This window comes from Pseudonaja textilis, chromosome Z (assembly GCF_049901715.1).
Source record: "Pseudonaja textilis isolate UNSWEBS1 chromosome Z, rPseTex1.2, whole genome shotgun sequence".
In the NCBI taxonomy this organism is placed as follows: domain Eukaryota; kingdom Metazoa; phylum Chordata; class Lepidosauria; order Squamata; family Elapidae; genus Pseudonaja; species Pseudonaja textilis.
The window spans coordinates 92649867-92763549 of NC_142008.1; the positions used below are offsets into that span (position 1 = coordinate 92649867).

The 113683-nt window shown below is 37.7% G+C and overlaps 3 protein-coding genes across 5 annotated transcripts; all 3 read right to left on the reverse strand.

Moving 5' to 3' along the window:
* Positions 1–6275: 6275 nt before the first annotated feature.
* On the reverse strand, positions 6276–12971 carry GJD3 (gap junction protein delta 3). Its single transcript, XM_026717559.2, has 2 exons — positions 12516–12971; positions 6276–7839 (listed from the first exon to the last, which is right to left on the reverse strand). The coding sequence occupies exon 2, from the start codon at positions 7832–7834 to the stop codon at positions 7064–7066; it is 771 nt and encodes a 256-aa protein (XP_026573344.2). The 5' UTR covers positions 7835–7839; positions 12516–12971; the 3' UTR covers positions 6276–7063.
* A 4082-nt stretch (positions 12972–17053) lies between these two features.
* On the reverse strand, positions 17054–59384 carry TOP2A (DNA topoisomerase II alpha). Of its 3 annotated transcripts, XM_087916975.1 has the most exons (34): positions 59067–59384; positions 56455–56607; positions 56034–56124; positions 55701–55764; positions 55278–55423; positions 54589–54686; positions 53983–54195; positions 53685–53858; positions 52512–52613; positions 51713–51850; positions 51439–51577; positions 50278–50435; positions 49433–49558; positions 47504–47614; positions 47286–47391; positions 44832–44941; positions 32437–32529; positions 31663–31777; positions 31210–31331; positions 30593–30741; positions 27298–27529; positions 26765–26899; positions 26442–26642; positions 25378–25573; positions 24891–24982; positions 24462–24614; positions 24282–24365; positions 23668–23865; positions 23453–23555; positions 23234–23371; positions 21894–21987; positions 21081–21133; positions 18189–18397; positions 17054–17400 (listed from the first exon to the last, which is right to left on the reverse strand). In XM_087916975.1, exons 1-34 carry the CDS (start codon positions 59094–59096, stop codon positions 17263–17265), a joined length of 4464 nt encoding a protein of 1487 aa, XP_087773101.1. In that variant the 5' UTR covers positions 59097–59384; the 3' UTR covers positions 17054–17262. The 3 variants fall into 3 exon arrangements, with proteins under 3 accessions (XP_087773101.1, XP_087773102.1, XP_087773103.1); XM_087916976.1 differs by lacking the exon at positions 23234–23371; XM_087916977.1 differs by lacking the exons at positions 21081–21133; positions 21894–21987; positions 23234–23371.
* Positions 59385–72648: 13264 nt separating this feature from the next.
* LOC113450746 (uncharacterized) lies at positions 72649–104642 on the reverse strand. Its single transcript, XM_087918005.1, is given in 24 exon segments — positions 72649–73078; positions 73772–73893; positions 78134–78276; positions 78279–78327; positions 79299–79364; positions 81831–81893; positions 82247–82381; positions 84832–84884; positions 85753–85780; positions 86962–87003; positions 88278–88349; positions 88674–88712; positions 89733–89801; positions 89918–89944; positions 91989–92030; positions 92973–93092; positions 93279–93638; positions 96973–97164; positions 97807–97863; positions 98618–98686; positions 99003–99071; positions 100566–100676; positions 103615–103733; positions 104475–104642. Coding segments are annotated over 24 exon segments (2403 nt in total). The 5' UTR covers positions 104623–104642; the 3' UTR covers positions 72649–72870.
* Between the last annotated feature and the right edge of the window lie 9041 nt (positions 104643–113683).

The following is a 113683-nucleotide window of genomic DNA, read 5'->3' on the forward strand; positions in this document are numbered from 1 at the left end:
CTGTATTTTTTCTAAAGTCTCAACATCTTTTTAATAGTGTGGTAACCAAAACTGGATGCAGTAATCTAGGTGTGGTCTTACTAAAGCTTTATAGAGTGGTATTAATAACTCACTTGATCTTGATTGTATCCCTCTATTAATGTAATTTAGGATTGTATTAGCTTTTTTGGCTGCGGCTGCACACTGCTGGCTCATACTTAGCTGGTTGTCCATTAAGACTCCATGATCCCTCTCATAGTTACTGCTATTAAGCCTAGTTTCACCCAGTCTATATGTGTACTTTTGGTTTTTCTTGCCTAAGAGTAGGATTTTACTTTTCTCTACATTGAATTTCATTTTGTTAGATAGGGCCCAGTTTTCTGTCAAGATCCATCTGGATCTTGAGCCTATCTTCTAGGGTGTTAGCTATACCTGTCAGCTTAGTGTCATCTGCAAATTTGGTAAGTTCTCCTTCTATTCCCCCAAGTTGTTAATGAAGATATTGAAGAGTACTGGGCCTAAGATGGAACCTTGTGGCACCCCACTGCTTACTTCCCTTCATGTAGACTTTGACCCATTAAGAACTACTCATTGAGTACGGTTTGTCAGCCAGCTGTGAATCCATCTGGTGGTAGTGCTATCTATCCCACATTTTTCTAGCTTACCAAGAAGTAGGTTGTGGTCTACTTTGTCAAATGCCTTGCTGAAATCTAAGTATATTATGTCCACAGTATTTTGCTGGTCTACTAATTTAGTCATTATGTTGAAGAAATGAAATAAGATTGGTTTGGCATGATCTGTTTTTGACAAAACCGTGCTGACTACTAGTTGTTCCTTTACTTGTTTCTACATGTTGGCAGATCTATTTTTTATTATCTTTTCAAGTATCTTCTCAGCTATTGATGTTAGGCTGATTGGTCTATAGTTTCCTGGGTCTGTTTTTTTTCCTCCTTTTTTGAAGATGCGAACCACATCAGCATTTTTTCAGTCCTCTGGTAGTTCTCCGGTGCTCCAGGATTTTTGAAAGATATGGTGCACTGGTTCTGAGATGACCTCTGCCAGCTCCTTTAGAACTCTGGGATGTGGTTGTCAGGGAACAAGAATAAAATAAGGCATCCCTCTCTTGTCCATAATTGTGAAGGTACTGATTGCATCTACTTAGCCACTGTAGAACATAAATTGCTGAACAGTATTTCTGCCCTGATCCTGCCATCTTGTCTTATATTCTTGGTATTGGCTGACTTGAGATTTGTTTGAGTATATCTATCCTTCAGAAGTTGGTATTATGATGGGATGCAATTATACATTAAATAGGGTAAAGCCTTCCCACATAAACAACAACAAAGATTTTTTTTCCAGATTGGATCTGTTTAAAGCATTGTTAAATTGGTCTTGATTAAGCTTCACATAGCATAATGTCCATCAACCTAGCAGAGTTGGCCTTCAATTAAGCAATGCTATCTATCAGGATCCTGGAAGTGTGCCCACTCTTTCTCAGTTCCTGTCATCTGTAAATAGGTTAACCTCTTGAGGTCTGAACACCCTTCCTTAGCCCTACTCCTGCTGGTGTTTCAAAAGGATCTAACAGCCTGGCTCTTTGCCTTTGGTGATGATAAGTGAATCCTCCTTTTTACCTAGTTTGTTTTTGGTTTCTGTCTGTTTGATATTCTGCCATCTCTCCCTTTCTTGTTTCCTGATTTTGTCTTGTTTTTGTGTTTTAAATTATTTGTAAACTGTCCAGCTCCTTTTCTTGGAGTTGGACAACAAAATAATAATAATAACAACAACAACATGATGATGATGATGATGTCATATTGTCATCAAGGCACTTGGTACCATGTCCAAAAATTTTGCAAAATACATCAAGAAATTGCAACTTCCTGTTGTAGTGCAAAAGACTGCACTACTTGGAACAACATACATTGTAGAAAATACTTGATTGATACCAGTGGTGGTATGCTACCAGTTTGGCCCGGCTCAGCTGAACCGCAAAAATTGGCCCTCCCACCCACCCCTTCGCTTTTCTCTTCTTTATCCTCTCAGCTGATTGGCGCTGCAGGTGTGTGGAAAGCTGCGCCCACATGATCACTGAACTGATAGTGGAACAGGTAGGATCCCACTGTTGGTTGATACCTAGGATGCTGGAAACAACCTATGTCAACCATCAGCGCCAGTCAATGATATTTGTGATACATTTTTAAATGTTCAATTGACTGAGTTTCATGTTTAATGAATAAAAGAGATAATAATAATATTTATTATTATTTATGTCCATTGTGAATGTTTGAAAAGCTACATAGAATCAGGAGTGACCATTGTAAGCCACAATGTACCTAAACAACTAAGCTTACTGGACCACAACTAGGAGCAGCAACTTTCTTCACTCTTTTCTGTTGAAGAGGGAAGGCTTGAAGCAAATAGGGTAAAGTTAAAAATAAGCCCACATTCATCTTTTTATTCTGACTTGTTCAAGGTTCAAAAGACATTTTCTGGACAGCTTTGAGAGGGTGAGATTCTGGAGCCTGCATCAGTTGTGGTTTGAAAGGATGCCTGCTTGGCAGTGTAATTCCTTTCTCCATCCATAAATAGATTAGGTACTAAATTGTCTCCAGCACAGAAAGATAGGCTTTCAAAATTGTAACCCCTCTAGGTGAATTACTTTTAATTCATGAAGACTGAAGTTAATAATTATCATCTTACTGAATGCTACACAAAAGAGTTGATACAGTAGAGAGAGAAAAAAAACTGCCTTTAATCTAAAAACAATTGGCCAGGGAAATAATGTCCCAAGGGAAGAGAAGAGGAACATTTTCCACTGGAAATATTAAAAATAGTTTTAGATAAATATATATTTTTGGAAGGGCTGACAATTTTAGTTTAGTATAGTATACAACCATCTTCACAAAATCACCTTCCTGAATTGTTCATTGCATGATGAGCAAAATTTACTTAGAAAATAAAGCAGTGCAGAACACTTAAAATATGTTTATAAATGAATTTATTTTAATGAAATATTCCAAGTTTAATATTTTGACATTAATAGGTTGAAGAGAGGAAAAGGAAACAGCTGCCTCCATGAGTCAACAATTATGTACACTATTTATCTATGTCTGTGTACACATATGGATACATAGTATGTAAAGGTCAGAATGGACCTTGGAGTTCATCTTGTCCAACCCCTGCCCAAGACAGATAGCCACCAGTGAAGCATCCTTGCCAGAGGGCCATCCACAGCTTGTTTAAATGTTTCCAGTGAAAGAGTCCCACCACATCTCAAGGGCAATCCTTTCCAACTCTTAGTATGAAAAATGTTTTTCCAATGTGTCATATCCAAAATTGTTGTCATTTAAATCCATTGGTTTTTATCTTGTTTTTGGGAACAGTTTTGAGCGGTTCTGCCACGTCTTCTAGAATGATAGTCCTTGAGGTAGGTCAGGGTAGCCATTAAGTCTCCCTGGCTAAACAACTCCTGTGCCTCCAAGTGTTCATCATGAAGTTTTCCTCCTAACCCTTATTATTTGGGTTGCTGATATCTGGGTATGCTCCAGTTTGCCAGTATTCCAAAAATGTGTCTAGAATAGGAGAGAGTATTCTCAATGTGGTATGACCAACACATAATAAAAAAGAAAGATAGGAAAATTGTAATTCTTATTGATCTTGACACTATGCTTCCGTTAATTTCATTTGAAGTTTTTTCAGCTATGTCAAATTTTTGGCTCACATTCAACTTGTGAATCGTCAAGACATCCAGATCCTTTCACATGTTGCTCAATGTGTTTCTTACTCTTTCATTGTGTCAATAGAGTAGAGTAGACTAGAGTAGAGTAGGGTAGGGTAGAGTAGAGTAGAATAGAGTAGAATAGAGTAGAGTAGAGTAGAATAGAATAGAATAGAATAGAATAGAATAGAATAGAATAGAATAGAATAGAATAGAATAGAATAGAATAGAATAGAATAGAATAGACCTCGGAGGTCTTCTAGTCCAACCTCTGCTTAGGCAGGAAACCCTATACCATTTTAGACAAATGGTTATCCAATCTCTTCTTCCAGTGTTGGAGCATTCACAACTTCTGGAGGCAAGTTGTTCCACTAATTAATTGGTCTGTCAGGAAATGTCTCCTTAGTTCTAGGTTGCTTCTCTCCTTGACTAGTTTCTATTGCTTCTTGTCCTGCCCTTTCATTTTTCCTACTCATATGCATTTGCACTGATGAAATTCAGTACATTTATGCATTTCCACCTATTGTGCATTTCCACCTATTGTTCCAATATGTCAACATTCTCCTAAAGCTTCAAGCTATCCTCCATGGTATGTTTGTTATCACTCATCTTTGTGTCATCTGCAAATGTCAGAATTGTATTTTGTAGCCGATCATCCAAACATTTATAAGTAAAGTGAATAACATTGGCTCTAGAATGGAACCCTGCAGTACATCATTTGAAGTTTCCTTCCAATTTGACATTGTTGTTTGAATGGCATTTAAATGCACAACCAGTTCTCTATCTATATAATGGTAATTTAAAGAAGCCTACATTTTGCATTTTTTCTTCTCCGGGATATTGTACAAGATTTTGTTGAATGCATAACAAGATACATTGTAACCACTAGATTCCCATAAACTGATTGATTAAAAAAGAACTTAAACTCCAGAATGAAAAAGTATAAATAACAAATATTATGGTGCTAGTTTTAAAGGCACTTAAATTTTGTTGACCTCAGGAGCTGAGAACAGAAGCTGTTGTGGCTTCTCAATATAGGCTGATCCAACTCTTCCCACTCTTTTTCTAGTATTGTTCTCAGGTTCCATAAGCACAATGTTTCTGGCTCTTTGTTTCTTTAAAAAAAAAATTCATTTAATGTAACTGCAATATCTGTGTGCATTCCCAATGAGCATTTGTCAGGAGAACAGAAGCAAATCTGCAAAGGCCCCAGTGCTTTTATTTTTCCTACCCAAATGTAGGACACGATAAATGGCATCATGGTATAATTAATTTTTTTTAAATAGTTGCTTTAACTACACAGTGTAACAGATTGCTATTAAAATGAGATTGTTCGCAAAAGTTGTAAGTTTTATGATGAAACATTAGTTTCTTCAATGAAATCAGAACAATACCTTTGATGGAGGGTGAAAGGACAATCCACTACTGACAATCCCTCTCCAAGATCTCAGGAGTTCCCAAGGTGGATGCTTTCGAGGGTTGCGACTATGATGTAAGTCAAGCCCAAAAAAATAAAAGACTTGCTGTGGATGGATATACAGTACAACCAGCCTTCTCCCTGTCTGTCTCCTACTATATTTTTATATATATCTTACTATATATCTTTATTAGCTCTGGAGCTGTGTGACAGTTGGGGAACAAGATGAAATGGGGGCATTCTATCCTTTCTCAGAACTAGCCATCAAAGATTTGGTGTCCATAATATGGATAGGTAGTCCTTGTTTAGTAACCATAGTTGGAACTGGCAACTCAGTTGTTAAGTGGATTGGGTATCTAAGTGAAACTGCAATTGAGTTTTCTTTTGCTGAAGGTCTCAAATGTGAGTTATTTTTTCATCAGCATCATAAGTGTGATTGGTAACTAAATGAAGACAACCTGTAGTTGGATTGCCACTGCCCCAATAAACAGCATTCAATGGTCTATTATGATTCAATTACTGAAAGGCAACTCCACATTTCAATACACCGCTTTGGGTTGTTGTGGTTTTTAATCAAAGCTAAGGGTACAGATTTATTCTAAATACTTCCCTGAGAGGAAAAACTCCCATTGAACACATGGGCAGAAAAATTTGGCTGTAGATATTCTTGAAATCTTGAGAGCATATAATAGATCCAGTCAGAAAACAACTGCCTAGAGAGATGCATGCTTATTTACCAAATGGCAGCCACAGGTTGGGTTGGGCCCACCATAAAACATCCCTGTACCCAAAGTTACTTAGGTCAGGTTGTTTCCTTTTCTAAACCTAATGGAATGACTTCTGCCCTTGGCTTGCTGGTATCTTTTTTCTAGGAAAATGAGATATTTTGAAACAAAACAACTTCTTGCCTTCTTTACATGTAAAGAAAGTCCTAGGTGGGATTCAAAGTCATCCTGGTAAATTTAACTGATATTAAAGTGAAGTTTTATTCTGCAACATATTACCCTCCCTCCCCAGGATTATTGTTTGTTTTTTTAAATTTGAAACACACATTTAAATTTTCTTAATTTAAATTCTTCAGCAAGGGTATCTCAGGCTTTTCTGTGCCAATGGACAGTTTTTGTTTCTCTGAAGGGTACACTACAGTGAGAAAACATCCATCACTACATCTACCTTTCTAGCACATCTACACATCTAGCTTTCTTTTGCACATTAAGCAGTATTGGATATCACAGTAGAAGCCAAATAGTCTTGCTTTTTAACAATAGTTTATATCCATTAACTAATTTATAGTCCTTTGACTAGGAGGATACCTGACATCCACTGACCGGCCAATCAAAAGCCTGAATTTTCTCTGCTCTGGCATTTTATTTTATATTTTGCTTAAAAAGCAAAGGTGTCCTTGCTTGTTTTTTCACTGATGCTCATATTTTCCTATAGCCAGATAAATTCAAGCTTTTGCTAATTCAAATTGGTCAGCTACTTAGGAAAATCCCAGAATACTGGAAAATCATCTCACTCCTTTATTCCCTCTATTACAAAATATTAGCAGCCTTATTAATCTATTTTACATGGTAGTAAATTTAAGCATTTTCAGACATATCAATCTACCCTTAATATGGATGTGAAAGTAAATAATGAATTGTCACAAATATGACCAAGTCCCAAGTGCAGAATGTTACATTTTAGATCTAGATAATTCAACTTTAGCTAAAAATAGATGTCCATTCATTTTCCTGGCCCTGGAAGAATCCAGCTCACCCAGGGAGCAAATCAAAGAGACAAGGGAGTATTCTCTGCTCTTACACTGTTAAGTCACCTCTAGCAGAAGAGCGGGAAGATCGGCTGCTCTTGATGGAGTTCTTATGATGAAAATGAGCCTTGGATTCGTAATGGTTAGGAATCCCCTCATGAGATGATGTCCCTTTGGTACCTCCATCAGCTGGGGCTCAAAAGTGCTGTGACTTCTCTTGTTTCTTGTTGGACCAATTGTCCTGCTGTTCGTATGATGCAATAGCAGGAGGAGTGATCACATGACATCTCCGGCATCGCTTCTTGAGCAACAGGTGAGCCAGCTCCGCCAGGCTGAGAAAAGCTGAAACAAGCCCCACCATGAAATAGAACTGAATGAAGATGGTCTTCTCGGTTGGCCGAGATACAAAGCAATCAATGAGATGAGGACACATACGATGCTTGCAGATATATTGATATCCTACTTGGAAGCCGTATAACATCCACTGCCCTACCAGAAAGCCCATCTCAGCCAAGATTCTTACTATGACATTGACTATGTAGAAAGTCTGAATATTTCGGGTTCGTTGACTTGGCTGGAGTTCAAATTGTACCTGAACTTTCCTCCCTGCCTGATTGGCTTCTTCCTCATTGCCTTCCATTTCCTTCAAGCCACGGTTGATCTTGGTAGTCTGGTGCATAGAATAGATGACAAACAGAACAGCTGGGGCTGAAAGCACTACAATGTGGAAAACCCAGAAGCGGTAATGGGAAATGGGGAATGCCAAGTCGTAACAAATCTGTTTGCATCCCACCTGCTTAGTGTTGCACTCAAACTCCTCCTGCTCATCATCAAAGACATCACTGCCCACTGTGGCTAGAATGAGTATACGGAAGATGAGCATCACCACTAGCCAGAAGCGTCCGACCATGGGTGAGTGCTCCTGCACTGCATCTAGCAAGGAACTCAAGAATCCCCACTCGCCCATCGCTGCTGCAGGAGAAAGGAAAGAAGAACAGAAAGATCATCCTCAATAAAATTCTCTACGGGAATTGGTGACTTGCTAAAAGCAAATGGTTATGTAACGAATAGAAGGAATGGAGGAGAAATGCAGTCCAATGATGGACCTCCACAAGCAGTGAATAATTTGGAATTATCTACTGCCTGTGGTAATGTCCTACTAATAATGGAGTGTAGAATAAAACAAATGACTCAGCAATAACAGGAGATCTCGTTTCAGTTGTGAGTCTCTCTGCCTGCAAAGAGGAGGAGGGGTCTTGATCCCGGTAGAAGCTTAGGATTGCATGTAAAGTTAAATTAATGAAATAAATCTATTATTGGGAATGATCTTTGAGCAATCTAAGAGGTACACGTGACAGTTTTAAGTAACACCTAAAGTTATCCATCGTTTGCTATTATAACTGAGTAAAATCCCAAAGAGATTTTATCAAGCCCTGCTAAGCTAAATGCTCTCCAATATATCTAAAAAAGTGGTGACTGTCTTCTCAGGGAAAAATACTATTTGAAATAGCCCATTTAGTACAGAAGTTAGCATACTGGTTTAGGAGAAGAGATGTCAAATCCTCTTTTAGAGATGATGCAGATTATGTGATTTTGGGCCTATCGTAGATATATTCAACGGATTGTTACAAGGAACATGCAACATGAACTGTCTACTGCTTTCCCAGCCATGCAATAAAATTCCACATGAACCTTTTATTGCTGATAGCTGTGCAACTTAAAGGCACTACAATACTGCATATTTATTTACTGCATATTTATTTACATTTATACATCATATTTTTAGAATTTCTGAACTCCAAGTAACTCTGGGCAGTGAACAATAAAAAGCAAGTATATAAAAAAATAATCCAAAAACCTTAATAGTTAATCCTAAAGTGATAATCTGCAATCAATCTCGCTTCTACACCCTATCCCAAAGGAATTCTGCAGTCACTGTATCTGAAAAGTTTGGAGAAGAGACAGATCTTCAAAGCATTTTAGAAGGAAAGTGAGACTGGAACCTTCTGAATACCTGGAGGAAGCTGTTCCTGAGGGCAGGCACTGTAACAGTTAAATCATACTTCCAAAATCCCATCAGGTGATATTACTTAATGGATGGGATCCAGATTACCTGACTTTGTCTGAACAGATTAGGATGTTGGGGACTGTGGGAGACGCATGTCTATGGAGGCTCTCAATCATCTAAAATGGTTGTCCAAAAGGCAACTGGACTTTCTTGGTTTTTTTTCTCTTTGAAAATGTTTTGCTTCTTATCTAAGATGTTCATTCAGAATGATGCTTCTAGGGTGGGAATTGAATCATTTTCACAGAAAATAACCAAGAAAATCCAGTTGTCTTTTGGGAAAGCACCTTTGCGATGATACATGTTTCTTCAAATAGGCAGCCTATATGGCAGATGGGCTTTACAGATTTACAAATAACCAGTATTTCAAATTCCATCAAGAAGCTTACTGGAAACCAGTGCAACTAACAAAACATAGGTTTAAATGGGCATGTCATGGCATAGCTGTATTTTGGACCAACTGTAGCTTCTGAGTGGCCCTCAAGAACATCCCCATGTATCACGTGTGGTCCAAGAGTCCACATGTGTTCAAGAAAGTGGGATTGAATGAACAAAATAGCTACACCATAGATGAACTAAATAACTAAATATCTCCACTGTAGATGTAGTACCAAAGATCAGGGTGAATCACTCTCTCTATTCTCATCTCAACTATTTTAGGGGAGATCATTTTGCTTTGAAAGGAACATGAAAGTCTTGGCAAACTCAAGACAGGTTAATGACAACACCAAAACAAGGATGGATTTTTTTTTTTTTGCCTGTTGTAAACTTATCTGGAAAGAAGGAATTTCAGCTACTATCTCACAGTTTATCCCAATCCCAGTTAGCTAAGTGGGTAAATTGCTTGGGGGAGAGATTGCTTCATTAGGCTGAGACAAGAATTTCCACTGGGCATTGCAGAGACAGTAGCAGTCACTGCAGAAAATCAGTTCCTAGAAACAATCATCAGTGTGGGCTAAATGTACAGTAAGAGACTGAAGTGCATCTTTGGAACTCAAAGAAGAGGCCAAGTACACTTTTACACTTCAACATTTATGCTTCTAGAGCAAAGGTTCCACAACCTTTGGGGGTTAGTGGACATAATTAGTATTTCAAGAATAGGCACACTCACAAAACATCTTTCTACGAACATTTTATTAGAAGCCAAATGTTTGAGGTTTCTCCTCCCCCTCCTCTCCGAGCCTCCCACGTTGCTCTCTTTCACTTCGGAGATCTTTCTCTGGGCAGGGATTTCCAGTACTGGGTTATAACTTCCCACCATTTCTATTGTTTATTTTTATTTTCTAGGAAGGGCTCTGGTAGGAAGTTTTCACCCTAAAAAAGACTTTTTCTCAAGCGCATGAGAAAAGTCTCAATTTTAAAAAATACAACATCTACCACTGGAGAGATCAAAATATCTACTCATGCTAACCAGTCCTGCTTTCCGCCAAGGAATTTTCTCCAGCAAAAAATGTAGAAAGAAAGTTGCCGAAATCTACAGAATCTAAGCTGTGGGAACGTTCTGGAACCATGAGAGGCTTTGTGTGGCTGTATAAGTAGTCCTTGACTTACAACCAGCATTGGCACCAAAATTTCCATTGCTAAGCAAGTCAATTGTTAAGTGAGTCGTGGCCAATTTTGTGACCTCTTTAGCCACTATTGTTAAAGAAATCACTGCAATTTTAAATTCATGGCTGTTGAATGAATCTGGCTTTCCCTTTTGACTTTGCTTGTCGGAAGCTGGCTGAGATGGTCACAAATGACAATCACACGATCCTGGGATGCCATCATAAAATACACACCAATTGCCCAGAGCCTGAACTCTGGTCACATGATTTGTGGGAAAGCTGCAATAGCTTTAAATTCAAGGACTGGTTGTGTGCCACGTTTTCAGTTCAGTTCTAACTTTGAATGGTTGCTAAATGAATGTTTGTAAGTTGAAGACCAACTGTAGCCATCAGGATTTCATGGGAGATTGTTTACCACAAATATGCTACGAATTTTGTGAAGAAGTAGTTCATTCTGAATTCTACTTTTCATAAAGTTTCAAGGAATGATCCGCTTCTGATAGGATGGAACAATAATAGGAAAAGGATTGCCCAGATTTTTATCTCCAACTATGCAGATGGCATGCTCATTGTTGCTTCTTATTTTAAATTATTCTAATAGAATAATTCAAAACCAAAGATTTGGAAATGGATTAAATTAGAATATATTACAGAATATACTCCTGTCCAGAGTAGCTTTTGTATTTAAATTCTACATTATTTTCATATTATAAAGAAATATATCAGAATTAGGGTGCACTTGCATATGTTTATAATTTATCAGGCTATTCAGTAGCCCAAAGCCCAATGTTCATTGTTGTTTCTTATTTAAATTATTCTAATAGGATAATTCAAAACCAAATAATTCTAATTCATTGACTAATAATTGTATGCCCACGATAGTTAATTTATAATATGCATGGTCATTTCTCATTTATTTACCTATGATCTTATTTTCACTAATAGCCACAAACATAATTTCACTGTAATTTTAAAAAGCTACTGCCTAAATATTTAGGAAAGCAAAAGAATATTTGTGTATTTAAAAGAGGCATTGGGAAAACTTTTTAATGAAATGTAGATGTCTATATGAAATTACTTTTAGTAACGCTGATGATCATATTTAGAATGATTCTTAATTTTGCAGCACAAATAAATTTTGGTATTTTTTTAGGGTTTTAATTATTCATATTTTATTTGAAATATTAACTGCTTGGACCACTCTAGAAACAAGTGGATTATAAATGCAAATAAAAAAATGAACTTCACAATAATCTGAACAATTAAGGGACTAGATACGTTTAGTCTAAGAAAGAGAAGGCTTATAGTGACATCATAGTCATCTTCCATTACTTGAAGAGGCGATCAATTATTTTCCAAAGGGCAGGACAAGAATCAATGGGTAGAAGCTTGTCAGAGGAAGATCCAATCTGGAATTTAGGAGAAATTTCCTGATAGTGAGAACAATTAATCAATGGAACAGTTTGCCTCCTGAAGGTGGGAGTGCTCCATTGCTGGAGGTTTACAAGAAAAGATTGGGCAACTATTTGTTCAGAATGGAATAAGGACCACCAAGGTCCCTTCTAGCCCAATGATTCTATGATTCTTCTATTCAATTACTTAGCTGAGTCTCTACTAATGCTTTACTGTGATCCAATAAAAAAAAGTTGTTTATCCCAGTTTTTCTCTTGTAAAGTTTCTAGAGTAGAGGAAGGCCCTCCTTATTCCTGAAATCATTGAATATTTGTATAAAATTAATTGGGAGTAATGTGGAGAATTACTCACTAAGATGGAAGACTTTTTCGGCTCACTGCTTTCTACGAAATATTTACTTCTGATAATCCTCACTCTAAGAAAAGACCTGGAAGGATCCTACGGTAAAAGTATACATTATACACAAAGTATACGTGCACCCCACCCTCCAAAATGTTCTTCTCCTTTAGACACTGCATTGCTTTTCTCCCCTATCCCGCTTTTCTAAACAAAAATATCCACATGGCAGTAGAATTTGCAGAGGGCTATTTTCGGAAAGCAGATACAACTTTTTTCCATCTTACCTGTATTTCAGCTCTGATGTGATGCCTTCCTTCTGGCTTGCTCAGGGATCTCACCTCTCCATGATATCTCGTTACTGGGTTGCTGGTACTTGCTTTATCTAAAGCTGGTTTTGAGTCTGCCTGGCATCTTTTGTTCTCTTCCTGCAGATTTCAGCTCTAGCTGGGACAGTGGCATGAAGAGAAAGAGGGTGGGCTTTTCCTTTAGCTCAGCCTGGAAATATTCAACTGTTAAAGTGACAGGGCTGTTACTCTGGCCTGCCTAGTGGTCTTCCCAGCAAGCAAACAGCAATGCCCCATCCCCTCAGATACTTTTTCATGCCTTAGGGGCAGCAGGCCGGGATGATGTCTATTCAGATTTAACTTCAATTTTAAAAACAAATTCTGCCCTGTCTGTTAACAAAACTAAATGTTATAGGAATCTCCAATAAAAGAGAATAGATTAGAATATTTTTTAAAAAAAATATTGTTAAAAATACATCATTAACCCTCCTCATTCTTCCTTGTTATTTCTTATTCTGAAGCTCCTGCCCTCTTACATTTAGAAGGGACCTGGAAATGTCTCCCAAGAGGAGGGCCAGGGATTTCTCCTTTCCCAGAATTGGACTCTTTTTCTTTCCCATTTTGGCTCTGTAGAAAAAATCTTTGTAGGAAAGATGCCAAGAACTAAACTACATAAGACCTTCAAACCAGACAGATGTACCTCTGGGCTGCTGCCAATATGCATCCTTCTCATGACTGGAGAAATAGAGGGGATTATTAAAGATCATATTCTAGTCCATATCATTGCCAACTTCTCCTGTGGAATTCTGTTTGGGGTGCTCTTCTCCTTTCCACCTGTGGAACAGACCTGTTGCCTTCCATCAACAGAGCCACACCAGGTTTCACTTTGTTTTCCCCCCTAATCGCTCTGCCTGAATCCAAGAAACAGAGAGAGATCAGGGAAAACTCTGAGACCCAGATGTATGGCTGTCTGCAGGGTGAGCGGCTGATGTCTTGGCTTCTAGACTCTGCAGCTATGACATCAGGCCCTCAACAAGAGTTTATAGGCTGAGCATCATTAACAAGTGTGCTTCCCTTTGTTATTGCTAATTTGTTATTGCTAATAAGGCATTATTGGGGGCCAGTATGGGAATGTTGGTTGCCACTAGCTATCAATAATATTTTGGAAACGTATGAGAACAGATTAATCTTTGACCCGATTTCATTGATTGGATTCACTACTAAACCAGTTCATCCTGGAGTTATTAATATTCTTTATAGCTTTGAGGGCTTTCTTCCAATATTTGAAGCCAAAATTGGTGTGATAATGGACATTGCCTTATTTGTTATGTTTTTTTAATCTGTTTATACTGTTAGAAGCAGGACCAGTGTAGAACATTAATGAAGTTATCATCTGGCTTCAGAAATATGTCTTAAATTTTGCAAAAACAGAAAAACCATTTGTACATTAATAGTGTATGTTTTGTAATTGCAATGCTAAACCTCTGAAAATAATTTGTGAAGATGTTCAAGTTTAAAAGGTATTAGCTCTACCAACTTTCAGGACTTTAGATTCAACCAAAAAAAGTTTTCAAGGCCAAGATAGGTATCATTGAGACTGGATAAAATGGGTGCAAAAATGTACTTTATGTTAGGTCAGTTTTTGGATTTAATTATTAGCTTTCACTACTCATAGAATTAAGGTGGATTCATTTTCTACTTGGCCAAGAATTTATGGTTGAATTTGAATCACAAATCGTGGCAATTCAATACTTAACCATGATTTATCAAATCAAAAAACAATTGACTAACACACTAAAGTTAAGCCAGAAAGTGAAAATACATAGCTTTGTGTATTGATCAATCTTTCCATCGCACACGATTATTATAAAAGCAAGAGTAGACTATACTTATTATAAAGAATAATCAAAAATTGTTTTCCAACAGTATATCCACAACTCTGACAAAGCTCTTGTTAGACAAAGGAATTGGACTTCTGGTTCCTCTATGAGGTGCATTCAATGCCGCTGAGATTTTTCTTAGTGATTTGAGAGCCTTTAAATAGTACAGTCCAGGAGATTGGAGTGTTGGTTGAAACTCTGCAGTCATCCCTTTCCACCCCCACCCCGCTCCCCACCCCCCAGTGGAAACTCTGACAGTTCTTTGGACACTTGACTGCTTTCCAATAAACACTTTGGTCTAACTGATAGGGGGCCCTGGAATGTCATTTGGATGATCCACGCTGGGTGGAGAGGAAGGGGCCACACCAAAGGTCTAGGCCAGATAACATCATGCTCAGAATCTGTGTTTTTTCAAAAGTGAAAGATTCATCTGTGGAAGAGAAAGCAAAATACAGTTTGGGGGTTGGTCCTAAAGAGGCTTTCTGAATAACTTTTTGCAGGTAGTATATTATTTTTTCAAGGCTGAGTTGTTATCACTTGCTCTTACTGCTGCCATGTGACAAAATTATGTATCTCCAGAGCTGCCTGTTATGTACCTGCACGAGTCTTTCCTCTAGATTTCCTGCCTTCCAGTCTGATGCTTATTTATGTGCTCAAATTCAAAGAGGGTTGGGGGATGAACAAGACATTTTTTTTAAAAAAAATTTTTTAATTAATTTTCAATAAACAAACATACACAAATAAAACACAAAACATGAAAACATAAAACTTCTTTTTGGAAAGCGGCTTAGTCCCGGGTTACATCTTTTGGTACAGACATAAATCAAGTTCATGCTCACTTTATATACCATTTCATATTTACCATTCTATATTTTCTATATGGCTTCTCCCCTCTTTTCACTCTCTTAATTCTATTTTATTTGTTTCATCTCAATTTAAATCATTATGCTTATATCTTTTGTCCATTCTCTTTCAATTATCTATTTTTATCTATGTAGTATGTAGCTTTAGAATGTGCTAAGCAGAATCAGAACAAAAATTATATATTATTTTAAGTGTTAATTTTAGGGGAAAGATATAAAGGCACCATACTTCAATCAGTGATTACAGGAGAAATATTGTGTTAATGAGAAAACAAGATATTTCTTAATAGACAAATCTTTCATTATTTCAACATTTTACATTTTAGTTGACTGTAAATACTCTCAGGATTTTAGTTTGATAACATTTCCTTTTTAAGTCCCTAAAGTCTACCTAAAGTTGACTCTTTGCTTTTTTATAAAACAATGTAAATTAACATAGAAATCAAGCGATATTATCTTTTCTATGATTTGGCAATGCAATCTGGCATTTTATAAAGATAGGTAACTGCGTCTTGGCTCTCTCTGAGCAATTTCCACTCCCGCCCTGTACTTGTGCTTCTGGCAAACAGGCATTGAAACAAATTCCTTTTGAAAGGGCCCTTGAATGGCATTTCACATTATTTCTTCCCCCGTACTGTCCAGAAGTGGAGAAAGAAAGACAGATTTTATTCATAGGGTTTTGAAGTTACAATAGGATTTGGGCTACTGTGCCCCATTATTAAGATTTTCTGCTTGGACAACAAAGGAAAATGACTGATGACTTGAAATCATTAAAAGTAGCTAAGAATTTATTTTCAGTAAACTCCACACATTCAAAATGTGATGTCCTGAACTGGAATATACTATATTATCTTAATGAAGGGACAGCTTTCCTTCTGTGAATAAAGGCAATGCATGCATTAGAATAGGCTTGACTAGGGAAGAGGAGCTTTGGAGAATAAGGAGCACAAGTGCAGCACTTAACTACAATTTATGAAGTAACTGCTTTTCTGTGATTAACTGATAAACTCAGAAATTGCTGGAAATGATTTAGTATCTAATTAGAGGAAGAGTGCATTTTATAAAACATTTTACCCTTGAAATGAAGAAAATATCTAAACAAGGCATAAGTATTCAATTCATGATGCAGTTAGAGAACATTAACAGTGCCAAGTGCTTTTTTGTGGAAAGGAATTCAGTAAGTATCTTACTCCAGGGGCTTCATTTTCCAGATTCCTGGCTGTTAAGATGCCAGGCTCTCAAAAACCCTTACTGATTGGATCAGAGGACAAGACAATCTGTCCTACATTTCCACGAAGTAGCCACATAATCACAAAAAGGCAATTTACTGTCATGAATTGCCGTTAAGTAATTAAATAATTTCCTTCCCACCCTTTCCAATTGTGCCTGATATTCAGAGACTCCCTGACCAACTACCTATGTTTTTATTGGCAAGGTTACCATTGCCCCCTTCCTAGGGCTGAAAGTGACTGACCCCAAGTCAACCGCTGGCTTTGTGCCCAAGCTAGGACTAGAAATCAGGGTCCTTGATTTCTAGATTTATTGTCTTAATGTTGCATCAAGGTGACCCTCACTATCCTGCTTTATAGTCATTTAAATGATAATTACTCTAAGTCATAAATGCTGCCTAGCATTTCAGTTTTCAAACTGCATGCAAGGAACCTTAGAATGGCAATCTGGATGGAACAATCCAGAGAGCTTTGATATCAGATGTTCTAATATCTGCATGCTGCTGTTGAGTCCAGAGAATAAAGCATATATATTTTATTATTGAAAGAAAGACAGGAAAAAAATGCAAAAAACCCTACCACTTTTATTACTTATTACTTTAGGTCTTATCAAAAACGAAGCGAAGAAAAATATTTACAGCATTAGAAAAAAGCCACAATAACATTTTATGCCATCAGATAGCCCATAGAAAATATCTGGAATCAATTCTCTGTTTACCAAGGAACTAATTTTAACCAGTGCAAAAAAATGCAAATATATTTTGTTGTTAGATTACTATTCGTTGTCTGACTGCTCCAGATATTGAACTAGCTTCTTAGTGCGAAGTGATCTTTCACGGATCTTGGGTGGACTAGAAAACAGCCCATCGGAGTTTAGTTGAACGATAAATGTTTCATCCATATTCTTGGATTCCTACAATATAAGAATGAAGAACGATAAACTCTCAGGACAGCTCCATACACAGCACTTCTATCTTCTACATAAGGGATGCCACAATAATAATTATAATATTCCAGGAAAAGAAATGGGGTGATAGTATTCAGGTTAAGAGGGCTTAAAAGAAATAACGATGCCAATTGACTCAACACTCCATATCTTGCTGCTCATTACAGAGTTTGTGCTTTCTTGAGCACCAGGAGACAAAAACCCACTGTGATACATCATCTGCTTACCAAACAGCAAAAAAGGAAGTCAGCAGTTTTGGGGAAAAGCTATTTTTCAAAGAATTTCAGAGCTCAAATAATTCTGCTCTAATTTGGTGGGAGCATCTCCTCTCACTATCATAGTTGTTGTGATGGGCAGATAGGACAAATTGGAGCTTTATGTCAGGATTAAAAAGCTCCCAAGTAGTCTTTGGCTCTTTGTCCTTGCTTTAGAAAAGCCTTAAGGGGAGGAAAAGATTTCTAGTTTATGCAATAAGCATCTGAACAAGAAAAAGATGAATAGCATATTGTGACATTACTTTTCACAAATGACAAGTTAGGTGTGTCACAGCATAGAAAGCTCCTACTCAATACAAGAAACCCAGGCAAGTTATTTTCTTCAATTAATGCTAATTTTTTAACTTAATTACCTGAAAAATATTTATCCTAAACATGCAAAATAACGTTTGTGGTCTAACAAAGTACGCTTAACCTAGGACATCTTTTAAATATACTTTAAAAGATCAGAGATAGTGATGAATATATGAGCAAGCAAACCTTAAGTGCTATTCTTTTTTTAAGGCTTTGGACAAAGTCAGAATCAGAATCTTCACTACTGAAAGATGAAATCCTTCTTTTAGCAGCTTGCTTTATTTTGGTAAGCTTTTGGGTGTTGTCATCTGAACTGGAACCTGAACTCTTAGGCTTGATGTGTTTTGTTTTTGCCTTTTTCTTAGTGAAAGGTTCCTGAACAGAAGGCTGATTGCCTAAAGGAAGAGAAAGAAATCTTTGTCAGCACCACATTTTTAGATCCTTTCTACCAAGAAATACGGATAACAGCTTTGGAAATGCCTGTTTCTAATCAAGGAAGATAACGAAGGTGTACTTCTCAGTTGTTCTACTAGATAGGAATAAAAAAAAACCCAATTCCTGTTTAAGAAAGTATAGTAGAGGATAATTGTTGCAGGTCCCAATTGTTGCAGGTCCCAACTCTGCATATTCCAGTTGGGGGTATCTTTATTGATTTACATGAAGCACTTAACTATATATCTTCCCCAAGAAAAAAAAACAGGAGTGCAAGTTCCTCCATGGAAATTGGAGTATGGCTTCTGACAAAATGAGGACAGGACCAGGGCCTTTCCTTCCATGTATAAACTGTGCAGCCTGTTCCTCTCTTGAATCTAAAAGACCTGATGAGATGTGCTATTTGCCTTGTACGCCCTTATAAGGCTTATTGCAGTCTTTGTTAATGCACATACTCTTCTATCAGCAGCTTAGGGTGAATATAATCATATTACATATAAAATTATAATACAGGGAACATATCCCACAAATTTATTTTACACACATTTAACTAATATTTAATTTAACAATAGGAAAGAATTACTGGGGAATTCTCTCCACTGGCAAACCTCTGTCTCAAGAGTAAAGGCCTAATCGAAAGAGAAAACTCTCTGGTGAATTTATCAACAAGAGATTGTTTCTTGACCATCAAACTGATATAGAGGAGCAGGTAGGATGTATATACAAATGACAAACCAAGAGAGTGACCTGGAAAATTAATTTTTAGATGTATAAGAGACTTATTAAACCCTTGAAGTAGTCTGTATCACGGGATAAAAACTAATTATAGAGAAATTAAATCATACAGTATTTGAATGATCGAAAAATTAAGGCTCTCAGAAATAAAAGGAACATAAAGGTAAAGGTTTCCTCTGTCCAGTTTTGTCGGACTCTAGAGGGCAGTGCTAATCTCCATTTCTTAGACTAGGGAGACAGCATGGTCCAGAAATAATTCCGTGGTTATTGGCTTACATGACTATAAGCAGGTGCATGGAGTGTAATGTTACCTTCCTGCTAAAGTGGTACCTATTTGTCTGCTAACATGTTTTTGAACAGCAGTTGAGTAGGAACTGGGTTGAATAACAGGGGTTGAGTAGGAACTGGGTTGAATAACAGGGGTTCATCCTGTCACATGGTGCTCGGGTCTCAAAACTGGGCTGTCAGCTTTCTTTGACTGCTAAGCCAGCACAAGCCCGAAAAAAAAATAAAGTTGGTTTATTGTATCCAATTTAAAATAAAACTTTTTTTTTTGGCGAAGTACTGGCAGTTTTTATGGACTTTTGCCAACACCAGGACTGAAAAGATGTTTTCTAAATTTGCCCATACGGGAATGGAATGAAGAAATATCCTTCTATAACTTTATAGGTGGTGAAGAAATACTAAATTTGTCCATACTTCTTGTAACGAAGATTGAAAGTCACTTTTGAATATATTTTTATTTTTCTTTATCACATCCTTTTTACTTCTTTTTCTTGCACTTTTTATTCTTTAGTATTTTTAAGTTCAATTTGTATTAACTTTTACTGTTGCAATCAACATTTTTAAATAAAATGTTACACACACACAGATGCCAAAACAACAATTCTCCTGCTACTAGATACAAGAAAAAACATTGTGAAAAAGAATGAATAATATTGGAAAAAATGCTTCCAATGAAATGCCTTCTAGACCTTGTTTTTACAGAGGTTGCAAAGCAAAAGGACAATGTAGAGAACAACCACACACATAAAAAATGGGTTGATTGCCCTTTTGTTTGTACACTGGATTTTAAAGGGGATTTTTTTGGGGGGAAGCATTGCTCTCGCTGACTGGAATGTTAATGACTAATAGCTCATAGGAAAAATGTGGAAAAATCAAAACTTCAGAATCTGAGAAACATCTGATATTCATGATGTTTCAATTTTTTGTGTCACATTTGAGTTGAGTGGGGAAAACAATTGTTCTAAAAATGCTTCAAGAATTAGTGGAGGTAAAAAATACAGGTAGTCCTTGACTTACATTTCATTTAGTGACTGTTCAAAGTTACAACAGCACTAAAAAAAAGTGACTTATGACTGTATTTCATACTCATTGCAGCATCCTATAGTCATGTGGTCAAAATTCAGGTGCTTGGCAACTAATATTTGCAATGTCACTTTGTTATGTGATTCCCTTTTGTGGCCTTCTGACAAGCAAAGTCAATGGGGTAGCCAGATTCATTAAACACCCATGTTACTAAATTAACAACTGCAGTAACGATTACGCTTAACAAATATGGCAAGAAAGATAATAAAATAGAGAAAAACCCACTTAACTATCTCACTTAGTAACAAAAACTTTGGGCTCAGTTGTGGCCATAAATTGAGGACCACCTGTATTTTGAACCAATCCGTAATCTTTATATTGTTTAAACTAAGATAATCCATGATGACTACTGCTACAACTACAGAACCTAACAGGGTGCCTTGTTACAACATTAGTTATACACAGCAGACATATTACAGACTCAGTTGTGTAGCATAACACCTAGGGTAGGACCTTGCATTAAAAATGGGAATGGACTGAGGAATGAATGCTGGTTTTTATAGGCTAAACAGAGATTATGATACAAGTGAATTATAGACTCACCCAAACTACTGCTCGGTACTTCTGATGATTTGAACCTCACTTCCTTTTGTTTCCTAGAACATAAATTCTGTATTAAATTATGCATTTACTTTGCATCGGAGCCAATACATGCCCATAGATATTTCTAACTGGGGAAAAAATTAAAACTTTACCAAGAGATTGTAATTAATTGTAGGATTGATTTGCTCAAATGTTGAGATTTGCTCCATTTTAAAATTATTTTCTTTTTCAAAACTTGCACCACTGCCCCCAAAATAAAAGCAATGCAATAATAGTGCATGGCTTAGGAGGATCTATTGGTCCTCCGATAGGACTGATCTATAGGGCCTATCGCAGCCTTAGGAAAGATTGATCAACTGTACGTCCAGTATGCCAAGGAGGTGTCTAACTGCCTTCTGAAGTGTAAGAGTTTGCTGGGTTCACCTGTTGTAACATCTCCCTTGTTGGTACATCTGGCAGTAAAGCCCTTTTAAAATTTCTGACTGACCTCACATGGATGAGAAAGTTCCAACCAAGAGCGAATGTGGCCTGGGGGCCTTATGCTGCCTAGGTCTAATGTAGATCGTACAAGTCAAAAAGTGCAAGTAACCTGACCTTGTACGTAAGGCAGTTTTATTAACTTTTTTTTTAAAGAAAAAATTATTTCTGATCTTGTCAGTATTTCTATGTAAGAACACCCTCCCCCCCAATGAAATATAACAAATCTGTGCAAAAACTATTTTCTCAATTCTGACTAATTTGAAAATCCAGGCAAATATTTTTTAAGAAACAGCCAAAATAGGAGAATCACATCTACATTCTGGAGAAACTTACGCAGGAATAGCCTTTGGTTTTATTATATTTTTCAAACAGGCTTCAGCCAAAGCAGCTTCATCCGTATCTGAATTAGAATCTTGCATACATGTTGCTTTTGCCAAATATAATAGAAAAAGAAAAGATCAGCTGCAGCCCAAAAATGTGAGACGAAGGCAGGCTAAACAACAATACAGGTAGTCCACAATTTACCACAGTTCATTTAGTGACCGTTCAGTTACAACAGCACTGAAAAAAAGTGACATGGTCATTTTTCACGCTTACGATTGTAATGCCCTCTTGATCATGTGATCAAAGTTCAGTTGCTTTACAACTGGTTCATACTTACGACGATTGCAGTGTTCCGGGATCATATGATCAGCTTTTGTGACCTTCTAACAAGCTAACTCAAGTGAACCCAGGTTCACTTAACAACCACTTAACAACATAAGTTAATAACTGTGGCAAGAAAGATTATAAAATGGGGTGAAACTCATTTAATCAATTTTTGGCTTAGCAACATAAATTTTGGGCTAAATTGTGGTCGTACGTTGAGGACTGGCTATATATTCTTAAGCAATAGGAAATATAGAGAATGAGGGAAATGTTTTGTTCCAATCACAGCATAAACAATTGCATTGTGAAACTTTTGCTGAACTGTTTAAGCCATCCATAGTTTGAAATTATAAAAACAAAATCTGGACAGGATAAGTAAATCAAAGCTGATGTACCTAGTCTTCACTCTCCATTCCACTTTCCAAATCAATTTATTCCATTGGTGAGCTGGGACACCCCCTTTATCTATTTAGTTGCTGTTGCCTTTAGCTTTCTCCCATTCTCTCTCTTTCCGCCCCACTTTTATCTGGGCCACAAATAGCTGTTTGTGCATGGATCAAAACAGCTGTGCTTTAATTCAAGCATAGGACGCCTAGAAACCTTGTACAGTTTAATTTCTGCATGCACCATTTTGTATAACCTTACTAGGAACTGTGGATTAGAATGATTTTAAAAAATAAATAATCTTCTTTCCCAAAGGTTCCACTTCATGTTTGAGGTTATTCATAGCAAAAATGCTTTAGAACAGGGTTGTCGAATTTGATTTCATCGAGAGCTGCATTGACCTGGTGTGGGGAGTCAGATCAACACCACTCGTATCAGGGGCCTGTGTGCCTGATTGCTCTGCCAGCAAAAACGGGCGCCTGAGCTCCATTTTGGGCTGTGATGGCCTCCTGCAACCCTCTGCCAGTGAAAATAGAGTCGGGAGGGCTGCACACAGCCCTATTTTTGCAGGATGAGATCTAAGCATCTCGAGTTAAGATTCTGCATGCAACGAGCTAATCTTAAGTTCTTTGAAAATGTACCTGACACTTGGTGGTGTTGCGCATAAGATTCTAGCTCAGAGTCATTAGAGCCATTTCCATCTTCTGAGTCAGACCAAGGATTTACTGTCATTGCTTTTTTTATTGGCTTGAACAACAGTTTTGACTGTGTCTTTACACCTGAAATTTAGCAGACTTGTTGGCCACAGAAAACATAAACTCGCAGGAAAATTTGATTCCTGCTAAAAAAAATTTTTTTACCTGAGTCCATTTTCAGTTTCTTCATCAATCTTTGTTTAAGATTTATCGGTTCCTTGCTGGTCCCTGGGAGATCTTGATTCTCGTCAAGCTCAATTTTTTCAGTCTATAGATCAGCAAATGTGAAAGAGAGTTTATCATTACTGGGGACAGGTAAAAGAAAGTTATGAAACTAGTGAAGAAAACTGAATACATATACCCCTCCAAAGACTGTTTACCTTGATTTTTCTTTTTAATTTCTTCTCTGCCTCCAATTTCATCTCATTGGTTATTCGGGGGATAACTCTCCTCCCTTGGGGAGAAGGGAGGATTTCCTGGAGCTGAAGGGTTTTTGCTTTTGCTTTCCCTCCTTTCCCTTTGCTGGGCTTGCCTGGGATTCCTAACATCTCATCCTGTTTTTCTTTTGCTTCTAACACCTAAAGTGTGCATAATAAAAACAAAAACTAATAGTTTGTAATGTTTGGATTTGCAAGTGTGAAATTTCACCAAAAGAAAATCATCTTATTTGAGGGTTGGGGTATTTCTGCTTTAGCATCAATCTGCACTTCTACACAAATGGAAGAGAAGAATTCTATATTCAAATCTGAAATAGGTAGCAATCTTTGCATGCATTAAGAGAGCTCACGTCACTGGAATTTCAGGGCTATGCGTACATCTGAGCTTTGGTCGCTCTGTATGTTTGCTTTAAAACATACCAATAGTCACAACGTTTCAGTCCCTCTTTTTAAATGCCAGCACCTTACCCAAATGAAGACACAGAACTATTGATAAGCAATGTTTCACTTAAAGTGGAAGTTGACTGTATCTGGCCCCCAAATCCAAGTTTACTCACATCAAGTTCCCGAATGAAAGCAGCCATATCTTCTCGCCACAAGTCAGTAGGATCCTTCTGTTTCAGGTTTTCTAACTCTGTTTCCTAATAAAGCCAGCAAGAAACAGTTACGTCCATATTTGACCTTTCAATACTAGTGTACAAGTATTTTTTTTTTAAAAAAAAAGCTCATCCACCTACTTTATTATCCCGCTGCTTACACAATTCATCCTTTTTTTCTTTTGTTAGGTACCAGAGGGGCATGTTCAGAAGGTAGTTAAAATCTGGCCCACTGGCTGCTGCAGTCGATTCATTTTCTTTATCAGTATCTTCTTCTGCATTTTCATCAATGTCCTGACATGGCAGAAGAGAGATGTGACCAGGGTTAATAGCATAATATAGTAATAGTACTTAGTACTTGTCCTTTCAAGGGGATCAGGAGATAACCCATTCCTTTCTCTCAGTACTTTCCTTTAGAGCACCTACAGTATCTGCTTCAGAAAGCCAGTGTTTGGCATGAAGATCTATTTTCCACTATAATAATATGGAATTTTAAAGAGATTTTTTCTAAATTATTGACCCAAACCCTTAACAATTGAGTAATTAAAAAGAAGAGACTGAAAACCATACCTTCTGTTGAGATTCTTTCCATGACTTTACTGGATCAGAATCATAACCCCTTTCAATGAGAACCTGTATTAATTCTTTCTTGGGCTTGTTCTCTAGAGAGGAAGACCACCAAGAACAGATGAGCCAGCAGCCAAAATAAAGTGTCATATTTAGCACCAAGCTAAGAACATGTCAACTTGCTATGCCACAAACACAAAAGCCACACCAAAATTTTGGAATTACTCTTAATGGAAAGCAGAAAAATAAATACTCATATGTTTAGCACTTCAAGTTGTACATTCAGTTTAAATTTTATTGTGTAGATTATTTAAATTTTTATTTCTAGAAAAGTAAGCTTAGAGGAAAGATGCCTGTCAGGGGAGATAATTCTTTGTTAGATGTTGGCTTTTATTCTCTCCATTCTAACCCAGAAAGGGAAGCTAGGAACTATTTCTGTAATACTTGTTCTACTTTTAATGGCTTGTAACAAAATCCTAACAGTGCTTACCTATCACTATTTTCCCTTCTATTTTTTCAAGGATGAAGCGAGCTTGGTTGTTTAGTTTTGCAGATTCTGCACCCAGCATGCCAGCGAGCCACTCTTTTCTTAAACCATAATAACGCAGTCTGACTTGATAGAATTCGTCTAGAATATCCTCTGCAGTCTCATATTTTTTAAGGCAGCCTGCATGGTCAAAAAGTACCTGAAACAAAGGGTAAGGTACCACAGATCTATAGATAGCAGGGCTGTGATCATGCATTTAAAAGCTGGATACAATTCCTTTAATGATTCCATGCAGAACATTACATTACATGGTCCAATCCTACTCACCTCCATTTCTCACTATGGTATTTTGATACTTTAAAGGAATTGTACATGCCTGGTTTCTAAAACAGGCCCTTACAATCAAGAGGCAAGAGCAAAAAAGCTTTCAGAATTTGGAAAAAAAGTAGCTCTTCCTAATGTAGCAGAAATCACATAAATAGCTAAAAAAAGTAATAAGACAGGCCTGGTTAAATCTATTAGCAAAACTGATTTTCTATTTCTCTAGTCTTAACTGAGAATTTGGACTCTGAAGATTTCAGTTAAAAACTGAAGATTTTTGTAGAAACCTTGCCACAAAAGGATTCTATTCTGAGACTCTGAGTCTTAGCTGAATGAATGGAAATGGCTCCCAGAAAGCATTATCCCTTGTTCTATAATTTAGATTTATGAGTGAACAACAGTTTAGTCAAATAAGTGATTAATAATTGATAAGAATGTACACATATATATTAGACTGATAATGTGAGAATTTATACGAATGATAAGTGATGACTATGGAAAGGAAGCACAAAAGATTTGTAACCAACCGACATACTATATGCATGTAATTTGATGGTTTTATGTTTTGTTTTGGTAAGTCTGTCCTAAAAAAATAAAAGTTGTTTGGAAAAAAAAGAATTTATTTGTTTAAAAGATGTATATGGTCTGTATATGTGTGATTGTGCATGTAAGAGAGACAGACAGACAGATTCTCTAGGTATGCCTATCTTGCTACGAAAATGGAAGTCTTCTGAATTTTTACTTACCATATTGCTACAAGAAAGAGGACTTTGTAATTTGAAGACTTTATGTAGACCAATAGCCTCTGCCTCCACTAGTTTCTGTTCACTCATTGTTATGATGAATTTGACAGTGGTGTCCGTGTGGTACTCTTTATAGTCTGTTATGAGTGATGGAGTCTTCTCTGTGCCAGTCAGCATAGGCTCCAGAACCTGTTCTTTGTAAGTCTTTTGATAGATGGGAAGAAACAACATAAAATGATTTTATATTTTCCTTTGATTGGGGAGTTCAGAAACATATTTGCTATTAAGGCTCAGAGAGCATAGTACAAAAACAGAACATGCCTTACCTGTGTCCATGTCCGAACAGGAAGCTCTGAAATTTCAATGGTGGTTGAATTAAGAACAGATATCTCTCCATTGATAATGAAATGATTTTGTCCTAGTTCATCTATTGTCCCCTTGAAATACTTGTAACTAGGAATCTAAAAATATTAGAAGCTGTATTAAAATAAACCACCCTGAACATGTGTTTTGTTTGCATAATATAATCAGAATCCAAATGGATTAAGATAATTTCAACGAAGGTTCTGAAAATAGGAGTAAGAGGTTGTAGAGAAAAGGTCATAAATGGTTTTATGAAAAGCAGTACAAAAATCTCCAGTATAGAGATAATATTTATTGACTTCATATTGTTTTCTTTTAAAGAAAGTGTCATTTTAAATGCTATAGGCAATTTTTAAAAGAATTTAAATGGTATGCTTCCAAAGTCCAACTCGTAAAGAAAATCTAATTGTGTCTTTGTCCATGCACCTGTGATTCTTTTTTCTCTTCTCTAAAATTACCAGATCATTTTTATTTAATTATTGATGTAATTTATTACCATTCTTAATGGCTCATCTCCATCAAGCATACGTCGAATGTTATTGACCACTTCTCGAATGTCATAATTAGGAACTTTACATGACCAGCCAGTCCCAATGCCTTCAGCACCATTGATCAGCACCATAGGAATGATTGGAATATACCATTCAGGTTCAACTCGTTGGTTATCATCGTACAGAAATTTTAGCACGTTGTTATCCACTTCTGGGAAAGCCAATCGTGCCAAAGGACTAGGAAAAATAAGAAGCTTAAATTAAAATTGTGTTAAATAATTCTAGAAATAAGGATAGGGTTATGGGGTCTTCGTTACAAATGAAGAGAAATAAGGAAGAAAAGAAATAGCCAGAGGATGATGGCAAGGAAGTGAAGAAATGGCAATAACTTTCTGTAATCTCGACTTCCCTTTTTAAAGCCATAAGAGAAAAAGAAATGTAAAGGAGGGTTGTGGGGAAGGGGAGAACCCAATACCAGGAAAATTCTGCCTCTTGAAAGCCAACCCAAATGTAGTTTCTTCACTACCACAGACAATGCACATGTTGACCACAGAGAAGAAAAGTTAAGCTTTCCTTTTGGACTCTTTTTACTGACAGAGAAGGAAATCTTGCTATATCTCTTTGCGGCCCTATCAATGTATAGGTTCAGACACGTATTACCAATAAAGTACAATAATGTGATACAGAAATATAATTTGATGCCATTTTATTTTATTTAACATATTTATGTATTAAATTATTGTATTATATCCTATAACTATATTTTATTCTACAACTATTGTATATAACCCTTCTCACTTCTGCTTCTGGCTGCACGCAAGGAAAGCAGCAAAAAATTTTCTTCCTCTCCTCCCAAACTCTGCCAGAAATGAGTCTTTGGGACCCCGCAAGGCCTCCTACTCCAAAGACGCTGCTCCAAGATTCATTTCTGGCGGAGTTTGGGGGAGAGAGAGAAAGACTTCTGCTGCTTCCCTTGCATGAAGCCAACTCTCTCCTCTCTCTCGCTAAGAACGGAGCTGGGGACGGTATCCTGTGATCCCAAATAAAGAACGATCGATTGGTCGGAAAACGGAGTGGGGTTTTCCTGCAGACTTTTGGGGGGATTTTCCCAGATCTCTGCTGCTTTCTGCAGAGACGCTGGGAAAACGTCAGCAAGCCACCATCAGACAAAATTCATATTAGTGGTCCACAGGATTTAAAATTATGAGTTTGATTGTCCCTGAGGCCCAAAAGGTTGGCGACCTCCGGTTTAGTTAGTAACATGGGTTAAGTGAATCTAGCTTCCCCATTGACTTTGCTTGTCAGAAAGTTGAACACATGCCTGACTGTCATAAATATGAGTCAGTTGTCAAGCATCTGAATTCTGATTATGTGACCATTGAGATGCTGCAATGATCATAATAGAGATATAAGTCACTTTTTAAAGTAACTTTGAATAGTTACTAAATAAATGGTTGTAAGTTGACGACTTACTGTACACTAAGTTAGAAAGGAGTGTCTGAGTCAACTCTAAGAAAAGCAACCTGCTTCTACCAACCTGAGCATTGTAAAGATATATCTAGGGCTTGCAGCATCTTTTCCACCATGCAGCCTAGTTCCAAACTGACCAATGGGTTGCTATATCTTGCTATATCTCTTTGCGGCCCTATCAATGTATAGGTTCAAACACGTATTACCAGTTAAGTACAATAATGTGATACAGAAATATAATTTTATGCCATTTTATTTTATTTTAACACATTTATGTATTAAATTATTGTATTATATCCTACAACTATATTTTATTCTACAACTATTGTATATAACCCTTCTCTCATTTCAAATTGTTTGTTTGGAATTTTATTGGCAATGTGTTTGGACCTGTATGTTGATATGGCCTATAGGCTAATCAATACACACACACACACACACACACACACACACACACACACACACAGACACCAATATACACAGGAAATTCAAACAAAACTTGGACCTAACGTGTTTCGTCTGTTAGATCTGAAGCTTTTAGATTATGGTTTGTTAAATGAAAAGTTTACTGCAAGTTCACTGCATTTAAATTAATAACAAAGCAAATCTAAGATCTATAAATCTAAGTACATCTGAAAGATATTTCCATTTCAAGGCAGCCTTTCTTGTTGGCTATATAAGAATAGTTCTAACACCATAGGAATACAGGTAGTCCTTGACTTATGACCACAACCCAAATCTGAAATTTCTGTTGTTAAGCAAGACAATTAAGTGAATTTTGTACCATTTTACAACCTTTCTTGCCAGTTAAGTGAATCACTGCTGTTGTTCAGTTCAGTGGTCGCCAACCAGTGGTCCCCGGGCCACCGGTCCATAAGAAAATTTTGGTGGTCCTCAGAGAAATGTCACCCCCCAAAGTAATTAATCCAGATTGTGCGGGAACACAAGACTACGCCACCCACATGGCTCAAGGGAACACAAGGCTTGTGTTGCAAACAACATGAAGTAGTGAGGGGAGGGGGGAAAGGGGCGGAGGGAGGGAACGTGCTCCACTCACCCCACGCTTCTGGCCTAGCCTGCTTCTTTCCACTTCTGCTTCTGGCTGCACGCAAGGAAAGCAGCAAAAAATTTTCTTCCTCTCCTCCCAAACTCTTGCCAGAAATGAGTCTTTGGGACCCCGCAAGGCCTCCTGCTCCAAAGACAGTGCTCCAAGATTCATTTCTGGCGGAGTTTGGGGGAGAGAGAGAAAGACTTCTGCTGCTTCCCTTGCATGAAGCCAACTCTCTCCTCTCTCCCGCTAAGAACGGAGCTGGGGACGGTATCCTGTGATCCTAAATAAAGAACGATCGATTGGTCGGAAAACGGAGTGGGGTTTTCCTGCAGACTTTTGGGGGGATTTTCCCAGGTCTCTGCTGCTTTCTGCAGAGACGCTGGGAAAACGTCAGCAAGCCACCATCAGACAAAATTCATATTAGTGGTCCACAGGATTTAAAATTATGAGTTTGATTGTCGCTGAGGCCCAAAAGGTTGGCGACCTCCGGTTTAGTTAGTAACATGGGTTAAGTGAATCTACCTTCCCCATTGACTTTGCTTGTCAGAAAGTTGAACACATGCCTGACTGTCATAAATATGAGTCAGTTGTCAAGCATCTGAATTCTGATTATGTGACCATTGAGATGCTGCAATGATCATAATAGAGATATAAGTCACTTTTTAAAGTAACTTTGAATAGTTACTAAATAAATGGTTGTAAGTTGACGACTTACTGTACACCAAGTTGGAAAGGAGTGTCTGAGTCAACTCTAAGAAAAGCAACCTGCTTCTACCAACCTGAGCATTGTAAAGATATATCTAGGGCTTGCAGCATCTTTTCCACCATGCAGCCTAGTTCCAAACTGACCAATGGGTTGAAGTAAGTTCAGGTTGTTGCTGCCCACAAAGTTTTGAGCCAGATTAATAATAGTCAACATCAGTGAGGTCTGAAAAAAAATATCAGTGATGCACTACCACCAAAATCATCAAACATCAATAAAACAAACAAGCATTGGAAAGATAAGCTAATCACTAGCACTAGCCAAGAAAATCCAAAATCATTAGAAACTTCTACCTTTATTCCAAATAAACTCTGCTTCGACTATTGGCTAATTGACTTATGATTTGGTAATTAGAGGGAACTCCATCTTCCAAGCCTTGTTACTAGCTGCAGCATGTATGGACAACCTATGGCTTTCCAAAATTTGCTGAACTTCAACTCCCAGTGGCCCTATGTCAATAGAGCAAATGATGAACATGCGGGGAACGTAACTTAGTCATATTTATAAAGTCTCAGATTGCTGATCACTGGGCTAGAAAATGAAAAATCACACACTTCTTGTAATAATTCCTAATATACTTACAAACTATATTTTTACTTGCTACTTTTTGAGATCCCTTTAATATTCTGTTACCTCTCCATGGTGGTAAGAGGACATCTCTGCCACTGATCCAGCCAGCTGAGCTACTTTTACCTCCCGCTTGTCATTTCTTTTGAAGCATGTATATAAAACTTTCCTCTGACCTGGTTTCAGTCCTGAAAGAATCAGAGAAGCCATTAGTAATTACAACGTCTCTTCATAATGAGCCTTACCTAGCTAAGGCATTCTCAAAAGGACAAATCTTCCAAGTTAGAGTATATATTAGTTTATTGGAAATATATCTGCCTTATATCAAGGCAATAAATATACATTTTCTGATGCATTAAATCCTGCTTCAGGCAAGAATGTTTAAGAATATAAGGCTTTATAAAGGTTCATTTGTCAGTTACAAAACTTACCCTCTTTGTGGTCTATCTCTTTTAAAAATTATGAACTATATTCAAAGTACATAAAATCTTGTTTAATTTGTAAAAAAAAGCCCCTTACCATCAATTAATGATGGAATGGATCGCTCATTATCAGAATTTGAGAACAGCACAAGTTCCTTGTTGATAAAATCATTGTAGGTCAGATAATTTGTAGTTTTCCCATATAGGTAATCCTAAAGAAGGCAAGGCAATTTAAGACACATCCTTAAAATAGTATCCAAGTGCTTTCAACAGAGATATTACCATTTCTAACGGCTTGCTTTAAAAAAAAAAGCGAACACAGGATTTTTTCACTTGGACCACACATAGCTAGATGTGAAATGATAGACTTTCAACTTGGACCACACATTGCTGGATGCCCTCTTGTGGCATAAGGTTGATAAAGAATGCATATGCATCAGTTGTCTTTGATGGAATCTGTCATTTCATTAATATACATAAAACTGCCTCCATCAAACCTTAGTAATTGGTGTGTGAAAAAGTTTTCATTTAGGAAACATCAAACTTAAAATAAACTATATTGACTGCAGTGGAAATATGTTGAGCCTGAAATCCTTTTAGTGAGCCTGAAGTTGGTTGACATTAGCTCAGAAATGTTAAAAAAATCAAATATTTATATATTTCTTATTACTGATTGTTTCTCAACTGTTGCCAAATATTTAGTGAGTCAAAGGTAGAGACATCCCACTAATGCTAAAATAATAAAAAGAAACTACCGGACTATTTGTATCTTAAATTTAATAGACAATTCTCACTGTTCACAAGTTCTATGTATATTATTCTGCCTCAAATTATTCAGAAGAAATCCCATTTTATTCTGAAGGCAACTTACATCTGGCAGACCAAGAAGCTTCCGTTTCCTTCGGTCTTCCATGAAGTTTGTCAGCCACTCTTTTCGATCGTCAACCTTTTTTTTACTAAAGGCCTAGAATGAACAAAAAATTTACTAAACAATACTTACACTGCCAAGTGCTTAATTAAATCAGTTTTGATAAATAAGAAGGAATCAAGATGTCAAAAAGCAGCAATTGCTGTAAAGAGCTCCTCTGAAAAAGTATTTATCACTGTAGTTTTAATCTCTACACATCTGCTGCCTTATTAAAAGCGTCAACTCAATTAGAAAAAGCTGAGAAAATTCCAGGACATGAATGAACATCAAAGAAAATAGAAGGAAGAGAGATCATACACATTCTGCAACACAAGCTAGATCCAAACCCACAAAAAGTTGAACTTACCTAAGGAACAGATAGCCAACAAATATTCTGATTCCCTCCAATGCTTCCTTGGATATGATGGGTTAGAGGTGGATTTACAAGCAGAGATGAAAAGTCAACAGCTTATAGATCTTAATCGCCACCCTCCAAACACGTTGCTGTAATATGCTCTGTGGCCGCAGTTTAATACAGGATGATGTGCGTATCAACCTGATAAACTTAAAAGAATAAAATGTAAACTAAGTCTGCTGACGGCACAAACGGTTCTCTCTATCTTAGACTTGTCCACAATTAAAATCAACTCCTTAAAAGAGGAGTTGGAAAACATTGAGAACTAGCCAAATAACAACTCTACCAAAGCACATATCTCCCGTACTACGCATGCCACAAAAACACCAGCTGCAAAGACAAGGACAACCTTATCCCTACACCAAGGAAAAGGGAAATCAGAGTTGACCACTCCTGTGGAAAGAGCGGGAAACAAATTCTCAGTGGGCATGTAACCAAGAGAGAGAGCCATTTAAACAGCAAATGCTAGCTGCAGCCTAAACAATCCACCTTACAAATATTAAATAAACAAAGGTGAATGGGAACAAAGAGAACAATCCTCTTGCGAGGAGTATCTGACTGATTTACAGCAGGCTGACTGACTTCCATTTAGCAGAGGCCAAGAACAAATTCTACATACATTTGGGCAACCCGCAACTCCTAGATTTTAAAATGAGACCTTTAAACTCCTTGTGCCCTTTTGGTATTCTTTTTGCTTTCAAAAGTACCTGGTGGTTATAGGGATCTGGATAGGAACAACAGGCTTCAGCTGAACACTAGCCAAACAGAGTGAACTATGGGCGCGAGGGACCTCATGATCCAGCTATTTATCATCTTTACTTCTGGATGGGTCTGCACTGCAGTATGTATCTGTGGGTTCTCCTGGACTCACAACTCCTGCTCAAAGAGCAGGTGAGTTATGGTTAAGAGAGCCTTTGTGCAAGTTGTGCACAAGTTACACCTTACCTCGATCGTGAAGCTCCGAGCATGGTGATTCCTGCCCCGGTCATCCCTTGATTGGATTAATGCAATGTGCTCTACATGGGGCTGGATTATCTGGAAAGCCAGAGAGCTGGCGCAGAATGCAGTAGCGTAATTCTGAGGGCTCCTAAGTGGCACATATAACACCAAGTTGTGGATTGCCCGTTTGCTTTCAGGTCCAATTCAAGGTGTTGTTTATTACCGTTAAAATACTATATGGGATAGGTTCCATATATGAGGAGCTGTCTCATGCCAAGGGATGAGCCAGTCCCCTTTGCGCTAGCGGAAGAGGCTAGCTGTAGACCCCGTCTGCTAAGGAATTCAAGGGAGCAGGGCCAAGGAGAGCAGCTTTTTCTGATCCTGGTCCCGACCCTGTGGAAGGCTCTACCACGGGAGGCAAGAACTGCTCCTACCCTTTTGGCCTTCTGGAAAAGTACAGGCAATCCTCAATTTACGACCACAATTGAGGCTAAAATTTCTGTTGCTAAGCAAGGTAGTTGTTAACTGAATTTTGCCCCATTTTATGTTCTTGCCACGGTTAAGTGAATCACTGCGGTTATTGTTAGTAACACGATTAAGTGAACACGATTCACCATTGACTGTCCTTGTCGAAAGGTGATCACATGACTCCGGGACACTGCAACTGTCATCAGTACATGCCAGTTGCCAAGTTTCTGAATTTTGATCAGGTGACCATAGGGATGCTGAAATGGTTTTGTGTGAAAAAATGGTCATAAGTCACTTTTTTTCAGTCCCGTTGCATAGTTGGTCCTTGACTTACAACCACAACTGAGCCCAAAACTCCTGTCACTAAATGAGTCTTGCCCCATTTTATGACCCCCCCACCAGTTATTAGGCAAATCACTGCAGTTAGTAGCATGGTTGTTAAGTGAATCTGGCTCCCCGATTGACTTTGCTTGTCAGAAGGCTGAAAAAGGGAATCACATGACCCAAGGACACTGCAACTGCCATAAATGTGAGTCAGTGGCCCAGTGTCTGAATTCTGATCACATGATCTTAGGGAAGCTTGCAATGGTCGTGAAAAACAATCACGTCACTTTTTTCAGTGCTGTTGTAACTTCAAATGGTCACTAAATGAATGGTTGTAAGTCGAGGACTATCTGTATTATCCCTTGGTTTTGCCAGTCATCTTGGGGCCTGAGGGAACAGCTTACTGCTGGTGGTGGTGTATGAGGTAAGGAAACCTCATCCCTGCATTGTCTGTCTCTTAGTCCTGTTTTGTATATAGTTTTAAATTTTAATTTGCACATCTTTTTATTTTTCTTTTAATAATCTGTAAGCTGCTCAGGGTTGCTTTGTAATGGAGTGGACGGCATAAACATTTAATAAATACACACTTTTTCTATCTCTTTAAAATGTATTTTAGGCTCAGAAGAACTCAGCCCACTCCTAAACCAATCTGGTCCCTTGACTTTAAAGAATAAATATGACTTCAGATAATCTCAAGGACACTTTTCCAGTTCTGCTCCCCCCACCTTCCACCCATGAATGTCCAGGCAAGTTTGAAAAGTCTTTTCTTCCCACAGCAAGACACAGTGCAGATGACCGGAGAAAAACACCAGATTAACTTTTTCAGTGCCCTGCCAGAATCAGAATAAACTGATATTCTTAGAGCGGATGATTTGAGACAAACTCGGGTGACCTAACATATAGTAACCAGATCTCTAATTGATCTGGTTTTACCAACTATCCAAGACAGTTTCATCATTTTGAGAAAAGACTTGTTGACATGGCGGTCACCCTCCTCTGACCTATGGAATCTAGATATGCAGAGCATTAGCAAAGAGTCCCCTGGAGCAGATTGAACTTATGACATAATGCCCAAAATGTATAAAATCCAAAACATAGAGAGCTGAAAGCTGCTGACAGACAAGGAGGTTTTGACTGCTAAACCTTAGGAACTGCAACTTGAGTCAGGAAGTAAACAGCACCAGAAACATGACATGGACCTTTTCTGCTTAACATACCTCAAAACTGGCACACACTTCAACCTTCCAAGCAAACCTTTGGTCTAGGAATCACCTGAACTCGTGACAATGGCAGCTCCAGGTGCAGAAAAAATATCACCACCCAAACCGGAACCAACCTCTGCAACAAATTATACTGACATGAAACAACAATCTGGTAATGGTCACCATGATTCTGTACCTCTGTTAATGTTAAGTGCAATCCACCATAAAAGTTATCCAGTTTTATATAGCAGCACAAGAATGGCAAAGGCAGGCTAAATTATCACCGGGGTCTTCTAGATACGGAAGAACTTTTCAAAGTTTCAGAATGATCGCATGAGCCATATCATTCATTTAGAGATCTCAATACATCACCAGCCACCCCCTCAGACAACAAACAAGGAAGTTTCACATTAGGATCACTATCTTTGCTCTCTTGAAACACTATTGAAAGTGAAGCCAGAAATAGAGACCCTGCTCTTTAATTTCACAACCTATGGACAGTTTCAACTGGGAAACTGTGACCCATCCTAGACCAAGCCAAATCCAGAAACACTAGAGAAATTTCTAGAAGCCTGGCACTCTGACAAATTAACCATCAATGGACCTATAGACATAAACAATATGTGCATACTATGCAAAAGAGACAATCAGCAACCAGAAAGGGAACAAAGACCAAAATATGTCCCCACCAGCAATCCACACCCAGATGAGCAAAGATAGCACCAAGATTAACATCAGACCAACAGTGAAAATGTAAACAATATCACAGTCAAGGAACTGCCAAGCAGACTAACATTAACCATTCTAACCAAAGAACTTCCAAGATCACTACCATCTACACTGACAGGGCCAGCCACTAGGGGTGGCCCACAGGCCAGATCCGGCCTGCAATGTGGGTCGAATGAAGCCAGCACGGCTGTCCTGGAAACTGTAAGGGGCTGTTTCGTGTCACTTCAGCCAGGCCCATGTCATCCTGGCAAGTGCACATGTGCACAAGAGGTGGCCAGGATAGTGGCGGTGGGGCATGTGTGCGCATGCCCCCGCCACCTCCTCCTCCCGCCACCAGCTCACAGAGGACAACTAGAATGTTGATCTGACCCACGAAGAAATTGAGTTTGACACCCCTGCACTAGAATATTCTATTAAGAAAACTCAAGCTTTTGAGAGTGTGTGCCATACTTTGTGCACTAATCAAACAGGTGGTGGTAAGGGTGAAGGGGAACTGAGACACAAAACAGCTTATGTAGAAAACAAAAAGGGGTCAGTAAAAAAGGACTCAAATGCCTCTACACCAATGCACCAAGTATGAGGAATAAACAAGGTGAACTAGAAACCCAAGTACATGAGGGCAGCTATGATACGGTCGCTATTATGGGAAGCTGGTGAAATGAACCCCATGAATGGATTCCATAGAATAGAATATATGAGTAGAGGGATTTAAACTGTTTAAAAGAAATAGACCTAATATAGTGGAATTGCACTATAGATAAGAAATAATTCTATCGCCACAGAAATATAGCAGAACAATGATGGAAAATCATCTTGAATGTATTTGGGTCAATATAAAAGGGGAGTATGACATTGCCGTAATTGTATACCACAGGCCAGCCAACCAACCAGAGGAAATAGATGAACCTTTTGCTAGTCAGTTAACTAAGGTATGTAGGAAGCACACCACAACAGTGATGGGGGACTTTTAACTATTCTGACAAGTGGAAGACAAACCTTATGCCTAGTGGAAGATCAAACAAGTTCCTGACAAAACTAATATATAGCTTTGCCTTCCAAAAGGTAGAGAAGAGAAGTAGACGGTCAGCCATATGGGAATTAATTCTCATTACTAGAAAATGAAATGATAGAAAACATTGAAGATGTTGGGGAAGAGTGATGCAATATTGGAATTCAAAATTACGCAAGTGCAGGCAATAGAACAAAGTCTTCAAGAAAGTTGATTTGAATAAACTTAAACAGAGCTTAAGAAGGATTCCATGGATGAGAATCCTCAAGGGACAAACAACCCAAGCTTGAAAAAAATGTGAAAAGTGAGATTATAAAAATCCACACTAGTACAATTCCAATGAAGAAAAATGAGAGATCTCAAAAGAAATTAGCTTTGCTGCACAAAGAACTCTCTGATAAACTGAAATACAAAAAGGATAAGTATAAAAGAGAGGCACGTAACTAAGGCAGAATATCGGCAAATAGCTCAACCTCAGAAAGATGAAGTCAGTAAAGCTAAGGCTCAAAATGAACTGAGGCTGGCAACAAAAATAACATTAAAAAAAAAGCTTCTTCCAACATGTAAAAATAAAAGTCAAGCAATTGGTCCATTAATGGGAGAAAATTGCAAGAAGGTGCTGAGCAGCAGGGAGAAAGCAGAATCGCTTAATTTGTTTTTTATATCTGTCCTTACAATAAAAGGGGGGAAAAAGTCCATCCTATCAAAAAAAGTATTGTGAAATGCAGCTAAGGAATGCAACTCAAAATAAGAAAAAATGGCAACAGAATACCTATCCACTTTAGATGAATTCAAAATCACCAGGACCAGATGGATTACACCCTGAGCTACTGAAGGAATTGGCAGACGTGATTTCACAACCACTGAATCACATCTTTCAAAGAACTACCAGATGACTGGAAAAGGGCTGATGTACTTCCTACCTTGAAAGACAGGGAAAAATGAATCAAAGAAACTATATACCCTATCAACCTGATGTAAATACCTGGGAAAACACTAGAAAAAGTAATCCAATTACAAATCTACAAATACCTAGAGGCAAGCAAAGTCATAAACAGAAGCCAACATGGCTTTGTGAAAAACCGATCACGCCAAGACAAATCTTATAGCATTCTTTGACAAAGTGACAAAATTAGTGGACCAGCAAAATGCTGTGGATATAATTGACTTGGACTACAGTAAGGCATTTGATAAAACACACCACAACCTACTACTTGATTAAGATGTAGCATCATCACCAGATGGATTGTAATTGGTTGACCAACCGCACTTAATGTACAGCCCTTAATGGAACAGCATCTACACCAGGGATGTCAAACTGGCGGCTGATGAGCCAGATGCATCACGTGGAAGCCACGTCCATCCCAGCTTTGCAAATGAGAAAAATAAACGAAATGTGACGTGATGGCAATGTGATGCAGTGAGTTTGACACCCGTTATCTACATGGAGTGAAGTATGCAGTGGGGTACCCCAAGGTTGTCTTAGGCCCAGTATTTTTCAATATATTCATCAATAATTTAGATGAGGGGATAAAAGGCGAACTCATCAAATTGGCAGAAATAGCCAACTCATGAAGATAGAGTCAAGATACAGAAGGGTCTTAGCAGCCTTAAACACTGAGCGCTATCTAACAAAATGAAATTCAATGGTGAGAAAAGTAAAGTTCTACATCAAGGTAAGAAAAACAAAAAAGCACACAAGTATAGAATAGGTGATTCTTGGCTCAAAAGTAGTACCTGCAAGAGGGATCTTGGAACGCTAGTGGACAATTACTTAACTATGAGCCAGCAGTCTGCTGCAGCTGCCAAAAATGCCAATGAGATCCTAGGCTGCATTAACAGAGACAGATTCAAGATCACATAAAGTGTTAATACCACTTTATGATGCCTTTATTACTAATTATGCATCCAGTTTTGGTCACTATGATATAAAAAAGATGTTGAGACTAGAAAGAATGCAGAGAAGAGCAACGAAGATTAGGAGACTGGAGAACCGTTCCAGGAATTGGGTGTTTAAAGAAAAGAAGGAATAGGGATGTCATGCTAGCAGTGTTCCAATATCTAAAGGGCTGCCACAAAGAAGAGGGAGTCAAGCTATTCTCCAAAGCACATGAATACAGGACAAGAAGCAATGGATGGAAGGAAACCCCTAATCAAGGAGAGAATCAACCTAGAATACGAGAATAGAGAAATTTCCTCACCGTTAAGAGTAATTACTCAGTGGAACGACTTCCCTCCAGAAATTGTTGCAGACACGGGTGCGCTGCGGGCCACCAAAATTTTCTCACGGACCACTAGTGGTCCCTGGACCACTGGTTGGTGATCTCAAGACTAAAAGAGCTTCAAGGTCCCTTCTCTTATTCTGTTAAAATAAGAGGAAACTCCACTTCTCACTAGCTTTGATGATATCTAGTTTTGAGTAATGATAATGCCAAGCTCAGAGAGCATCACGGACACCCCACACCCCATAGAATCCATGCCTTTATAAGTTACACCTCCCAATTCAACATCTTTGTCCCAAGAGACGTTGTCAATGATGACTTTACTGAGGGATATGCATCATTATTTCTCTTAGTAAATCCAGGCCCGGGACAAGGGAGATATCATACTGATCTGAGTGCCTATATCCTAATTATTCTAAAAAGTGAGATTACATCAAGAGATGCTGTTGAGAAGTTAAAACAAATAGCTATTCTCAACTTTTTTAGAGAAATTGTTTCTCATTAATTTCTATAAACTTCTCAATATCCCTCAAACATATACTGGTGAAATTTGGGGAAAAGAAGAACATTACATCAATGCACTTGAATTATGCTTTCCCACTTGCTCATATTGTACCTGAAGGGATTTCAATGCCAGACTAGGCTCAAATGATAATCAGCTATTTGCCAAAGTTCCACCAAATTTGCAGACTATCTCTCCCCACACTTCCAATTATAAACTCTAAAGTTCTCATTGGACATCAGATATACGTACGTTTGACCATTTCCAGACCCAAATCTGGAAGAAATTGAACTCTTCCTCAATTGACAAAATTATTTGAGCTTGAAAGTGCAATGCAATGCCCAAAGACATTGCACCAAATAAATTCCTATTAAGAGAGAAATGAGACAGCTATGTATTTTAGCTTTTCTTTTTAATATATATTAATTTCCTAATTGCCAAATTAAATAGTCAATTTCTTCATTTGCTAAAACTGGGAGAAACACAACTGTATTCTTTTGTATGCAAATAACACTATGTTGCTTTGTCAACACAGACTGGCTTGAACTAGGCGCTCCAAATATTAGCTGAGAGCTGCCAAAAACTTCTAATTACACTAAAACCAAGGTCACGGTCTTTGCTGAGCACGCATGTGTAGCCATAAATCTCATGCCCATTAGTCATTTGCACAAAAAGTGTTGGCTTTACAAACCCTTTATTTCTCCAAAGGACCTCAACATATACCTGCAGCAATTAAAAGTTCTTTCAGCTAAGATCCAAATTCAGTTCCATTTTGGAGCTCAATTGGGCCCCTATAGGTCATTCCTTTCTTTGGAAAAAATGAGTCCATGTTTTTGAGAAACATCATTAAAGCACCTTGCTGTGTTTCAAAGATGGTCCTGTGCTGTTAAACTGGTCTTCTTGAAATTGAGACTTCTGCCTGGATTTACATCTTCTACCGGCTTAAGCTCCTCTTCTTTCCAATTTGATTTGCCCCCTTTTACTATGACTGACAGCTTTCAGTGTTCCTGGAGCCAGGCAATACATGCCAAATTGCAACTCTATGGGTATTTATGGTCAGCCATTATCTTGATGGGCTACAAACATGCTCTAGATCAGTAGCCCCCAATCTTTGCGGCTTGGCAGCCCAGTGGAGTGGGGGAGAGGGGAACTGGCCTGGGGAGCGTGGGGTTCAACTTGCATAAGTTAAGCTGCATGCCAGCCTGCTGCATGTGCAGCCCGATTATAAATAGGTTGTAGCCCAGGGCCAGCTATTTATTATAGCATATAAGAGCTATGATTTAAAGTTGCAAGCAGATTTTCCAAGTCTATCAATAAACATCTCGAGCCAGTCCGCACATTCTCTCCAACTGATTAAATATCTCAGTTGCCTAACAATCCTAAAATTCAGAAGGATTCTTTTTTTTAAGCCAGATTCAACACCTTCCCAACAGCTCTTACTGGAGGAAGATGCAAAAGTCAAAATCCTCTTCAGACAGAGACTGTGTCTATGTGGTGGAGAAATAGCTGCCTTAACAGAACATGCTATTCTCTACTGCCCTGTCAGGAATTATTATTTCCACTTTTTACAGTATGTAGCAACAGCACTTAGGCTTATATACTGCTTCATAGTGTTTTTACAGCCTTCTCTAAGCAGTTTACAGGGTCAGCATATTGCTCCCAACAATTTGGGTCCTCATTGTACCCACCTCGGAAGGATGGAAGGCTGAGTCAACCTTGAGCCTGGTGGGATTCAATCATTCCAATCTGTTTCATCACATGTTATTATCGGATCAATCTGATTTTATTTCTCTGACCACAATCAAATAGTTTCCTAGTTTGCATATATAGCTGTAGTATTAATTTCAAGCCCTCCAGACGCACATATATTCTTTTATTTTAATTAAATATGACTTTTGTATTCTATTTGCTGGTCTATGACCAAATAAATGATTGATTGATTTAATAGGCAAATTAAATCCATTTTAAATTCCACTATATTATGCCTAAACTAACATTATATCTCTCACAGCTGTCTGCTGATAGGAAATGAAAACCTCAAAATACGATTGAATTAAGTTGACTTCATATAAATCCAAAAATCTTTAGAAAGAATATATGCAACTAGTCCAGAAAAGTTAGTGTTCGTGTATTTTGCAATCAAATACAAAACCATATATTTATCCAAATTCACCCAACAGTGATAATTCATTGTGTCTGTAGCATATTTTAACTTTTATAATTGCTATTAGATAAATAAAGGTTGAGTTCAGGCACCTAAACTCTACAAACCACCTAAATTCTGTGGCAGGGAATAAGATTACCAACTGGGGTTAAAAAACAAAATAAGCAGAAGGGCTTCTTGTGATTCATGTCCAAACAAGTTTGCAGACTCACAGAAACAGAGGGATAAGAATTGAACTGAATGCCTTCCTGGTGGCTTCCGGCTTGAGCTTCTTCAGTGACAGACCGAAACCTCGTCTCTGCGAGGCTTCGATCCGTGCTTGCCACTGGAGCGCCCCGAGCCGGCTGGCTTCGTGGCTAAGCCACCCCGTAGAGGGGGTGAAGAGGGGGGAGACTGCCTGCAGGGTTGAGGAGAGCCGCATCTCTCCTCCCCAGCTGGCCATTACTCCCTTTCCCAAAGGCGGTTGCAACGGTGGTCAGAAATGGCCACCACAAAGAAGAACTCAACCGGAAAAGAATGTGCAGGAGGAAGACAAGAGGAGAAAGTTTTGGTTGACCGGGTCAGCAAAAGCAACAAATAAGGTACCCTGGAATTGAAAGTGTTAAAAAACAATAACATTGTTCCCTAAGAAGACTTTTAAGCTGTGAAGGAGAGAGATAAGGGAAAAGATTTGTTTTTTTTCCCTCTTTTTCCTATACTGACAGCTAAGAGACTTAAGTAAGAAATTGGAAAAAAATCCACTTTGATATCAATAGGCATTTAATGCTGAAAATAAAAAGTCAAAGGGATAATAAAGATTTCTGGATAATTAAAAGCTTTTGAAAACAGGAAAGGAGAGAGGAAGAATAAAAGGGCAGGATCTGGAAGGGAGGAGACTGCCTGGAAAATCTCAACAAGATTTCCAAAAGATACATTCTAACTGAAATATCGCAACAAAAACCCCAGGAAGAGAAAGTCGAAAAAGAAATAAGAAGATATAACTCGGGACTATCTGGATCACTTGATGATTTCTGGATTCTTGGTTATTGTTTTGAATGACTAAAATCAATCGGGTGGTTATTTAAAACGGCCCCACTTTTAGAAGAACTGAAAATGGAACTTAAAAAGTACAAAGAAGATGCACAAGAAGGGAGAGGTTCTTTTGGTTTCGTATTTCAGTTTTTAGAAATGGAGATTTGGAATTACGAGAAACAACAAGAAATGCCTGCAGAACAAGAAGATTGCGACAAAGAAGAAACCATCTTTAATGAACAAGTAATCTTAGATGGGGGGGAGAAGGAAAAGGGGAGGGGGGGAAAGAGAATGGAAAGTTTAAGATTGGGAAAAACAACTCCAAAAGAAAATAGAGTGAAAAATAAGTATAAAATCAGAAAGCAACAGAAGAGGGAAATGCAGAAGAGAGAATTAGAAATAGAGAGACAAGGGGGTAAAAAGGGGAGGGAGAAGATAAGAGGGAAGAAAGAAAGAAAGGAAAAGAAGTAATAAAGGACAGAAACAAAATACAGAGAAACAGCGCCTATTTAGGGTGAAAATTTAATGGAAAAAGGGATTCTGCAAAGGTACATAAGATAGTATGGCTATATTAGAAAGAGAAATAATTTTAGAAAATATGAAACAATGTATGATTAAATTTTCTGATAAAAAAAGCTATCGTTATTCAGTGGAATGCTTGTCAATAAATAAATGTAATAAAAGATATATTTAATGATTTATAAAACATATGTGAAGAGAAATAAGGGAAAAATTAATTATGGAGATTATATGTGTTTTAAGGAAGTATGATATTTAATTGAAAAGAAGTGTTAAAGATGTTAAGATTTTAATGAATATTAATGATAGAACTGAACTGGAACGGAATGAGGGTTTATAATTACATATATTTACAATCTTTTTTTTTTAAAGAATATGGTGTGCATTATAAGAATGTACCAAGCAGAATTGATTGGAAGTTATGCATTATGTATTATATTGAAGGTCATAACCTTAAGGTATATATTGAAGTTTAAATAAGAGTTGAATGGATGCAATTAAAAGATATAAAGGTGTCATACTTCAATTAGTAACTACAGGAAAAAAACTTGTTTAATGAGAAAAGATATTATAAAATTGAAACTACAGACAAAGTATAAATATAATGATTTGAATTGAGATGAGATAATCAAATTAAAACCGAGAAAATCAAAAGAGGGGAAAAACTATATAGAAAATGTAAAATAGTATAAGATATGGAATACAAAAAGGAGCATGAAATTGAGTTTTGTGTCTGTATAAAGTTCAAGCTGGGACCATGCTATTTTCAAAAAAGATGTTTTACTTGTATTTTGTATGTGTGAAAACCCAAATAAAACTTTATTTAAAAAAAGAAAAGAATTGAACTTAATCTACCAGGGTGATTGCAGCATCATCTTCAGGACCAGAGTACTTGAATGGTATTCGATGTCTTGTCATTGCTGAAAAATATTCTTTTGCTTCCTTTGAAGTGCTGGTACCCAAACCTAAGGAGATAGAGAATCTAAGTAAAAAACTTAGATAATATAATCATATTTCACTCAATGTGCAACTTTTATTTTTATTTAATTATAATTTTAGTTTTAAGGCTCTGGATGGCTTACAAATAGAAATTAAAAGAAAACAGAACAGATAAAAAGGACAAGAAACAAAATTCCAACCAGACTGCTTTCAACAGAAATTCATTTTCTTTGCATCAATGAAAACAGTACTTTATACTGTAATCAGATTTGGCATATAAACATTAAAAAGTATTCACAATTATTTACAAGTGCAACAGCAGAATCATTTGGTCTGAACTTATTCTGGATCCATCTAGACTCAAACAGGTAAAAAAAGACACCCATAAGCATTCTACAATTTGCTCCTCTTCGGATGTTGACTATAACTCACTGACTAGGTGAGTTAGATGTGAACAGGGGTGGGATTCTGTTGCAGTAAATTAAGAGAATCAGACTTCGGAATCAAAAGAGGTTGCTTTTATTTGCGCAAAAGTTCAGAGCAATAGAGCCAAACCAACATTTGAACCCCTCTTATGGAAAAGCAGATACTTATATACTCTTCAAAAGCAGCAAAACACGGAAATGTAACATATTAACATTGATTGGTTACATGATTTGAGTGACCGACAGATGAACCTGTGGTCTGACATTTTCCGTTCTTTTGTTCCTTAGAAGAATCAGGTCAATAGGTCTCTAAAAGCAATACATTTCTTCTCTATGTCCTGCCTCAATTCTACCGGTTCTATAGAACCTCTTGTTAACTTTCTAAGCAGTTAGAAGTAATCTCCTTTTGTTTTTTTCCCACCTTATTACATTCTTGGCAGACAGCCTAGTCTTACTGTCTCTAGAGCTTTGGGGAAAAAAAATAATTGAATAATGAAGCAAAGCTTTTAGTGACAGGGAACCATTCAGCAAGGCTTCTTGGCTAGCTAGAAAAATTGACATTCAAACGTGAGTTTACTTATTCTTTCTGAGTTTTGATCTAAAATTGGTTTTTGGTGAACTTTAATTCTGTGCTTATTGATGGGATAATTTTCCCTATTCAGCTTCAACAAGCAACGGCTACTGTTGTGATTTAATTATTTGTATTGTGTTTCTATTTTTTTCTGCCTCATGGTTTCTTTTTCTATCTGGGGAGGAGGTCTTCCTTATTGCTTTAGTACTATCTGGCACTGTCCTTTTGGGGTATATTTCCAAGAGGCCGGATGCAAACTTGGCATTGTTTTTTTTTATTGCCTTTCTGTGGGGCATGTGACCTTTCCTTAAATCTGGATGATTTCCTTAAGATATCTTGTGAGGTGAGTGAGACCAGCTTTAAATGGTGCAAATGGATCTAAGGATTGCTTTTCCTGGGTGTGCTTTTCCTAGAGAGCTTAAATAACCCCTCTACTAAAGGGTTTCACTTTATGAACAAGAATTGGCTGCATTTTAACTATTTTCATTCCTCAAGGTGCTCTGACTCCCTGACTGATTTGTAACTCTGGTTTGCAGGTATTTTTAATCTAAAGTTTGGTATTTAGGGCAGCTTTTTGCAAGCAAAGCTTTTTGTATTTTTGTACAGGTAACCCTTGACTTAGAACAATTCATTTAGTGACCATTCAAAGTTACAATGGCACTGAAAAAAGTGCCTTATGACCATTTTTCACACATATGTCCGTTGCAGCATCCCCACTGTCATGAGGCCAGGCGGGAAGCCTTGAGTGATGTCGAGTTGGCCATGCCCACCTAGTCACATGACCACCAAGCCACACCCAACTAAACCACGCCCATAGAACCAGTTGTTTAAAAACTTGAATCCCATCCCTGGATGTGAAGTACAGTTCAATGTACTTGAGAACATGAGGCTTAGAAAGGCTAAATTAAAAGTTTAGCCAGTTGCTTTTTTTGTTAATACTTTTCAATCAAAATTATTACATGAACCTACTGAGAGGCCTTACGATGAAGTGCTGTAGTTTTTACAGATTAGGATAATACAGAATATAGCATTTACTGAAAATGTCTGTTTCCCTCAATTCAATTATATCAAAAACACAATCAAGAACATTTTCATTTGATCTTGGTGTTATGTGGGATAAATTATGCATTCAGCCTCCTGCTTAACATTCAACTTGACAGCTAGGCTGTAGGCAAATAACTTTCCTCGTCTTTATCTTCCACTTTACATGGAACACATTTATTGTGTTGATGAGCTCATTTAAAATAGTTGACATATAGTCCCCTAATCCCTTTATTCCAAGTAAGATTAAAATAGTTCTATCACACACAATGTATTCTTTTTAAAATGTAGTTAGCCTTATTTAGTTCATCTGACATTACAGTTTAGCCAAACCTTTGTAGTATTTGATTTTCCAGTTTTTGGAGTTAGTGTTGCTGTTCTTCCATTCTTGAAATTCAGGAATGCTATAGAAAGGAATTTCTTCTTTGTTTTTAGAAACCTATGAAAAAGCCAAATATTTCATTTTGAAGAGTTAACAATATGACTAATGAATTTTAGTAAGAATATTTTCAATTGCTAAAGTTACCACTCAAACCGGTGGGGAAGCTCACCTTTACAAGGGGAGTAATGAATTCTTCTAGGAAACGATGTTTCAGAAGAGAAGGCCAATTATGGTGAATGAAATTAATCAATAAACCTTTGATATGGGAACCATCTTGATCCTATAAAATTGTTCAGAAGACAAAAATTTCATCCATTGGTGTTGAAAAAGTCAATAATCCTTACTAGCTTTATATTCTAAGGCCAATAGAAATTGATCTTCTGATTACAGCATTTTTGTCAGCTTTGCCCGTAGTGACTGTTGTCAGATGTTATACTACAATACCTATATAATTTCCCATCCAGGTGCCATTTATGGATTATGAAGTTCAACGCTTGTGAGCAAGATTGTTTTAGTGTAAAACCAGTTATGACTGTTATGTCTAACAACAGACTCCAACTGATCCACTGTAATTGATAAAGAATTATGGCCTAATTATTCCAGTCATAATCAGAATGCTGCTGTTATAGGGCATTTATACAGAAATAATGACACAATAGAAATGCTCCTTTACTAATCTACTCTAGTTATTATTAAATATTTTTGAGTGCTTGATTTCTACATTTCTGAGAGTTGGGAACGGTTTACATCAAGAAGTACTTTTTCATATGGTCCCTTTCCGGTTGCTGATGAGATTCTATTTTGCATCTTAGCTGAGAACTGAAAGAAGTTATTTTCTCTTTTTGTTTCTTTGATAGCGACTTTGTAATAAGTCTAAGGGGACCTATGTTTGTTCTTTCTTTTTCAATTAAAAAAAACCAGGGAATTCCAATACATTTGAGCAAAAGTATTTTAAAATACTTCAGTTTAAAGTAAGTTTTACACTTCCACATTACCTCAGAATATTTGAATTAGCCACTTTGTTAAGAGTTTGGGATAAATAAAAAGTAAGTTTTTCTGCAAAGATACCCCTTCAGATGTCATCCTAGGAACCTTTTTTTAAAAATAAAATAAGTGGTAGCGAAGCCAGACTGATGGACTTACAGGCAAAGAATATTTAATTATGGTGACATATAAAAAAGCTGTTTTGATTTGCAAAAAATGAACTGGAAATTCTGTTGTGTTATAACAAACATATTATTGCTAAGATTTATAAAATGGTGTTAACTTGAACTTGGAGAATGAGTATGTGAATCATTGTATGATTCAACGGGCAAAGTATTTGGATATAATACCTGAACCATAAGAAAATATGTGGTTTAGATTATAATTAAATTATAATTAATTACATTATAATTAAAAAAAAATTATAAGATGATGTACCCTTGGTAAGTAACATCTGATAAATTGTCAAGAATATATAAAACGTACCTCAAAAATGGAAATGAATCTTAATATAGAAGATATTTAAAATTAATATAAAGAAAAAGCAGAGATTTTTCATTTAGGTTTAATGGATAAAGAACTAAAAAAAAATGGAACTTTGAAGTTATATGTTGACCTTACGCACAAAAATGGAAGGATACTTTTATTCCCACAATGGACAAATGTCTACAAAAGTTGATGAAGTTAGCAGAGATGGTTTAATTGACTGCTTTGATTAAAACAGCTTTTGGATTTTTTGTTGTAGATGGGGGAAAAAAATCCTGAAGCTTTGGTTTTGGGTTTTGCTGATTAGATAGGTTTATTGTTACTATTATTGTTAGTAGCAGCAGCAGCAAAATGTTGAGGATATGTTATTACCTTATTGTACTGAGCCAAAAAGCATCGGAAATCAATTATTTTCTTCATTTTCTCCCCTTTACTCTAGACTTTTTTCCTTTTCCCCTTCCCTATTTTCATTTTTCTTTGCATTTCTGTATTTTGATAAATAAAACATGAAATCCAGAACATCTGAATTAAGAGACATTATTATAGCCACTAAAGGCATTGGAAAAGACTGGCTAGGGGAATCCCTTTGCCTGAATGCAATACCATTGTCTCTCGCCCTACGACTGACCTGATCAGTCATGATCATGATCTTTCCATAGCGGAGGCTTTTGAGCGATTCTTCATCATCGTAGCTCTTCTTGTATTGCAGACCCATAATCTTAATAATGTTGTTAATTTCAGCATTCTCCATTATCTGAAAAAGCCCAGTATTTCCTTAGAATCACTATACAAATTTATTCCGCACACATTAAACCTGGAGAGAGGCGTTAAGTGCCCGTCACCTCAACCCACCTATTCGTTTAAAATCTATAGCACATTGCAACTCAAAGCAGCTGGCAGGATATCAGCAGATATTTCATCAAAGGGAGTAGGGATGATACTTTTAGCCTGTTTTTTGGGGGGTAGGAAGAAGTTTTTTCTATTTCAAATATTTATAGATGAAAAGAACCCAACATTTAACTGATATTTTATTACTGAATCAAAGCAGCACAACTTGGGGGATAAATCCCTCCAGGTGTTGCATATCTTACCTATTCTAATAATCACATTTCACAGTAGAGATTTATTTAGCAAAGGGGATAGTCATTATACCGGTGAAAAACGATAGCAAAACTCTTACTTCAAAAACCAATCACTGCATGGTTTTAGAAATACACCAAGTTTAAACGAGGGCTAATGCTTCAGGTTTTACACATTTTTAAAAAAAATTCAGTTCCTCAACTTACAACCATTCACTTAGTGACCAATGTTACAATGGCACTGGAAAAAGTGACTTATGGCAAAAAAAGTTGTAAAATGCGGCAGAACTCACGTAGCAACTGCTTTGATTAGCAATGGATGTTTGGGGCTCTATTGTGGTCTTAAATTACCTATAGGGATCACAGCAATGTTTGCAAAATATTGCTAACTAACCTGCTTGTGGGAGGCCTCCCGTACATTAAGAAGTTTTCCTCGCAGTGGAAATACTCCAAATTTGTCCCTACCCACAACTCCAAGGCCGGAAACAGCTAATGTCTTAGCTGAATCTCCTTCTGTCAAAATGAGAGTGCAGTTGATTGAATTCTTGCTCCCTGAAAGAGAATTAAGTATCATAAACCAGAGCTCCATTTAATAGTACACTACAGATGCTCTCCCAAGAAGCAGAGATTTCATTCATGCTTTGGTAAAAACACAGCTGAGCTGGGGTTCAGGAAAAGGAGGTGGGTAACTTTGAGGAGTTAGCACTTCCTGAGCTTGCTTGTTTTCTTGTAGATGTCTTATTATCAAACTTGGTAAGGTAATCAGTGCTAGTAAGGACTGGGATTTGCTCTCAGTGTTATATTCGAGTGGCTTGTCCTGTTAACATCGATGGGAATAGTTTTGGTTGGGCTGATTTCAACCAAGCATCTAAATTTTGATCACACGTTTGGCAGTTCTTGGTTGGGATATTGCTTGCTTCTAGTGTTGATCTTGGTGTTAATCTCTGCTCATCTGGTGGTGAGGTGTTATGATATTTTTGTTCCCTTTTTTGGTTTATTGCTTTTCCTTTGAATGATATATGGATGATATCTAATCTGGGTAATGAAACTGCTACAACAAAACATCCAAACTCAGAGAGCATCAAGGACCTCGTTTCAATCCTGAGCTACAAAAACGCTTCTCTATGGATAATTTTGTCTACAATGTAAACTGCCTCAAAGTGAAGTTTTGGTTCTTTTCTATCCACTAATCCCAAGAACCCTAATCCCCCACAAAATTATCTATGTACCACTTCTATAACTATAAACTAAATTTGAACCTTGTATTCAGGAGTTGCAGTCTTACAAAAGAGGTGAATAGCCTTCCTATAACCTGAAAGGGCAGGACAAACATTTTTAGTATTCTGTCCTGACATTTGAGAGCTTCGATTATTTTAAAGGGCACAAAAAAGGTTATTCCAGCATTCGGCCTCCTCATCTTGAAGAATTTATTGGGGTGTCAAAAAGGTAGTGTAGGGCTGTGAGTAGCTGAAGAATTACTATCCCTGTACCCATCCACTTAATTAACTAGTAAAAAACAGGAGAACTTCAGTGCTTCTAACACTTGAATGCATACCAGCATCATTGGCATCATCTAGTTTAGGAATGCCTTTAATTCGAGTGTGCTTAACAGCGGAACATTTCTTATTTAGTTGTGTCTGGGCTTTAAATTTAATCCAGTTCAAAATGCTTTCCACGATGCCGCAACCAACAGCCTAGAAAACAAAAATGAAAAATGATGTTGAAAGAATTTTGAATTGTTCCATAAGATGTCTTATTGCTGGATTAATTTATTTTTTGCTCATCAGAATTCCCAGAACAAATTATAAAGCAAACCTTTTAGTACTCACCCCCTTGATGAACTTTTCACTGAATTTGCATGTTGAACCAAAATTCTTTGTTTGAAGAGTCATATTCTCCTTAGTTTGCGAGTCAAAAGTTGGATTTTCAATCAGACTGTTTATGAATACCCACATATGATTCTTCACCTGGAGTTAAGAAAGTACATTTTTAGCAAACTGGTTGACTGCATTTCCCAAGCAACTCTCAATATAGCTGTTGAACAATGATGGACAAGAACGTCTGCCAAAAAACATGTTATCTTCAAAATTGATAGAGATGCTCAAAGTGATCAATCACTACACAGAACAAAACCAGGATTTCTAAAAGCATTATTCATTGGCTAGGTTATGCAAGGCTTTAGATTCAAAGGCACTAATGTATTTTAGGGCATGTGAGAATGCAGTGAAGTTGTCTGAAACTTTTTCAAAATTACAAATGATACATTCATTTTAGGGAATAGACAAATGTTACAAGTGTCTTCATGTGCTCCAAGGCCTCTTTTTGCCTTCAAATTTGAAGTGCTGCACAGTCCTAATAAAAGATGTATTTTGTAATTAAACCTTATGCACAAGTCAGGCTTTTTATATACCATCGTGCTCTCATTGGAACTATTCCTTTATTTGCACACCATTTTGCCCAGCCTGTATTTATTATTGGACTATATTGAGGACAGCTGGACAGAATCACTAAAGATTTAACTATTCTTTTGGAGGACTGAAAAGCATTGGAAGCATTAAACATTTCACTATGATTTTTCAATTGGAGCAAATATGAGATTGGTGAAAAAGAAACAATTGAGACTTATACCTGGAAAGGCTTTACTCCAACCCCATCTTTGTTTTTTCTCTTTACTACATCTATGAGTTTATTGACAATCTGGTCAGCAACATAGTCTACATGTCTGCCACCCTAGAAAAAAAAGTCAAATTTTTAGAGGACATTGCATGTATTTTGGCAATGCAGACACAGTAGTAACAACAAAGCAGTTGCTAGTACAGTAACCTAAAATAGAGTTAGGCTTTTATTCTGTAAAATCTGTTTGATTAGGAGTTTGCTAGACAGGTAGTCCTCAACTTATGACAATTGAGCCCAAAATTTCTGTTGCTAAGTGAAACGTTTGTTAAGTGAGTTTGCCCCATTTTACAATCTTTCTTGCCACGGTTAAGTTAATGACTGTAGTTGTTAGCCAGATTTTTAAGTGAATCTGGCTTCCCCTTTGACTTTTGGAAAGTGCAAAAGGGGATCACATGACCCTGGGACACTGCAACCATCATAAATATGAATCAAGTGCCCAAGCACCTGAATTTTAATCACATGTCCATGGGGATGCTACAACAGTCGTAACAGGGGTGGGATTCAGCCCGTTCGGGCAAACCGGATGGTACATTTACATCTGCTTCACAGAACTGGTAGTTGAACCTACTGGCTGGCCCCACCCCGCAGTCTCCATGCAGCCCGTTTTGGATGCAGGTAAGTGCAGGGCTCATTCGGAGGCTCTGGGGAAGGCAAAAAATGGCCCCCAAGGAAGGCCATGCCCACCCAGCAAACGAGCAGAGAACTGGTTGCTGGAATTTTTGAATCCCACCTCTGGTCGTAACTGTGAAAACTGGTCATAAGTCACTTTTTTCAATGCCGGTCACTAAATGAACTGTTTTAAGTTGAGGACTACTTGAATTTCTTGTTATACTCAATCATTTCTTTATTACAATTTCTTTACATTGTTAATTGTTAAAGAAAAGTTTGAGAAAAATAACTCCAACCCCCCAAAGTCTACAACTAGAGTCCATTTGCAACTAATGACCTTGAGATCATATTACATAATCTATGTATTTTAGTTCTAAACTACAGTAAGATTAGGTTTAATAAAACTCAAAATGCAGAATTGCCAAGTAAGAAAGGTTTTTCTTCACTGAATGCTTTGATAAAGTATGATTAGGTGACAGATTCAAAAAAGCCCTATAGACCTTTGTAACTGTTTACCTTAGTTGTTGCAATGCTATTGACAAAACTAACTTGTTGGAAACCCCTTTCACTCATGGTTAGACACACTTCCCACCGGTCATTAACTTTTTCATGGATTACTTTCAGTGCATTGCCAGTGTCGTCCACTTTATCTTTTATGTACATGTCTACGTAACTACGGAATCCGTTGACCTACAGAGGAGATAAAGTGCAAACATTTTTTTTTTAAAGCTCTCTTGGCTATTAACATGTTAAAAGGAAGGGACCAGTGAATTTTGCACACCAGCAGTTTCTTTTGCCCATTTTAGTAACTCACAGGTAATTTCTTTCCATTTAAGAATACTCTGATATTTGTAGCTGTTCCTGCAATATCATAGGCTCTGCGAGACATAAGAGCCACAGTATCTTTATCCAATACAGTCATTTTAAATTTGGACAGGTCAGGCTGGAAAGTAACACATGTGAAGTCCTCGCCAACAAAATGCTTCAATTTTGTCTCTCCTGCCTTAGTCATATTTTCAGTCCACGTCTGCAAAGGAATTAAGACCAATAGAATTATTAGGTACATTAGAGGGAGGATACATTTCTTCTTCTACAGCAGGGGGGTCAAACTTGTGGCCTGTAGGCCAGATGCGTGACACGCAGATCTACAAAGGGAAAAATATGTCATGTCACATGAAGCCACCCGTGTTCTACAGAATACATTTTTTAATCTAGGCTTAAAATATATGTTCCTTGCTGGCCCAAACTATCTTAATTTCATCCCTTATGCTTATCACTAAATATTTGAGATATGCTTATCAGGAAGTATTGAGATGTTGAAATGGATTCAAAATCAAATATGAAACAAATGTAGGAGCTTAAGCTTTGGGGCTGTCCCTTAAAAACAATGAAATCAAATTTTTGGTGCAGTTTCTTATACCTGTTTAAAAAGCTTCTTATATTCCTTGCATGCTGTTTCCACTGTAAATTTGGTACTGAATATATTGCACAGCTTTGCACCATAACCATTTCGACCCCCTGGAAAAATATTAATTACATATAATATTTTGTAACACTGAAGAGATATAAATTTCAGTTACAGGGTACCGATGCTTATTTATAATCCCGCACTAAAACCAATAGAATATTTCACAAATAAGCATGCACGCAGTGGTATTTGTAAAAAGAATTAAGCACTCCATATCCTTTCGCAGACAAAAATGTATGGTCGCCTTTTTGTAAAGAGAGAGCATTGCTTGCCCCTTTATTGCATTCAAAAAAAGGTGAAAGGATCAAGATGGGGGCAGTTCTCGATCTCCTCAATAAGGCAAATGGTAATATTAATATATACTATTTTAAATAATCTACATTTTCTGATCTCTTATTTAGTTACCACTCATTCCAGTGCAAGCAATAAAAAATTAGTAAGATGCTTCACTTATGTATTTTTTGTGTGAAAGAGATTGGAATATAGAAACAGAACATATATGGAATAAAGTTTTGATTTCCTGATCATTCACATCTTGCAGTTCTCTAGTAGAAACATAAATGTGAAGTTTTAGATGCAATTGTTCTCATGAGAGGCAATTAAAGATTTTTGAAAGTGACGCTTTGCAGTTTTTTCCCAACCTGTGACTTTCTTCTCATCGTCGTCATAGTTGCTGGAGGTTAAAAGATGTCCAAAAATAAGAGCTGGCACATACATTTTTTCTACTTGATGCTCAACGATAGGGATTCCTTTCCCATCATTCCACACAGAGATTGTGTTATTTTCTCTAGAAAGAGAAGATTAAACTGATATTCAAAAGTTTAATCCAAAGCAAACTTTTTGTCTCTCCAGATTAAAAAAGAAAAAAATATTATTCACTGAACAATAGGCAACTCTCAACAGCAAATTCAGTTACGCTAAATTTGATCAGAAAGTCAAATTCTATGCTAATCATTACACTATTATTTAAATCTACAAGAATACAGAGTCAGTTTCACATTCCCTTCCTAATGAACTATTCCTCAATGAAAGTCAGAAACATTAAATATTAAAGCAAGACTTACGGGTCAATTGTAACTTTAATACAAGACATATTTTCATCTCTCTGTTTATTGTCGGCTGCATTGACTAAAAGAAAGCAATACAATTTTTTAGTGGTTGGTAACATTTGCAAGTTAAAACTCTTGATTTAGTTTTCAGTTATGCAACACTTAATTTCAACAGGTTCTGCCAAACAAGACCAAGCATTTTGTACACATTTTGTTACCTATTCAAAAAGCTAATTCGTTGCAATACCGTTGTATATTATTGTTCATCAACAATGGATCTTAAAAAAAATCCCCCTAAAATGCTTGATGCCCTCACTATGAAAGCATTTTATCCATATGTCAACATACCTAGTATTTCATCGAAGATTTTATAAAGGCCAGGAACAAAGGTGACCTCCCTGCAATTCAGTCCTTCATCTTCATCAAACACCCACATTTGCTAAGAAAAAAGTAATTTTATTTATCTGCTGCAAAATCTTGAGGTACCCAGAAATATATACTATAATCAGTGTATTAATTTTAATGTTTCATAAAAGTCTGATTTGTAAAAAGCATACTTTTAAGTTTTCATAAATGTATAGCCTATTGTGTTCAGATTAATCATAAATGGTTTGTAATGAATTTTCTATATAAGAAATTGTAAACTATTTGGCTGATAAAATATAACTTGCCAACGGAAACCTTAATTATAATTTTGATAGCACATTACAAAGTACTTTGGGAATCAGGGCAACTTGTCTTTGCTGCAAACAGATATTTTTTTTTTTACCTGAGTTACTTGCTCCACAGATCCAATGTACGTATCAGGTCGAAGCAATATATGCTCCAATTGAGATTTCTTTTGATAGATTCTTTCAACAGATAGCCTCTTCTTTGAATTCTCATTCTTTATCTTCTTCACTTTGGGGTTCAAATCCAGAACCTCAATGGAAATAAAACAAGAAAAATTGCAAGGAGAAATTCACTGCCTGCCTAGCAGTTTGTAATAGGAACTCAGGTGGGATGGCAATACATAGAACATAAATGCCAGAGCTAAATGTTGAATGAGGCAAGGCAAATTGAAGAGTAAAGAGGTACATGTTTCTGGAGGTCAGCTCCAGATTAAACATTTTAGTTTTTCTGGGTATTACAGGGAATATACATTGTACAAAAGCAGCTTCACATCAAGTCAAAAAGTATCCAATAGTATCTTGCCAAGACAATTCTGTGTCTTGTACTGTCCACATAAAAGGTCAAATGCAGTCTTATGCTGCTGCTTCTTTCAGGGCTAATACGATTGGGTCAATAGTGATCTCCAGTTGCTCTCTGTAGGACAATACACAGGGGGAAAATGACTATTCTTAAGAGGGAGTGATTAAACATCATGCCATTTAAGATAAGATCTGCCCCCAACCTCCTTTCATTCCATAAGAGCCTAAAGTGCTGGCTCTGTAAATTGGCCTTGAGACTCAATGGGGGAGTTGTATTCTGGAGGTGCATGCTAGATTGACAGTAGGCTCCATCTCTCGCCCTGCCTCTCTAATCCACACTTGCCCATTTTGGGGAGTAATTATATCAATATATTTTCCTTCATTTCTTCTTCCTTATTATTCCATTAATTTACTTTTGTTTAACCTTCCTTCTAATTTCTTTTATTGTTGCAAGCTGCCTAGCATAGCCCTAGGGCGAGATAGGCAGCAAATTGAGTTAATAATAATTAACTGCAACACTAAAGCTGATCAGGAATGAAGGCGAATATACAGGATAATATTGCAGGAGCCAATCTGGGTTGGTCACAGGGACCAAAGGTTTTGTATTTCTGAGATTTCAGATTCATGCTGGACCCCATCTTCAGGGAACTCTAAGGGTTCCATTATGAGTCCGAAAGATCCTGCACCTAAAGCTGATGTTCAATTGTATCTAGCTGCCTTAAAAGACTCCTGGTTGATTTAGCATGCTTGTAGTTTATCTGTGCCTCCATGTAGCATAGGTGGCAAGTTGATTGCCTCCCACTTGGAAACTTCTTGTCTGCTAGCCGATTGTGATCAAATTATTCCCCTTTCTAAAATGTAATTCACCCCGTCTCGTAAAAGATTTCCATTCCTTTAATGGAACCAATTCTGTTAGAAGCCAGACCTGAGACTTTAGTTGTACAAGGTGCAATGATAATAAAGCAAACTAAACTAAACTAGTTTCCTTCCAAAAATATTAGAAGTTTGAAATCTCCTTTCACTTACCAGGAGAGGTGGAGTTAACAGTTTTAGGTTGACCAAATCTTTTGTAGTAGGACATACAAATTTTGTCAATTGTAAAATAGGCTTAAATACTGTGCGTATACATATTCAGAAAGCAAACTCAGTTCCATTCATAAATTCAAAGTGACCCAAGAGAATATGCAACACCTCCATCAAATGATATTGCTTAATAGATGGGATTTTAAGGGGCAAGTAGAAAAAAGTAGCTCTTTAGGAAGCCCACAGAAGGTGAACTGATACCAGTGCATCTTACTTAGCAGAAATGTTGCATAGGTATAATGAGGTGTGCCCATAATGCTCATACTAATGTATTCTGGACTAGCTGTAGTTTCTTAGTGATCTTTAAGTGTAGCCCCATGTGGAATGCATTGCGACAATCCACATGCAAGGGTGGCCAAGACATGGGTAACTATGAAGTAGGGTACCTTTCTTTAGGAAAGGGTGCAACTGGCACATAAGATAAATTTGGGCAAAAGTCTAGCTGTTATTGCTCAATATAAGCTTTTCCCTTCATCAGAACTATTAACTCTGTAGTTTATGAGGCTTTTTAACTTTTCTATTTCAACGGATGTAGCCCAGATATGATGACCTGGATCCAACCTATAACATTCAGGTCAGCATCCCTTAAACCAGTGGTAGTCAACCTGGTCTCTACCACCCACTAGTGGGCGTTCCAGCTTTCATGGTGGGCGGTAGGGGTTTGTGCCCTACTACTTTATAAATCACCATTACTGTGGAACCGGTGGGTGGTTAGAGAACATTTTACGGCTAACACAGATACAAAAGTGGGCAGTAGGTATAAAAAGGTTGACCACCCCTGCCTTATAAACCATGGGTCTCCAACCTTGGCAACTTTAAGCCTGGTGGACTTCCTGCTGGGGAATTCTGGGAGTTGAAGTCCACCAGGTTTAAACTTGCCAAGGTTGGAGACCCCTGCTTTAAACCAATCATTCACGAGGGATACTGACGATAATGTCAATACAGGTCAAGCGAACCACCGTGGGAGGATTCCGATGCCAACCAGTTTCAAGGTCAACCAAAACAAACAAAAGGGAGAAAATCGCGTCAGAAAGGGATGCTTTCTAAATTGCGTGGAGACACAATGAGAGAAGAAAGGAAGAGGCCCAGGGTACACCGAATGGCTTACCTTGAGTGGTGAGGAGCAATCGAGATCCATAGCGGCTGCAGAAGTGAGAAGAAAAGCCGATAGGCGAAAAGGTCAAACCAAGGCAGAAAGCGTCAGGTGCTGGCTGAGGCGGGGGCGGGGGGGGCGGGGGGAAGAGTTAAGGCTTGCGACGAGAAGAGCCGCGGCCGTTGCCTCGCGACAGCCGTTCTCCGGACCAACTGCTCTCGTGCACTCTGCCCACCCAACGTTCGAGAGCCGAAGAATCACAAGTAACACCGCTTCCAGTTGAATCGAGATTCAAAAAACCCGATTCAACCCGCCAAAACGCTTCTCACCAATGAACGGAGGAGGTTTGGAAGCCTGGCCAATCCTTGCGGGAGACAAGGAGCCGAACGAAAGAGGGGGAGGGACGTTTACCCAGCCAGTAGAGACCACGCTAGAACATTCAAAAACCCATTTTTTTTAAAAAAAAGTAGAGTTCCTGTGTAAGCGAAGGCGGATACTTCGGCGTTTGTGATAGTTTAGAGCGCTTATTGGCGTTCCTATGGGCCAATAGGAGCCTGGTGCTGCACCAATGCCTTGCGTGAGACTTTGTTTGCAAATTAACCGCCCTAGGTAATGTTTAAATATATGTTCTGTTCTCACGTGTAAAATACTCCCCCCCCCCCATACTTGAGGCAGCGATTATCTAAAGTTAGTAATCTAGGGGTGTAAAGAGAAGATTGGTCTTAGAAAAAGGACCGTAACCAACTATATTTATTAATTAAACAACCAATCGAATCAATAGCAAGCAGCGTTAATTTAAATGTTTTACTACTTCCGGAGTGGGACCCTTTGGTTCGTTCCATCCGGTCTATCTCACTTGCTGTCTTTTATATTTTATATTTTTTGATTTTAGTTTGTTGTGAACTGCCCGATTGCGAGTTGGGTGGCATACAAGTTTAAATAAATAATTCTTATGGAAATTTTTTTTGTTACGCCTTCATGATTGGAGCAATGCCTAAAGGACTCCTTTGGATATTGGAACATTTTGAATTTTTCTTCCAATTCTTCCAATTAAAGAAAAACCTGCTATATTTTTTGGCATTACCGTAATAACTCTCAAGCCTGGTTAGGACCTGAATTATTAGCCTGTCACCAGACTTAGAATGTGGATTTAATTGTGGATTGATTAATTTTAAATTAGTGCTTTTGAAGCAGGTTAACTCATTTTCCAAAGCACCAGAAGGCAAGACAAGAAACAATGGATGTAAACAGCCTAGAACTAAGGAAAAACTTCCTAACAGTTTGCCTTCAGAAATTGTAGGTGTTTCATCATTGAAGATTTTTAAGCAAAGACTGGACAGCCACCTGTCTGAAATGTCCTTGGCTTATAAATAATTACCTAGCAAATGTTCAGAATTACAATGCATCTCCTGAGGGCTATATGCACACACTCGTGATTTACATTTTTTTGTTGGAAACTGGTGTTTACTTCCGATTTTTGGCAAAAAAATACCTGTTATGGATAGTGAATTTGCTTAACGATTGTGACATTCATTTGATGACTGCTGCAAAAAGTCAATGAAGCTGGGAATGATCAGCAGAAAAGAGGGAACGGGCCGCCCTCGACACTATAAAGCAGGGGTCTTCAAACTTGGCAGCTTTAAGACTTGTGGACTTCAACTCCCAGAATTCCTCTTCCAGTCATGTTAGCTCAGGAATTCTGGGAGTTGAAGTCCACAAGTCTTAAACTTGCCAAGTCTGAAGACCCTTTATAAAGCATGACCATAAGAGAATGACATAATTGGAAGGAACCAACTCTGATCCCATCTCAGGCAGGAAATAAACGATTGTCCGATCTCTTCTTAAAAACCTCCAGTGTTGGAGGACCCACAATTTCTGGAGGCAAGTTGTTCCACTGATTAATTGTTCTAACTGTCAGGAAATGTCTTCTTAGTTCTAGGTTGGTTTTCTCCTTGATTAATTTCCATGTTGCTTTTTGTCCTGTCTTCAGGTTCTTTGGAAAATAGGTTGACCTTTTCTTTGTGGCAGCCCCTTGGATATTGGAACATTGCTTTCATATCACTCCGAGACATTCTGTTTGTTAAACTAAACATACACTATTCCTGCAACCATTCTTCGGTCTCCTAACCATCTTTATTACTCTTCTCTGCAGTCTTTCTAGATCTCAACATCTTTTTTATATTGTGATGACCAAAACCATATTCTAAATGTGGTTTTATGAAGGCATTTTTAAGTGTGTTAACACTTTGCATGATCTTGATTCTATGCCTTTGTTAATTCAGGCCTATGCATTAGCATAAGACTCAATATCCCTCTTGCAGTTACTGTTATTGAACCAGGTAGCACCTATTCCATACCTGTGCATTTGGTTTTTATTGCATAAATGTAGAACTTTACTTTTCTCATCACTAAACTTCATTTTTTAAAGTTAGAGCTCAGTGTTCAAGTTTATCAAGATCCTTCTGTATCTTCAGCCTGTCTTCTGGAGTATTGGCTAGTTCTGCCAGTTTGGTTCTGTCTGTAGTTCTCCTTCTATCCCCTTATCTAAATCATTGATGAAGATTTTGAAGAGTACTTGAGGTGCCCCCCTTCATACTTCCCTCCATGTAGGTGTAGTTCCATTAAGAAACTAGTCAGTCAGCTGACTGACAAATTCATGTGGTAGTTATTCTGTTTAACTCACATTTTTCTCTCTTATCAAGTAGTAGGTTGTGGTCTGCTTTATCAAATGCTTTACTGTAGTCCAAGCAAATTATAGTCACAACATTTCATTACTCCAGTAATTTTGTCACTTTGTCAAAGAATGGAATATGGTTTGTCTGGCATGATCTGTTTTTGACCAACTCACATTGGCTTCTGGTTATGACTTTATTTGCCTCTAGGCATTTGCAGATTTGTTGCTTGATTAGAAGAATTGGTGATTAGTAGAAATGGTGGTAGACTTTAGAAGAAACTATTCTATACTACCACCTCTTACAATACTAGATACAATACATAGTACTTACAATACATAGTATCAAAGGTAGAGACCTTCAAATTTCTAGGTTCTACTATATCACATGACCTAAAATGGACACCTAACATCAAAAACATCATCAAAAAAGCACAACAAAGAATGTTCTTTCTGCACCAACTCAGAAAGCTCAAACTGCCCAAGGAGCTGCTGATACAGTTCTACAGAGGAATTATTGTGTCTATCCTCTGCACCTCTATAATCGTCTGCTTTGGTTCTGCAACCCAACAGGACAGACACAGACTTCAGAGGATAATTAGGACTGCAGAAAAAACAATTACTACCCACCTGCCTTCTATTGAGGAACTGTATATTGCACGAGTCAAAAAGAGGGCTGTGAAAATATTTACAGACCCCTCACATCTCAGACATAATTTGTTTTAACTCCTACCCTCAAAACAACGCTATAGAGCCCTGCACACCAGAACAACTAGACACAAGAACAGTTTTTCCTGAAAGCCATCATTCTGCTAAACAAATAATTCCCTTTACACTGTTCAACTATTTACAAAGTGTACACTACTATTACCGTTAATCTTCTCACCACTCCTTATTACCCATCCCCTCCCACTTGACTGTTTCCTAGTGTGATTTGATTGTTGCTTGTACCCTATGACTAAGTGTTGTACGTTATGATTCTTGATTCTTAATTAATGTATCTTTTCTTTATGTATACTGAGAGTATTTATACCAAGACAAATTCCTTGTGTGTCCAATCACACTTGGCCAAAAAAGTATTCTATTAACTTTTCCAGAATCTTTCCAGATAATAGATGTCAGGTTCATAGGCCTGTAGTTTCCTGGATCTATTTCCCACCACTTCATATTCCATCAGATCCATGGTAGACCTGAATGAGGAAATGTGAGACTGAGGGGCATGGAGAGTGCTCATCCATAGGGAGACTGTGGTCGGACATGACTGAATGGCTGATAATGATAACAACATAAGAAAGTTTGTAAAAACAGACACAATCACAGGGTGACCTGCTTATTGACCAGCATAACTTGGGACCATAATTCTGGCTTCAATTATGGTCTTAGATCAAGGGCTTCCTGAACTTGTTAATGAATAAAGGAGTGGTGTCATGCATCTTTCAAAATGATGCCCCTGCCAAGTAATTATAAGAACAATATAACATAAATACATGTATAATAAGATATTTTGCCTGACTATTCTAAAGTTTAAATCATGTGGCAAGAGGAGGTAAAAAGGGGAACAAAAACATTCGAAATCTGATGATTTCAAAGAACTTACAGTAAATATGACAAAGCTTGTATCTAATCCCCAATAATATTTGAGAAGAATAGGTGGAATGCAGCATCAAATCGTCACTCAGAAATGACATTTCCTTACATGTCTGACTGGACTAACGTTTTCTCAATATTGTTGCAGTTTGTACAACTACAGTGGTTTACCATTCAGGAGAAGACAGTACATTCTGATAATCTGGCATTCATTTAAGTCTTTGACTTACAAAGTCCACTTGTAAATGAATAATTGAGTTTGGCAATTAGGGCCATAAGTTGTGATGGTCATAAAATGGGTTGTCACACAAACAATACAATTTTATATATTTTTTCCAGTGGTTATACTGATCATTAAGTGAACCCATTGCTATGGGCTGATTCTTGTTGGAAACAGGAAATAAATCTTGGTTTCCAGCAAAATTTTTGTAATTTACAGCCATGTGGGATGCTGCAAATGGTCATAAGTGTGGGCTGGTTGCCAAGCGCCCAAAATATGATCACATGACAGTGGAGGATAGGTGGATGGCCATCAAAGCTTTGGAATTAGGTTGTAAGTAACTTTTGGGATGTCTATTTTAATTTAAACAATTGCTAAGCAATTGGTCATAAATTAAGGACTACCTGTAATCCCAAATAGGAATCTTTTTTGTCATTATTTTTTTAAAAATTTATCAGAATATGCAGATTACAGCTCCAAAGTTGCATATTCGGTCTCCAAACCAATTGTGCCTTTGGAGTTCCTCTGATTGCCAAAACCTGTGGCATGGTTTCCTACCAATTTGAAGCATAAAAAGATATGAAAACACAATAGAAACCAGAAAAACTCAAATCGCTCCCAAACTGAAACAGAGTAACACGTGATAAGGTCCTATATTCAGCGGCCTTTGCTGCTGTCTGCTTAAAAATCCCCACATATGTCATATGTTCATAATAGGAGAGCCGCGAATTTAACAATAGATTTAGAAATGGTCAAGAGCAATGCTCTGAATTTATTTATTGGTATACCATCTTTATTATTTTTTTACAAATAATTCAAACCAATGAACGTATTGAACACACATTCTTCCTTCAATTTTCCCCCCAAGAAGCATCCTGTGAAGAGGGTTAGGCTGAAAAAGAATGACTGGCCTAAAGTCATGCAGCTGTTTTCATGGCATATCTTGAATTTAGTTTCTCACTTTCTGGCCTGGTGCCTTAACTACTAGACCTAACCAGCTAATGTACCCAATTTCATAAGGCAGTTCCATGATTGTTATGTCCAAAACAAGCTAACAGTAGACAGCACAACCTCCAAGACCACTCCCACCAACTGGGCAAGCCACTAGAATATAAAGTGAGAGCAAACCCCAGTCCTTACTAGCACTGCTAATGTTACCTAATTTGGGTAATGAAACATCTGCAAGAAAACAAGAAAGCTCAGAGAGTATTAAGGGCCCCTCATTTCCACCGTGAGCTACAAATATACTCTTTATCAATTCCATTTTTAATTAGGTCAAAAGGATAACTTATATTGTAGCAGGCTTTGAGCAACCCTCACCATAACATTGTTTACCAGTAATCCTTAATTTATAACCAATCACTTATTGACTGTTCAAAGTTAAAACAGACCTCCCCAGGGTTACTTATAACCAGGTTTTATAATTCCAATGGGTCTTTCCATCACACGACTGCATATGAAGTATTTGACAATTGGCCTGCATTTATGGCCGTTTGCAGATTTCCTCCGTCATATGAACACATTTTATGATGTTTTGGCAAAATCCAGCATTTACTTCTGATTTTCAACAAGAATGGCCCATAGCACACAATGGGCTTGTTTAACGACCACTGCAAAACATATAATAAAATTGGGTTGGTCATGTGAGTGATCCAATTTACGAATGTCATGACTTGCAGCCATAATGGGCAGGCTTCATTACGGCCATTAGTTGAGGACTACCTGTATTTAATAATAAATATTTGGCATTAGAACTAAACTTTAAGCACCCCAAATCCTAATTAAATAATTCATATGCAATCTGATTCCCTCATTGACTTTGCTTGTCAGAAGGTGATCACAAGAGCCGAGGACATTGCAACTCTCACAAATACATGCCAGTTGCCAAGCGTCTCATTCTTGATCATATGACCATGGGGATGCTGCAAGGGTGAAAAACGGTCATAAGTCACTTTGTTCATTGCTATTGTAGCTTCAAATGTTAGCTAAACAAACTGTTGTAAATTGAGGACTACCTGTATTGGTTTTCAGCCAAAAGGCTTTCAGAATAACTATGGCAATAATTACTAACTACTACAAAATAACTTTGGTAGTAATAGAATATCTCTGTTCAAAGGTTTAGATCTAAAAACACAAAATAAAAAATAGTATTTTAAAAGAATACATAGTAAGAAGTTACTTTATAATGGTAATTAGTATGGAAACGTCAAAACATAATTTCAATTCTTCTAAATAAACACTTTACAAAAAATAAAAATAGATTTAAAAGCCAAAGAACAGGTATCACCTGCAAAATGACATTAGACAAATGGGAATTTTAAAAAACAAAATGTTTAATGTAACTGTAATTTATTTGAGAGAAATAACTGTGAAGCAGGTTAAGTAATACATAAACAGAACTTTCCCTATATAATAGGAACATTCCAAATTTATTTTGATTGTTTGCATTATGTAGCATAGGGGTCCCCAAGCACCGGGCCCCGGTCGTAGATCATTTTCTACCGGGCCGCCGGTTTGCTGGGCGCCACCATCTTGTTTCGACAGACATGATATTGTTCGGAATTCTGATTTTTGGGGGGAATCAGCCCCGCCCCACCCTTTCCCCCCCTTTCTTCTCCTCCTTCCCCTCCCCTCAGAGGCCCCGAGTCTGGAGTTGCTACTGCCCAGCGCGGCTCCAGTCCCGCGTTGCCTCAGGAAGGGAAAGGGAAAAAGGAAGAGCCGCGGCTGCGCTTTGGAAAGAGGACTGGCGAAGGCGAAGTGGTTTTGCAAACGATTCCTGGCCGCCCAGATGTGAATAAATGGTTTTTGCCCCAGAAGCCCATTCTCACAAGTTTAAAAGGGTCATATAATAATATGCCTTTCTCTCTCTCTCCCCACCCCCCTAACGGGGCGCGCTTCAACGACTCCTCAGGCCGCTCTCGCTCTTTCAAAAGTGTGAGGCGGGAGTCAGTTACAGGAAAAACCGAGCCAAGGAGCGGGGACACAAGTCGCAACCGCAAGGCTAGGGGCGGGGGGAAGAAGACTATTATTCCTGTTATTCTCGCATTGTTGGGATAGTGAGTGGGTGTTGGGTGTTCTGTGTGTGGGCGTGTGCACGTGTTGATGCCGGGCGAGAGCTGCCTTTGGGGTTATAGAGCCTCCGCCTCTTGCTGAACTACCAGAGGCAAAAAAGTTCTCTGTGGAGAGGAAAGTGGACCCACGTCACGCCCCTAGTCTTTTCTCCCCTCCCCCCACAGCTGTCAGGTGCCTGCACGATCAGCCCGGAGGAGTCCTGCTGCTTTTAGCCCGCAGCTCAGAGGATCTCATGGGGGGGGGCGAGGAAGAGCCCGAAAGCACCAGCTGAGGCTTCCGTGCAGGGAGGGGAGGTGGGGGGGGGAAGGAAATGCCTTGTCATGTGTGCTGATGCCGGTACCGGGCCGCAGATCATTTTTTTTTTAAATAAATTTTATTGAATTTACAATTAAAAACATATCGACATTACATATAAAACAGGGGGAGAAAAAGGAAAAAGAAAAAAAAGAAAAAAAAACGCTCGGTCTTGCGAACTGAAAAAAGAAGAGAAAAAGAGATATAAAAGAAAGAAAGAAACAAAGAAACGGAAGAGAAAAGAAAATACATTTAAAAACAGACAGATATCCTTTTTGACAGTCTGCAAGATCCAATTTTCCTACCTTACTTTAAATACCCACATCTTATCAATATCTATGCTTAAATTACCCATTGTTCATTAAACAGTTTATCTCTGAAATAACCAATTATACCACGAATTCCAATTATCATAAAATGTTGAAGACTCTTTATTTTTAAGTGCTATAGTTAATTTGTCCATTTCTGCACAGTCACATATTTTCTGGATGACCATTTGTTCTATAGGTATATAGGATGATTTCCAGCACTGGGCAAATGCTAATCTGGCCGCAGTTAGAATATGAATTGTTACATATTTCATCTTTTTAGGTAAATGTTTATCAGAGATCCCTAGTAGGAAGAACTCTGGTTTGTATTCGATTTGTTCTTTGGTTATCTCCTCCAACCATTTTCTGATTTTTTGCCAGTATTTCTGGGCTTCTTTGCAAGACCACCACATATGAAAGTAGGTTCCTTCTATGCTTTTACATTTCCAACATTTTGGACTAGTGTTTGGGTTCATTTTCGCTAACCTCGAAGGGGGTAAGTGCCATCTATATAACATTTTATACATATTTTCTTGTACGCCGCGGATTTCGTAATCTTGATGTTTCTATTCCAGATCTTTTCCCATTCTGTTAATGTAATGCTTCTTCCAATATTCCTACTCCACATTATCATGTTCCCTTTCACTATCTCTTGCTCTAATTCTACCTCCAATAAATATTTATAGAATTTGGAGATATTCTTTTTATTTGATCCTAATAAGATTTTATCTAAATATTGTAATTTGTTATAGATTCCAAACTCTTTGATATCTTGTTTGTATCTGCTATGGATTTGTATATATAACCACTGGTCAATTTTAAATCCCTGTTCCTGTAAGTCCTGTCGAGTTCTTAATTTTCCTAAAGGGTCTAATAAATCTTTATATTTAGTCGTTTTTGTTATATCCAAATTGTTGGGATGAACCATTGCCTCCATTGTTGAAAGCCAAATTGGAATTTTTGAATAATGTTTTTTGCATATTTTTTTCCAATTAGTTAATAATGAATCTCTAATAAGATGTCTATGAAAATACGACTGTTTAGTTTTCCCCACATCCCATAGAAATGCATGCCATCCTCTCTGAAGGTCGTGCCCTTCCAAGACTAAAGTTCTTTTATTCAGTAAATTGACCCAGTCTTTTAACCATAATAAGTTGGCTGCCCAATAATAAAATTCCCAGTTTGGGAGCGCTAGCCCACCTCTACTTTTTGCATCTTGTAAGGCCTTAATACTGATTCTAGCTTTTTTCCCTTGCCAAATAAATTTAAGAGTTACCTTATTTATATCTTCAAAAAAATTTTTTGGTAATTTTATTGGGATTGTCTGGAATAAGTAAAGGAGTTTTGGTAAGATGTTCATTTTGATCGTGGCAATCCTGCCCAGTAGAGAAAGCTGCAACTTATTCCAAGATTCTAGATCTTTCTTAATTTGCTGTAACAGTTTATCATAATTATTCTCTTTGAGCGATTTACTATATGGTGTTAACCATATGCCTAAATATTTGACCTTTTTTGTTGCCTGTATCCCCATGGTTTTTTCTAATTCTTCCCTCTGATTCTCTGTTAGATTTTTAGTCAGTAATTTTGTCTTATTTTTATTAATCTTTAATCCTGCTACTGAACCAAATTGTTCTAGTTCTTTTATTAGGTTATGTCCTTTTTCCATGGGTTCCTCTAGGAAAAAAACCATATCGTCTGCAAACGCCTGTAGTTTATATTCCTCTTCTTTGACCCTAACTCCTTGGATTTCACAGTTTTGTCTTATCCGCGTTAACAGTGATTCTAAAGCAAAGATAAATAAGAGGGGTGAGAGAGGGCAACCCTGTCTAATGCCCTTTTCAATGCTTAATGGGCCTGTTTGTTCACCATTGATTAGTATATTGGCTTGTTGGGTATTGTAAATTGTTGTGATAATGTTCTCGAATTTAGTGCCCAGACTCATGTTATAGATTTTTTGTATTAAGAAGTGCCAATGTAAGTTATCAAATGCTTTCTCCGCATCTAAAAACATGAGTGCAAATTGTTTCTCTGGATGAGCTTCATAATATTCTAATACGTCAATAACGGTTCTTAAATTATTTTTGATTTGGCGGGATGGAAGGAAACCATTTTGGTCTTCATGAATGTATAAATTTAAAACTTGTTTTACTCTATTCGCTATAATTGAGGTAAATAATTTATAATCAGCTTTTAAAAGTGAGATTGGTCTATAATTGTTGATATATCTGGCATCTACATCCTCCTTCGAATTAATCTAAATCAATGCCCCCTCCATGAGTCTGGCATTTTGGCTGCCAAAAGTACTTCGTTAAACACTTCCAGCATCAGTGGCCCTACTAAATCTATTGTGGCTTTGTACAATTCTACTGGAATCCCATCTGGACCAGGGGATTTATTATTACTTTGATTCTCCATTGCGGATTTTAACTCAGACCATGTAATATCCTTATTTAATAACTCTTTGTCTCCTTCCCTATTGTTTTATCATTCGTATTCTCCAGGTAAGTTCTTATTTTGTCTTCATTGATTTCTTCTTTTTTATATAATCTTTGAAAATAGTTTAATATAATATCTTTTTTCTTCTCAATCTCATGTTGTGGTATGCCTTTCTCGTCTATTAGTTGGTGTATCAGTCTCTTTTCTTTTTCTTTTTTAAGTTTATAAGATAGCCATCTTCCTGGTTTATTGGCGTGTTCAAAATAATTTTGTTTGGACCTTCTCAAGCTAACTTCTATTTTATCTTGTTCAATTAAATTCAGCTTATGTTTGGCTAATATTAACTGGTTTTGTAGTCCTTGGATCTTAGGGGTTTTTTGTAATTGTATTTCTAAGTCTTTGATTTGTTGTTGTAATACATTTTGTCGGGCATAAATTCTCTTGTTTCTCATAGCATTATAGGATATTGTTGTGCCTCTTATAATTGCTTTCATAGTATCCCAAATATTCTGTTTTGAAGTTGTTTCATTATTATTATCTTTTAGGAAATAGTTTAGCTCCTCTTTCAGCTTATTAATATACTCTTCTTCATTTACAATTTGGGTGTTTAGTGTCCATCTTTTTTTTTATTCCTCTCCTATCTCTCCAAATTAGCTGTATTGGGTTATGGTCACCCCATTCATTCGGTAGGATTTTAATTTCTTTTATTTCATTAGCCAAATCCAAATCCATCCAAGCAATATCTATTCTAGTCCAAGTCTTATGTGGATTAGAATAGTATGTAAATTGTTTTCCTTCAAGATTCCGTTCCCTCCATAAATCTTTTAAATTTAACTCTTTCAACATTTCCTTACATGCCGCAGAAAGTTCCCTTTTCCCCTTCTTGTTTTTTCCCACATTACTATGGTCTTTTTGGTAGTCTGCAATGGAGTTAAAATCGCCAATCAAGCAAATGTTTCTTTTTTCAAAGCCTACTATTTTTTGGTGAAGGTGTTTAAAAATTTCCCCTGGTCTTCATTTGGGGCATAGATTGCTACAAGTAAAAATGTGATGTGGTTTATCCAAACTTGTATAACCAGAGTTCTTCCTTCGGGATCCGACCAGGTTAATTCTGCCTTTACATCTTGTTTTACGTAAATTGCAATTCCTTTTTTCTTGTGTTTATCGGCCGGTGCCGTAAAAGTTTCCCTAATTTTGGACAAATTAGATGTCTTTCGTCATTTTTGAAATATGTGTTTCTTGAAGACATATTATATCTGGCGTTATGTTGAATAAGTTTTGAAAATATCCTTTTTCTTTTTGATAATGAATTTAATCCGTTTATATTGATGGAGAGCAATTTCTTCCCCTCCACCATTTATCTATGTCTGCTTAGATTTTTGCCTAGTAATGATTCCGTTCTCTTGTTGTTGTTGTTGTGGGATTTGCTCTTCTCTCCCAGGTTGTGGTTTATCACTTCCTGAAACTGGAGAAAGTCGTTCCTTTTGGGTTCTGTGATGATATCGGTCCTCCTGTGGTCTTCTTTTAGGATCTTCTTTAGAGGATTGACCATTCGTATCTGTGAACTGTTGATAAAAATCTTGGGCCTGTTCTATCGATTCTATTTTGATTTTCCTCTCTTTCCACGTAATTAACATCCCTTCCGGGATTAACCATTTAAATTGGATTCCTTTTTTATTTAAATCATTAGCTAATCATTTTGTGATGCCGGTACTGGACTGTGGCACAAAAAAGGTGGGGGCCATTGATGTAGCACATATAGTAAAATTGCTGAAAGCACAAGCAAATGTAGCACTTCTGCTAATTCTAAAAAAGACTTCAAAATCGTCTTGGGAGGAGAGGCTTCCAGATCTTCTGTAGGATCTAATAAACAACAATTTGAATCCAGAGCAATAATGTGGTTCTGACAAACAGCTATTGCAGTTTCAGGTAGCATTACTGGAAATCATAGTTTGCATCTCTTGGATAGTGCTATGGTACTCAGGCCTGATACCACAGAGAGAAAATGGTTTATACTGTGAAAAGAAATACTGTATACCAATATGTTCAGGTTTACCTATCCAGAATTTGGTGATTATAATGAAAGTAAGTTTGTTTGTGGTGGTCACTTCAGGGAGGTAATAAGTTGGGGAAAGGGTGCTTAAACCTTTGCTTTTCTTGCAATTCCCTCCCCTCTCCCCCATTTTTATTTTGGTCATCCACTATGAGTCAGTGACCAGTGGAAATCCTGAAATGAGGGGAAGCATGGAAAATATTAAGTCTCCTCTTTTCTTTAAATATTATACAGTTACCTCCAAACTCAGACATCCCGAGTTTGGCATGGAGCTGGAAGAACATGGTCCCTGAATTTGAGACATTTTTACTTTTGCAAGAGGCTTCTTTGCCCAGCTGAAAATACAAATCACCAAATAATTTATGCAAAGAAAAAGCATTTATTAAGGGGAGTCAAATCCTTTTATAAAGTACGGAAACAAGTGATACATACATTCAGTATATGTGATATATCAGAAAGAAAATTATTGAGACTTGAACAATAGAAAACATTCATTCTAGATAACATTCCACAAGTGGCAAAGTTATGGGTTACATTATTCTTTTCCCAGCTTGGTATATATCTTTCTTAAAACTTCCAGGTGTATTCAGGGACTTTCAGAATATGTTTCTAATGTGAAATACAGCTTTCAGTACATGCTATATTTTTGGGGAATTGAATATTTAGACTATTTATCTCATTAGTTTTTGAAGTAACAGCTCCATGATATTAAAGAGTGTAGATGTGCTAGTTAGTAACCTAGTAACTTGCAGATCTCTTTGTCAGATACCATAGAATTCCCTTTTCAAGATTTTTATAGAAATAAAGGCACTTAATGTTTCCTTAAAATGACTGTGACTATTGAATGCCATATATTGACCAAGAAAATATATATATATATATATATATATATATATATATATATATATATATATATATATATATATATATATATATACATACATACATACATACATACATACATATGTGTATATGCAAATATAATATAATAAGGCAAGAAGTTCTGGCAGCTTGCAGTAAAATAATGTGTGGCCTTGGTTCTTTACACACTTCATTTCCCAACATGTGCTTTGCATCCTAATACCTTAATGCATGGGCCTCTTTCATTCAATCTGTTCCAGCCTCGATGGTAACTAAGACCTTCTTTTGTTCCCTGCCAGACTAATAATATATTCCTTCTAGATGCTAACACCAAAAGAATTTTCCACACACAAAACTACCAGGAGATCTGAGCATCTCCAGCTGGTCTCCAGGAGGAATATGTCCTTAAGCGGAATAGAGGCCTGTCCTCTTACATATTTGGATGCTTTTCTCCAGTTTTCACAGTCTCGAATTTTGGAGTAGTTTATTTGAAATGCGAAGCCATGCCAGACAGCTTTGTAGGTCCTGAAAATACAAACATCAGGAATTGTACAAAAAAGAAACGATGAAGTCAATGTTTCACAATTCTTGAGCAGACAGTGTCTTGTGGAGGGAAAGCCTACGTATGCAAATAATTTCTACTCTCCTTGCCTGTGTGCTCAGAAATATGTCTCAATCTTCTTCTTCTTCTTCTTCTTCCATGTGATTGAATTAAATGATGACCGTGCTGCCTAATCTATGTGGACCTCATAATTTCCTTCAGTGTTCAGTACAGGCCATGTTGCTATTCTTAACAACACTCCTAAAGCGGTTAGTGTTACTCCCAAATGTACAAAAGACAATAGAAATGGAAGGTGATCTTGACAGATAGCTATTTGCCAAATTAAAGGGAATAACAACTCTATTCGGAAGTGCAGAATGGAAAAGCATCCCTTGCCTAAGAAAAGCATTTATTTTCCCTAACCATATTCTTGTCCCTTCCTCCCCCGCCTCAATGTAACATACACTTAGTTTCTCTTGCAGCTTATACTGGCAGATACTCTAGTACTGCTTTTGCTACTTTATATTGGGGACTTGATAATTGAAGTACATACTCCTTAAAGCTGCTGAGGTTGAGAAAAAATGCTCTTCAGAGAAAATGAATTCTTTTCTTAAAGCCCTGTTTGTAATTTTCCAAAATTATTTATCTTATGGATGCTCTTTCTACATTTTACTCACCATGTAGGGTCAGTCATGACATTCCGCCCATTGAATGCATAGATGGGGTTCTCCATGCGGTTGAAATCAGAATTTCCATGCATAGTGAAGAGGGAATTCCAGCTGTTTGCCAATAGCTGACCCTGTAGCAAAAATGAGATTTAGAACTTTTTTTACACTTGCATCTAACTATGGCAGGAACATGGTACATCAAAGTCTTTTTTTCTGCCATTTTTGATGATGTGACTTTCATCTGGTGGCTGAGGCATCATTAAGTTTTCCTGAATTGTTTCTGTGTGACGGGTATTTTCTATTATAACCCAAGTCTTCTATTTTTGTTGTGTTCCAATTAGGCACATTTAAGCAAAATTTCTTTTGGGGCCATGGCCAGGTTATCCTTAATGAAGGGAGTTGTCCCTCTTTTACTGGCTAGTTTAGACAAGTGGGCATGCTTATCCCCTCTGTGTCTCTGAGCATTCCCCTCTGGGAGCCTTCTGGTCTGGTTAAGAGAGGCAGCTACTTTCAAGTATGGATTTATTTCTTTTTGAAAGAGTGGAAATCTTATTTAAAAATGATCTGATCCAGCAGGGATGGAGAGATACTGAATTATGAAGCAGGAGAGAAGCTACGAAAAATTCCCTGCCTCTGCAGCACACAGAAAACAATATTGCAGTTTTGAAAACCGATCCAAAAACAGCTGATAGGTACTGTGCTTCTCTTTTCCCAATACTGTACAAGTCTTGCTACTAAAATGCTAGGTGACACCTCGCTGATGATAGAGCAGTGATAGTGAACCTATGACAGGTGTACCAAAGATAATACTCCACAAAGTTTTGGGTGACTTGTCAATATTCATTAATACCTGACAATAGTTATTTTTGTAAGCATGCCCCATTCTCACTTGATTTTTGGAGGCTGTAGGCTGTGTGAAAATAGGGTATGCTGTTGTGCCAACTCCAGAGCGTCTGAAAATCGGGCAAGAATAGGATGTGATTTTGCACGGTTTTCAGAGGCTGCAGAGGCCTGGAAGAGCTTTCTCTAGAGCCACTTCTGGAACAAAGACATTGTGTGACCCAGAGCTGCTTCAGGTGGGCTGCAGTGGTCTGTCAAGAGAAAGAGAACAGTGCCTGAAGATAAGTGGCACACAGCAGATCAGGGGGATCACACACGATTGGTCTGAATTTTTAAAGAAGAAATTATATGTAAATAATTGCTTTTCTTTTGTGTGTGAGACATGCCAGCAGAGTCAAGTTTAGAACTTCCCAAATTTTTGATATGCTGAGCTGAAATGCCCAACAACATTATGATGGAATCAGGAACTGGAATCTGCCTTGCTTTTATTGGCTCTTTAGGATGCTGTAAGCACAGCCATTCTATTTTGATTGTGGAGGGCATTACCCCACCCAGCTGTTCTGTCTGGATCAGTTGAGAGGGTGGGTATCCGCCATGTACCAAGAGCCTGTGAGTTCTAGCCGTGCCATAGGCAGAAAGCTATCCGGGTGAGCTTGGACTAGTTAATATCTCTCAGCTCAACCCATCTGACAAGGTTGTTATAGAGAAAATAGGAAATAAGAGTATTAAGTAAGTATATGTTTAATTGGGCCATAGTGTTTTGTATTTTGTATTTCTTTATGTTTTTAATTTATATAGTTTTATTAAATATGATCGTAAGCAGTCCAGAATTACTTTGAGGTAAGATGGGTGCCCTATAAATTAAATAAAAACGTAAGTAAATAAATAAATATGTTCACCATCTTGATTTGACTAAATATATTAAAAACTTCTACTACTAAAAATAATAATACATTTCTGCCGGTTCAGGGATTAGAGGAATACATATTAATATGGCCATGAGAAAGATACTTTATTTCAAAGATTAGATTAGATTAAATTAAATAAAACTTTATTTTGACTTCCGGTTTGTCGGCTTCGATGACAGCAGGGATTCGCCTCTCTGCGATCCCTGCTGTGCTAGTTACCTTGGTGCCTCCGATCCTGACGGATTTGAGGCTAAGGCTGCCCTGTTGGGGCAGCTGAAGATAGGGGATCCGGACGGGGTGAGGGGCGTCGCAACCCCCCAGCCGGCAATAACCCCCTTCTCTCAAGATGGTCCAGCGGTGGTCTTTATGGCCACCATAAAGAAGCCGGAAACTGGATAAAGAATGCGCAGGAGGAAGAAGGAGTTTTGTTTTTTTAAAGAAAGTTTTTCTTGGTCGAACTGGGACCTTAAGGACATATTTAACACCTGGGAAAGTAATGACTTGGAAGCTATAATGTTCCCGATTGATGTTTTCAGCTGCGAAGAAAAGTGACGAAAAGAAGTCACTCTCCTCCCTTATGGAATTAACAAATGGACAAGGGAAACCAGCCTTTTGGTAGAAGGTAAAACCTAAACTCCTTTGTTATAAGTGGGAAGGGAGAGGCTTGGGAAAACAAATCTTTACTCTAAGATTTTGCTGGAGGAGATGCCTTGAAGATAAAGAGAATAGAAATTAATTCTAAGAAAGATTTAAAGCACAGATTGGACGTTTCTTCTTTCCCTAATTTGACTTCACTCCTAGAAGAGAAATTGTAAAAAGAAGAAGTTTGTACTCTGCCTGGACTGTTTGATGACTGTGGGACTTTGGGACTTTTGGGAACTGTTGTAAGTTTGGAAATAACTGATTGGCTTAATAAGAAGAGGACACAGAAAGAGAAGAAGAAAGAGTTCAAAATGGCTCTATCTCTTGATGAATTAAAAAAACAATATTTAAAAATAAAGAAAGAAGGCAAAGATGTTATGGGAGAAGCCCTTTGTTTTCTAGATATGGCGCTTGTCATGTGTCAGCAAATTAAACAACAGCTGGAAGAAGCCGAGGAAGAAGAAGCCATCTTTAATGAACTAGACGGTGTGACTAAGAAAGAAAGGAGAAAGAGAGGAGCGAAAAGGAAGGACTTAAGAAATAAAAAAATGTTTATGAAAGAGAAAAAGAAGATGCAAAAACAACAGAATGCTAGAAAGCAAAAGGAAAGAGGAATGCAACTGAAAGGGGAAATCAAGAAGGCAGAGGTTTGGAGAGGAGGGGGTAAAAAGTTTAGGCGGGCTAAGAAGGAAAGGGAAAAGGGGGAAAAAAGTTACAAAGATATAAGACAAGATGGAGAAAAGGGAATTTTTTTTAGGGATAATGGGTAATTTTTTTTTTTAAAAAAAAGGGGGATTCTGCAAAGTACACATGAGTATTGTAATAGTGGTATTTGTATTATAAGTAGATAATCAGAACTTTTTAAGATCTAATAAAAGACTAAAATATCAAGACATAACTTTAAAAGGTTTAATAATGAATGATAATAAGTTTTAATAAAATACTAAAGGGAATGTTTAAAATATTAGTTTGAATATAGAGTTTAATGGATTAATGTGTTGATTGTTATGGATCTATTATTGTAGTATTGGTTTCTGAAATAGTAGAATGTACTAAGCAGAATCTGATTGGGATTTAGGTGTTATTTTAAATTTTAATTTAGGGGAATGGTAGAAAGGCATCATACTCCGATTGGTGATTCCAGGGGAAACTATTCTTTCTTAAATTGGAAATGAGACAGATGTAAATGGAGAAATGGACAAAAGATATAAAAATATTTTTCTTTAAAGCAAGATTAAATATATGAAACAGAATTAAGATGAGGCAAAAGTGGAGAGGAGTTATATAATAGATATAGAATGGTAAATAAGAGGGGTAATGGTATATAAGAAGAGCATGAATTCAATTGAAGTCCATACAAAAAGAGGTAATCTGGGGCCAAGTTACTTTCTAGAAGAAAGTTTTATGTTTGTATGTCTATGTCTTATGTGTGTGTGTTTAATTAAGATTAAATAATAAAATCTTGGAGGAAGACTAGATGAGAATAATTATAAACAAGCCAGAGGAAAATATAAATTTGATGACTGAATAGCAGATAAATTAGAAAGGAAATATGATTGAATAATGATTAAAGAGAAACAATGTGGAATTTGGTAAAGGGAATTTACATGTTTATATGGAAATGGGATAAATTATAAGTATGTGATATAAAGCAATATGTTACCTGCCTTGTAAAGATCTACAATGGAAAGAGGTTTTACGTTCTTAATGTTTAATGATGTTTTGTTTTGTTGTTTGTTTGTAAAATCAATAAAACTTGTTTTTAAAAAAAACTTTATTTCAAAGTTTTGTGTATATAGTTAAGGAACTTTGCAACAGCTGTTTTTGACATTTCATGTATAAATAGAATTAAATTTCCAATAATTTCCATTTGGAAACCAGGCACTGGACTTAGTTGATCAATCTTGATCTGCCTGCTTCTCCATAGTCCTATCCAAGTAGGAGGTACTGACATAAGAGCCAATAAGAATCTGTTACTAACCTTCAGGTTAACAAGTGGCAAATTCCTGTCTGTTCTCTTCACAACTGAGATAAGGCTTTGTGTATTTCTGGACAGGAAGGCTCAGAAAGTTACTTGCAGGTTTGCCTCTTGGGCCTGCCGATGGCACTGTAGGTCCACTCTACAATCCCTCCCATATTACCAGTCAAAGGGAAGTTTAGTGCTACTAGGCGGAGCTGAAAAGTGAAAGAAATCCAGTATCACACATGGCATTGAAGTAGAATCTAATTCAACAGAATGGATTAGCTGATGCCCATCAAGTTTTATTCCATATCTTAAAAGACATGTTTGCATTTTAGCATTGAACCCAAGTTCAATCATACAACCAAACAAGAACCCAATTAAATGGTGAATTAAACATTCACAATTTATCCCACACATCAAATCTAGTGTTCCCAAGTATTCTTGGGAAATCATGACAATTAAATGAAATCCATATATGGTAGGTTTATATTTTCTGTGCTGCTACATTCAATGACTCATATTTTTTTTAAAATCAAGGTTATAGCTCTAAAGATAAATATGAAGGGTATAGAAATATATTTATTTACCCATTATTCATTTAGATAATTTCATGAGCCGCAATCAGATATTATAATAAACATTTAACTCCCTTGGCTTTATTGATCCGAGCCTCATAGGAAGGGCAACAAAGGCAATTGGGCTATATAAACTTTATCCAAAATGAAACTCCCCAAATATATACTGATATTTCTAAAACTTTGTAGTTAACCTGCTAGCTAGAAACGTGCGTGGGGTGGGGTACATTCTTAATACTTCTAAAGTGCACTCAGTTGAAAACATTTTAAACAATGGTGGGATTCAATTTTTTTTACTACCGGTTGTGTGGGCGTAGCTTGGTGGGCATAAAATCTCCAGTCAGAGGTAGTATTTGCAATTCTCCAAACTACTCAAAATTTCTGCTACCGGTTCTTTAGAACTGGTCAGAACCTGCGGAATTCCACCTCTGATTTTAAAGCTTTTCTGCTTTTCTGAATGGGCTATGATTGCTTGTTTTTAGAAATTGCTTGTTGTCTATAACAAAAAACCAATTTGAATTGTGTCATTAGTTAAGATTGTTTGTCTCAGAAGGTATATGAGGGTTTTTTAAAAATATTGTGCCAGTGATTTGTCTTGTTGAACTTACTGAAGGAATCCTCTGGCGGATGCTTGTTGGTACAATTGTCGGAATTGTTTTGTTTCTTTCATTAAGCTGAAACCAGAGAAAAGGATTATTATATTATTCTGTATATGGAAGATTTATAGACATTTTGATCAATTCTTCATAATAAGATGTGAACCCAAGACCCACCCAATCAAGCAGCCTTTAATTTTTTCACTGTTCACTGTGGTTGTCAGAAAAAGCAATAGCAAGAAGGGGCAGAAGCTAAATATCATTTTGCTTAGTTTGTCACACTTTAGCATCACTGCCATGGATAATTGATTTATTTTCTGTTTGAGAAAGAAAATGCTGGGGCAGCAAGAATAATGATTCAGCACCCAATGAGATTGATAGTAGAAAGTCCTTCTGTCACTGGATCAATCTCCTTTAATTTGTACCTGCTCACTTTAAATAGAAAATCACACTAATTTTAACAGCACACATGTTTTTAATAGCCATCTATTAGTTGCAGCATTTCTTTGGCATGCCATTCAATATCCCACATATTTAAACAAAATGTAGGTTGTACTGGGAAACCTTGCTGAGCCTTTATATTAAAAAGGCTGTTGCAGGAGTTGGTATTACAAAATGCTAACCATTTTGGTCATATTTATTGTATTATAAATAGGAAATGAAATTATCCCAGGAAAATAAAATACAGTTTGTAGATACCTTCAACATGTGCAGCTATCTAGTAAAGAAACAAAAAGATGTTCACTGATTTTTTTTTGTTCAAGTTTTTCAATCCAAGGAATTAGAATATTCAGTGTTATTTTTTCAACACTTCATGAAATGTTACAATCACAAATTAAATATACAAATATGACACATACAATATATTTCAAAAACATATTTCTTAGGTTTTGGTTTTGTCAGTGCATCATATAGTGCCAATAAAGTGACTTATTTGATTCTGGCTGAGGGCTGGGGTTGTTTGGATTTTTAAATTCATAATTCAAAATTGTGAATTTTAATTTTTTAATTGTTGATGTATGTTGCCTGCAGTCATTGTGTATGAGTTGGATGGTTAGGGTTAGGGTATAAGCATGTTTAAAAAATAAGTGTGTATATGTGTGTATATCTCTGTCTCCCTCCCTCCTTCTCTCCCTCCCTCTCTGTCTCTCTCTCTTTCTCTCTCTAAAATTCCTTACCTGCCATTCAATTCTTTTCTCAGTAGTTAGCTCTGAGAATAAAAATATCTAGAGCAATGATGGCTAAACTTTTCGGCACTGAGTGCCCAAAGCACATGCACATGTGCACATCCCCAAAATGAAATAGACGTGCATCCCTCAGGCATGTGCATACATCCCCATGCAGACCCCCCCACATGCACTCTGCTCCCCACGCATACATGGCAGAGACCCGAAGACCAGCTGGCCAGCGGGAAGAGTGTGTGCACATGCGTGGCAGAGCTGAGCTGGGACGATGGCTTGCATGCCCACAGAGAAGGCTCTGCATGCCACCTCTGGCACGTATACGATAGGTTCACCATCACGGATCTAGAGGATAATATGGACGTGGTGGCAGCTCAGACATTGTTGGATCTTAAGGAGAACTGAATAGCTATCTTGAAGGATTTTATTAAATGTATGTGACCCTTCAATAAATCAGAACACATGCCCCAACTTACAGAGTTGTATCCCATAATCTCATGACTTATTATTATTTTTACTGGAAATATTGTATAATATAACCCAAGGCAAAGTTTCTTCAAAACAATTTACAAAGTCATGTTTTAAGATAAACTAACTACAAAAATCACACAGTAAATATTTGCATACATTCCTTTACCATTATCAAATTTTCTTCTCAAAAATGTCATCTAAATCAGTGATCGCCAACCAGTGGGCCGAGGACCACTGGTGGTCTGTGAGAAAATTTTGGTGGTCCATAGAGAAATGTCCCCTCTAAACCAATTAATCCAGGCTGTGCGGGAACACAAGGCTGTGCTGCCCACATGGCCTGCCCACCCGCTGGCCCTAATCCTTTGGCTGAGGGCAAACCTTACCTTGAGTAGAGCCATGCGAGCTGGAACTGGAAGGTAAGACCAGTGACAGGGGAGGAAAATCTGCCCTGGGGTGGCTTGCTGATGGTGAGAAAGTTGGTCCCATATTCCAGAGCTGCAGTAGTCACAAGATTGGCCCTTTGGTCATCCTGGAGTAGCTCTTCCAGTCCATGGCAGGCTGGTGCATCCGGGTGGAGGAGCAGCTGCTCCAGGATGACCAAAGGGCCAGTCCTGTGACTACTGCAGCTCTGGAATATGGGATCAACTTTCTCACCATCAGCAAGCCACTGTCAGTCAAAATTCATATTAGTGGTCTGCCGGATTTTAAATTAAAATTTTGGTCCCTGAAGTCCAAAAGATTGGCGACCCTTGATCTAAATGGCCTTGTACAAAGATTGCAAGACATTTTTCACCATCATTATACCATAGCAAACTCCTTAAATACAGTACCAATTTAACAATACTATTGTGCAAGCACTGACATGGCATAAAATGCTGGAAAAAATTATCACCTGATTATTTTCCATAGGCACCAAAGGGTCATCAGCTGCAAATAGAAGTGCAGAATCCTCCATCTAGTCAAGGAAACACATACAATACAGGAAAAGAAGTATGAAATTTAGCAGCCTTGCCACATAGTTCAAATAAGCAAGCCAAGATTCATCATGAAAATCCAACAACTGATAAATTCAGTAGTTAATCTGCCTTGGGGAATAAATTAAAGCAGTGCTTTCCAATTTATATTATAGAATATTAGAAGTCAGCTATATTAGCCTAAATAGCTATCTAGTCCAGTTTTCTGTAATCCACAATTCTAACCAGATATCTAAATAAGAAAGCAAGCAAATCAATAAGGTAACTCCATAATCTTTTAAAACCAGCACCAAATTCTACTCTAATTAAAGGGATTATTAACAATGGCTCCTACCAGAATTTTTTTCCATCCTTTAGAGGTCTTGAAGAAAGCTTCGGCCTCTTCAGTGATGTAGACCAAACTGCCTTCAGGAATGGAGGAAGCAGATTTCAACATGAGTTCTTTTGAACGGAAGGTCCAGGTGGGATGCTGAAAGGAAAGCAGAAAAATATATACTCACATCTCTTTTAATAAAAAAATGTCACTGGAGCATATTTAGCTGTAGTGGGAAAGATTTGTAAACATTTTTGGATAAGCATTTTGGATTGATGTTTGGTAGTTCCTAAAATTTACAACAGCTGTCCCATTTGCAAACATTATTGCAAGTACCACCCTGGTCAGCTGTAGATTTCTTTTAGAGAAAATCATTATTTTGTACCAAAGACAGTATAAGCACCACATATCTATGTAGTTTAATCCAAAAGAATGGATTAAAAAAGTAATGGCATTAGCTGTTAACTCTGATTGGTCTACGTTAGTTCAGAAACTTGCTGAATCTATTTGTCTTAAATGCATAGTACAAAGACTATTCATATATATATATTTATATAGATAGATAGATAGATATAGATATAGATATAGATATAGATATAGATATAGATATAGATATAGATATAGATATAGATATAGATATAGATATAGATATAGATATAGATATATATATATATATATATATATGGATCTTTGGTTGTTCGGGTTTTCTCCTGCGTAAGATTTGAAGTATCTAGGCAACGTTTCGATGAAGTCTCATTCATCATCTTCAGGCTTCTGTCTCCGGCTCTGTGCTTCTCAGAGTAATGTGAGATTGCAGCTGCTTCCTCCTTTTAACTGCCAGTGGGGTGGGACTTGATTGGGTGGGGGCTTGGCTGTGTTCTGATTGGTTGGGGTTAGCCGTGTTCTGATTGGTTGGGGTGTGTTCTGTTCAGGTGGGGGCTTGGTTGTGCTCAGGTTAGTCTTAGTTGCTGGGGATTTGAGCTGGTGAGTTGTGATCTTGCTGTTTGGCTTGAGTTCGTGGTCCTTCTGCATCTTCATAGTGGGTGTCGGTTTGCTTCATGTATGGCTCGGAGGGGTTTGAAGTGGGTAGTGATGCAGCTGCCGTGCAGCTTCTGGTCCATGGTCGTGTCTCATCTTCTGAGTGGGTGGGAGTCTGTTTTCTACATGGAAGTGTGGTGGTGGCATCTTGTGTGGCTCTCATGGGTGTGGGTCTGGTGTCCTTCTTCATGTTAGGTACTCGTCTGTTCATGAGGGCGGGTTTCCAAATGGCTGGAAGGCGGGAGGTGTCATCTCGTTTGTTCATGCTGTGTGGGCGTTTTTCTATCTCTATGGCTTCTCTGATTATTCTGCTGTTGAAGTGTTCGGTTTTGGCGATAGTTCTGGTATTTTTAAAATCAATTTCATGTCCTGTGGCTTTGAGGTGTTGCACCAGAGAAGAGGTCGTTTCTTCTTTTTTTGATTGAGTTCTTATGTTCTTCAATGCGTGCATTTATTCTTCTGTTAGTTTGTCCAATGTATGTGGTAGGGCAGGCAGTGCAGGGGATTTCGTATACTCCTTGGTTTTCTAATTCGATTTTGTCTTTGGGGTTTCTTAGGATGGTGGATATTTTTCTGTTTGTGCAGAATGCTGTTTTGATGTTGTGTTTTTGGAGGATCTTGCTAATTTTGTCTGTAGTGCCTTTTATATATGGGAGGAGGGCTTTGCCGTTTTCCTGTTCTCTGTCTTGGATTTTGGTTGGGGTTTCTTTTTGGATTAGGTTAACAGCATGAACAAACGAGATGACACCTCCCGCCTTCCAGCCATTTGGAAACCCGCCCTCATGAACAGACGAGTACCTAACATGAAGAAGGACACCAGACCCACACCCATGAGAGCCACACAAGATGCCACCACCACACTTCCATGTAGAAAACAGACTCCCACCCACTCAGAAGATGAGACACGACCATGGACCAGAAGCTGCACGGCAGCTGCATCACTACCCACTTCAAACCCCTCCGAGCCATACATGAAGCAAACCGACACCCACTATGAAGATGCAGAAGGACCACGAACTCGAAGCCAAACAGCAAGATCACAACTCACCAGCTCAAATCCCCCAGCAACTAAGACTAACCTGAGCACAACCAAGCCCCCACCTGAACAGAACACGCCCCCAACCAATCAGAACACGGCTAACCCCCCAACCAATCAGAACACAGCCAAGCCCCCACCCAATCAAGTCCCACCCCCACTGGCAGTTAAAAGGAGGAAGCAGCTGCAATCTCACATTACTCTGAGAAGCACAGAGTCGGAGACAGAAGCCTGAAGATGATGAATGAGACTTCATCGAAACGTTGCCTAGATACTTCAAATCTTACGTGGGAGAAAACCCGAACAACCAAAGATCCACATATAAATACCAGAGAACCTCAGAACACACACACACACACACACACACACACACACACACACACACACACACACACACACATATATATATATATATATATATATATATATATATATATATATATATATATATATGCAGCCTTAAATATTTGCCCATCTCTGCCCTTACTTTGGAAGAGAAATCAAAATGGAGAAACTTGTAATAATAACACACCTTATATCCATTCTGGCTTTTGTCAGGGGAATCCTTCATAATTGGTTCTATATCTGTGGAAGAAAAAAAAGTTTGAATGAATATGCCCTCCTTTCCCAGAATATAAATATTTTCCTCTATACGAACTACGAATTTGCTTCCTTCCTACTTTACAGATGCCAAACATGTCCTAAACACTAAATTCATGCCAAACTAGAACAGAAGATGGCGATGCATGGGCAGAAAGTACTTCAGGTTTCTCCACAAATGAAGGATAGCAACATTTTCTTTTAACGTCCTGCCAAAGCCACATCAGGTTGCCCTGTTTTGCACTTATGTTCTATTTTTCTGTTGTACAGGTAATCCTCAACTTACAGCCTCAGCTTGGAGTGGAGTAATCATCACCAAGCAGTGCAGTGATTGCATCTGATATCATGGCCTATCTGTTGTAATTAAGCAAATTACCATAGTCATTAAACGAGACATCAGATGATTGTGGCTTTTGATCTTCTGGCTCTCCCATTGACTTTGCTTGTCAGAAGCCAATTGGGAAGGTTGCAGATGGTGGTCATATGACTGTAGGGCACTGTAACCATTGCAAGTGTGTGACAATTGATAAGCACCTGAATTACAATCACATGGCTGAGGGGATACTGAGATGGTCATAAATGTGAGGACTGTTCGGAAATCACTTTTTTCAATGATATCGTAATAAATTAAACAGTTACTAAATAAGTCAAGGACTACCTATAAACTTGACAATTCAGCTAGGAACCATAGCTATGGTAGTCAGAGAAAACATCAAATTGATCAGTCCTAAAGATTGCAGGATTGATAAATTGCCAACAGATTAGAAAAAACTAAGGAATTCATGCATGGTGTTTGCACAATTTAAAAAAAGGATGTATTTTTGTTCCAAATACAAAAAAGGATAAATAATACCTGAATCAAAACATGGATCCTGGTTCACCTGAAAGGAATAAGAACAGAGTCAGATGCTATGTCATGGGGAAATGCTTTAATTTGTATTAATCCTAATTTTGAAAGATTAAAAACACTTTTTTCACAAAACTTTTTAATAGTTTATTTATTTTAATATATTAATTTGTTTGTATTTCTATTGTAAATTGCCTAAACTAATAATAAGCCAAAAGGTGAGATATGCTTTCAGTAATGAACAACTAAAGATATTAGTCAAGAGACACACACAGATACAGACACATGCATGCACACACACACACACACACACACACAAACACACAAGTTTGTAACAATACTTTTTCAGTTTTCAGTGCAGGGTTGGAACTATTGATTAGTTTGCTTTTTCCCATTGAGCAAGAGGTTATTTAACCTGATTTTGTCCCTTGTATCCAGGTAGTTTCTTGGAATTTAATCAGCAGAATTAATTTTTACAAGAACCAGCCTTCTTATTTATTTTGGCTGTTGTAACTTTGTTTCACTTGCAAAATGGAGCTTAAGGATACGTTTTATGTAAATGCCACTTCTATCTCCAAGGAATCCTGGGGCAGCAAGGAAAATCCCATGCCATCCCATGCCGATCATAATTCCAGGTACTGCAAGTGTTGTAAAAGTCAACTGAGAAATGGGACTTCTGACAGTAGGAGACTTCTGACAGCAGGATTGTTGGGCAACCAACTAGTTTGGCACAGCAATAGGAAGGCATACTTTTTCTTTTGCCGTATCTTGTTTTATGCTAAATTTTTCTCTATCCTCCCAAGTAGCTCTTGCTCAAATTGGTGAAAGATACTTGGCAGAAGAGAATCGTCAGCTGCTATGACTTTAGGATAACTTCAAAGTAAGATTTATATTGTGCATGGATAATTATCCATGGGATTACTTTTATTACTTTGTCTTGTCACAGAAAACCCTTTACGGAGAGGGCAAATGGAAGAACTGCTCACTATCTTTTGGATAGGTAGGACTAGTTTTCCATCTACAAGCATCTCAATGCCATGTCAAAGCTGCCACCTCTAGATCAACTGCTGTTGCTTGAGAGTTCTGTGCAGAGCATCTTCTTATTGGTTGTCTCTCAAATAGCATAGGGCTTCTGTATATAATGAGGAACTGCGGAGTACCTGACTTTGCATGATGTGATAATAAAGAAGGAATCTTATGACTTAGTCAACTCACCGGCTGCTTGCAATGTGGCCTGGGTCGGACAGGGTATACTCTCTGGAAGGATATTATAAAGCATACAGATAAAGAGGAAGATGTTTTTGCTCACCCCACTCCGTTCCCCCCCTCCCACATTTCCTTTTCTGAACAAGAAAGACATTCCCATTACCTAAAGTATTAACTAACTTCCTATTTCATTTCAACTGTGATTTTGAACTAGTATGAGTTTAGTCATTCTGATGTGGTCTGAGCAATAAGGGTTGGGTTTGGTTTTTTTTGGCCTTTTAAATATTATCTACCACTTAAGGGGAATGATAATCTATTTTTTGCTCTATTCATAAAGATCAATGCCATCAGATAGGGGTTCAAATCCTCAAAGGCAAAAAAGCTTTTGGCTAATCCTATTATTCATCCTTCATGGGATTAGTCTCCTCCTATTAATGGTACCACTTGATCCCTAAACTGGATAATAAACATGGATTCCATAGCGAGTGAAAACAGAAATAAAAGAGCTAAGAGCAGTCAAAGAAGGGGTATTTCTTCTTCCTTATTTACTGCTTATGTGCCATAATTGTCTCCAGTTTCAAAAAAAGGCCAGTGTTCCTTAACAGCAACCAACAGTAATTATGCACAATGTTTACACAAAATATCTAAAAAGCTGGATTTCTAGTTTTTAAAATAACAGAGTTGGAAGGGACCATGGAGGTTTTCTAGCCCAACCCTCTGCTCAAGCAGGAAACCTTATACCATTTCAGCAAATAGTTGTTCAATCTCTTCTTTAAAACCTCCAACATTGCACAACTTCTGGAGGCAAATCATTCCACTGATTCCTTTCCATAAAATGCTTGATTTCCCTTCTGCCTGTAATACTATGGCATATGATGAATGGGCTCACGTTGGTGTGGTTCTGCCTTGAGAAACGATCCCCATAGTAGAGTGTTTCTCAATCCCACAACTTTAGGATATGTGGACTTCTATTCTCCAGCATACCGGCTGGGGAATTCAGGAAGTTGAAGTCCACACATTGTAAAATTCAGGAACACTGTCACATTGCAACGTATTTTATAGTCATCTAATTATTATGAGCTAGTAGCACAAAATAGTAGCGATGGGACAAGCTTTTATTGCCTCATTGGTAGCTGAGATTCTACGACACTAGAAGATATTATAAGGATCCTGCTTTATTCACAGAACTTTACAATCTTTCGGGTATCCTGTGTTTGCAATCCAGTCCTACAACGTACCATCATTCTATTTCGGAGAAAATCCATCAAAAAGGAAAAGATAAAATAATGGAGTGTTGGCAGAATTAAATAGGAGAATTAACTTACATTTATATAAAGTGCACCCGGTGGGCCTGGAGGGCCTGGAGGGCCAGGGTTTCCTGGGAGGCCTGGACGTCCCTAGAAGAGATAAAAAGTATTATTTTGAAATTAAGTTTTGCAGAGATGGATAATTTTCTGCAAGTAATTCCTATGCGTGAATGAATTTTATATGGCAGAGCCATAGATACTAATGTTCTACCACAATGTAAATTGTAGAAGCATTCTGCATATACAATATGAGAGTATGCATGGCTCATTCAGTCATGGAATTTTCTTTGAGGAAAAAGTTAGGATGGGATTTAAGACATCCCAAAGTCCAAAAAACAACACATATTTTTTACGGGATCAAACTGAAACAAAACAAGGAATTTTGCAGATAAGGATAAATTGGATGTGGCTTACTTGGTTGGGACCATATGTCTCTAGATCTCCTTTGAATTTCTGGAAGAGAGAGAGAAAAGGAAGCAAACTGCCTAATCATCTATACTGAAATATTGCATCCATCTACACCATATTCACTTAAACTATTCATTAAAATATTTTAATATTGATGGAAAAAATTCTAACTTACAAATATATAAGTAGTCCTTGACTTACAATCTTTCATTTAGTGACTATTTAAAGTTATAGCAGCACTGAAAAAAAATGACTTATCCCCACTTACAACCATTGTGGCATCTTCATGGTCACATGATCAAAATTTGGATGCTTGGCAAGTGGTTGGTATTTATAATAGTTGTAGTGTCCTGTCATGTGAGCCCTTTTTACGGCTTTTTGACAAGCAACATCAATGTGGAAGCCGGGTTTATTTAACAACTGTGTTACTAACTCACCAATGGCAGTGATTCACTTAACAACTGTGGCAAGAGAAGTCATAAAATGGGGCAAAGGTCACTGGAGGTCATAAGTCAAGGACTACCTGTATAGAGGTTTTTTTTCCTCTTGAAATGGATGTCTATGGGCGACCAAAGAGCTTTAAGTTCACTTTATAATTAATAGAGAGTCACTTGAATTGAGAGAAGCAGGAAAAGGGAAAACATGCTAATTGTTTCTAGTTAGGACAGTGTAGCTGTGAGAAGTCTACATTAAAAAAACTCTTGGAGAATTTAATGCAGTTTGCAGAGTTTTTTATCTGTGCAACAATATCTGCTTGTCTCCGTTATGTCCCAGTTTTGGTATTTGTAAATGGAGCAAATAATGAAGTGACCCACAAAAACCTAGAGAGTTCTTTCCTCTAAGAAAAATCAAATTATATTATAGCTTTGGGCTTCTCTCCATGAGATAAAGTGGATAATTTGCCAAGCCCATCTTGGAATGAAGCCTCTGCACAGCAGTTCTCCAGATTTCCTTGGACTGATATTTCAGAATGGGAGGAAGGGAGAAAAAGTTATGTTGGTTAGTAGTTAGATCTGCTCTCCCAGACCAATAATGAAACAGGGATTACACATCTCTTTAACATACCTTTTGGTAGATGAAAGCTACCCAAGAATCAATGTCATTTCTTGCATCCTTGCCACATGTGCTACATTCCTGTGGGAAAATAAGCCTTTTTAAGCCTTCTAGAGAATTTAAAAGTAAAATAAAAATAATTTCTTTTCCATCAATGAGCCTTGGAGGATGGGATATTTTTTTCTATGATTACGCACCATTTTTCCTGGTTCTCCTTTTTCACCCTGCAAATAAATCAAGTAAACAAAAAAAAAAAAATCAGGTAGTACTAGTAGGATTTCAAATTCTTGGTTTTGCCTTCTTGAAAGCAAGCTTATAAATAAGCAAGATAGGAAAGCTGTATTTGCAGGTAGAAGAACTGATCTTTCACTACAATTGACATTTGTGGTAGTAAAGACTCTTGACATGGATTTCATTTTAAAAGCTGGAATGCATGTAGATTTTTTGCTATTGTAGTTGTCTCCCTATGAATCCTTACCTTTAAGAAGTTATGATCATTATTCTTATTAGTTCAGTGAAGATTTCTCTGTGGTAAAGGCTCATTTTAACTCTGAGGGTTTCAAACAATGCTTGTTATACTATCATTGCTATTTTGCTGTAAATTGGCAGTAGCATTGAAATAGACTTTCTATATGAATAGACAAAGGGAGGCATTCTAGATGTGCTTGAATGAAAGTTCCCAGCAGCTCCAGCCAGCTAGGCCAGTGAGGAAGGATGCTGAGAACTGGAATATCTGAATTGCCTTGGATTGTCTATTTTTCAATGCCATCTATTAATGGTTGTTGAATTTGTCCTGGACAAGAAAAACAACAACTGAATTTGATTAAAATTAACAGGATTTCTCTTCATATGTCCAATCACATAACAACTATAATTCCTTATAACTAGTGATTTAAGGAAGGTTTCAAAGAGTTACAAGGTAATCTTCAACTTAGAACCATAATGGAACCTATCCATCAAGATCGTCAAAGTGACCTTCCAACTTTACCTCTTTTTTTGTGTGGCAGTCCTTAAGAGAACATGGTAGTTGTAAAGTGACTGCTGCAGTCTTTAAATGAACACTGCAGTCATTAAGTGAAGTAATAGTTTGTTATGAGAATGGTTTTGCTGACAAGTAAATGGCAAATCTGTTGTAAAACATAGTCATATGACTTAAGGATGCTGCAAAGTGCTGTAAATACAGCCTGGTTGCTGAGTACCAAAGTTTGATTATGTAACTGTGAGGTTTTGTGTATGTGTGTGTGTCTTGATTGTCAGAACTTCAAATCTAGCCCCAAGTAGGTAAGCCTGTTGTAACTTTGAACAGTTGCGAAGTGACCAGTTGTAAGTTGAGAACTACAAATGCTGAAACTTTGAAGTGTTATTGTCAGGGATGGGCTTCATAATTGTTAGCAAAAGCTTCTCTGCTCGGTTGCTGGGTGTGTGTGTGTGGCCATGGTGGGCGTGGCCTCCTGCATCATGGTGTGGGGGCATTTTTGCCCTCCCCGGGCTCTGGAGACTTTCCTCAAGCCTTCAGGAGGGTGAAAACGACCTCCGGAGGCTCTCTGTAAGCCAGAAATGGGCCCATTTCCAGCCTTCCCAAACTTCCAGGAGGCCCGTTTTCCACCTTCCCCGAGCCTCCACACCTGCCCTGCACTTAAACGGGCCAAAATGGGACACGTGGGGATGTGAGAGGGGTAAGGGAGGGTGAGGGGGGCCAGCCAGAAGTGGGATTTGGTGGCTCTACGAACTGCACAGAATCTTAGCTAGGGACTCTGGTTATTGTATATACACTGCTGGGATTGCAGCTTGTATTCCTGTACTCTAGGACAACCGATCACCATCTGGTGGGCTATGGCCCACTGGTGGGTTGTGAGAAAATTTTGGTGGGCCACAGAGAAATCTCACCCCCAGAGCACCCCCCCAAAGTAATTAATCCATGCTATACAGAAACACAAGGTTGTGCCGCCCACATGGCCGGCAAGAATCCTCCCTGCCCACTCACTCCTTACCTGTCAAACTTGCCGACTAAATTGTTATTTTTCCTTTTTCTGACCATCAAGCCATGCCCAGCCACATGACTACCAAACCACACCACAAATTAGGCTATGCCCACAGAACCGGTTAGTTGTCCCTGGGATTTAAAATTATGAATTTGGTGGTCCCTGAGGTCCAAAAGGTTGGCGACTCCTGCTCTAGGAAGGTTGAATCAAATGCACACGTTACGACTTGCAGGCCAGCGAGGAGGACAGGCAGCATCCATAGGATTTGGTTAAGACCATGACTTACCTTAGGACCAGGAGGGCCTTGAACACAGGCTTTAGAATTATACTAGAAAGAACAAGAGAAGGGATCAGTGCAGCACCATAGGAATAACCCCAACCTATTATCAGTGTATGTAGATAACAACACTTTTGATCTTTCTTATGTGTATACTTGTCAGAATGCTGTGCTTATGGCTGGAGACAAAACAAATAAACCATGTCAGACAATGAAGAATTATCCTGACTATATTCATGTATTCCAAAAGAAGCCTTTGCTCTCCTGTCCAGGAATAAGATGTTTTTTCTTTTGGCATTCATTAAAGGAATGAACGGTGGGAGGCAAATAGCAAAACATAATTTTGAATCGTGAATTAGTGTAAATTAAAAAAAATAAAACCTAAAAAACTCATTTGACTTTTTGGATCTTTCCTTTAACCCACAATAAAAGTATAAAATTATTTTAACTGTATAATATTCTGTATAATCTTCTGAATATCATAGTGACACTGGGATATCAATAAAATAGTCACAGCTGGAAAGTTGGACTTTTTGTGTTTGTATTTCTTTGGGAAAGGATAAAGAATCCATTTGGCTTCTTAAATTTCCCTCCAATGGGAAAATCACCTTGATTCTTTGGATTTTCAGTCTTTTAAAGACCAACACTTCAGGTGATTAGTTTGTCCCTTTAATCTTCGCCAATATAACCCCCCCCCCCAAGTTTGACCATTTATGCCCGTCCTATTCTGGAGAGCGAGGCTTTAGCGATTGCAAATAAGAGGATGGGGCACAAGTGGCTTACAGGCTGTGAGCACCCCACTCTGTCTCCAAAATAAATAAGGCGTTTGTATGTTTTCAGGTTTATAACTTATAAAAATGGAATAAAGGTATACATTTTTGCTTCTAGATGCCAGCTCATAGCACCGATGACCATGGAAATACTTTACATGGAGAACAAATGGGTTGTTGTGTGCTAGCTGGAAGCCGAGTTGCTTCTACTGACCTGATTTGCTTCATTATCACCAGGTAAGCCAGGAGGACCTGCAGGCCCAGGTGGACCCTGAGCTCCCTTTTCTCCAGTCTGTCCTGGTTTGCCTGGCAACCCAGGCTCACCACGGTCTCCTTTCTCCCCCTGAAAGGATTTAATATCCACAAATCAGCATAGCAAGTAAAAAACAAACAAACAAATCTCATGAATTAACAATCAGCTCTAAGCAATTTGCTTCTTTCATAATTATATCTTGATGATGCTTTTTTTAATCAACTCATTCTTCCACTCACATATCCCCCAAATTCTCATAGTAAAGGCAACGGTTACCTTTGGTCCATTCTTTCCGGGAGATCCATTTATTCCTGGAGGACCTTCTGGTCCAGGGAAGCCTGGTAATCCTGGTGACCCAATCTGGCCTGGAATTCCTGCATGACCTTCAGGGCCGGTGATTCCTGGAGGGCCCTCTGACCCCACTGGCCCTGGAATACCTGTTGCTCCTGTGGCTCCTGGAGGACCAGGTTGGCCTGGAGCCCCTGGAAGCCCTGGAGCCCCCTGCTGGCCTTCATGTCCTGGGAGGCCAGGGGCACCTTGAGGGCCTTCAGGTCCTGGGTATCCTTGGGGTCCTGGATGCCCTGGTTGACCAGATATACCTGGTGGACCAGGAGGCCCTCCTACAAAAGTGACTCTCTAGAAAAACACAAAGATGACAGAGAAACAGCAGAAAAGGCTAATAGATTCAAGTGGTACAATAGTCACAAGGGATATTGCTTATCTGTTAAACCTGTCCTCGTATAAAGTACATATGTGAACCTCAAGTCATACAGTATTAAATTAGATGCCTTTCAAACTTATTAAGACATCAGCCAGTTTCATTTATATATACAGTATATCTTTTTCAAGTCTATCCTTTATAAATTCATTTGTTGTATTTTTTTAAAAAAGATGATAAATTCCTATCACTATTTATCCTTGTTGTGATCAAGGGGGAAATCTATCTATCTTTTTTTTTCTATTTTTCTTTCTATTTGTTATTCCTTTCCACATTTTCTATTTTTTATTCTTTTTTTAAAAAAGTTCATATTGGTTTTTATTTTTTAATTGTAATTATTATAAAAAATTTTTTTGAACTAATACTATTATCTTGGCAATAAAATTGAACAGGACATAATGTTGGTGCATGTTTCTTGCCTAGGACTACAAAACAGGGTATGTTTTCCCCTCCGGGTCTCATTCTGAGCCCATAATACAGGGTCACAATATTGTGCTTTTTACAAGTTGTACAGTTCAATAATAACACTGCTCAAAAAAATAAAGGGAACACTTAAACAACACAATGTAACTCCAAGTCAGTCACACTTCTGTGAAATCAAACTGTCCACTTAGGTAGCAACACTGATTGACAATCAATTTCACATGCTGTTGTGCAAATGGAATAGACAACAGGTAGAAAGCATAGGCAGTTAGCAAGACATCCCCAATAAAGGAGTGGTTCTGCAGGTGGTGACCACAGACCACTTCTCAGTTCCTATGCTTTCTGGCTGATGGTTTGGTCACTTTTGAATGCTGGTGGTGCTTTCACTCTAGTGGTAGCATGAGACAGAGTCTACAACCCACACAAGTGGCTCAGGTAATGCAGCTCATCCAGGATAGCACATCAATGCAAGCTGTGGCAATCCAGTACATCAGGAGATGTGGAGGAGGCCGTAGGAGGGCAACAACCCAGCATCAGGACCGCTACCTCCACCTTTGTGCAAGGAGGGACAGGAGGAGTACTGCCAGAGCCCTGCAAACTGACCTCCAGCGGGCCACAAATGGTCAGAAACAGACTCCATGAGGGTGGTATGAGAGCTTGACATCCACAGGTGGGGGTTGTGCTTACAGCCGAACACCGTGCAGGAAGTTTGGCAGTTGCCAGAGAACACCAAGATTGGCAACTTCGCCACTGGCGCCCTGTACTCTTCACAGATGAAAGCAGGTTCACACTGAGCATATGTGACAGACGTGACAGGGTCTGGAGATGCTGTGGAGAACGTTCTGTTGCCTACAACATCCTCCAGCATGACTGGTTTGGCAGTGGGTCAGTAATGGTGTGGGGCAGCATTTCTTTAGGGGGCCACACAGCCCTCCATGTGCTTGCCAGAGGTATCCTGACTGCTATTAGGTACCGAGATGAGATCCTCAGACCCCTTGTGAGACTATACGCTGGTGCGGTTGGCCCTGGGTCCCACCTAATTCACAACAATTCTAGACCTCATGTGGCTGGAGTGTGGCAGCAGTTCCTGCAAGATGAAGGCATTGATGCTATGGACTGGCCCGCCTGTTCCCCAGACCTGAATCCAATTGAGCACATCTGGGACATCATGTCTTGCTCCATCCACCAAGGCCACGTTGCACCACAGACTGTCCAGGAGTTGGGGGATGCTGTAGTCCAGGTGTAGGAGGGGATCCCTCAGGAGACCATCTGCCACCTCATCAGGAGCATGTCCAGGTGTTGTAGGGAGGTCATACAGGCACGTGGAGGCCACGCACACTACTGAGCTTCCTTTTGACTTGTTTTAAGGACATTACATCAAAGCTGGATCAGCCTGTAGTGTTTTTTTCCACTTTAATTTTGAGTGTACCTCCAAATCCAGACCTCCATGGGTTGCTAAATTTGATTTCCATTGATAATTTTTGTGTGATTTTGTTGTCAGCACATTCAACTATGTAATGAACAAAGTATTTAATAAGAATATTTCATTCATTCAGATCTAGGATGTCTTATTTTTGTGTTCCCTTTATTTTTTGAGCAGTGTATATAGGCTGATAAGGAAGTCAAAGAGTAAAAAGGTTACTTAGTATGGAGGGAGAGGCAGCACAGAACTTTTTTTGGCTTAGAATTGTGCCTCTTCTTTCTACCTTAACATCCATATATATTGTTGTGGTTTAATGAAGTTTTGATTTCACCATAGTGGTGAGAAATAATCTATTCTTCCTTTCCTCAATTTAGGCTTTTTGAAGGAACACAGAATTGTGGTTTAAGACTGGTCATTTTTCTTTTTTACATTCTAGTCCACAACAAACAAAATCTTAACCTCTTTGCCTCTTCCAACTTTGCAGTGAATTTGGAGGCAACAAATGGATTCACCACAGGGATGAGATTCAAATTTTTTAACAACCGGTTCTGTAGGCATGGCTAGGTGGGCATGGCCATGTGATTGGGTAGGCATGGCTTTTTTTGAAGCAGCAAACATCCCCCCACATTTTTTGGGCCTTCTGGGCCTCGGGGAAGCCTCCGGGGGGGTGTTTTTGCTCCCAAAAGGCTGGGATCCAGGAAGGCAAAAAACGGAGCCTGGGGGGGCTCCCACAGCACTCCATGCTCCATTTTGGGCCCTCTGGGCCTCAGGGAAGCCTCCTGGGGGAACATTTTTGCTCCCAGAAGGCTTTCCTGGGGCCCAGGAAGGAAAAAAACAGAGGCTGCACCCCCCAGCATCCCCACAGTCCATTTTGGGGACTGTTGGGCTTCAGGGAAGCCTCCTGGGCAAAACAGTAAGACACCAAGGGGAATCCTGGCAAAGCTGATTATAGGAACAGCTGATTGTTGGGAGGGGGGAAAAAGGAAATACCTTAAGGAGTGACTGGGCAGGGAAGAACGCAGTCAGCAATGTCGGGCGTGTAAGCAATGTTGCGCATGCACGATAAGGACTGACTGGTCAGGGAGGGGCAGGCGGAGTGGGGCTGGGCCACGATTTGGCGGTTCTCTGAACTGTGCAGAATCATAACAATTCTATAGTTTTATAGAACCGGTCCGAACCAGTAGAATCCCACCCCTGATTTAGCATTACTAGTTAACTAAAACAAGATCAGCCAAAAAGAAAGCAGGCAAGCAAATAAATCAGATCACATTTTGAATAAACTTGAAGCATTATGTGAATTTGGGATAACAAGGAAAGGTGGATATAGTATCTTTGCTTGGTGAACATAGTATTTTTATATTATTGTAAAAACATCAATATTGCTGTAGTCTATCAACAAATCTCACCTTGTCTTTTCCATCCTTGGTATCAGTGAAGTCTATTACTTTAGGAAGAGTTGAACCTGGTGGCCCTGGGGGACCTACTGGTCCTGGTGGTCCCTGAGGTCCTGGAAGGCCAGGATTGCCAGGTTTGCCAGTTGGTCCAATTTTTCCAGTTAGTCCTTTTTGTCCTGGGGGACCCTGGTCACCTTTTGGTCCCTGTGGTTAAAAAAGAAAAAAAGAACTTCAGATAAGAAGAACAGTGCACATTCTGTCAACATGGTGGCAGGGGAATTCTGAGGAATGACATCTTAGAAGATTGAGAAACAGCAGTCTAAAGTATAATCAAAACTATCCCTGTTCAACATGGTGTATTCTGGATGTGTTTGGAGGGCAGATGATGCTTGGAGTTGTTTCTGAAGGATATCAGGTTGGGGAAACCAGTTCAGATCCTCAAAGCTTCTATTTGCTTTTTTAGCAACTCATACTCCCACTGCATCCTTGGCAGACATTTTGTGCCGTTAACAAATCCACGACAGTAAATCTAACTTAATAACTTCAAGTCATCTCAGCATAAGGAGAAATAATAGCTGAATTCTTGACTAACAAGCAACTTTTAAGGCACAATACTATTGATTTTTTGAATGGTTTGACAGTGTAATTTACAGCAGTAAATAGCACAAGTAGCTTAGATGTGGTTTAGTTTACATTTGGGGAAAGATAAGAGGTGTTTTCTTGTCTTGGGCAGCTTTCTCAAGACAGAAAGAAACTTCGAAATATAGACTTAATGCCAGCTAAATTGCAAATGTATCTAGATTTGTTGTTTCCACTAAGGAAAAAATAAATATATAACATACATACCTTTGGACCAGGCGGACCAGGTATTGCTGGACAGACACACTGTGAAATATTATTAATCTAAGGAAGAGAGAAAAAATAGTTAAAGATAAACCATCTCTTTAAAAAGCAAGAAGGGAGACGAGGAATATTGACCTCATGAAAGTACTTCTTTAAATACCTAAACAATTATGTTGATCGAATGGAAAACATAGTTCCTAATTATGTAAGAAAGAATCATGAACAGGTATTGGCAGGTAGCAGTGATGACATCAAATTAATTAAACATGCATTGTAACATCAGAGGAAAAGTTCCACTCTTATACTGCATGCAATTGAATGTAAGAGGCAGACTACAATGCAACTTGATGACATTCTCAAACTATAAGAGTTATGTAATACACATTTGGTAATAATCTTAACTTACTGGTGTTACCATAGAATCGCCTGTGGTAGTGGATTGCTGAACCGAAGTCATGAGGCCTTTTGAAGTTGTCTAGGATAAAAAATCATGGCAATAAGGAAATTAATTTTTAAAGTCAGTTAGCCTTAGTCTTCTCATTTCTCACCTAAAATTTCCTACCCAACCCAAATCCTAGCATTTTTTAAAGAAAAGATAAAATCTCAGTAGCTCCAATATTTATAAATAAAATTTTCACTAGTTTGGAATGCTATATATGTTTATTGAGAAATAAGTCCCATTAAAGATGATTAAGGGATGATGGGAAATTTAATTGGTTCATCTGCTAGAATACCTTCTATCTACAGACAACTTGATGACATTCTCAAACTATAAGAGTTATGTAATACACATTTGGTAATAAACTTAACTTACTGGTGTTACCATAGAATCGCCTGTGGTAGTGGATTGCTGAACTGAAGTCATGAGGCCTTTTGAAGTTGTCTAGGATAAAAAATCATGGCAATAAGGAAATTAATTTTTAAAGTCAGTTAGTCTTAGTCTTTCCATTTCTCACCTAAAATTTCCTACCCAACCCAAATCCTAGCATTTTTTTTAAAAAAGATAAAATCTCAGTAGCTGCAATATTTATAAATAAAATTTTCACTAGTTTGGAATACTATATATGTTTATTGAGAAGTAAGTACCATTACATTTTTAAAAAATATCCATTTTCTTAAATACACTTCTTTAGATATTTTCTTCCTGATCCTTTCTTTCAGAGTGGCAATGATGCCTTCATGGCTCATCGCAAACATACCTGCGTCATTTTAGTGTCCCCAGTGATCATGGATTGGTAATCTGACGTTGTGAAGATTTTTGAACCTTCCTGAGATACAAGATGGCAATAGTTAGGAGACTTTTTGAATGCATTAGATATTAAATTGCTTCTGTCTTATTTGGATTAGGCATAGTCTTCAGTCAACTAAGTGCAGGTTCTTAATGATGTGGAAAGAAATATATATTTTGTTTCAGAACTTCAGCTAATAGTTTAATTATTTGCTTCGTTTACAACATTCTCATATTTTGGTCTTCTACTTACTGCTGTGGGATAAAACAGCTGTCTTTTTATGCAATTATTAATTAATAGGTTAGTTGCTTTTGCCATCATAAAATTTTATAATGAAAGCCAACAGGAATATAAAGAATCAAATTATTATTAGGGAAGTGCACTTCCTTGAATTTGTTTCAAACAGATGCTCAGAACAGTGCAGGGGGACTTTAAAATCCAGGAAAAGATACTGTTGCTTTAAAGCAGAACAGAGAAGTGTGTGATCTTTTGATAATGATCAGAACTCCATTTTTATATTTGTTTCCAAATTTCCCTACAATGCCTAGTCCCGGTTCCTCTGCCACTGCAGTTAAAGCTGGAAACCATTTGGGGATTTGAGAGGTTTGGCTGTGTTATTAAATGTTACTTGAAAGTGGCATAAAATCCCATCAAACTAAGAAGAAACATTATCTGCCAAACAGCAATGGGTCTTTCAGCCAGGAACCTTGGATCTTTAGGGAAGGGGAGAATGCAGATACAATAAAAAGTTGTGGAGCAGAGGGAGTTTGTCCTCAGTAATATAACACATGGTGTTTTGATAGAACCTACAGTTCTGGAATGAAAGTAAAGTAGACATGACATGTGATTCTCACTTGTTAATCCTTTCCTGTAGACAGAAAATGGCTAAGTTCATGTAAATAGAAACAGCAGGCGAGGTGGTCACTCTGGGTACCCACAAGCTCAGATGCCTGGTTGTCCTTCATCCTATTCCTGGTATTTCTTTTCTCAGTTGGGGAAGAGATACTTTATGGTGCTTAAAGAGATGAGAGATTGCTGTCATGGGTGAGGTAGGTTGTGACCTCCTGTTGATTTGCCCCTCCATAGTTGCTGCAATCAGAGGGGATGAGAAAGCTCCCTGCATATGCTAATGATTCTTCAAAGTAACAGAAAGAAGCAGTAATGCTGATTTTTTATCAAACTGGAATGAGACCAATCTATGGTTGAAATGGTTATACCTCACATTTTTGAGATATGGGGAAGCCTTTGAGGTGATGCTTGCACATATTTGGATACAAATATTAAGAAATAAGCCTTCTTCTAAATGCACTGGGCAGGCAAAACCCCAAGTTTCCTCAGCAGAGCTGATTTCAGGCATGCAGTCTAGGATTTTTTTAGAATCTGCAGTGTCCACACTTTGAATGGGCACTAAATTGTGATAGTAACTACTATGATTGGTTCAATTGGCCCATTTTGATGAAGAATTCTAGAACCCAACCCAAAGAATTGGATGTGTCTATGAGGCATTTCAACAATCTTTCTACGGATTGTTACCTGGACCATTAGGAATTCAGAGCCTTCTTCCATAGCACTGCCCTCAAAGAAGGTTGAAACAGGAAGGTTATCATCAAAAGCATCTTCCTTTGTTATACTAGATGAAGTTGCCTGAGGAAAAAAAAAGAGGAAACTTGCATTCATTTCTGATTCTGAGTATTTGTTTATTGCTTTATATCTAGTCTCTTATAAAAGTGCAAGATAGTATGCCCCTTATAATTTTATTTTTACAACAACCATCTAGCAAGTCCATTGGAAGGTGCATTGTTGCCTATTGAGTTTCACTGCAGGGTAGGAATTTCTGATTTTTTTTTTAATCCTTAATCTCTGTAGAGAGGAGAAGTGAGGGGGGAGGATTTTACCCACTAATTCAGGTCATTCTGCCACAGCACTCAAGGCCTTGTTGAGTCTGACAAGACCTTGAATGTTGATAAGGCACAAGGAAAACGTCAATGTGAAATTGTGCAGAGACAGTGAGAAGGAGCCAGAGACTGTCACGTGCTGTGAGAGAGCTGGCCTTGGGACTTTGGCCTCCATCTCTGCATCTAGAGACGTTCAAATTAGCAGTGGCTGTGTCTCAGGTTTTCATGTGGGATTCAGGCAGAAAATGTGGAAAGCTATGAGGCAGCTGTTACTAAGTAGGAAAGTAGTAATCATGTTGTGACTGGGGGGTGGGGGGGCATTTGAATGGTTGCTTCCTTCAAATCATTTGCCACTGCTGCTACTACTATTAGTACTTTTTTTGATTTTTAAGGCCACTGAATCAGAAAATCTCAAGATGGCTTCCAGAAGTCCATCACAGTTTGCTCTGTGTTAGAAGAGAAAGAAAAGGAGAAGCAAACAATCCAGGAATGTCCAATCTTGACAATTTGAAGACCTATGTACTTCAACTCCCAGAATTTCCCAGCCAGCATGTTAAAATTTCATAAAATCCAAACAGAAATATGGGAATGTCATCTTAAACTTACTGAAACTATGGTTATGGATATATAGCCAATGGGATGTAATATTGAGCAGCAGGACTGGGAGTTGGAATACCCAGGTTCTAGTCCTCCATTAGACAACGAAAGGCTTGAGCCTGAGATTCCCTCTTAGCTTTAAAGTGAGTAGGATATTTTTAAAAATATATCCCAGAATAGAGAAAAGGCAATCTATTTCCATATAATAGTGCCAAGAAAACTTTATTGTCGATGATGTAACCAGGAATCACCCACTGTTTTCACTCCCCAACATCTGACTATATAGGATGTTGGGCAACATTACCTGGACCCTGAGGAATTCAGTGTTTAAAATTAGAAAGGCACTGAAAAAAGTGATTTGTGACCATTTTTCATGCTTATAAACATTGCAGCATGGCCACCTGATCAAAATTCAGATGCTTGACAGCAGGTTCATATTTATGAAGATTGCAGTGTGACCTTCTGACAAGCTAAGTCAATGGGGAAGCCAGATTCATTTAATGATTGTGTCACTAATTTAACAACTGCAGCCCAATCTACCTTACAGGGTTGTTGTGAGGAAAATGGGAGGAGGAAGAGGTGTTTGATATGTTGGCTGCCTTGAGTTATTTGTAAAAATAGTAAAGGTGGAAAAAAAGAAAAAAAGGTATATATGATTTATCAGCACCTATCCAATCTCTAACTATTATGTTTGTAAATACTACAATTACTGAAGAATATCCAAGCCTGGTTATTTTATTTTATTTATGTGCCACAAGCTGGGCTGGACTAGAAGACCTCTAAGGTCCTTTCTAACTTTGTATTTTCAGTGACAGGCTGAATGTTTTTCCATGTAGAAAGTAGCAGATGCAATTGATGGTCATCTGCTTCTATCATTAGAGTGAACTCACCTCCTCAACTATCAGATGTTAAGATAGGGCAGGAAGGCTGGCATGAGATACTAGATGAACTGTTATGGGCATTGTACAGTCTATTCATCTCAGCTAAATTGTTCTTCAGATGAATGGGCAATAGATTTGACTTATCATACAGGTGGGTTGGGAAAAAATGGCATTTTATTTTGCCTCAGGTAACAAAATATATTAAGTGTTCATTTACATAAAAGAATGCTACTAAAACTCTGGAATAGTTGCTTCTCAAAAGGAGGGGCTGGAGTGTCATTGTTCAGGGACATTGGAAATAGATTACTGAGAATTTCCCATGCGCTGGGACCACTACAGTAGTTGAGATAGCTCTGCGAAGTGCAGCCTCCCACTTGTTCTCTGTAGGAAAAAAAACCCAAAACAAGCCCAGGCAGGGAAAGGCGGTCAAAGATGGGAAAATTTTTAGCTGCCCAGGTGTCTTTGAAATATGGTTCTCAGTTGTGATTAGAGATACTGGGAACTTTTGTTTAGTGAAACCAGAGGATTACAAGTTCACCCATGACCAAAACATACAGTTATGTAGCGGAGGCCATTTTGTGTAGTGTGATGGTTCTGAACTGCTTGAATATTAAGGTACCTCATTTTAATAATTACATGGAATGAGAAAATAACTGTTCTTTCAGATTAATTATCATAGAAGGGTGTGTTTTGATGCACGCACCCCCCCTTCTCTTTTTAACATTATCTCACATAACATGTAATTTACAGATTATATAATATGAATAATCACTATATTTTCAAAACTTTTGTTAGCAAGCAAAAGACTTGTAAAAGCTCAGTCAATATGTCTTCTGCTTTACCCCCTGCCCCCCACCCCCCAACACACATACACACACACACACACACACTGCCAGGCATATTTTTTGCCCATTCCTCAGGTGATTTATGAATTCTATTCACCATCAGCATACACATAAAGATGCATTTAGAGCTGTCATAAGCATATAATATTCAAGTATTTAAAAAATAAAGGTCAATGAAAAGTTATATTTCCTGGGTTTTTGAATGTGCCATGTGTGTTTGAAAGGCAGCAACCCATTTAATTCTGGACAACAAGTTGGTACCTCTGGCTGCCCTTCATTGCAATGTTATTATTCATCTTAGTTGCCACACAACAAATCAATAATCAGTTATCATCTGACCATACCACACATGATAAGTGCTCACCAAATCCAGGATCTGTTCAGTAGTGGGAACTTCTTTTGCAGTTGTATCTGGTGTGTTATGAGGCATGGAACTACTAGGAACTGTAGCCACAGAAACCTGTTTCACATCAGTTTTTGCCTCTGAGAAAGCAAAGGGAAAGGAGATTGGAAATTACACATTTATACTACCAAAACATAAATGCAATTGCTCTGTTCCTGACACTGATTTTCCAAGAGTGAAAGAGAAGAAAAAAAATAGAGAAGACACAATATTAATTACACAAATTATAGAAAGAATTTTACCTTTCTTTCTTGGAGCTCAAAACCAGAGAGGAAAGTAAACCTGACTTACTAATGTGAACCTGACTTACTAATCAACATTATGCTTGTTACAAAGACTGCAGTTTTCTTTTTAGTAATTTAGCTGCTGGAACTTTCCCCACGCACAAAACCTTATATATTACTCCCTCTCCTTTTATCCTTTTAAATTCAAATTCTGTGAATGAGCCACGTGAGGCTGAAGTCCTGGGAAAGGTGAAGAAAGAGAGCCACCCTGATCTCAGGTAGCCTAATTGCTAAAGCAATCCAGATCAGCCTTTCTCAATTCAACGTTTTTCAAATGTGGTCACACAAGCTGGGAATTTCTGCAAATTACAGTTCAAGTACCCTTTGAGGAAGGCTGTATTGCCCAACTCAGCATGGCATCCATGCCCCCCACCCCACATTTGATTTCAAGACATTCTATAGCCCAAATAGTGTACCTTTTAAAACGGGCATTTCTGGATTTTATTTGGTTTTTCAGTTCTTTCCACGCAGAAAAAAAAAAAGAGAGAAAAATGAGCAAGGAAAAGAAACAAGAATAATTCTATCTTTTCCACTTACCTTGGGAAATCATAGCAGGTGTGGTCATAGCCTTCGGATTTGCAAAAGGCCACCAATTGTACTGAGCAACACTAGAGGGAGTTAGCCCCCCTAACAGCAAGACAAGGCAGAGGAAGCCGAATGGCTGGTGTCCCTTAAGAGTCTCCATTGGCCCTGCAGTTGTCTGCAGCTTAGCTGTCTTCACACTAACCTTTGATACTTGTGATCCAAGTTCATAGTAGCCCAAGGTGCCCGCCCACCAGCCTCTCTCTGCCAATCAGCATCTCATTTTAGAAGACTTGTACTGTGACTAAGTAGTCTTACTCTCTCCTTCCCCCCTCCCCATGCATGACAGAAGAGTAGATTTGCTGTTTTTTCTTACATTCCTTTGCATTTTGAATCGCTATGTGCGGAGGGGATGGGGAAGATTGACATTTAATTAAAAGCACCTATTTTGCTTTTTCAAATCACCTTATTTATTTTACTTCTAACTTGAGTTAATGTAAAGGGCCATGACAGAAACACATGGCAGGTAGTACTCAACTTATAATAGTTTGCTTGAAAAAAGTTACTTATTACCATTTTTCACTTATGACAATTGCAGTATCCCCATAGTCATATGATTTGCATTTGGATACTTGAGAACTGATTCACATTTATGACTGCAGTGTCCTGGGATCATGGGATCACCTTCTGCAACCTTCTGACAAGTAAAGTCAATGTGGAAACCAGATTCACTTAACATCTGTGTTACTAATTTAACAACTGCAGTTATTCACTTAACAAATGTTAAAATACTGAAGTTTGCTGATGACACAACAGTGATTGGTCTCATTTGAGACAACGACGAATCTGCATACAGACAGAAAGTTATATAACTTGCCTTGTGGTGTAACTGGAACAATCTGGAATTGAACACACTCAAAACTGTAGAAATGGTGGTAGTCTTTAGAAGAAAACCTCCCACACTACCACCTCTTGCAACACTAGACAGCACAGTATCAACAATAGAGACCTTCAAATTTCTAGGTTCTACTCTATCCCAAGACCTAAAATGGACACCTAACATCAAAAACATCATCAAAAAAGCACAACTCAGAAAGCTCAAACTGCCCAAAGAGCTGCTGATCCAGTTCTACAGAGGAATTATTGAGTCTGTCATCTGACCTCTATAACTGTCTGGTTTGGTTCTGCAACCCAACAGGACAGACACAGACTTCAGAGAGTAATTAGGACTGCAGAAAAAACAATTGCTACCAACTTGCCTTCAATCTAGGACCTGTGTACTGCACGAGTCAAGCAGAGGGCTGTGAAAATATTTACAGACCCCTCACATCCTGGACACAAACTCTTTCAACTCCTTCCCTCAAAACAACGCTATAGAGCACTGCACACCAGAACAACTAGACACAAGGACAGTTTTTTCCCCAAAAGCCATCACTCTGCTAAACAAATAATTCCCTCAACACCATTACAAAGTCTGCACTACAATTACTGTTAATCTTTTCATTAGTCCTTATCACCCATCCCCTCCCATTTGTGACTGTATGACTGTAACTTTGTTGCTTGTATCCTTATGATTTATATTGACTGTTTCCTAGTATGATTTGATTGCTTATTGTACCCTATGAGGGTACAATAAGTGCTGTACCTTATGATTCTTGATGAATGTATCTTTTCTTTTATGTATATTGAGGGTATTTGCAACAAGACAAATTTCTTGTGTGACCAATCACACTTGGCCAATAAAGAATTCTATTCTATTCTAAATGTGACAAGGAAGGTCATAAAATGGGGCAAGACTCACTTAATAAATTTCTCACTTAACAACATAAATTTAGGGCTCAGTTGTGGTCATAAGTTGAGGATTATCTGTATTGCATTTGAGTTTTTGTTCTTTTATTCCATAACCATGTGCACTGGCCACTTGTGAACGTTTAACCAAAGATTATAACCAAAGATACTATGCATCTAATGAAATGAACTGGAATCGACAAGTCTTTATGATGCTAAGAGATCATTTTTGATGAATTATGTTTAGTGCTGGAGTGATCATTCAAAGCAATCCACTGATTTGGATTCACCAGCTTTCTAAATATTGCAGAACCATAAGTTCCATCACATCCCAAAATTGAATATTTTCAGTGGGGCTGACAGCTGCTGTGATTCAGCAGTCCCACAGACATCCCATCCTAGCTGGTCATACAGCAGTTAGATGTCTTTTTTTAAAGCTTTCTCTTTTCTAGCTGATTAAATCTGTTGTACAGAGACAGTTTGGTATAGTGGTTAGAGAACTGGACTATAAATTGGGAGGTCCTAAGTTTTAGCCCCACTTTAGGCCCAAAATCAGCTGGGTGATCTTGGAGCCATTCATTCTTTTTCATCCATAGGAAGGAGGCAATGGCAAACCACTTCTGAAATCTTGCCAAAAAAACTGCAGGGACTTACCAGTCAATCCAGACAATCACCTGGAGTCAACAATAAGGCACAAAAATAAATTAAACAACAACAACAACAAAAATCAGCTGTAGTGGAATTAAAATTTCAAAATCTGGAGCTCTAACCTGAAATAGTTTAAGAGGACTGCGTATTATTTCCTGGATTTAATGTCTACTATATGTAAATCTTCATGCATCTTGAAATGTTAGTGCATCACGGAAACTTATTGTCTTATATGGATTTAAGGCAATTACATTGGTAATTCTGAGTGTGATTCACGTTTCTATTTCCCCAAAACTCAATGAACAATGTTGCATTGACTTGGAAATTTTGGAACAAAAAAAAAAAGGTTAAAATGCATCCATGATGGCAAAGTAGTTGAAATGTGGGGTTATTAACAGAGCTCTGACACTGTTTGGCCAAACATTTAGTTTCTTAAAACAATCCTTTTTGTTTTCCCCTTTGCCTCTCTGATAAGTGCAAACCTACTAAATAATTTAGACTAAACACCGTTCTTGGACATCAGTGGTGATAAAGAAGGTCTTTGTGACACAGGGCACTACATTTGGTTTTGAAAACAGTTCAAGGTTGTTTTAATATGATGGAAACAAAGACAGCCGAGGTATTCAGAAATTGTTTCCAATAACTGAGACCATACTTCTTTTTTCAAAGTTTCTTTTGCCACCAGGAAAACCATATTTATCCCTGTATAACACATACAAATGTATATGTTAGCGGTATATGGGTGAAATGATCTTTGAGGAAGAGATATGACTTTGCCTACATTAAAACAAATGTTTGAGAAGGAAAGAAAAATGAAAATACAGAAATATTTATATGAATTATGGAAGAAACACATATTGATTCACATAAATTGGCTATGAGAATGAGAATGAGAATTTAATTTTAATTTAATTTAAATTTTAATTTAATTTGATTTGTTAAATCACTTACAAGATAATAGGTATAAGAATAAACATAGTTATGAATACATGAAATGGATACATATAAGAAAAATAAAAGAAACAATAGGACAGGGACAGTAGGTAGGTACATTGGTGTGCTTATGCACACCCCCTGCAGACCTCTTAGGAAAGGGGTGAGGTCAATAGTAGACAGTCTAAGGTTAAAGTTTTTGGGGTTTGGAGAAGAAACCACAGAGTCAGGTAGAGTATTCCAGACACTGACCACTCTGTTACTGAAGTCATATTTCCTGCAGTCAAGTTTGGTGCGGTTAACCTTGAGTTTGTATCTATTGTGTGCTCTTGTATTGTTATGGTTGAAGCTGAAGTATTCATTGACAGGTAGGACATTGCAATGTATGATTTTATATACTATACTTAGATCGGACTGAAGACGGCGTAGTTCTACACTTTCTGGGTCTAGAATTTCAACTCTGGTGGCAATAGGTATTCTTCAATGAGGAGAGGAGTGTATTTCTTATGAAATATGTCTGGACTTTCTCAACAGTGTTAATATCAGATATGTAATGTGGGTTCCAAACTGATGAGCTGTATTCGAGTATTGGTCTAGCAAATATTTTGTATGCTTTAGTTAGTAGAGTGATATTACCAGAGAAAAAGCTACGTAGGTTAACAACTCTTAATGCTTTTTTGGCAATGTAGTTACAGTGGGCTCTAGCACTTAGATCGTTAGAGATGAATATTCCAAGATCCTTGACAGAGTTTGGATCATCAACAGGGTCTTGACTATTCAGCTTGTATTTTATTTTCTGATTTTTTTTGCCAATATATAAGACAGAGCATTTATTTGTTGAGATTTGAAATTGCCATTTGTTTGACCATTCTGATACATAGTCAAGGTCTTTTTGAAGGGTAGCAGTATTGTCTGTGGTGTTGAATAGCTTTACATCATCAGCAAAGAGAATGCAGTTGCAGATCACAGATCATATTAATTCTGAGATGTAGCCCAGAACATCTGGAGGGCACTGGTTGGGATTATTATCTTAGTCCTATATATTTTGCAGGATGTAAAAGCAGCAAACAATGAATGCCAACATGTATTCTGGTCTTTCAAACTCATGAGAATTATTGAAATATAAAATTTAATAATTCAATAGGATTATATCCTTATTTAAACTACTCAGTAAAATACATGAAGACTGTGGTAAGGCATTTGAGAAAATAGATCACTCTTTGGTAAACTGGAATTAATAAACTGGAATAATGTGAGACAGTTGGTCTTGCTACCAAAGGCAAGCTATGACTATGTGGTTCCTAAATGAATCTATGCCCACAAGTAGAAAGGTATGCAGTGGATATCTGGATCTTCTGTATTGGGTATCTGTATTGGGTATTCGATATCTTCATAAATGATTTAGATGAGAGCATAGAAGGAACACTCATAAAACATATAGATGAGTTAAAACTGAGGGGAATTGCTAGTACCTTAGAAAATAAGTTCAAAATCCATAAGGATCTTGATAGACTTGAATGTGGAGTCTTACTCCACAAGATGTTTAGTGGCGAGAAATGTAAATTTCCACACTTGGATAAGAAAAAATGGTGCATAGTACAAGATAGGTAATAGTTGGCTTAACAGTACTATTTAGAAAAGAACTGAGTGTACTGGTAGACAATAGATTGAGCACAAGCTAGTGGTAGCAGTGTGCTGCTGCTGCTGCTTACTCAGCCAATGTTGTTTTGGTCTGCATCAATAGAGGTACAATGTCAAGATTACAGGAAAGAGTACTATTGCTCTATACTGGTCCTGCACTGGTCAGATAATAACTGGATTATTGTGTCCAGTTTTGATCACCACAATAAAAAAACAATATTGAGGAATAAAAAAGAGTACAAGAAGAGTGACAAAAAAGGCAAAGACTTTTGGTGGCTCAATCCTACAAACAATGTTTAAAAGAATTTAGTATGTTTAACGTAATGAAAAAAGGCTAAAGGGAGATATGATACCAATCTTTCAATACATGAAGGTGTGTCTAAGGGAAGAGGTGTGGATTTATTCTCTAGTACACTCAGAGCTAAGGCAGGAACCAATGGGTAGAAGATCGAAACTTGAAATGAGGAATTTTTTTTTTGCTATGAGAGTAATTAAGTAGTTAACAGTCTGCTTTCTGAAATTGGGTTTGGATTTTTCAAGAAAAGATTGGATAGTCATTTGTCTTGATGATCTAGTGATTCCTGCTCTGGGCAGAAAGTTGAATTGTAATACCTCCAATTATTCTTCTAACTCTATAATTCTTTGAATAAAGGATTTGTTAATATTTGATTTTAGTAAATACAGTAATACTTTTTCTGCTAATATTTCCCTCCTGCCTTTTCCTAAAAAAAAAGGCCTTCTCCAATTAAGGGATGTTCAGCAGTATTCGGGTGGCTGTTCCCCAAATTCCCAGCAAACATGGTTATGAAGTTAGTTCAAAGGCCAAATTTGAAGAACATTATGTTAAAGAAGTGTGTCCTCAAAATCATTCCTGTTCATCCATACTTAGGGATGCCAGATGACCATTAGCAGATAGCATGGTGGTGAAAAAAACTCTGAACTTTTGGTGTTATCTAGTGGCCATTCAGATTTTTGCAATCCAGGTAAAATAGCTCTATTCATTTTATAGCTAAGAATTATGGAAGTTGTAGTTTCAATACATGAGGAGGTCCAATTCAGGAAAGCTACTCTAACAGATTTTGGTGTAATAGTTTATTGTGATAATTTGTTTTTTCTTTTACTTTACCATAGTGTCTCTCATATAAACATTTGTGAGACTATAGGGTGGCCTAGTACTCAAGAATCCACTTTTCTTTTCAGAATTTGGCTAATGGTGATAAAAGTAAGACCCTTTCAAAGAGGAAAATTTACTCATATTTTCTTGAATAAGACTCTCTCTACTCCCCAAATATACAGCGAACAGTGCATTATGTTAAAATCACTGGACCTTAGCCAAAGATTGGAACATCTGATTATTTCTTTGAATTCAATATGCAGTTTCTTACTCATGTGTATCTTGAAGGTACCAAAACATTGCATGTCTTCTAGCTCGTGGAATGTAAACAACCATATGTTGGTTTACAAGGTAGGTTCTAGTTTGTACTGAATAGAATAACAATAGGCAGAAGGATTTTATGATAAATTGACTGATTTAGATAAGATTTTGACAGGTACTGATGAAAAGGTGATTAAAATATTATATGGTTATTTATTGGAAATTAAACTAGAGGAAGAACAAGTTAAAGAAGCTATGATTGCTTGGGGGAAGAATTTTGGATATGGGATTGATTTAGAGAAATGGCAAAAATTGTGGTCTCAAAATTATAAAATGACAATGTCAACAGCATATAAAGAAAATTTGTATAAGATGTTTTACAGATGGCATTTTCCCCCGACAAGAATAGCAAGAATGTTCAAGAATAAATCTGAAAAATGTTGGAAATGTCATCAGATACCTGGTTCATATTACCATATGTGGTGGACTTGCGAGGACGCTAGAAAATATTGGACTAAAATTCGCATGTGGTTGGAAAAAATGACAAAGAAACACATAGACTTGAAACCAGAGATTTTTTTATTGGGAATTTTACCTGACACATATAGTAAAGATTTGAAATACCTGATTGTAAATGTATTAACAGAGGCTAGGATTGTATTTGCTAAAAATTGGAAAAATGAGAAAATACCAACACAGGAGGAAATTATTAAGAAAATATTGGAATGTGCTGAAATGAGCAGATTGACATTTGAAATTAGAGAACAAGAGGATAAACAATTTTATAAAATTTGGGACCTTTTCTATCAATGGTTAGATGATAAAATACAATAATAGAATATCTAGAATTTTAGAAAATAATAAAGATATAAAGATATATTTCTTTTTTAAAAATATCTTATCTATAAAATGTTTTTAGGATAGATTTGGTAGGATTATATGAATTGTTATAAAATAAACTAAGTAAATTATAGTTATCTCGTAAAGTATGAATGAATAAAATTATAGTCAAATGATTGTTTAATAATGATACTAGGGTATTTAATTTTTGATTGATAATATGAGTTATCATGCAATATAACTGTAATTGAGACTACGAAATGGATGCACAAAAAATTGGTAAACCAACCAACACACTGCTTGCATATTTATGAAAGATGTTTTTTATGTTTTGTTTGTTTTTGTTTGTCTTTAAAAACCAATAAAATTATTTTTTTAAAAAAGAATAACAATATGCTAGTAGAATAACAGAATAACAGTTGGAAGGGACCTTGAGGCTCTTCAAATCTCTGCTCAAGTAGGAACCCCTATACAATTTCAGACAAATGCTTATCCAAATTCTTCTTAAAAACTTGCAGTGGTGGACCATCCACAACTTTTGGAGGCAAGTCATTCCACTGATTAATTGTTCTACCTGTCAGGAAATTTCTCCTTAGTTCCATGTTGGTTCTCTCCTTAATGAGTCTCCATACATTGCTTCGTGCCTTGCCTTCAGGCGCTTTGGAGAATAAATTGACGTCTTGTTGTTTGTAGCAGCCTCTTAGATATTGGAACACTGATAATACCTCATCCCGATTCCATCTTTTTATTAAACTATACATACACAATTCCTTCAAATATTCTTCATATTTTTAGCCTCCAGTCCCCTAATCATTTTCGTGACTCTTCTCTGCACTATTTATTTTAAAAAAATCTGTTTTATATTATGTCCCAAACTGGATGCAATATTCCAAGTAAGGTCTTTATAAAGTCATTATAGAAAAATAAAAGTAAAAGTAATCCTTGGTTGTGTTTCTCTCATACTGGTCAAAGAATGACTTTACTTTGTGTACCAATTTTAAGGAATGCTGTAGGTGACAAAGATAATACCAAGGCTGGTCACATCAAAGAAAATATATCTGCAAAGGATGTAGGCAAAGAGAATGGAAAAAGTAAAAAGAAGCTATTGAGTATGTTGAAAAAAAACCCCAAGATTGAAAGAGGAGACGAACTAATTAGAGCAGGGGTGTCAAACTCGTGTCAGCACAGCAGCGTCACCAGGGTGCAATTCTACCAGTTCGCATCTATTCACTAGAACTGGTTGTTAACATTCTAAGCAATTCGGAGAACCGGTTGTTAGAAGAAATTACTGGCCTAATCCTGTAAGGAAGGCAGGAAGGAAACATTCTGGTGTTGCTTACAGAAACTGCCTTTCCATTAACCCTTATTACATTCTTGGCAGGACTAGACGTCCTGTCTCTGGAACTTATCTGGAGTTTTTCCCCCCTCCTTTGCTGGTACTTTGCTTGTGTGGAGTGACCATTCAAAGTTACAACGGCACTGAAAAAAGTGACTTATGACCATTTTTCACACTTATGACTGTTGCAGCATCTCCACCGTCATGAGGCCAGGCGAGAAGAAGCGTGCCTCAATGTGAGTTATATTGAGTTGGCCATGCCCAGCCAATAACATGACCACCAAGTCATGCTCACCAACTAAACCATGCCCACATAACTGGTTGTTAAAAAATTTGAATCCCACCCCTGAGCGTCACATGATGTATCGGGACTTCCCCCCTTCACTAAGCCAGGTGGGGGCAGGGCCAGCACATGACGCATCCAGCCTGTGGGTCGCGAGTTTGACATCCCTGAATTAGAGGAATACTTACATATTTTCTGTTTATTATATATTTCTGTTTTTTCTTTTTAATAAATTTACAGACATTTCTAAAATTCTGTTTTTCACTTTCTCATTATGGGATACTGAGTGTAGATTAATGAGAAAAATAAATAAATTTCAACAATTCAGGCTGTAGCACAACAAAATTGACAAAAACAAAGGGGTCTGAATACTTTTGCAT

What these genes read in the sequence shown, in the direction of transcription:
- GJD3 (XM_026717559.2), bottom strand. Translation starts at nt 7,834, where the DNA reads ATGGGCGAGTGGGGATTCTTGAGTTCCTTGCTAGATGCAGTGCAGGAG.
- TOP2A (XM_087916975.1), bottom strand. Translation starts at nt 59,096, where the DNA reads ATGGATCTCGATTGCTCCTCACCACTCAAG. An exon ending in TCATGATCATGACTGATCAG is followed by an intron (nt 47,615 to 49,432) that starts GTCAGTCGTAGG and finishes ACAATTTTATAG; the next exon opens with GATCAAGATGGTTCCCATAT. An exon ending in GTAAGCAGCGGGATAATAAA is followed by an intron (nt 24,366 to 24,461) that starts GTAGGTGGATGA and finishes TGGCTTTATTAG; the next exon opens with GAAACAGAGTTAGAAAACCT.